The sequence below is a fragment of the Scyliorhinus torazame genome, chromosome 1, assembly GCF_047496885.1.
Source record: "Scyliorhinus torazame isolate Kashiwa2021f chromosome 1, sScyTor2.1, whole genome shotgun sequence".
In the NCBI taxonomy this organism is placed as follows: domain Eukaryota; kingdom Metazoa; phylum Chordata; class Chondrichthyes; order Carcharhiniformes; family Scyliorhinidae; genus Scyliorhinus; species Scyliorhinus torazame.
In genome coordinates this window covers 144,776,851-144,921,029 of record NC_092707.1, presented here as the reverse complement: position 1 = coordinate 144,921,029, position 144,179 = coordinate 144,776,851, and the positions used below count along the sequence as shown (strand labels likewise).

At 46.0% G+C, this 144,179-nt stretch overlaps 2 protein-coding genes and 1 pseudogene across 3 annotated transcripts; 2 read left to right on the top strand and 1 right to left on the bottom strand.

The window, feature by feature from the left end:
• Positions 1-25,291: 25,291 nt before the first annotated feature.
• LOC140413920 (14-3-3 protein beta/alpha-1-like) lies at positions 25,292-89,349 on the top strand. Its single transcript, XM_072500941.1, has 5 exons — positions 25,292-25,776; positions 77,627-77,750; positions 78,245-78,408; positions 86,106-86,201; positions 87,658-89,349. The coding sequence occupies exons 1-5, from the start codon at positions 25,474-25,476 to the stop codon at positions 87,715-87,717; spliced, it is 747 nt and encodes a 248-aa protein (XP_072357042.1). The 5' UTR covers positions 25,292-25,473; the 3' UTR covers positions 87,718-89,349.
• A 13,433-nt stretch (positions 89,350-102,782) lies between these two features.
• Positions 102,783-118,787, top strand: pef1 (penta-EF-hand domain containing 1). 2 transcript variants are annotated; one of them, XM_072500940.1, is made up of 5 exons: positions 102,783-102,921; positions 110,478-110,868; positions 112,269-112,424; positions 116,972-117,115; positions 118,009-118,787. In XM_072500940.1, the coding sequence occupies exons 1-5, from the start codon at positions 102,898-102,900 to the stop codon at positions 118,236-118,238; spliced, it is 945 nt and encodes a 314-aa protein (XP_072357041.1). In that variant the 5' UTR covers positions 102,783-102,897; the 3' UTR covers positions 118,239-118,787. The 2 variants fall into 2 exon arrangements, with proteins under 2 accessions (XP_072357041.1, XP_072357040.1); XM_072500939.1 differs by having other exon boundaries at positions 110,478-110,883.
• Positions 118,788-124,357: 5,570 nt separating this feature from the next.
• Positions 124,358-141,971, bottom strand: LOC140417453 (orexin receptor type 2-like; annotated as a pseudogene).
• Positions 141,972-144,179: the final 2,208 nt, after the last annotated feature.

Below are 144,179 nucleotides of genomic sequence, written 5' to 3'. Positions count from 1 at the left end.
CACCGAAACTGAGGGGTTGGGAAATATACCACCGCTTGAGAAGATGGGAACAAATCAAAACATCTTTATTTTATAAAAGGGTGGTGAGAGGAGAAATTATTGCTGTTTTATAATAACCTTTATTATAATCTTTATTACTGTCATAAGTAGGCTTACATTATCATTGCAATGAAGTTATTGTGAAAATCCCCTAATCGCCACACTCCGGCACCTGTTTGGATACATGGAGGGATAATTCAGAATGTCCAATTCACCTAACAAGCACGTCTTTTGGGGCTTATGGGAGGAAACCAGAGCACCTGGAGGAAACCCACGCAGACACGGGAAGAACATGCAGACTCCGTACAGACAGTGACCCAAGCCGGGAATAGAAAGTTGGACCCTGGCACTGTGAAGCAACAGTGCTAACCACCACTGTGATACCATGCCACCCTAATTAAACCCCTTCCTGTCTTTAACAGAATGCAACAGCTGTCCATTAGGCTCATCATGCTCTATCAGCTCACGGACAAACTATCCAAGTTCCATTTCCCTGCTGTTCTGGGCCAGGGATTAGAAAACACCAAAGTATATTACGGAGTTTACCTGGCCTATAACTGTTCATTGATTTTGATTACGATGAGCACAAGAGCCTGCCTTTCTGGTATTATTCAACAGAGTTCTTAGGCGCTTTTAATAAAAAAAACAAGCTTTACTCTAAGAATTTAGATCACATTTGTGTTAACACACACAGTGAGTATTTTTCTGACCTACAAACATAAAGATCCCACACAACTGCAGTAACCTATGTATAATCCATAATGAATCCCCCCTTAACTGTTCCAATTCAATAACAAAATCCAAGTAAAACCAGAAACCCCTTTTCAAAGGTGTGGCCCAGCATGCGGTATTCTTACTGGTATAAGACTTGTTATTGATACTGTTGTAACCTTTTACAAACAGCAGGTTTGAATTCCTTCCAGAAAGCAATTATCTCTTTTAAGTTATCAAGCAGTCTGGAAACAGGTTTTAAAATGAAGATAGAGACACTTCTTTAAACCTGTGCTGTTCAAACCAGTCCAAAATGCAAAGCAAAAGTAAAAACTCACAGAGCCACAGCCCAGCTCCACCCACACAATGACATCACTGAAGCCATGTGATAAGACAAAAACATTTCTTAAAGGGGCACTCCCATGACACTTGCCCATTCCCATATTTTCTCTTCAAATATTCTCTTATTTTTCTTAAAAGTTATTTATGGTGGAGTATTCCACATGCAAATAACTGTGTATATTGCAAATAATATGCCGAGGTCCCAGGTTTGATCCTGGCCATGGGTCACTGTCCGTGTGGAGTTTGCACATTCTCCCCATGTTTGCGTGGGTTTTGCCCCCACAGCTCAAAGATGTGCAGGGTAGGTGGATTGGCCACGCTAAATTGCCCCTTAATTGGAAAAATGAATTGGGTACTCTAAATTTATAAAAACAAAAAAAAATATTGAAAATAATAATTCACCTTATCACTTTCTTGGTGATCAATTTGTAAGCATGCTGCATCTAGATACTGAATCATTGGGCAGTGGAATTAGTTTTTCCTACTTTACCGTATCAAAGTCCTTTAATTTTGAAAATCTGTCAGATCCCCTCCTCGTCTTCCTTGGTCTAATGAAAAATGTCTCAGTTTCTATATTGCTTCCTCAGGATCAAGTGAATCCCTTTTCTTAACCCTCTTCAAGCTTTTGCCATTTTTTAAAAGATACTCAAAACTGTATACAAGGTCTTAACTAATGATTCGAATTCGGTTAACATTATTACTTAGCTTTACTGTGTTCTGTGCTGTTATTTATCAATGTGCCTGGGAATGCTCTTTAGTGGTTCAACAATATGTCCTTCCACTTGCATAGACTTGCATGTCTGAACCATCAAATCTATTCTTTTAAAGTCTATCATGTAACATATGACTTGTCATTATTCATAATAATATAATATAAAATTTATTATTGTCACAAATAGGCTTACATTAACACTGCAATGAAATTACTGTGAAAATCCCCTAGTCACCACACTCCGACGCCTGTTTTGGTACACTGAGGAAAAAATTAATGTCCAATTCACCTAACAGCACATCTTTCGGGACTTGTGGGAGAAAACCAGAGCACCCGGAGGAAACCCACGCGGACTTGGGGAGAACGTGCAGACTCCGCACAGACAGTGACCCAAGCCGGGAATCGAACCTGGGATTCTGGTGCTGTGAAGCAACACTGCTAACCACTGTGTTACCGTTCCATTACAACACCCCTCCCAAATTTACCAATTTGCATTTATTTATTAAGTTTCATCTGATATCTATCAGCTGAACTGTCTATTTAAGGTTGTGTAGGGCGGCACGGCAGCTCAGTGACTAGCACTGTTGCTTCACAGCGGCATGGTCCCGGGTTCAATTCCCGGCTTTTAAAAATGCCGGCTGCGATTGACCTTAAAAATGACGGCACAACCAGCTTCTGCGCATTTGTGCCCGCTCAACAGTGCGCATGCCCAGAACCCAACGAGAAACACCGCCTCCTTCTGATGTCAGCACACTGACTCTGGAGGAGAATTTTAAAAAATTCAATGCAGTCTTCCTGCCTGAAGCGATGGCAGAGAGCAGGTCACATGCCCTGAACATTGATGTCATGTGTTCTGGGAGCGATTGCGATGCCTCCATTTTGTTAGCAGCAAACAAGCAACAGGACTGTAAAATTTAAAATAGATTATTTTGTTATAAGGAAGGGAGGGCCAGAGACACAAACAGGCCAGGATCTCACAACTAAACCTGCTGGGGTGAGTGGCTCAGGAGAATCCACAGCAGGACAAAGCAGTGGTGTTGTGAGCTCCAGGACCTCTGATGAACAACTCTGATGTATAATTGAATGACAAAGCAATTGTGATCGTGGGGACCAAGCAGGCTCACCTGTCGCATTAAAGGTAAGCAAAAATGGTGTGTCACGAAGTTCGGGTGACGTGGATCGCGAAGGTTGGCCAGCATGAGCCGTGAAGGTCGTGCGGCATGGGTTGCGAAGATCAGCCGACGTGGGTCGTGATGATCTGCAGGCATGGGTCGCGAAGGTTGGCCAGCATGGGTCGCGAAGGTCGGGCGGCATGAGTCCCGAAAGTTGACCGGTTGGTAAGAATGGATCCCTGGTTAAAAAGTTTGAAAACACTGGCTTAGTAGGCTACTTCAGAGGCATGTTTATTTCAACAACATTGGTGCAGAATTGGATTTGCAGATAGACAACATCTAGCTGGTAAGAATGGCATTAATGAAGTATTCTGGGTTTTTAACGCCAATTCAACAGGTTTGTGGTCACTTTTTGCTGATACCAAGATTATTTCCAGTATTGTTTGAAAAAAACTGAATTCAAATTCTCAAACTGCCTTGTGAAATTGGAGCTCACGCTCCCCGGGTTATTAGTGTTAAAATATAACTATGACTCTATTTCTTAATATATTTGCGGTTATGGAGTCAGTGTTATCTTCTGTTAACTAACATTTATATGCTTTTAATATTAATAAAGCTCCCATGATGTTTCACAGAAGCATAATCAGACAAAAATTGAAAAATGGGTCAAAGTAAGTAAATATTAGGAGTTATGACAAGTTTGGTTGAAATGTTAAGTTTGAAGGAGGGTCTTTAAATGGTGAAGAGTTACAGGGATTGCACGTTCGGCAGCTCCCGCCGAGAACGGACTTTTGGGCTCACTAGAGGGGCCCCAACGGCAATTGTTCGATGGCTTCCAATGTGGGAAGGTGACAGCAAGGTCCCCCCCGGCAGTATATGGATTGGACCAGGAGTGGAGCGGTGAAAAAAGTGATCTTGGAGCAGCGAAACGTGAGAGGGAGAAAAAGCAAGATGGCGACTGGTGGAGACCAAGCAGCATGGGTGCTGTGGTCGCAGGAGCAGCAGGGGTTTCTCAGACGCTGCTTTGAGGAGCTGAAAACCGAAATGCTAGCGCCAATGAAGGCTGCGATTGAGAAACTAGTGGAGACCCAGAAGGCCCAGGGGGCGGCGATCCGGGAGGTGCGGCAAAAAGCCTCGGAGAACGAGGATGAGATCTTGGGCCTGGCGGTGAAGGTGGAGGCACACGAGGCGCTGCACAAGAGGTGGGCGGAAAGATTTGAGGACCTGGAGAACAAGTCGAGGAGGAAGAATCTTCGGATTCTGGGTCTCCCTGAAGGAGTTGAGGGGTCCGATACCGGGACATATGTGAGCACGATGCTCAATTCGCTGATGGGTGCGGGAGCCTTCCCGAGCCCCCTGGAGCTAGATGGGGCTCACCGGGTCCTGGCGAGGAGACCCAAGGCCAACGAGCCGCCGAGGGCTGTAGTGGTGAGGTTTCACCGTTTTATGGACAGAAAGTGTGTTTTGCGATGGGCCAAGAAAGAGCGGAGCAGCAGGTGGGAGAACACGGAGATCCGAATTTACCAGGACTGGAGTGGGGAGGTGGGCAAGAAGAGAGCTGGCTTTAACCGGGCTAAGGCGGTGCTACATCGGAAGGGGGTGAAGTTCGGTATGCTGCAGCCAGCGCGATTGTGGGTCACATTCCAAGATCGGCACCACTATTTCGAAACGCCCGAGGAGGCTTGGAGCTTCATACAGGCAGAAAGGTTGGACTCAAATTGAGAGACTGGGGTTGTGGGGGGGATGTCTGCTGTATATATATATGGTTTTAACTGCGTGTGGGAATGTTCGGTTGGTTGGGTGCTGGATGGGGATGGGTGAAGGGATTTGATGGAGAGGCTGTGGGAGAGCGTGGGCGCCGGTGTTGGAGGGAGGGGAGGCCCGGGGATGGGGGAATTGAGATAAGGCCGCAAAAAGAGCTGCGCCAGAAGGGGCGGGGCCGGCTCAGGAAAGCAAGGGCTTTTTCCCGTGCGAGGGAAGGAAGGTGGTGGGGGTGGAGGAGCGCACACTGACTGAGGGGGAGGGGGGTCGATGGGAAGACGGGAGATGCTGGGGTCAGCAGGAGTCAGCTGACTTACGTGAGTGTTATGGGGGGAGCAAAAGAGCTAGATACGGATCTAGCGGGGGGGGGAGGGGAGGGGGGTATAGGGTTGCTGCTGCATTGGCCAATGGGGTACTGGAAATAGGAGAGGTGGTCAGGGCGGGGGTCTGCCGTCTGGGGGACTGGAGGGTGCAGGAGTCGCGGGCACGTGACTGGCCTAAAAAAGGAGATGGCTAGTCGGCGGGGCGGGGGGTGAGAAGCTCCCCAATCTGGCTGATAACTTGGTATGTGAGGGGCCTGAATGGGCCGATCAAGAGGCCCCGGGTGTTCGCGCACTTAAAAGGACTGAAGGCAGACGTGGTCATGCTTCAGGAGACACATTTGAAGGTGGCAGACCAGGTTAGGTTGAGAAAGGGATGGGTAGGACAGGTATTCCACTCGGGGCTGGACGCGAAGAACAGAGGGGTTGCAATACTGGTGGGGATGCGGGTGTCGTTTGAGGCCAAGAATATTGTAGTGGATAATGGAGGTCGATACGTGATGGTGAGCGGTAGGTTGCAGGGGGTGTGGGTGGTACTGGTAAACGTATACGCCCCGAACTGGGATGATGCCGGATTTATGAAACGCATGGTAGGTCGGATTCCGGACCTGGAGGCAGGAAGCTTGGTAATGGGGGGGGATTTCAACACGGTGCTGGATCCAGCATTAGATCGATCCAGATCCAGGACAGGGAAGAGGCCGGCTGTGGCCAAGGTGCTTAGGGGGTTTATTGACCAGATTTGGGGGAGTGGATCCATGGAGGCTTGCTAGACCCCTGGCCAGGGAATTCTCATTCTTTTCCCATGTACATAGAGCTTACTCCCGGATAGATTTTTTTGTTTTGAGTAGGGCGCTAATCCCGAAAGTGGAAGGAACGGAGTATTCGGCCATAGCCATCTCGGACTATGCCCCGCACTGGGTGGAGCTGGAGTTAGGAGAGGAGAGAGACCAGCGCCCGCTGTGGCGTCTTGATGTGGGATTACTGGCGGATGAGGAGGTGTGTGGAAGGGTGCGGGGTGCATTCAGAGATACTTGGAGGCCAATGATAATGGAGAGGTGCAAGTGGGGGTAGTCTGGGAGGCGTTGAAGGTGGTGGTCAGGGGAGAGTTAATCTCCATTCAGGCCCACAGGGAGAAGAGAGAGGGCAGGGAGTGGGAGAGGTTGGTGGGGGAGATCTTAAGAGTGGACAGGAGATATGCAGAGGCCCCCGAGGAGGGGCTACTTAGGGAGCGGCGAAGCCTCCAGACGGAATTTTATCTGTTGACCACAGGGAAAACAGAGGCACAGTGGAGGAAAGCACAGGGGGCAACGTACGAGTATGGGGAGAAGGCGAGCCGGATGCTGACACACCATCTTCGTAAGAGGGTGGCAGCGAGGGAGATAGGTGGAGTTAAGGCTAGCAGGGGAAATACGGTGCGGAGTGCGGCGTTGGTGAATGAGGTATTTAAGGATTTCTATGAGGAGCTGTATAGATCTGAGCCCCCAGTGGGGGAAAGAGGGGATGCAGCGATTTTTGGATCAACTGAGGTTCCCGAAAGTGGAGGAGCAGGAGGTGGCTGGTTTAGGGGCGGCAATTGGGTTGGAGGAACTGATTAAAGGATTGGGGAACATGCAGGCGGGGAAGGCCCCGGGGCCTGATGGGTTCCCGGTTGAGTTTTATAGGAAGTATGTGGACCTGCATGGCCCGTTGTTAGTAAGGACTTTCAATGAGGCAAGGGAGGGGGAGGACCCTGCCCCCGACAATGTCCGGGGCGCTGATCTCTCTGATCCTGAAGCAGGACAAGGACCCACTGCAATGTGGGTCGTATAGACCGATCTCGCTCCTCAATGTGGATGCTAAGTTGCTGGCAAAAGTGCTGGCCATGAGGATTGAGGACTGTGTCCCTGGGTGATTCATGAGGACCAGACGGGATTTGTAAAGGGCAGGCAGCTAAACGCCAATGTGCGGAGGCTCCCCAACGTGATTATGATGCCACCGGTGAAAGGAGAGGCGGAAGTAGTGGCAGCTATGGATGCGGAGAAGGCCTTCGACCGGGTGGAGTGGGAGTATCTGTGGGAAGTGTTGCGGAGGTTTGGGTTCGGGGAGGGGTTTATCAGGTGGGTCAGGCTCCTATATAGAGCCCCGGTGGCGAGTGTGGCTACGAATCGGTGGAGGTCGGAGTACTTTCGGCTGTACCGAGTGACAAGGCAGGGGTGGCCCCTGTTCCCCTTGTTGTTCGCGTTGGCAATCGAGCCTTTGGCCATGGCACTAAGGGAGTCCAGGAAATGGATGGGGTTCGAGAGGAGGAGGAACACCGGGTGTCGCTGTATGCGGACGACCTGTTGCTGTACGTGGCAGATCCAGTGGAGGGGATGGTGGAGGTCATGCGGATCCTAAGGGAGTTTGGGGACTTTTCAGGCTATAAGCTTAACGTGGGGAAAAGTGAGCTCTTTGTGGTGCATCCAGGGGACCAGGGAAGATGTATAGACGACCTACCATTGAAGAGGGCGGAAAGTAACTTTCGCTACTTAGGGATCCAGGTGGCTGGGAGTTGGGGGGGCCTTGCACAAACTCAATTTGATGCGGTTGGTGGAGCAGATGGAGGAGGATTTCAAAAGATGGGATGTGCTGCCACTCTCGTTGGCGGGCAGGGTACAGTCGGTTAAAATTATGGTCCTCCCAAGGTTTCTTTTTGTTCCAGTGCCTTCCCATTATGATTACCAAGGCCTTTTTAAAATGGGTAGGTAGGAGCATCATGGGTTTCGTGTGGGCAAATAAGACCCCGAGGGTAAAAAGGGTGTTTCTGGAGCATAGCAGGGACAGGGAGGACTGGCGCTGCCGAATCTGTGTGGCTACTACTGGGCAGCCAACGTGGCGATGATCCATAAGTGGGTAATAGAGGGAGAGGGGGCGGCGTGGAAGAGGTTGGAGAAGGCGTCCTGCAGGGACACGAGCCTGAGGGCACTGGTGACGGCACCGCTGCCGCTCTCGCCGACAAGGTACACCACGAGCCCGGTGGTGGCGGCAACGTTGAAGATCTGGGGGCAGTGGAGACGGCATAGGGGCGAGATGGGAGCCTCGGTTTGGTCCCCGATTAGGGAGAACCATCGGTTTGTCCCGGGAAAGATGGATGGGGGGTTTCGGAGCTGGCATAGGGCAGGAATCAGAAGAATGGGGGACCTGTTTATAGACGGGACGTTTGCGAGCCTAGGGGCGCTGGAGGAGAAGTTTGGGTTATCCCCGGGAAATGCGTTCAGGTACATGCAATTGAGGACGTTTGTGAGGCGGCAGGTGAGGGAATTCCCATTGCTCCCGGCACAGAGGATTCAGGACAGGGTGATTTCGGGTGTATGGGTTGGAGAGGACAGGGTCTCGGCGATCTACCAGGATCTGAAAGAAGAGGAGGAGACCACGGTAGAGGAGCTAAAGGGCAAGTGGGAGGAGGAGCTTGGGGAGGAGATAGATGAGGGTCTGTGGGCTGATGCCCTGAGTAGGGTTAATTCTTCCTCCTCTTGCGCCAGGCTCAGCCTAATACAATTCAAGGTTGTTCACAGAGCGCATATGACAGGGGCGAGGATGAGTAGGTTCTTTGGGGTGGAGGATAGATGTGGGCGACGCTCGGGGAGTCCGGCAAATCACGTCCACATGTTCTGGTCGTGCCCAGCACTGGACGGGTTTTGGAGGGGTCTTGCGAGGACTATGTCCAAGGTGGTGAAAGTCCAGGTCAAGTCGAGTTGGGGGTTGGCACTATTTGGGGTAACGGACGAGCCGGGAGTGCAGGAGGCGAGAGAGGCCGGTATCCTGGCCTTTGCGTCCCTGGTAGCCCGGCGGAGGATCTTGTTATTATGGAGGGACGTGAAGCCCCCCAGTGTGGAAGCCTGGATAAATGACATGGCAGAGTTAATTAAATTGGAGAGGATAAAGTTTGCCTTACGAGGGTCTGTACAAGGGTTCTTCAGGCGGTGGCAACCGTTCCTAGACTATCTCGCAGAGCGCTAGGAGGAGGTCAGCAGCAGCAGCAACCCGGGGGTGGAGGGGGGGGGAATGCCTATTTCGGGGGGAGTATTTGGGCGGGGGGGGGGGGGGTTATTTTTGAATGTGGGGTTTGTGTTCTTTCTTCCTTTTGTTATGGGGGGGGGTTTGTTTGTTATTAAAAATTGTTGGAAAAATTTTAATAAAAATATTTTTTAAAAAACGAGTTACAGGGATTGTATGTCAGCAAAGCGAATGTTAGATACATTATGAGTCAGATTTAGAGGAATGCATTATTCCTAGCAACTTGTAGCTGTGTGGAATGTTACTTAAGAATGCAATAGGAGCTGGAGTTAGCCATTCAGCCCTTTGAGCCTGCTCCAGCATTTGGTAAGATCATGGCTAATCTTCCTCAACTCTAACTTCCTGAACCATTTCCACAGATCGTGCCAAAAAACCTATCTATCATACATACATAACCATATAATCCCTACAGTGTAGAAGGAAACCATACAGCCCATCGACTCTACACTGACCCTCTGAAAGATCACCCTAACTAGGCCCATTGCCCATCCCTGTAACCCCACCGAAATTAAGGGACAATTTAGCATGGCCAATCCACATAACGTGCACATCTTTAGATTGTGGGAGGAAACCGGAGAAACCCACTCAGGCAGGGGGAGAACGTACAAACTTCACACAGTCACTCAAGGCCGGAATTGTACCTAGGGCCCTGGTGCTATGAGGCAGCAGTGCTAACCACTGTGCCACCGTGTCACCTTATCGCTCAAACATAATCAATAATCGAGCAACCACAGCTCTCCAAGATAGAGAATTCCAAAGATTCACAAGCCTTTGTGTGAAAGCAGTTTATCCTCAAATCAGTCTGAAATGGTTGATCTCTTATTCTGAGATTGTGGTCCCTAGTTTTAAACTCTCCAGATAGGGAACATCCTCCCAGCCTCAATTCTTCTAGATTTTAGGGTGTGCAGGCCTGAGTAAAATCCCCACATCCAAGAGTCAGTCTATAGGACATTAGTTACGCTCCATCTGAGACAAGTACAGGGTGTCTGTACCCTAGCTTCGGTAAAGAGACCAAAACTGGACAGTACAGGTGTGATCTAACCAAGGCCCGATATAATTGGGTTAAGATTTAATTACACCTGCTCTCCAATCCCTTTGCAATAAAGGTCCACGTACTATTTGTGTTCCTAACTGCTTCTGTACCAGCACGTTAATTTTCTGCGATTCAGAGACAAGACACTCAGATTCCTTTGCATACCAACATTTTTTATCCCCTCTTCATAAATAAAATATTGTGCCTTTCTATTTTCATACTTAAGTGGATAACTGCACACTTCCCCAAATTATATTCCATTTTCTGTGTTCTTTGCCCACTCAGTCTATATCCTTTGCAACCTCTTTATGTTGTCCTCGTGGCTTACTTTCCCATCTAACTTTGTATCATCAGCAAACTTGGATATATTACACTCAGTCCCCTCATTAGGTAATTGACATAGATTATAGAATTTACAATGCAGAAGGAGGCCATTCAGCCCTTCGAGTCTGCACCGCCTTTGGAAAGAGCACTCCACTCAAGCCCACTCCTCTGCCCTATCCCCTGTAGCCACCTAAAATGGCTGATTCCCGAGTAGAATGGCCAAGCCCCGATCTAAAATGGCGAACGAAAGAGGCTGATGGGAAAATCAGCCAACAGGACTCAAACGGACAGCTGCAGGCAAAACAGTGTATTCTGCTCTGGGGAAGTCGGCCCAGACCGATACCTGCAACCATTAACAGCACATCAACCCAGCCATCTGCATAGTAAGCAGCCATCCCCGGGAACAATTGCTACACATTAGCAACATAAAGCCGATCCAGACTTCTCGGCACCAGCAGTGGCTGAGACAAAGAAAGGTGGACGACCACCCCCCGATCAAGGAATCGCCCCATTATTGGAGCATATCGAACCAAGTGATTGGGACCAAGTCCAATCACTTGGAACCAGGTTCAAGGTCCGCCCCGAGAGGCGAGAAGCCCCTAGGGACTATAAAAATAGGGGCCAAGTTCAGATCGGCCCTTCTTCTCCTACTCGCAACCTTCAAGAGACCCTTTGACGAAGAACCAAGTAAGTCTTACTCCAGCGATCGCTACCAGATAGGTGTTCCAGACTATCAACCCGTACCAGCCTTTTTGAATCCCGCAGGCCAGACCCAATTCGATAGACCATTCGTTTCTCTGACCTGGTGGGCCATCACCAAAGTTAAGTATTGGCCTTTAGTGGTAGGTAATAGTCTAGAAGTAGGATTATTGTATAATTATTTATTGCTGTATATAATGAATGATCGTTGATTTAACATTTACTAAGTGGTGTGCTGCATTATTAATCATTACTTGAGCTTGAACCACGTGGCGGTATCAGAAAGATACCTGGCGACTCGTGAGCAAAGGTGACAGAATTAGAGCTAATAAAACTAAGGCTAATAAGAGCAACATTTTGGCGACATCCTGACGGACCCAATCTAGAAGTGGAAAACCACTCCGGGAGAACCCAAGAAATTTTGAATTAGAATCCAATTTTAAACAAAAAAACCACAAGTGTTCAAGCGGTTCTGATTAATAATTCATAATTCGGAAGTGTGTGTACGCATGCAAAACTAACAGGGCTATAAGGTAAAACTGATAGATTTTTGTTGCGTCAAAACTGTTGGAAGTCTGTAGTTTCGGAAATTAGCGCAAGCCGTACCGCATCTACGACACCACCTTAGCCCCCTGTTCCAAATTTAACCGAAGCAGGCGAATATGAAAGATGGCCATGCAGGCAATGCAACGCCTCATGAACCCCGAGGAATTTGCGGCCGCAGCGACCAGCAGCAGTAGAGTGGGACAGTGCCCCATTTGGGAAGAGGACATTTGGAAATACCTCAAGGGCAAAGGGTGGCCCATGTGGAATGATTTCTGTAATAATGACAACTCAGGTCCCGGAAGTATAGGGCATACTTGGTGGGAGAACATGAGTGAGATCCATAAAAAGAACTGAGCAAAAGCTCGCAAGCTGATGGCAATTGTGTCCTGTCTGGCACAATTGCGAGGCACAGAGGAGGTCGTCAGGACGCTCCGCAAAGAAGTAGAGGGCATACATCGTATGAGTAAAGTCGATGTATGCGAGGTGGAGAAAGAGAATCTGGAATTAAGGCGGAAATTAGCAGCAAAGGACGAAGAGGTGGCTGACGCCAAACGGGGTCACCAGTCTTGTCTGGCGCATTTGAGTAGTTTCCAGTCCCAGTACGAAAAGGCTTATCAGGACACGCAGCGTGCAGTCCTGGTAAAGAAAGAAACAGAGAAGCAGGTGGAGACACTACAGAAGCAATGTAGTGATCTCAATGCAGCCTTGAGAGCGCTCCACGCTGCAACCACGGAACAAATTAGAGCACCATAGACCATGCGAAGTGCCGAAAGCAAATTGCAGACCTGCAGTCACTGCTTTCTGTCCAGAAGGGATTTCAAGAAACCTTTGGCGAAAAGTTAGACCAGGAAGACGGCCCTGATTGGGAAGAATTACAGGAAACAGCGCAGAGATATGTTCAGGGAACATGTGCGCAGGGAAAGCCCCAAAGGAGAAAAGCACCCCCACCCCCCACACAGCAGGTAGTTCAGGCTCCCATGAACCCTGTAGCAACCCACCGCACAGCCACATCGGACGAGGCGGAATTCCTATATTCCACCCCCCTCACAGTGGCCCAATTACGGGACGCGTGTGCAAAAATCACACCGTTCCTCCCCGCTTCAGACCCACATCATTTCTTTGCCACCGTCAAACATCAGGCGACCATGTACGGCCTGGATGAGAGAGAGCATGTAAAGCTCATGGTTCTAAGTTTGGATCCATCGGTAGCAGCAGCCCTTCCCGACCCACAGAACGTAGGAGAAGGCACCCTTGCAGAAATGCATACCGCAATCCTGGATGCGATCGGGTACAACCGGGGTGACCCCGTAGATGGCCTAAATAAGTGTAGGCAGAAGAAGTCTGAGCACCCCACAGCGTTTGCAGGACGCCTGTGGATTCACTTCGAAGCCATTTTTGGAGACGTAGACCGTGCCCATATGTCCCCAGACAATATGGCCAAATGGACCCGCCCCTTATCTCCCATGCCACAGAGGCAGGACAGAATGCCTGTAGCAGTTATGATCCCTCGGAGGAGGCTCATAACGAGAAGTGGGTGGTTAAAAGATTGTCCCGCGTTTGGGAGCAGTCTGTTCACAATAGACCCGCCGCTAAAACCACCGAGGAAAAGCAAGCTGCCGCAGACATGCAGGCAGTAAAAGCCACACCTCACAACCCCGCCTGGGTAAATGAGGGAAAGAACAGCCCCCAACCCAAGCCACAAGAATGCTACAACTGCGGACAGTTGGGACATTTCGCAAAAGAATGCAATGGCCCCAAAAAGCCACAGAGAGCCCAACAGACAGGCACACTGAGTAAGAAAAAGGCAGAGCCCATCCATAGCGTTAGTGCCCGTTCGGATCAGACGGACTTGACCGGAACGGACTGACGGTGTACGGGCTCCCCCAGTTGGGTCTGCGATACCCTTTGGGATAGGTCAGGACGACCCGTAGTCGCAGCGAAAATTCGGGGACAGCCGATCAAGTTTCTTTGGGACACAGGAGGGTCCCGCACTACCATAAATTCCTCCACCCTTTTTCAGGACACGTGGCCCACTACAGCCACTATCACCCTCAGCGGCTTCACAGGCCACTCACAACAGGGACACATCACAGCCCCTGTACCCATTCAGATAGGAAACATAACCACAAAACACCCCGTAGTTTTAGTCGACCTGCCCCACACAGCAGAACGCATTCTGGGAATCGACTTTATGAATTCCCACCACCTATCCTTCGATCCAGTCAACCAGTGTGTCTGGAAGATGACGAAATCCGCTAGAGCCCCGCAATGCTCAACATAGGGGACTATATGAACAATATTAGCGCAGTAGGCGAGTTTTGGTTCAACCCCACCACACTCAGCACGGGCCGTCAGGTTAGGGCAGTCCTGCAAAAGAACAGGGCAGCATTCGCGACCCACAAGCACGACTGTGGATGGATGACTGGCTCCGTACAAGTAACAGGACCAGACCCTAGACCCCAAAAACAGTACAGATTCCCCCTAGAAGCAGAGGGAGAAATCCTAAAAGTTATAGAGAGCTTATTAGAGCAGGGCGTACTAAGACCGGTAGCCTCTACTAATAATGCCCCGATTTGGCCAGTGAGAAAGCCCGATGGATCATGGCGCTTGACCATCGATTACCGGGAACTCAATAAAGTCACCCCCGCAGCAGCCCCCACCGTAGCAACAAGTCCCGAGACCATGCTCAAACAGGGACTCAATTCCCGATATTTCACGGTTTTGGACGTCAGTAATGGATTCTGGTCCATTCCATTGGCAAAGGCGTGCCAGTATAAATTTGCCTTCACTTTCAGAGCACAGCAGTACACGTGCCTGCCACAAGGCTTCCACAACTCCCCCTCCATTTTCCACCGACAGCTGGCAAATGGACTAGCAAAATGTTCTCGCCCCGAATGTCTGGTACAGTATGTAGATGATCTACTACTGCAGACAGACACCAAGGAAGAGCACATTGAGCTTCTGTCCGAACTCCTGGAATTGTTACATTCCATTGGCTGTAAAGTTAACCCCAAAAAGGCCCAGATTTTGGAAGAAAAAGTGGTATATTTGGGTACAATTATCACACACGGCAAATGCGAGATCGAGCATAAAAGAATTGCCTCGATCGCTAAATTGCCCCTTCCCCTGAACGTTTCAGCCCTCCGGTCGTTTTTAGGATTGGTTGGCTACTGCCGAAACCACATTGACGGTTTCGCCAGCAAGGCAGCGCCCCTCTCAGACCTTCTAAAGAAAGGAGCCCCTGGGAGTGGCTTCCGCAGCATACGGATGCTGTGGAATCATTAAAACAGGCACTCATAGCTGCCCCCGCACTACAAGTTCCCGACCCGCTTTCCCCTTACGCCATAGAGGTAGCGACCACAGACCGCACCCTTTCAGCCGTGCTCCTGCAGGAACGGCATGACCAGCTAAGACCCGTAGCTTATGCCTCCCGGATTTTAGATGCTGTGGAGCAGGGATTTTCAGCCTGTGAGAGGCACCTGCTCGCAGTTTTCTGGGCAGTCCAGTACTTTTCATACATTACTGGACTGAACACCATCAACATTTTGACCGAACACACCCCCACCCAACTTTTGCTGGATGGACGATACCGTCAGCCAAATACGCGCAGCTAGGTGGACCCTTCTCTTGCAAGAACGGGACATCACAGTCAAACGGACAAAGACGCACACATACTTAGCGGACAATTTACAGTACCCCGGAACCCCCCATGAATGTGAAATCATCTCTCCACACCACAACACAGGCCCCTTTATAGCAAAAACACCCCCCCCGGAAAATAGGTAATCCATCTCAGAGCCCCCCTCACCCGGACACGTGTGACCCTATTAAGATTTATGTGGATGGATCGTCCACAGTCTTGATGGGCAACGCATAACAGGTTGCGGGATTTATGTTGAGGACGCGCAGGGACGCGCCCTCGAGGAGATAGCATTAAAACTACCCGGACACTTAGGCGTGCAGGCATCAGAGCTTGCGGCCATCGCGTACATAGTAGACCACACAGATTCCTCCCCCAGACCAGCAGACATATACTCAGACAGCCTATATGTCTGTAACAGCCTCACAGAATTTCTGTCCCTGTGGGAAACAAGAGGATTTGTTTCCGCGGATGGGAAACCCCTCCCCTCAGCCCCAATACTCCGCCATATTTTACAAAAAGCCCAGAACAGGACTTCTGGCATCATAAAGGTCCGCAGCCACCATCGTTCCTCCCCCCCTGGAAATGTAAAAGCCGACGCACTGGCTAAGGCAGGATCCAGGCATGGGTACATTTGGAAACCCCCCGAAAGCGCGCCAGTGAGTGCAGTTCAGGTCACGCAGACTAGGATTGAGGATCTAGTAGAGGCCCAGAAGCAGGATAGCGCTCTCACTGAGATTGTGAAAGGAAAGTTTCCAGCCTCCTACGAGAGGTTCAGAAATACGCTGATCGCACATGGCGGTGTGGTGCTAAAGGACACCCTTTATGTAGTTCCTGAGCAGGATAGGAACCAATTAATTTGTTTATTCCATGATGGTCATGGACACCAGGGAATCCATCCCACTCCAGCCCACCTCAAACAGCTTTGTTGGTGGCCAAATCTCAAAGAAGATGTAAGCCATTACATTGAGAATTGCCTTATCTGTGCGCATAACAACCCCAATAGATATGCCAAAAAGGCCCAACTCAGCCACACCCGACCCGTTAATGGCCCCTGGACTAACCTCCAGATTGATTTTATAGGTCCATTGCCCCCGTGCAGGAATGGCTATAAATATGTTCTGGTGGTCATAGACACTTTTACAAAGTGGGTGGAAGCATTTCCAGCCCCCACCAACACCGCGAAAACCACAGCCAAGATTCTAACCCACCACATCTTTACAAGATGGGGACTCCCCCTCAGTATTGAATTGGACCAAGGTTCTCACTTTACGGGACGGGTCATGCAGAACGTCCTCACGATATTTGGCATCACCCAAAAATTCCACATTGCGTACCACCCACAGTCGAGTGGTATAGTGGAGTGCATGAATCGGACCCTAAAAACCACCCTCCGAAAAAAGGTCCAGCAGAACAACACCACTTGGGACTCAGTCCTCCCTTTTGCACTGATGTTTTTGCGTAACACTGTTTCCACCTCCACAGGTTACACCCCACACACTCTTATGACCAGACGCCCCATGAAAGGGACAGAATACTTGTTAGGTTTAGACCTGACCAGCCCTGAAGTTACGGCCCTCACCCACGAGAAAGCCATGGAGCAATTAGTTGCTAATGTAAAAACGGCTCAGTTAGCTGCCGCAGTTAAATTGGGCACCAAAAAGAAACAGAGCAAGGCCTGTTTTGATAAGGCAGTGCTTGCAACGGAGTATGATATAGGACAGCAAGTGATGTTGTCTGTATATAACCCCAGCACATTCCTGTCTCCAAAATACTCGGGTCCGTACTCCATTACGGATAAAGTAAGCCCATCGGTATACAAAATAAAATACCCGAATGGTAAGACTGCGTGGTTTCATATAAACCAGTTAAAGGCTTATGGAACACAGTCAAACCACGCCCATCACGTCATGCTTGACGCAGCAGCCCACACCCCGCCCACAGCCAACGTAACCAGACCAACCCCCACCACGTCCAGCCCAGACACGGACTCGCCTTCGACTCCACCCCCAAAATCTACACTCCGCCCCGGAACGCCCACAGACTGCCGCAGCAGAGACAGCGACTGTGACTCTGACGATAGCCACAGCACGCCTCCCTACTATCCCCATACAACCGGACCCACACCCAGCGACTCCGACTACGATCCCAGTGATCCCTTCATGATCACTTTTCTAAACAAATCCCACCACCGACCACTGAACCACACGGACGACCCTGACATTGTCCCCACACAACTCGACACAACTCATTGGCACCGCGACAACTCCTACAGACTCGTCCGCAACGACGAAAGCAACCCCAACTCACACCAAGCAGCCCTTTCAGCCCTATTTCACTCCAGAGTTTGGCACCCAGGAGAAGGTGATGACCTCGAGTCCGACTCCCAAGCCGCCAACCCCTTTGCGACCCTGTTCGCAACAGAGAACTGAGGTGTCCACATGATGTTTAAAGGAAACGCTTGGGAGAAGTGTTGTCCTTCCTGATGGAACCTGCAGGATGTTTTATGTTGTTCGTACTTTTGTTTTGTGTTGTTTGTCCGACAGGAGAATTTTTTTCCAGCCGCTTGTTCAGCGGTACCAACTTATCTACAGACACTGGTCAACAGACCACACGCTTGTTCAGTGGAACTAGCTTTTCAGCAGATACCTGCTCGCCAGACGCCCGATCGTAACTGCTCTTCTGATTCAAGGATAGAATCACTATAGCAGGCCCACCACGATGACTACATTTTTGCCCGTTCTTGTCGGTTGCTCAGGCAGTGGAGAAACGGCGTGAGACCCGCCCTACCTGGGGACCCCCCCGTTGGTCATACACACTCGGGTAGGGGAGACACGGCATTGGTAGCTGTCCTACCCGGGGACTCCATCCAATCTTACCCGTCGCGGCCCATACGCACCTCATTTGGCATTTTTCATTTCAAAAAGTTTTTATTTGTTTAGGCGACCTTTAGGTTGCTGCCATATGCTATTTACATCCTGGAACATTTGGATGGTAAATCAGCACTGGTCCGTCATTGGGAAGTGTGCCGTGTCCTAAAATTTGTTTTTAGAAAAAAAAATGAGGGAGTCACACATAGTGACCAATTATAAGGGAATAATTGGCCCCAAAGGACAGACACGCTAACACACCGGATATTAAACCAAGATAGTTACAGATACTATGCTTGTTTTTACACAATTCCAGAGGCTCCAGGACCGGAGAAAACTAAAGAACCCCAGAAGGAAAAGGAAAGAGGACAGCCAGGACAGCCATGAGGACTTCTTTCATCGTGCTCAACATATTTTACATGAACATTTGGTTGCGCGGGAACGCGGACCCCTTACTTCAAACCTCCCTGCCGTTAATGTTTCACTGCCCCACAGTACCCAGAGCCCAGTCACCAGCGACACCACATCATCTTGGTGTGACAGGTTCATAACCTGGTACTCCCTGTCCTACGTGATTGAAGCACTGTTAGCGTTGGCGATACTCTGCTGTGTAGTGCAGACTATGCGCCTCCGCAAATGGAGAAGGAGAGCGTACTGCGCTCGAACCCCGGTATATCGGATCCGATCCCCTATATTCGGTTATGACCAGACCCCCGACCCCCACGACCTAGAACAAAATAATAAAGAACATGCACTTGCGTTTTACTGTAAATAAAAAGATGTACAAAACTTTTCATGAACAAAAAAAAAGTATGATCCTGAGCTTGACTGCCAAGCCAGGAAAGAGTATATTAAATGTTGTGATTGTTGTTGTATGTTTTAGGAAGATAGGATAATGCAATGTTTAGTGAGTATAGTGTATTTAGGTAAAATTAGAGGTTCCAAGTTTTTTTATTTTGTAAATGCATGCCCCTGCCTGACATAGCGCCCTTAGAATTGTTTAGGTAAAAATGTTTTGTGCATAGCTAGGGTCAGAGCAGTGGCCATGTAGGAGGTGTCCCCCCCGGTCAGGGAATGGAAAGAACAAAATTTATGTGATCCTTCACGCTTCGCGTTAGGATCACAAGGAGGAACTGTAGCCACCTAAATGGCTGATGCCCGAGTAAAATGGCCAAGCCCCGATCTAAAATGGCGAACGAAAGAGGCTGATGGGAAAATCAGCCAACAGGACTCAAACGGACAGCTGCAGGCAAAACAGTGTATTCGGCTCTGGGGAAGTCAGCCCAGACCGATACCTGCAACCATTAACAGCACATCAACCCAGCCATCTGCATTTTAATCAGCCATCCCCGGGAACAATTGCTACACATTAGCAACATAAAGCCGATCCAGACTTCTCGGCGCCAGCAGTGGCTGAGACAAAGAAAGGTGGACGACCACCCCCCGATCAAGGAATCGCCCCATTATTGGAGCATATCGAACCAAGTGATTGGGACCAAGTCCAATCACTTGGAACCAGGTACAAGGTCCGCCCCGAGAGGCGGGAAGCCCCTAGGGACGATAAAAATAGGGGCCAAGTTCAGATCGGCCCTTCTTCTCCTACTCGCAACCTTCAAGTGATCCTTCGACGAAGAACCAAGTAAGTCTTACTCCAGCGATCGCTACCACATAGGTGTTCCAGACTATCGACCCGTACCAGCCTTTTTGAATCCCGCAGGCCAGACCCAATTCGAAAGACCATTCGTTTCCCTGACCTGGTGGGCCATCACCAAAGTTAAGTATTGGCCTTTAGTGGTAGGTAATCGTCTAGAAGTAGGATTATTGTATATGTATTTATTGCTGTATATAATAAATGATCGTTGATTTAACATTTACTAAGCGGTGTGCTGCCTTATTAATCATTACTTGAGCTTGAACCACTTGGCGGTATCAGAAAGATACCTGGCGACTCGTGAGCAAAGGTGACAGAATTAGAGCTAATAAAACTAAGGTTAATAAGAGCAACACCCCGTAACCCAACTTAACCTTTTTGGACACTAAGGGCAATTTAGCGTGGCCAATCCACCTAACCCGCACATCTTTCGACTGTGGGAGGAAATCGGAGCACCCGGAGGAAACCCACGCAGACACGGGGAGAACGTGCGGACTCCGCACAGACAGTGACCCAAGCCGGGAATCGAACCTGGTGCCCTGAGCTGTGAAGCAACTGTGTTAACCACTGTGCTACCGAGATGCCCATACTGTAGTTCAGGCAATGATCCTTGCAATATTTCATTAGTTACATCCTACCACTTGAAAATGATTGGTTCAATCTTACTGTTTTCTGTTCATTAACCTATCCCCGGATGTGCTAATATATTACCCTCAATCTCATGATTTTTAATTTTGGGTAATTACTTCTAATGTGGCACTTTATTGAATATTTTTCTAAAATCTAAAGATACTACATCCACTTATTTTCTCCCTTATCATAGAATCCCTACAATGCAGAAAGGGGCCATTCGGCCCATTGAGCCTGCCCCTACTCTCCAAAAAAACACCTTACCTAGGCCCATGCCCCCATCCTATCATCGCAACCCCACTTACCATTTTGGGCACTAAGGGGCAATTTAACATGGCCAATCCACCCTACCCTATCTACTAGTTATACCCTCAAAAATCTCCCTCACAGATTTGTTTTTCTTTTCATAAATCCATTTGGTCTCTGCGTAATTGTATTACGATTTCCCAAGTGCCCTGTTATAACATTCCCAATAGTAGAGTTTTCCGACCACTGATGTCAGGCTAACGGTTTAGAGTTCCTCTTTTTTCTTTCCCTCTTTTCTTGAATCATGGGATTGGGGTTACATTTGCGACCTTCCATTCCTGGGGTTTTCTAGAAGCTCAGGAATTCTGAAAGATCAATGCATCCTCCTCTTTGGATTTTATCAGTTCCAAAGGATTTTTGGGGGTAATTTTCAGATCTGGCCCGCTGCAGGAATTGTCGCAGTGTGGGACTGACAATTTAAAAGACACAAAAAAGTCAGCTGACCTCGGGAGGGAATTTCCAGCCCTGGGCAGGTGGGACTGGAAAATCACATTCATTGACTTTTAAAACCTTTCATTTCTCTAATGCTTTATTTACTAATTTCTCTAAATTTCTCATTCAGACTTGGTTCCCTACAATTCCTGGAATACCTTGGGTCTTCTTTGAAAAAGGTATTCGAAAAAGGAAAAAGGGTGGCACGGTAGCACTGTGGTTAGTACTGCTGTTTTGCAGCGCCAGGGTACCAGGTTCGATTCCCGGCTTGGGTCACTGTCTGTGTGGAGTCTGCACGTTTTCCCCGTGTCTGTGTGGGTTTCCTCCGGGTGCTCCGGTTTCCTCCCACAAGTCCCGAAAGACATGCTGTTAGGTGAATTGAACATTCTGAATTCTCCCTCAAGTGTACCCGAACAGGCGCCGGAATGTGACGACTAGGGGATTTTCACAGTAACTTCATTGCAGTGTTAATGTAAGCCTACGTGTGACAATAATAAAGATTATTGTTATTATTTCTTCAATGTCTCTGCCATTTCCTATTCCCATTATAATTTCATGAGTGGCACAGTGGTTAGCACTGCTGCCCCACAGCGCCAGTGACTCGGGTTCAATTCCAGCCTTGAGTGACTGTGTGGAGTTTCCCCTTGTCTATGTGGGTTCCCTCTGGGTGCTCCGGTTTCCTCTCACAGTCCAAAGATGTGCTGGTTAGGTGGATTGGCCATGTTAAATTGCCCCTTTGTGTCCAAAGATGTGCAGGTTATGTGGGGTTATGGGGATAGGGTGGGGGAGTGGGCTTAGATAGGGTGCTCATTCGGAGCGTCAGTGCTGACTCGGTGAGATGAATGGCCTCTTTCTGCACTGTAGGGATTCTGTGGACATTTCCCATCATTTTATTTTCACTTATTTTCTTTTCACAGAAACTTTTAGAATCTTTTTTGGGTCTCTTGCTAGTTTGCTCATTCTCTTTTTATTTTCTTTATCAATTTCTTGGTCATCCTTTGCTGATTTCTCGAACCTTTCCATTCCTCATACTTACCATCCTTTTGACAACATTACAAGCCTTTTCCTTTAATCTAATGCTAACTTTAAAGTCTCTCATTAGCCATAGTTGCACAGTGTCCCAGGAGGGAATTGATGCACAATTTGTGGCAGAGGTAGAAATTGATCGCATTAGTATACCTGATGTCTAACTGGAAGAAATTGCAGATCATCGATGACTGCGTGGCTGTCAAGCAGAATGATAACACAGAATTATGCAGAGGTTGAGAGAAGTGTGGGGTGGTAGATCTGGATGTTATGAATCGATCTGTGGAACCTGACCTTATGTGTTTGGATGATTAAAAAACAGATTCTTGGAATGGGAGCTGGCTGGGCCAGCATTTATTGCTCATCCCTAATTGCCCTTCAGAAGGTTGTGATGAGCTGCCTTCTTAAACTGCTGCAGTCCATGTGGTGTAGGTAGAACCACAGTACTGTTATGGAGGGAGTTCCAGGATTTTAACCCAATGAGTGAATATATTTCCAAGTCAGGATGGTGTATGTCTTGGAGGGGAATTGCCAGGTGCTGGTGTTCCCATGTGTCTGTTGTCCTTATCCTTCTCGATGGTAGTGGTTATGGGTTTGGAACGTGCTGCCTATGGAGCCTTGGTGAATTCCTGCACTGCATCTTTTGCCAAGGATGTAGGTAGGGAAAGGATTGGAGAAGGGTGGGATAGGATGCAATTGTCCGGGATATGTTTCAATCATTTCCTCTTTTCAGATATATTCGCTACCTGTATTCTCATTGTCTAAGTGTTATGCTGAGTGACATAGGCAACCATGGTCTTCCAAATTTTCTGATCATAGCAACAGTGAATGGTCTCATTGTTGGAGTTCTAGTTAAGCCAATCTTTAATGTCGTCTAGCTACTTCTTTCACTGTCAAGTCGCTTGCTCTTCCGTTAATCCTTCAGGTAGTAATCAGGCATTCCAACTCTTCAGCACAGACAACATATGAACTTACAAATTAGGTGCAGAAGTAGGCTATTCGGCTCCTCGAGCCTGCTATGCCATTCAATAAGATCATGCTTGATCTTGTCTGCTTGTAACCTCAACCCCACATCCTGCCTACCCGCCAGATAACCTTTCACCCCTTGTTAAGATTCTATCTAGCTCTGCTTTAAAAATATTCAAAGACTCTGCTTCCACTACCTTTTGTGGAAGAGAATTCCAGAGACTCGCGAACCTCTGAGGGAAGAAAATTCTCCTCATCTCGGTCTTAAATGAGCTGAAGAACTCAATGAGTCTTCTTTTGATATGAAAATGTAGTCTTGTTCTGCCTGATGAAAAACTGAACATTCAACAATGTCTTTATGAATAGAGTATAGGTGGGGCAGCATGGTGGTGTAGTGGTTAGCACTTCTGCCTATGGTACTGGGTACCCATGTTCGATCCTGGCCCTGAGTCACTGTCCGTGTGGAGTTTGCACATTCTCCCCGTGTCTGCGTGGGTTTCACCCCCACAACCCCAAAGATATGCAGGTTAGGTGGATCGGCCACACTAAATTGCCCTTAATTGGAAAAAATAATTGAGTACTCTAAATTTATTTTAAAAAATGAATAGAGCATAGATTTGTTTCCTGCACATTCATGCTAGTATCTAAGAGTTTAATGAATGAGAATTTGGTGATTCACTAAATGTAGCTGAGGCTAGAGACACACAGTAACACTTTATGCATTACAATCTCCCATCCGTCCCAACTCGTTCAGTTTTATGTAATTCAGGTTTCATCTGTGTACCAGGTGACAATTGACAGGCTGTTTGATGTGAGACATCAAATTAAGCTCAATTCCATTATTATCCACCATCCCCAGACACATTTTTTGGCACAAATCACCAGCTGGTTATTAGTTGTAGGTCCTGCCTACTTGGTTCCCCTCCCTATCCCAAAGCAAAGGGACCAATTCTTACAAGCCTACTTCTGCATTAGCTGAGGACTTAACATCAAACCTGACATTTTGTTTGCCTCCATTTCTTGCTTGCTTGCAAATGCACCAGTTGGGTTATGGGAGAGCTTCTGCAGCATTTTATAATATTGACTGAACAGCCCTGCAAAAGAACATACACACACCACACTTGCTATATGATAACATTAAATGAGGATGGTAGCATAGTGGCAATGTTATTTGGACTGGTAATCCGGAGGCCTGGCTGAGTGCTCTGGAGACACGAGCTCATAAGACCATATGAAATAGGAACAGGAGTAGGCCATTCAGCTGATCTAACACTCTCAAAGTCCACTTTCGTGCCTTATCTCCGTAATCCTTAATTCCCCTACTGATTACAAACCGATTGATGTCAGCCTTGAAAATGTTCAAGGAGTCAGCCTCCACATGAACTGGGGGAATTAAAATTCATCTAATTAATAAACCTGGAATAAATCACTTTAATAATGATCATGAAACTACTGATTGTCATAAAAACTGAGTTGGTTCTCTAATTTCTTCAGGGGAGGAAATCTGCCATCCACACCCCATCTGGCCTACATGCGACTCCAGAGCCCCAGCAATGTGGTTGACTCAACTGACCTCTGAAGTGACCCAGCAATCCACTCATTTGTATGAGCACAGGAAAAAAAAAAGCAGTGTGTGCCGTACACCACCACGTGGACTGCAGCGGTTCAAGAAGGCAGCTGGCCGCCACCTTCGCAAGGATAATGAGATAGATAGGTTCTTGATTAATAAAGGGATCAGGGGTTATGGGGAGAAGGCAGGAGAATGGGGATGAGAAAATATCAGCCATGATTGAATGAATGGTGGAGCAGACTTGATGGGCTGACTGGCCTAATTCTGCTCCTATGTCTTATGGTCTTATGAGGGGATGGGGCAACAAATGGTCAAAAGCTTACATCCCAGAAAGGACAAATTACAACAACCACAACAAAAGATAAATAAATGTCCGAATTTCAAATAACTCAAATCACAAACAAAAAAATTAATGTCCAAAACTCAAGTCACCATTTGGAATCATGACTCAGGTGGGTCAAGTCTTTCTGCAGTTCTTTTGGGCCACTCAATGACGTCAGCCTTGGGCACGGGCGGGGGGGAGAAAGAGGGGCGGCGGCCGGAGCGGCGCATGCGCATACACGGTCTCCGGGGGGGGGGGAGAAAGACACCTCAACCGCCATTTGGTTTCGAGCAGCCGAGTGAGAAAGAGAGCGAGAAAGTGAAAGAGAGCCGGCGGCCCCTCCGAATTTGAATAGTCACCGCTGAACCGGGAAGAAGAAACATTAAACAAAGGGAGGGTTTATTTGAACGAAAAAGCAGGTTGGCCATGGATAAGAACGAGCTGGTGCAGAAAGCTAAGCTGTCGGAGCAGGCGGAGCGCTACGAGGACATGGCGGCCGCGATGAAGGCGGTCACCGAGTGGGGCGAGGAGCTGTCAAACGAGGAGCGGAACCTGCTCTCGGTCGCCTACAAGAACGTGGTGGGGGCCCGCCGCTCGGCCTGGCGGGTCATCTCGAGCATCGAGCAGAAAACCGGCGAGGGTGGCGGCAGCGAGAAGAAGCTGCATATGGTGAAGGAGTACCGGGAGAAGGTGGAGGCTGAGCTCCGGGAGATCTGCAGTGATGTCCTGGTGAGGAGAAAAGGGGGAGGGGGCGATTTACACACACACACACACACACACACGTTCAATTTAATCACCCGAAAAGGTGTAAGAGAGGTTTCAACGAGCACCCCACTCCCCGACATATTGGAAAGCTGGTTAATTGACCATCCGCTTGCTCCAAAGCGGCTCCTCTTCCTCGCCCCATCACCACCACCATTCAGACACGAGTAACCTGTAGAAAATGGAGGAGAGTACAACCTTTCCACTGCATTGAGCTGCGGTTGTCGGGCGGGGTGGGCGGTTGGAAGCGCCAACGTACAACCCCAGCCAACACGTTCTTCTCAGCATCTTGTGTGCTCACGCTGCTGGTCTTTGCCCGAAAGAAATAAAATTCAAGATTCAACCATCCGGATGTGAGATTGTTAAGCTGTGGCACATTTCATTCATTTTGGAACGAAACGTTGATTTTTGAAAAAATTAATGGCCCTTTTTTTGATATAAACGCGGCTACGTTTTCTCTCTCTAAATATGAAGCAATTTTGTCCCTGCTTGCGATTTACCAGATCGCAACACGGGGACGACGACATTGGGCAGACGTGGAGATTTGGGGTCGGGTAGGCTGCCATTAAATGGGCAAATTGTCATCCCCATGGGGAAAATAAGAGTGCCTTGCTTTATTAGCAAGTTGGCGTTAGCTGTGTCTGATGGTACAGGAATGATGAGCTCTGTGAACATTTTCTTGCATATACCCACCCCCATGCAGGTGACCTCTTCAGAGGTCATTGTAGCTTTGCTCACCACGTTGGTGGGTCAGGGTGAATTGCTAATTCATTAAAAAATGATTTTAATGTTGCCACTTGGGCTCGAGATTAGAAATTTACCTGTTGGAGAGGTGGTAATTTGCCTGTGACATTTTATATTATAAACTGCCATTGACAACTAGAAGGTTAGGGACAGCATAAAACTAAACGAAAGGGCTTACAAAAATGCAAGACATAACAGATCCAGACGAATGGGATAATGCAAGGGTCCCAAAGCAGTTTATAAGAGCTCCTAAACGGGATTCTAAAAGGAAACTTGCAAGGGACATCAGAATCAATAAGAAGAATTGTTTTAGTTATATAAAGGGAAAGCAGATGGTAAAGAACAATGTAGGCCCACTAAAAGCTGAAAATCGAGATATTGCCAGTGATAATGGGGAAATGGCAGACATGTTAAACAATTACTTTGCCTCGGTGTTTACAGTAGAGTCCTGAGTGCATTAAGTCCCTGCCCTCTATCAACTATTAACTTTTTCAGGACTTACAGCACGCAGCTGTAAGTGCAGCATAAGTAACGAGGAAATTAATGGAACTAAAGAGTGACAAATCTCCAGGAGCACATTGTAAGTGCCCTAACTGTAATCTTCCAGAGTTCTCTAGGTTCAGGAGTAGTCCCTCTGGATTGGAAAATTGTACGTCACTCCACTTTTTAAGAAGGGGGAACCCAGGGAATTACAGATCAGTTAGCCTAACACCTGGTGGGAAAATTGCTGGAGTCTATAATCTGGGATGGGGTAACTGAACACCTTGAAAATTTTAGGTCGATCAGGGAGAGCCAGCATGGATTTGTTAAGGAAAGGTCATGCCTGACTAATCTTATTGATTTTTTTGAAGAGGTGTCTAAGGTAGTGGATCGGGGAATGTCTGGATGTCATTTATATGGACTTCCAGAAGGCATTTGATAAAGTCCCACACAAGTGACTGTTAACTAAGGTGGAAGCCCACGGAGCTGAGGGCAAATTATTGACATGATTAGGAAATTGGTTGAGTGGCAGGTGATAATGGGTAAGTACTCTAATTGGTAGGAGGTGCCTAGTGGTGTACCACAGGGATCTGTGGGTGCCCTCATTTATTCACACTATTCATTGATGACTTGAACGCTGGCATAGAAAGTCATGTATCTAAATGTGTGGATGATACAAAGTTAGGTGGCATTGTAGACCGTCTAGATAATGGCATAAAATAGCAAGGAGATATTGACAGACTAGGTGAATGGGCAAGATTGTGTCAGATGTAATTTAGTGTAAGCAAGTTTGAGGTTATCCATTTTGGATCAAAAAAGGATGGAGCAGTGTACTTCCTAAATGGAAAGAGGTTAGGTACAGTGGATGTCCAAAGATACCTTTTTGGGGAGGGGAGGGGGAGGGGGGGGGGGCGGTTTCATGTGCATATGTCGTTAATATGCCAGGAACAAGTACAAATAATAATGAAAAAGACTAATGCAATGCTAGACTTTATATCTAGAGGATTGAAATTTTGGTTATGCTGTAGCTATACAAACCCTTGGTTAGACCCCACTTTGAGTACTGTGAGCAGTTCTGGCCTCACACCATAGGAAGGATATTTTGGCCATGGAGGGAGTGCACCGTAGGTTTACAAAAAGAATACCTGGGTTATAGTGGTTGAGTTACAAGGAGAGATTGCTCAAATTAGAACTGTTTTTGCTAGAATTTAGAAGGTTAAGGGATGATCAAAGTATTCAAGCTATTAACAGGGTAGATAAAGATAAACTATTTCCACTAGTTGGAGATTCGACAACTAGGGGGCATAGTCTAAAAATTAGGGCTAGACCATTCAGGAGAGTGTTGGGAAGAACTTCTTCACTCAAAGGGTGGTAGGGGTTTGGAACTCTCCCACAAACAGCAGTTGAAGCTAGAACAGTTAATTTTAAATCTGAGTGAGAGATTTTTGTTAAGCAAAGACGTTAAGGGATATGGGCTAAACGCAGGTGTATGGAGTTAGGTCACAGATTAGCCACGATCTCTTTGAATGGCGGGACAGTCTCGGGGCTGAATGGCCTATTCCTGTTCCTAATAGAGGTGGCTATACACACAAAACAATTGGTTGTGCATTGAGTCTCCAACTAAACTGGCATGCATTTTGTTCCAGTAATGTACTGTTTGAATAGCCAATCCCAAGATTATTCATGAGAAACTTCCAGCCTTGTGTCAAATTTTTAATCATGCATGCTTTTAGATTATTTAATGAAAAGTTCTCTATTCTCAGACTAAAAGCAAACTACCGTCTTATCTATGTACGTTTGCTAGTGTTATATTGGATCTGTATTAAAGATGATAAACTGTTGTTTAGCTATCTAGATACAGGTTTAAATGTAATGGAAAACTAAAATTAAAATACTAGCATTGATTGCGTTGACTTTGTGACGTTTAGCATTAGATCCAAGTTGGAAGGGGAGTAGGGGACTTGGCCAAATATGCTGTTGAAGTGTTTATGAAAGAATCTTGAAAGTGTGGAGAGCTGCAGCAAAAGAGGTGAATAACGGTGTGTTTAAGGATTATACGGGGACCGGTTCTGCCATTGTTGGTAAAGTGTGGGGAATTATATAGAATAGTGTTGGAGGAAAAAAGGGTGTAGAAAGGGTTTGAGGATGTTGCAAACATAAGTGGAGGAATTGTGGTAGAGAGATTCAAGGCAAGAATAATCATGTTGAAGTTGATAAGATGGGGAGCCAGGATATGTTTGACTTTTAGGAGGATTTTGAATGGTATGGAATGCAGGCAACCATGATGTAGGAGGGGTTTTAAACACTTTGGGGGGGGGGGGGGGCTGCTATTGAGGACAGTTGATGAGGGCACTTGCAATTTTGCACCAATAGATGACTGTCATTCCTTCCTATATTCAGTAAAATATATACTGTAACGGTGCACAAATGCAGTCCAAAGATGTGCGGGATAGGTGGATTGGCCATGCTAAATTGTAATTAGTTTCCAAAGGTTAGGTGGGGTTACAGGGATAGGGTGGGGTAGTGGCCCTGGACAGGGTGCTCTTTTAGAGGGTTGATGCAGACTCAATGGGCTGAATTGCCTTCTTCGGCACTGCAGGGATTCTTTGATTGTATGAAATTAGCTTGTCTGTGATGAAGGTAAAGAATAAGTGACTTTGGGCATTAGATAATTAGTAACCTCTCTTTATAGATGTGTGCCCAATTGTGTTAGCACTTTAATTTAAAACCGCTTCTGTTGTACAAGTAAAAATTAATTACAATATTTTAAAGCATTTGATATGCTGAGCAAGAAATTCCATCAACCGGAATCTGCCAAACTCTCTACATTTGGAGATTTGTAGATTTGAGCTTTTTGCTAACCTGGGTGGAGAGTACTTGAATTTTAAACTTTTTTCTGATTGTTGGGCTGCAGCTTCATAAATGACTAATATTTCACTCAAGTGCTCCTTGTTCACATATGATCAACACTGAGTGCTGATCCTACACATTCGGTGCTGACAAGTTGTACAATTGTGGGGTATTACAGCCATGCCAGATCTTCTCACCCAATATGTACAGTCTCTGATTTTCTGACAAGGGATACTGGATAGTGATCAGAAGTAAACATTTTGGCTCCCACTCCTTCCCAGCTGAACGATTGAGGTCAATGGTAACCCTCAGCTGCTGTCCAGGCTAAGTTTAGTTGGCCGTGCATTAATTAGGGACTAAATCTTATTCTTTCCTAGCCAGTTTTCCCCGCATATTGTAGATTTATCAATTGTATAGATATTTATTTCAAGTCTAGATATAATATTTAAATAAGCTAGGATTTTGTTGGCATCCTTTTATGGATGAATTTGGGTTGTATGATCTCTGCAAATAATGTAGACTTCCAAAGTATTGTTTGCACCCCCTTTGATTTTATTCACTGATTTGTGTCACTAAGTCATTTTATTCCTGGGTGAGAGGTGGGCAGATAACCCACTCTCCGATCTTCTTCAATGCTTCCTTGTATTCACCAGTAGTCTTCAATAGAGCCCTAAAATCCACTGAATTTTAAATTTTGTTTTGAAATAATAAGTTGGAAGTAACTAACATTGTCTTTGTCCCTATCATTATGTCAAACTCCAGACTTAAAATGTTTCTCTCTTTCTGGCTCTCAGGAGTTATAGATCAACTTATATTTATTAATTAGCATAGACCCTGTGCAAGGTTCTTATTTGAGATGGTACTCCAGGGTCACAGTTTGGAGCATTTATGATCTCTTGTAGGCCATAATTGCACTCTTTATTTTGCTCTTTGTTAAAAGAAGTTTGGACATGCATATTTTCTGGCTGTTGATCAGGCAAGCTATGGAACAATAGGTTAGGTCACAGTTCTTTGGGGGGTGGGGGGGGGGGGGGGGGGCGGGGAGGGGGAAGGGAAGAGAGTGTGTCTCGCAGACAACCTCCAGTAGCATTGCATTATATAGAATGTACATATTAATGTTGTACTGCCATATATGGCAATACCAAATGTTATTGTCAAATGTCTTAAATATTAAATGTCAGCTTTGGACCAATTTTTTTGGGGGGGAATATTTTATTAAGGTTTATTAATATTTTATTTATTTTATTTTATTATATATAATTGTAAACAATTTTTAAGAGGAAAAAAACAACAGAACAGATAATGGCCACCCAACCAACAACCAAACCAGCCAATGTGGCTTACATACACAGTCCCCCAATCCTCCCTTTCCCATTAACTATTTCCCATCTCAAGCAACCCCCCACCCCGCCTCTTTCCCTTGACTTCCCCCTTTGTATATGCTGACAGCTTAATTTCCCCCCCAAAAGTCAATAAGCGGCTGCCACCTCTGGGCAAACCCCAGCAACGATCCTCTCAGGGTGAACTTGATATTCTGAAGCCTGAGAAATCTAGCCATGTCACTGACCCATATCCCTGATTTTGGGGGTTCTGAGTCCCTCCACGCCAATAAGATCTGTCTCTGGACTCCCAGGTCTTCTAACACACCAAAAACCACCAACTCTGGACTCGGAACCACCCGTACCTTCAATACCGTGGACATGACATTGGCAAATCCTTGTCAGAATCCCCAAAGCTTAGGACATGCACAAAACATGTGGACATGATTTGCGGGCCCTCCCGGCAAGACCTATCCTCCACCCTTTCAAAGAACCTGCTCATATGGGCCACAGTCATATGCCCCCTGTGGGCCATCTTGAATTGTATCAGGCTAAGCCTGGTACATGACGAGGACGCATTAATTCTACTCGGGGCGTCCTCCCACAATCCCACCTCTATTTCCTTGCCCAACGCTTCCTCCCATTTTCGCTTTACCTCCCCTATCGGGGTTCCCTCCCGTTCCATGAGTTCTTTATAAATTTCTGAGACCTTCCCCTCAAGCCGGCGAGAATGGCAGGGGTACCGTTAACAGTGGCCCTAAACTTGTGCCCCTATATGAGGCCACCTCCACCCGCTCCCACACCGACCCTCCCCCATTTCCTAACCATTGCTATGTTCGCCTCCCAATAGTTGTTTCTGAGATTCGGCAGAGCCAGCCCCCCACGACCCCGCTCCAGCAGCACCTTCTTTACCTGCGGGGTTTTACCCGCCCCCACAAACCCTGAGATCGCCGCATTCACCCTCTTAAAGAAAGCCTTGGGAATAAAAATAGGCAGGCACTGGAATATGAACAAAAGCCTCGGGAGAACCGTCATCTTTACCGTCTGCATCCTCCCCGCCAGTGACAGCGGGAGCATGTTCCACCTTCTAAAGTCCCCCTTCATCTGCTCCACTAACCAAGGCAAATTCAGCTTGTGTAGCTGCTCCCACTCCCGCACCACCTGGATACCCAGATACCTAAAGCTCACTCCCACCACCTTGAACGGCATTCCCCCAGTCTCCTCTCTTGCCCCTCGCCTGAATCGCAAAGAGCTCACTTTTACCCATATTCAATTTGTACCCCTGAAAATCGGCCGAGTTCCCATAGGATCTCCACAATCTTTCCAATCCCCCCCCCCCAGCGGGTCAGAAATATACAAAAGTAGGTTGTCGGCATATAACAAGGCCCTGCTGCTCCTTCAACAACCCCGCCTCTGGGGCTTTCGAGTACCTCCTGTCCATCTGGAAAATCTCCCTCACTAATCTATCCATCTCCGCCCGCTCCACCTTCTCCCTGTGTGCCCGAATCGAGATAACTTCCCCTCTTGCCACTACCTTCAGCGCCTCCCATACCGTATCTGCCACAACCTCCCCCGCATTGTTTATCTCCACATACCTCAGTATTGCCTCCCTCACCCACACACCACCTCTGCTAATAGTCCTACATCTAACCTACAGTGTGGGCGTTGGCCCTCCCTCCTTACTCAAAATGAATTGGGTGCTCTAAATTTATTTTAAAGAAAAAATAAAAATCGCCATCCCCTTGTTTTGTAATCTAGCCCTGAATGGAATACCTGCCCTCCCCACCCCTTCCTCAGCTTAGTCTGATCCACCTCCCTCGTGTGTCTCCTGTATTATTGCCACGTCCGCCTTTAAGCTTTTCAGATGTGCGAACACGTGGGCCCTCTTGCCTCCCCAAGTGCAGCGCCTCGTCTACCTGGCTCACCTAAAAATCCGTTCCTTATCCAGGAACCGGTGTAGTAGCACCACCATCGCCCTCGGCAGCTCATTTCCTTGTGGCTTCCTCATGTGCGCCCGGTCCACCTCCAAGGGCCGAGCAAACATTCCTTAACCCAGCAGCTTCTCGAACATCCGTGCCACATATGCACTGGCGTCTGCACCCTCGCTGCCCTCCGGCAGACCCATGATCCTCATGTTCTCCCTGCAAGATCTATTCTCCAAGTCCTCCACCTTGTCCTGCAGCCTCCTCAGTTGATCTCTCATCAACCCCATTTCTGTAGCTATTGAGGCAAGCTGCCCCTCGTGTTCCCCCATTGCCTCTTCCACCTTCTGGATCGCCTGGACCTTAACCTCATCTCCATGCGGTCAATCCCCACCTTTATCGGATCCACCACCCTTGCCAGGTCCTCCAAGTTCTCCTTCCTCTGCTGGGCTAAGGTCTCGTGGAGGAAGCTCACTAACTGATCTGTCGACCACTGGGTCGGCAAGCTCGGACCCTGACCTTCCACCATCTTCCCCTGTGTCGCAGATTCCACACCAACTTTTGATTGTTCTCTCCTTTTTCGACTTCTGGTCCACGCAGCCATACACCGGTGGGATACTCTTCTTCCATCCCTCCTGCACCTGCTTTGGACCAATTATTACTATAACATCGAACGTTCCTCCTGTGAGGTGTTTAAAAGCAATCAGCAGTTTGTTTTACGAAAGAAAGAACTTGCATTGATTCAGTGCTTTTACATCCTCGGGCCATCCCAAAATTCATCACAACTATTGAATTACGTTTTGAACATATGTAGATAGGTACTACAGCCAAAATGTGCACAGCAAGGTCCTGCAAATGACGAATGAGTAGTTCACCTTTTTTATGTTGTTTGAGGATAAATGTTAAGCAGTGCACTGGGAGAACTCTTCTGATCATAGTATCATGGGATCTTTTATTTTTCAGCTGAGAAGCCAGATGGGCCTTTAATACTTTGTTAGAGATACCATCTTTTGGACAGTGCAGCACTCCACACTGACATGTTAGCTTAGATAATGTGCTCTAATCCAATGAGAGTATTTGACCCTATGACTTCTGATTCTGACAAGAGTATTACCACTGACCCAGGGTTGACACTTTTTATGTATGAGGTATTATTTTTAAATTGTATCTCCAGCATCAAGGCAGTCCTTCGAAAAAAATTATTTTAGAACATAGAACAATACAGCGCAGTACAGGCCCTTCGGCCCACGATGTTGCACCGAAACAAAAGCCATCTAACCTACACTATGCCATTATCATCCATATGTTTATCCAATAAACTTTTAAATGCCCTCAATGTTGGCGAGTTCACTACTGTAGCAGGTAGGGCATTCCACGGCCTCACTACTCTTTGCGTAAAGAACCTACCTCTGACCTCTGTCCTATATCTATTACCCCTCAGTTTAAAGTTATGTCCCTCTCGTGCCAGCCATATCCATCCGCGGGAGAAGGCTCTCACTATCCAACCCCCTGATCATTTTGTATGCCTCTATTAAGTCTCCTCTTAACCTTCTTCTCTCCAACGAAAACAACCTCAAGTCCATCAGCCTTTCCTCATAAGATTTTCCCTCCATACCAGGCAACATCCTGGTAAATCTCCTCTGCACCCGCTCCAAAGCCTCCACGTCCTTCCTATAATGCGGTGACCAGAACTGTACGCAATACTCCAAATGCGGCCGTACCAGAGTTTTGTACAGCTGCAACATGACCTCCCGACTCCGGAACTCAATCCCTCTACCAATAAAAGCCAACACTCCATAGGCCTTCTTCACAACCCTATCAACCTGGGTGGCAACTTTCAGGGATCTATGTACATGGACACCTAGATCCCTCTGCTCATCCACACTTCCAAGAACTTTACCATTAGCCAAATATTCCGCATTCCTGTTATTCCTCCCAAAGTGAATCACCTCACACTTCTCTACATTAAACTCCATTTGCCACCTCTCAGCCCAGCTCTGCAGCTTATCTATATCCCTCTGTAACCTGCTACATCCTTCCACACTATCGACAACACCACCGACTTTAGTATCGTCTGCAAATTTACTCACCCACCCTTCTGCGCCTTCCTCTAGGTCATTGATAAAAATGACAAACAGCAACGGCCCCAGAACAGATCCTTGTGGTACTCCACTTGTGACTGTACTCCATTCTGAACATTTCCCATCAACCACCACCCTCTGTCTTCTTTCAGCTAGCCAATTTCTGATCCACATCTCTAAATCACCCTCAATCCCCAGCCTCCGTATTTTTTGCAATAGCCTACCGTGGGGAACCTTATCAAACGCTTTGCTGAAATCCATATACACCACATCAACTGCTCTACCCTCGTCTACCTGTTCAGTCACCTTCTCAAAGAACTCAATAAGGTTTGTGAGGCATGACCTCCCCTTCACAAAGCCATGCTGACTATCCCTGATCATATTATTCCGATCTAGATGATTATAAATCTTGTCTCTTATAATCCCCTCCAAGACTTTACCCACTACAGACGTGAGGCTCACCGGTCTATAGTTGCCGGGGTTGTCTCTGCTCCCCTTTTTGAACAAAGGGACCACATTTGCTGTCCTCCAGTCCTCTGGCACTATTCCTGTAGCCAATGATGACATAAAAATCAAAGCCAAAGGTCCAGCAATCTCTTCCCTGGCCTCCCAGAGAATCCTAGGATAAATCCCATCAGGTCCTGGGGACTTATCTATTTTCAGCCTGTCCAGAATTGCCAACACCTCTTCCCTACGTACCTCAATGCCATCTATTCTATTAGCCTGGGGCTCAGCATTCTCCTCCACAACATTATCTTTTTCCTGAGTGAATACTGACGAAAAATATTCATTTAGTATCTCGCCTATCTCTTCAGACTCCACACACAATTTCCCATCCCTGTCCTTGACTGGTCCTACTCTTTCCCTCGTCATTCGCTTATTCCTGACATACCTATAGAAAGCTTTTGGGTTTTCCTTGATCCTTCCTGCCAAATACTTCTCATGTCCCCTCCTTGCTCGTCTTAGCTCTCTCTTTAGATCCTTCCTCGCTACCTTGTAACTATCCATCGCCCCAACCGAAACTTCACACTTCATCTGCACAAAGGCCTCCTTCTTCCTCTTAACAAGAGATTCCACTTCCTTGGTAAACCACGGTTCCCTCGCTCGACGCCTTCCTCCCTGTCTGACCGGTACATACTTATCAAGAACACGCAGTAGCTGATCCTTGAACAAGCCCCACTTATCCAGTGTGCCCAACACTTGCAGCCTACTTCTCCACCTTATCCCCCCCAAGTCACGTCTAATGGCATCATAATTGCCCTTCCCCCAGCTATAACTCTTGCCCTGCGGTGTATACTTATCCCTTTCCATCATTAACGTAAACGTCACCGAATTGTGGTCACTGTCCCCAAAGTGCTCTCCTACCTCCAAATCCAACACCTGGCCTGGTTCATTACCCAAAACCAAATCCAACGTGGCCTCGCCTCTTGTTGGCCTGTCAACATATTGTTTCAGGAAACCCTCCTGCACACACTGTACAAAAAACGACCCATCTATTGTACTCAAACTATATCTTTTCCAGTCAATATTTGGAAAGTTAAAGTCTCCCATAATAACTACCCTGTTACTTTCGCTCATATCCAGAATCATCTTCGCCATCCTTTCCTCTACATCCCTAGAACTATTAGGAGGCCTATAAAAAAACTCCCAACAGGGTGACCTCTCCTTTCCTGTTTCTAACTTCAGCCCATACTACCTCGGAAGAAGAGTCCCCATCTAGCATCCTCTCCGCCACCGTAATACTGCTCTTGACTAGCAGCGCCACACCTCCCCCTCTTTTGCCTCCTTCTCTGAGCTTACTAAAACACCTAAACCCCGGAACCTGCAACATCCATTCCTGTCCCTGCTCTATCCATGTCTCCGAAATGGCCACAACATCGAAGTCCCAGGTACCAACCCATGCTGCCAGTTCCCCTACCTTGTTTCGTATACTCCTGGCATTGAAGTAGACACACTTCAAACCACCTACCTGAACACTGGCCCCCTCCTGCAACGTCAAATCTGTGCTCCTGACCTCTATACTCTCATTCTCCCTTACCCTAAAACTACAATCCAGGTTCCCATGCCCCTGCTGCATTTTAAAAATGTATTTTATTCCAAACGTATAGAAAAGGTTACAAAACATAAACAATTCCTCCCACGACGAACAGCTCCTCAAATATGGCCACTAACATCCCCCACCTTGCCTCGAAGCCCCCGGCTGAACCCCTTAATTCATACTTGATGTTTTCCAGCCAAAGAAACTCGTATAAGTCCCCAGCCAAGCTGACACCCCTGGTGGCGTTGCTGACCGTCATTCCAGCAGAATTCTTTGCCATGTAATCAGAGAGGCGAGGGCCACCACATTGGTCCTCCTCCCCTCCAACTGCTCCGGCTTCTCTGAAACCCCAAATATCGCCACCAATGGGTCTGACTCAACCCGCTCCCCCACTATCCTTGTTAACACAGTGAACCTCCCTCAGCCCCAGGGGCTCCTCACGCGCCTGCCTCTTCTCTTCCTCCAACTGTGGAAACTCCAGTTTGTGTAAGAATCGTCCCATGTCTCCCTCTTCACCCCATGGGTCCGCCCTGTACAGCTCCTTATAATAATCCCTAAAGGCCTTGTTTATCTTCCCCGGCTCTGACACCAGTGCCCCTGCCCCAGTCCGTATCTTCAATATTTCCCTGTTCACGGTCTGCCTCTGTAGCTGATGCGCTAACATTCAACTTGCCATCTCCCCTTGTTCATACTGCACCCCTTTTGCCCTATGTTGCTGTCCTACCACCTTCCTGTTGTAACCTATCAAATTGCCCCTGTAATTTTTTCCTCCTTGCCAATCCCTCCGTTGTAGGCACCCTCGAGTACTCCCTATTTACCTCCACTATCTCGTTCATTAGCATTCATATTCCTCCCTCCTTTCCCTATCCGCATGTGCGTTGAACGAGATAGTCTCACCTTGGACCACCGCTTTTAGCGCTTCCCAAAATGTGGCCGCCGACACCTCCCCGTTTTGATTCCATTCTAAAACCCTTTCATCACAGCCCGCACTTTATCGCAAAACCCTTTATCTGCCAACAACCCCAAATTGAGCCTCCACCACGGTCTCTGCTCCCGTCCCGATCTAAGCTGAATCTCCAGTCAGTGGAGTGCATGGTCCGAGATTACTATGTCAGCATACTCTGCACAATCCAGACGGACCAAAACCTTGGCTCACCACAAAAAAGTTGTTTCTTGAGTACACTCTAAACACAAGTGAGAAAAAGGAATACTCCCTCCTGGGTTCTTGAAGCGCCACGGGTGCACCACACCCGTCTTTTCCATAAACCCGCCTAGTTCTTTTGCCATTCATATTCTACCCATTGACCTGGCGCTCAACCTATCTATCCCTGCTCTAGGACATTAAAATCTCCTTCCATAATCAACTGGCATGTGGCCAAGTCTGGGATCACTGCGAAACCCCCTTATAAAACCTATATCGTCCCAATTCGGTGACATACATATTCATCAGTATCACCGGCGTTCCTTCTAATACCCCACTCACCATATCTCCCTCCCATCTGGGTCCCTCATTTCCTTCGCGCTCACTAACCCTGTTTTATTACTCATTGCCACCCCCCGTAACTTCAAATCCAACCCAGAATGGAACACCTGACTCACCCATTTCTTCCTTGGCCTAACCTGGTCCTTCACGCGGAGGTGCGTCTCCTGCAGAACGACCACGTCCGCTTTGAAACTCATTAGGTGTCAAAGATACAAGATCTCTTCACCGGTCCATTGAGCCCATGCACGTTCCATGCTATCAGCTGCACCAGGGTCTTACGCCTCCATTCTCGTCTACCATCCGCTATCCTCATCTTTCAGCTCTACCCATGTTATGAATAAATTTTTGGTTATCCTTGCAATCGCTACCAAATGTCTACAATTTCAGATTTTTCTGCTGCGTGTTGGGGCCGTTTTGGTGAGCTTTGAGCTGATTAGAGAAGGACTAAGAACATTATATTTAACTAAGACTGCTGTTATATTTTTGCACAAAGTGAATAATCTCCAAGACCGGGTGTACCCTTTACTATTACTAAATAAAAGTTGCAATTAATAGATTGCAACTATTAATAGTTTTATTGATCAATATTTTATCCAGTCAATTTAATAAAACCAAGAAAACAAATATTTAAAAAATGCAGTACTCCTAAAATGTGAGTTATAGAATTTACAGTGCAGAAGGAGGCCATTTGGCCCATCGGGTCTGCACTGGCCCTTGGAAAGAGCACCCTGCGCCTCCACCCTATCCCCGTAACTCAGTTACCTAACTTTTTGGAAACTATGGGGCAATTTAGCATGGCCAATCCACCTAACCTGCACACCTTTGGACTATAATTTAAAATCTGCAGAGTGCAGATGAGGAAAATGGAGATACAGCATTGTGTTGTCTAGTTCTGCTATAAAGAATCACTATCACACCTAGTGATTCTTAAATGTTGGAAAAATATCAGTTCTGTTCACAAAATGATTATGTACTAACTTTTTTCTTTTCCACACCCAAGCGAAAAAAACAATCAGTCTCAGTCCTATGTGCTAACACTTCCCAACTGCTTTGAAACTCCAGATAAAGCAGATACCAATTGACTGCAAAACATTCATATTTGTCTCTTGAACCTTTACTTTCAATGTACTATGTTTATTAGTGTTTTTCTTTTCTCTTTTTTTGAAGTGCTTTTATTGGTATTCTCCAGTTTTTACAGAGTAACTGCTCAGGTGTGCCTGATATTTCCAAATAAAGTTTGTTATTTACACAGCTTTTTATGTGTTGTTTCCCCTGTCTGTCTTTGGCGCCACATACTGCGCTCCATTTCTTTCTGTTGGGGTCTTTAGTTTTTTGTCGTTGGTGGTGGTGGTGGTGGGGGGGGGGGGGGGGGGGGGGGGGCTGCGTGGCCCCTCCCCTCCTTTTACCCCTTGAGTTCCACTCTGGCCTCCTGGGGTTCCCTTCTCCCTTTCCCATCCTCCCCCTCTTTCTCTTGTGTGTGTCTTCCCTTGTCATCCTCCTCTCCCCACCACCTCTTTCCCTAGTCACTGATGGCCTTGAACAGGTCTTGGAACAGGCTGATGAATGGCTCCCACGCTTTGTGGAAGCCCTCGTCCAACCCTCAGATGGTGTACTTGATCTTCTCTAGGTGAAGGAATTCCAAGAGGTCTGCCAGTCAGTCTGCAGCTGTGGGTGGTGCTGCTGATCGCCAGCCGAGCAGGATTCTCTGGCGTGCGATTAGGGAAGCAAAAGCTTAGGCATCCGCCCTCCTCCCCATTTGTAATTCTGGCTGGTCTGATACCTGGAAGACTGCCAATCCCGGGCACGGCTCCACCCTCACTCCCACAACCTTGGACATCGCCTCGAAGAAGGCTGTCCAGAACCCGACAAGTCTGGGGCAGGCCCAGAACCTGTGGCCATGGTTGGCCCTGGCACCGTTCACATTTGTCCTCCACATCGACGAAGAACCTGCTCATTCGGGGTCTGGTTAGGTGTGCTCTGTGCACCACTTTAAACTGAATGAGGTTTAACCTGGTGCAGGAGGAGGTGAAATTGACCCTACTCAGTGCTTCCCGACAGCATCCCCAAACCACTTCTGTCACCAATTCGTCCTCACATTTTCGTCTGGCTTCGTCCAGTGGTAGTCTTGTCCTATCCAGTAGCTGTCCGTATATGTCCCCTCGGTTTTATGATCTTTTATTGTCACACCTTTATTAACCCCCTACTTTAAGCTAAACTAGCCCCCCCCCCCCCTTCTGCTGGCGATTAATTTTCCGCGAAGAAGTCGATGAACGGTTGCCACCTCTGGGCGAACCCTAACAGTGACCCTCTCAAGACTAACTTGATTTTCTCCAAACCGAGAAAGCTAGCCATGTCCGATAGCCAGCTCTCCGACTTCGGGGGCTTTGAGACCCTCCAAGCTAATAGTATCCGTCTCCGGGCTACAAGGGAAGCAAAGGCCAGAACGTCTGCCTCTTTCTCCTCCTGGATTGCCGGGTCTTCCGACACCCCGAAAATCTCCACCTCTGGACTCAGCGCCACCCTTGTTTTTAACACCATGGACATGACATCTGCAGACCCCTGCCAAAATCCCCTAAGCTTCGGACATGCCCAGAACATGTGGACATGGTTCGCTGGTCCTCCCACATATTTTGCACACCTGTCTTCCACCCCAAAGAATCTGCTCATCCGGGCCACTGTCATGTGAGCCCGGTGAACGACCTTAAACTATATCAGGCTGAGCCTGGCACATGTTGCGGACGCACTGACTCTACTCGTCCGCCCATAGACCATCCTCTATCTCTCCTCCCAGCTCCTCCTCCCACTTGCGCTTCGGCTCCTCGGTCTGCGTCTCCTCTGACCCCATAAGTTCCTTGTAAATGTCTGAGACGCTCCCATCTCCTACACACTCTCTGGAAACTACCCTGTCCTGAATCCCCCTTAGCGGTAGGAGCGGGAAGGCTGACACCTGTTTATGTAGGAAGTCCCGCACCTGCAGATACCTGAATTTGTTTCCCCTCACCAACCCAAACTTCTCCTCCATCGCTCTTGTACTCGGAAAGCTCCCCTCTGTAAACATATCCCCCATCCTCTCAATCCCTGCTCTCCGCCATATCTGGAACCCCCCATCCATACTTCCCGGGACAAACCAGTGATTATTACAGATTGGGGACCAGACCGAGGCTACCTCTGCTCCCACATATCTCCTCCATTGCCCCCAGACCCTCAGGGCTGCCACCACCCCGGGGCTGGTGGGGTACCATGCCAGCAGGAACGGCAGATGCACAGTTCCCAACGCCCCAAAACTGGTGCCCTTGCATGAAGCCGCCTCCATACGCTCCCATGCCGACCTCTTCCCCCACCACCCACTTCCTGATCATGGCTATATTCGCCGCCCAGTAATAGTTACTAAAATTTGGCAGCGCCAGCCCGCCCTCTCCCCGACTCCGCTCACTCATTACCTTCCTTACCTGCGGGGTCTTGCCCGCCCAACCAAAGCCAGAGATCACTTTGTTAACCCGTTTAAAAAAGGACCGCGGAATAAAGATGGGGAGACATTGAAACACAAACAGGAATCTCGGATGGACCGTCATCTTCACCGTCTGCACCCTCCCAGCTAATGACACCGGGAGCACGTCCCATCTCCAAAAATCGTCCTTCATTTGGTCTACTAGCCGGGCCAGATTTAATTTATGCAGCCGGTCCCATTCCTGTGCCACTTGAATGCCTAGGTACCTAAAGCCTCCCCCTACTAATCTAAACGGCAGCTCCCCCAATCCCCTCTCCTGTCCCCTCGTCTGGACCTCAAACATCTCACTTTTCCCCACATTTAGCTTATACCCTGAAAACTGGCCAAATTCCACTAGAATCCTCATGATTTCTTCCATCCCCTCTAATGGGTCCGATACATACAGAAGCAGGTTGTCTGCATAGAGCGAGACTCTGTGCTCCACCCCCCCGACCAGCCCCTTGAGGCTCTCAGAACGATTGCCAACGGCTCTAGAGCTAGCGCGAACAACAGTGGGGAGAGGGGGCATCCCTGTCTCGTCCCCCGGTGCAGTCTAAAATAGTCCGATGTCATGAGAGTACCTTTAAGAAATGGGTATTTAAGAAATGTACCTTTAAGAAATGGGTGTTTATCAGTGATGTCAGAGTGTGGGTGGAGTTTAGCTGTCTGTCGGCTTTTTACTTTGTTTTAAGCTGTTTGCTGCAGGGTGTGTTTTAGTTTCCTTTTCAGTGTTGGAGCTGAAGCCAGACAAAGCAGGTGTATTGTTGATGTCTCTGCCATGAAAAGACTATCTCTTGATCATTTGGTGAATTCCGAATTATAAATATTTTCAGTAGTGAATGTAAACCTGAATGTGCTTCTGTTAAAAGGTGTTCCTTTTGTCTTCTGGATGTTTGTGAAGTTATTAAGGATTACTTAGTGTTGTATTCTTTGGGGGTTGAATTTGAATTGATGGTTGCTAAGATGTTCACTGTGTTTTGAAAAGGTTAACTTGAGTTCATAGAATAAACATTGTTTTGCTTTAAAAAATACTTTTCCATTTCTGCTGCACCACACCTGTAGAGTGGGCCGTGTGCTCCCCATACCACAGTCTATTAAAAGTTGTGGGTCAGGTGAACTCCATGATACACTTTGGGGTTCTCTAAACCCTGGCCCATAACACCGGTGTTGTCCTATTCGTCCGTACACTTGCCACAGGAGCCTGATACAGCAACCTGACCTAGTCAATAAAGCCACACCCAAATCTGAACTGTCCCAGTACCTCCCACAGATCACCCCATTCTACCTGATCAAAAGCGTTTTCTGCATCCATTGCGATCACTACCTCCACCTCCCTACCTTCTGGGGGCACCATAATAACATTTAACAACCTTCTTACATTGGCCACCAACTGCCTACCCTTAACAAACCCCGTCTGGTCCTCCCCAATAACGTCGGGAACACAATCCTCAATCCTGGAGGACAAAATTTTGGCCAGCAGTTTGGCGTCCACATTCAACAGGGATATCGGCCTGTAGGACCCACACAGCTCCGGGTTCTTGTCTCGCTTCAGAATCAGCGAAATCGTGGCCTGTTACATCGTCGGGGGCAGCACCCCTCTTTCCCTTGCCTCATTAACATCCTCATCAACACCGTCCCCCAGAGAAGATCCTTTTAGAAAACTCCACTGGGTAACCTGTCCTGCCCCGGGGCTTTACCCGCCTGCATGACCTTCAGACCCTCCACTATCTCTTCCAACCCGATCGGGGCCCCCAGCCCTTCTACCAGCTCCCCGTCCACCTTTGGAAAATTCAGCCCCCCAAGAAGTGCCTCATCCCCTCCGGCCCCACAGTGGTTAACCGCCCTCCCTTTGGTTAACAAGCCGAACTCCGCCGTTCCTTTAAAAGCCCTGCCTCTGGGGTCTCCGCATACCTCCTATCGATCTGTAGTATCTCCTTTACCAGTCGGTCCGTCTCTGCCTATGGGCCCGTATCGAGATCAGCTCCCCTCTGACCACCGCCTTCAGTGCTTCCCAGACCATCGCTGCTGAAATTTCCCCCATGTCGCTGACCTGCAGGTAGTTCTGAATACATTTTCTCAGCCGTTCGCACACCCCTTCGTCTGCCAGAAGTCCCACATCTAACCTCCAGTGTGGGCGCTGGTTACTATCTTTACTAACCTGTAGGTCAACCCAGTGCGGAGCATGGTCTGAGATTGTAATCACCGAGTACCCGTGTCCACCACCCCTGCCAGTAAGGCCCTGCTCAAAATGAAGAATTTGATCCGGGAGTACACTTTATGCACGTGTGAGTAGAAGGGAGAACTCCTTTATCCTCGGCTGCCCAAATCTCCATGGATCTATACTCGAAACCTCTTGCAATGAAGGCCAACATACCATTAGCCGCCTTTACCGCCTGCTGCACCTGCATGCTTATCTTCAGCGAATGGTGCACAAGGACACCCAGGTCCCACTGCACACTCCCCTCTCCCAGTTTACAACCATCAGGTAGTAATCTGCCTTCCTGTTTTTGCTTCCAAAATGAATAACCTCACACTTATCCAAATTATACTGCATCTGCCATTGGTTTGCCCACTCGCCCAACCTGTCCAGATCTTGCTGTAGGATCCCTGCATCCTCGTCACAATTCACCCTCCCACCTAATTTGGTATCATCTGCAAACTTTGAGATGTTACATTTTGTTCCCTCATCCAGATCATTAATATATATTGTGAATAACTGGGGTCCCAGCACCGATCCCTGTGGTACCCCACTGGTTACTGCCTGCCAATTTGAAAAGGACCCATTAATCCCTACTCTTTGTTTCCTCTCTGCCAACCAGTTTTCTAACCACCTCAATACATTTCCCCCAATCTCATGTGCTTTAATTTTGCACAATAATCTCTTATGTGGGACTTTGTCAAACGCCTTCTGAAAGTTCAAATATACCACACCGACTGTACTGGTTATCTCTTCAAAGAATTCCAACAGATTTGTCAAGCATGATTTTCATTTCATAAATCCATGCTGACTCTGACTGATCCTGCCATTGCTTTCTAAATCTTCTGCTATAAAGTCCTTGATAATGGATTCAAGCATTTTCCCCACTACCGATGTTGGGCTTACTGGACTATAATTCCCTGCTTTCCCTCTACCTCCCTTTTTGAATATCTGAGTGACGTGAGCTACCCTCCAATCTGCAGGGACAGTTCCAGAGTCTATAGAATCCCGGAAGATGACCACCAATTCATCCACTATTTCCAGAACCACCACCTTAAGCACTCTGGGACGCAGATTCTCAGGCCCTGGGGATTTATCCGCCTTCATTCCCATCAGTTTTGCCAACACCGTTTCTCTACTAACGTTGATCTCCCTCAGTTCTTCCCTCTCACTAAACCTTTCATTCTTCAACATTTCTGGGATCTGATTTGTGTCCTCATTTGTGAAGACAGAACCAAAGTATGTATTCAATTGCTCAGCCATTTCTTTGTCCCTTATTATGCATTCCCCTGTTTTCGTCTGTAGTGGGCCTACATTTCTCTTTACCAATCTCTTTCTCTTCACATATCTGTAGAAACTCTGTGTCAATCTTTATGTTCACTGCAAGCTTCCCTTCGTACTGTCCTTTCCCCTTCTTAATCAATCCCTTCGTCCTTCTTTGCCGAATTCTAAACTGCTCCCAATCCTCTGACCTATTATTTTTCTTGGCCAATCTGTATGTTTCTTCCTTGTGTCGGATACTATTTCTAATTTCCTTTGTAATCCATGGATTGGCCCTCTTACCGTCTTTGCTTTTGTGCCAGACAGGGATGAAGTAGATGCTGTAGTTCCTCCATGCGTTCCTTGAATGTTTGCCATTGTCTATCCGCTGTCATTCCTTTCAGTAACTCTCCCCAATCTATCAAGGCCAACTCGCGCCTCATATCCTCATAGTTCCCTTTATTACGATTCAGAACCCTAGTCTCTGAATCAACTACTTCACTCCATCTTGCTAAAAAATACTATCATGTTATGGTCGCCCATCCCCAAGGGTTCTCGTACAGCCAGATTGGCAATGATTCCCTTCTCATTACACAGTACCCAGTCTACGATGGCATGCTCTCAATTGGTTCCTCCACATATTGGTCAAGACAACCATCCCGTATACACTCCAGGAATTCCTCCTCTACGGCATTGGCTAATTTGATTTGCCCTATCTATTACGGCATTGTGGCTAATTTGATTTGCCCAATCTATGTGAAGATTAAAATCACCCATGATCATCAATATTCCCTTATTACATGCATCTCTAATTTCTTGTTTAATGCCATTCTCAACCTCACCAGTGCAGTTTGGGGGTCTATATATGACACCCACTAATTTTTTTATCCCTTGGATTTTCTCAACTCTACCCATACAGATTCCACATTGTCAGAGCTGATATCCTTTCTCACTATTGTGTTACTTTCCTCTTTAACCAGCAGTGCCACACCACCACCTTTTCTTTTCTGCCTGTCCTTCCTAAATACTGAGAACCCTGGGATATTCAGTTCCCATCCCTGGTCACCCTGCAGCCATGTCGCTGTAATCCCAATTATATCAAGCCCATTTATATCTATCATGGCTGATCTGTGGCCCAACTCCATATACCTCCTTTTGGCCCATATCTTAGATTTTTGTGAAGCAAAGATATTGTGGCAAGTAAAATTCACATCACACATCAGCCCAAACGGGCATGTCGTCTATGCCTCCAATGTTTTCTAGACCTTGCTGCATATGGATATAGACTGCTTCAGTACCTGAGGAGTTGCAAGTAGTACTGAACGTTGTGCAATCATCAGTGAACATCCCCATTTCTGACCTTATGATGAAGGGAAGGAATGCCATTGATGAAACAGCTGGAGATAGTTGAGCCTAGGTACTACACTGAGGAATTTCTGCAGCAATGACCTGGGACTGACTTGATAGGCCTCCAGCAACCATCTTCCTCTGTGCCTGGCAAAACTCCCACCAGTGGAGAGTTCCCCCCCCCTGTTTCCCATTGACTTCAATTTTGCCAGGGCTCCTGGAAGCCATTATCAGCCAAAAGATATGGCGGGAGGTCGCTCTCTCCTCCTTTCTTGAGTTCAGCTCTTTTCAGATTGATTTTGGACTTTCCCATCATTGATTGGAGATATTTGTGGATGCTCTTCTTCCAGTTAGTTGTCTAATTATTCACTGTCGTTCACGACTGGATGTGGCAGACTGCAGAGCGTTAATCTGATCCGTTCTTTGTGGGATTGTTTAGCTCTGCCACATGATACTTCTGCTCTTGGGCATGCAAGTACAGTAAAATTCTTGAGTCAATTCCCAGGGCAACCGCCACCAAATTTGTGTTAAGCAGAGCTTTGTGATAGCCAAAGAGGTCCTTGTAAATGTGTCTCTATGTAACCCAATATGGTAGTCTATGCCAACACAATAGATTTAAATGCCCAATGAAAACACAGTAAATGTGTGTAAAAGTCTTTGCTAAATGTATTCGCCCCTTGCAATGATCTGACCTTGCAATAAAAGGCAAGGGCTTTGCATTGAAGAGGGCCGCGAGTTAGCTCTGGAAAAACTCGAATCTTTTTCTGTTTAGTGGGCTGTTTTTGGATGTGCGCAAAACATTCCACCATGTCGTCAATGCAGTTTGTCATGCTATTGGTGTTTTCGTGCTGCAGTGCAAAATAACTGAGAATCTCTATGCCCTTTGAAGCATCAGCTAGGGAGAGTGAGCGGGTGGGCATTCTGTGGACTCTTCAGGATCATTGTTCTCCTCAGTTGAAGAACATACTGTATGTACGATGGCAGTGCTTGTCAGTTCCATCATGCATCGTCCCACCTCTCAGTTTCCACGGTTGTGTCTGCTGGAATTTCCATGCCAGCCTCCCAAATCCAAGTGAAAGCCTTGTCATCAGATCGGTTGAACTCGCCCTGCTCCTCCTCATTCTCATCTTGTGCACTCTGAAACTGTTTGAACCAAGAATGGTGGAACCAGTTAGCAATCATGGCTTCCATCTCCATCGGTGGCACCGTGGTTAGCACTGCTGCATCACAGCGCCAGGGACCCGGGTTTAATTCCAACCTTGGGTGACTGTCTGTGTGGAGTTGCACTTTCTCCATGTATCTGCGGAGGTTTCCTTTGGGTCCAAAGATGTGCAGATTAGGTGGATTGGTCATGATAATATTGCCCTTAGTGTTCAGGGATGTACAGGTTAGGTGAAGTTACGGGGATAGGGTGGAGGAATGGGCCTGGGTAGGGTGCTCTTTGGAGGGTCATGCAGTTTTGATGGGCCGAATGGCTTCCTTCTGCACTGTAGAGATTCTATGATTCTATTCTACTCTATGATCTTCCATGCCTTTTTCATCATGAACATAGCCTCTAGTAGATCCTACTCCTTTTCAATGGCCTCAATAACCTGGGAGATCAGTTTCTGTTGGTAGTGGGTTTTCAGATCTCCAATCATCCCCGGATCTATTAATTGTAGCTTGACCATGGTATTGGGAGGCAAGAACAACAGTTTAATGGTCTTTCAGCGTGCGACGCTGGGGTGCATGGGGCAGTTGTTTGCAATGATGGCAGTCTTCCTTTTCTTTCATTGAAATGGACGTATTAGTGAGAGGCAGCACGGTTTTGTGAAGGGGAGGTCGTGTCTCACTAACTTGATAGAGTTTTTCGAGGAGGTCACTAAGATGATTGATGCAGGTAGGGCAGTAGATGTTGTCTATATGGACTTCAGTAAGGCCTTTGACAAGGTCCCTCATGGTAGACTAGTACAAAAGGTGAAGTCACACGGGATCAGGGGTGAGCTGGCAAGGTGGATACAGAACTGGCTAGGCCATAGAAGGCAGAGAGTAGCAATGGAGGGATGCTTTTCTAACTGGAGAGCTGTGACCAGTGGTGTTCCACAGGGATCAGTGCTGGGACCTTTGCTCTTTGTAGTATATATAAATGATTTGGAGGAAAAAGTAACTGGTCTGATTAGTAAGTTTGCAGACGACACAAAGGTTGGTGGAATTGCGGATAGCGATGAGGACTGTCGGAGGATACAGCAGGATTTAGATTGTCTGGAGACGTGGGTGGAGAGATGGCAGATGGAGTTTAATCCGGACAAATGTGAGGTAATGCATTTTGGAAGGTCTAATGCAGGTAGGGAATATACAGTGAATGGTAGAACCCTCAAGAGTATTGAAAGTCAAAGAGATCTAGGAGTACAGGTCCACAGGTCATTGAAAGGGGCAACACAGGTGGAGAAGGTAGTCAAGAAGGCATACGGCATGCTTGCCTTCATTGGCCGGGGCATTGAGTATAAGAATTGGCAAGTCATGTTGCAGCTGTATAGAACCTTAGTTAGGCCACACTTGGAGTATAGTGTTCAATTCTGGTCGCCACACTACCAGACGGATGTGGAGGCTTTAGAGAGGGTGCAGAAGAGATTTACCAGAATGTTGCCTGGTATGGAGGGCATTAGCTATGAGGAGCGATTGAATAAACTCGGTTTGTTCTCACTGGAACGAAGGAGGTTGAGGGGCGACCTGATAGAGGTCTACAAAATTATGAGGGGCATAGACAGAGTGGATAGTCAGAGGCTTTTCCCCAGGGTAGAGGGGTCAATTACTAGGGGGCATAGGTTTAAGGTGAGAGGGGCAAGGTTTAGAGTAGATGTACGAGGCAAGTTTTTTACGCAGAGGGTAGTGGGTGCCTGGAACTCGCTACCGGAGGAGGTAGTGGAAGCAGGGACGATAGGGACATTTAAGGGGCACCGTGACAAATATATGAATAGGATGGGAATAGAAGGATACGGACCCAGGAAGTGTAGAAGATTGTAGTTTAGTCGGGCAGCATGGTCGGCACGGGCTTGGAGGGCCGAAGGGCCTGTTCCTGTGCTGTACATTTCTTTGTTCTTTGTTTGATATGTTTTGTCTACTTTCTTGATCCATGCCTCATACTGGTGGTCATCTAGACTATTATGTCCACTCGAGCAGCTAGAATGACCTCCAGCTTTTTCAATGTTGGGACAAGCACCTGTTCTGAACCTCTTGAGCTGTTCCAAGATATTCACCTTGTGTTTCATAATGATGAACAAGCTTGATGGCATAATCTCTCACTTTGTGATACCTGCTTTCCACTTAATGCCATGGCTTTCCACTTGCTGTATCCGCTTTACCGTTTCTCTAATTGAGAGCACTTCTTTCTTTCTCACAGGTTTTGTTATACTCTGGTTTTGCATGTCCATTCACAGGAAGATTTCAAATGATGACTTGCTCAGTGCTTCATGATATTCACTAATATGGTTTAACTCTGCTCCGATTGGTTGACGCAGTCATATAACAATGATCAGTTCAACTAATCTGGAGTTACCCGTGTGGAATTTCGGCTCATCACGGGCATCGTTCTTTGGGATTTGCTATTCTGCTGGCAGAATGCTTGACATAACCGTAAATTCATATCATCCCAGTTTGACTCATTGTGATTTCACCATAGTCCTGCGTTACAGCCTGAACTCATTTTTTGGATGCCTGTAGCTGCACAGCATGCACTCCGGCACACTTCGTTGAACCAGGATTGATCCCCTGGCTTGATAGTAATGGTAGAGTGAGGAATATGCCAGGCCATGATGTTACAGATTGTGGTTGCATACTATTCTGCTGCCACTAATGACCCACAGAGCCTCAGGCATTCCAGTTTGAGTTGCTAGATCTGTTCTGAATCTGCCCCAATAGAGGGTACGCAAAGTGTGAAAAAGGGATTGTCTCTCCACAAGGACTGTGCGGTCGGGGCACTCTTGCCAATAATATTGTGAGCAGATGCATCAATAACAGATTGGTGAGGATTAGGTCAAGGAGATTTTCCCCTCTTGTTGCTTCCCTTTCTACCTGCAGCAGGCACAGTTTGGCAGATATGTCCTTCAGGACTTGGTGAGCTTGGTCAGTTGTGATGCTACTGAAGCTCTCCCATCCAGAGTACATTTTGTGCCCATGCCACTCTCAGTGCAATATGTGTTCATCATGCAGTACTAATTCATCAGCTGAGGGAGGACGGTAGCTGGTTATCAGCAGGAAGCTTTGTTGCCCATGTTAGACCTGCTGCCATGAGATTTGATGGGGTCTGGAGTCAATATTTAGGACTCGCAGACAACCCTCCCGACTGTATACCACTCTTCCATTGCCTCTGCTGGTTCTGTCCTGCCAATGGGACAAGATAACCCAGGGATGTTATCTGGGGCATTAGCTGTAAAGTTTAATTCTGTGATATCATGCTGTTGCTCGACTAATCAGTGGGGCAGTTCACCCAATTTTGGTACAAGTGCTCAGATGGGAAGGTTTTGTGGCTAGGAGTAGCATTGTCGTTTCCAGTGCCTAAGTTGATGTTCAATTTTATTCCTTTTCAACTTTTCTATAGCAGTTTGTTACAACTGAGTGGCTTACTAGGCCATTTTAGAGGGTGGTTAAGAGTCAGTCATTGCTGTGGGTCTTAAGACCATGTAGGTCAGATCAGGTTAGGATGCAGAATTTCTTTCCTAAAGGATGCTGGTGAGCCATTAGTGTGCCCTTTAAAAAATAAAAAATAAAAAAAATTTACAGAGCCCAATTTTTTTCCAATTAAGGGGCAATTTAGTGTGGTCAATCCAACTACCCTGCACATCTTTGGGTTGTGGGGCTGAGACCCACGCAGATACGGGGAGAATGTGCAAATTAAACACGGACAGTAACCCGGGGCTGGGATCGAACTCGGATCCTCGCCGCCATGAGGCAGCAGTGCTAACCACTGTGCCACTATGCTGCCCCTTAGTGTACCCTTTCAAATGATTATCAGTAAATCATGTGCCTGAGGATTCAATTCAAGGTACCTGTAATTCCAGAGTTTGTTAAAAATATTGAAATGTCGGGGGATTGGAGGGGGCTGGTGCGCGGAGGGGAGGAGCACCGGGTCTCCCTCTACGCGGATGACCTGCTGTTGTATATTTTGGACCCGTTAGAGAGGATGGGGGAGGTCATGCGGATCCTGGGGGATTTCGGGAGGTTCTCGGGGTATAAGTTGAACGCGGGGAAGAGTGAGCTGTTCGTGGTCCACGGTCGGGGCCAGGAGGAGAGACTGAGGGAGCTCCCGCTCAGGATAGTGGAGAGGAGCTTTCGGTACTTGGGGATACAAGTGGCCAGGAACTGGGATGCCCTGCACAGGCTCAACTTAACCCGGCTAATGGAGCAGATGGAGGGAGAGTTTAAAAGGTGGGATATGCTCCCGCTTTCCTTGGCGGGACGGGTGCAGACTGTGAAGATGACGGTTCTCCCCAGGTTCCTCTTCGTATTTCAGTGCCTCCCCATTTTCATCCCCAAGTCCTCCTTTTAAGCGGGTGAATAGTATTGTTACGGGATTTGTGTGGGCGAATAAAACCCTGCGAGTCAAAAGGGTATTCTTGGAGCGTAGCCGGGAGGGGGGGAGAAAGAGAGGGAGAGAGTGAGGAATGGCTCTGCCGAACTTCTGCAGTTATTACTGGGCGGCCAATGTGGCCATGATCAGGAAATGGATGATGGAGGTGGGGGCGGTTGGAGGCGGCGTCGTGTAGAGGCACCAGTCTAGGGGCACTTGTTACTGCTCCGCTGCTGTTCTCGCCGGCGTGATACACCACTAGTCCGGTGGTGACGGCGGCACTGAGGATCTGGGGGCAGTGGAGGAGACACTGGGGAAAGGAAGGGGCCTTGGTGTGGACCCCGATACAGAATAACCACAGATTTGCTCCGGGTAGGTTAGATGGGGGATACCAAGGCTGGTATAGGGCAGGTATTAGGAGGATGGGGGACCTGTTTATAGACTGGGTTTTTCCCAGCGTGCAGGCCCTGGAGGAGAGGTTCGGCCTGCTAGGTACCTTCAGGTTCGGGACTTCCTTAGAAAACAGGTGGGGATATTCCCGCGGCTGCCCCCACGTAGGATCCAGGATAGGGTGGTGCCTGGGTAGGGGAGGGAAAGGTGTCGGACATATATCAGGAGCTGCAGGAGGTAGAGGAAGCCTCAGTGTGGGAGTTGTAGGATAAGTGGGAGGAGGAGCTGGATGAGGGCCTATGGGCCGATGCCCTGGGCAGGGTGAACTCCTCCTCAACATGTGCCAGGCTCGGATTAATCCAGTTAAGGTGGTGCATCGGTCGCATATAACGGCGGCAAGAATGAGTAGGTTTTTTGGGGTGGAGGACAGGTGCCCGAGGTGTGCGGGGAGTCCGGCGAATCATGCCTATATGTTTTGGGCATGCCCGGTGCTTAAAGGATTCTGGCAGGGGTTTGCAAGGGTGATGTCTGGGGTTTTGGACTCTTGGGTGAAGGCGAGCCCAGCGGTAGCGATATTTGGGGTGGTGGAGGATCCGGGAGTGCAGGAAGCGAAAGAGGCCGAGGTACTGGCCTTTGCCTCCCTGGTAGCCCGGAGACGGATTCTGTTAATGTGGAGGGACTCGAAACCCACAAGTGTGGCGACCTGGGTTAGTGACATGGCGGGGTTCCTCAGCCTGGAGCGAATAAAGTTAGCCTTGAGAGGGTCCTTGATGGGGTACTCCTGGTGGTGGCAACCTTTCCTTGACTTTCTCGGGGAGCAGTAAGTGTCAGCAGCAGCATCCTGGGGGGGTACTGTTGATATAATGTGAGTTGGACATGGAGACAAACCCCACTTTGTTCTGTTTATAAAAGAAAAAGAAAGATTTTTTTTTTCCTGTTGTGTAAGTAGTTTCATTGTCAGTTTTGGGTTATGTTTATTGTTATTTTTTTATTACTATTTGTATTTCTATTTTTGTTATGTAAAAACGCTCATTGGAAAAACTTTAATAAAACATTTTTTTTAAAAATTGAAATGCTCTTGGCTTAATGGGAATGGAGAGAAGAGACCATCATCTCATCTAGCACCTATACTGTGATCAATTTTAACTCTAGAAGTAGGAATTTGAATACCACCCTCTGAAAGATGTCAACCGAGCTTGTGTTTACTGGATTATTTTTTGGGGTTTCCAGGTGCTTTGATAAGACACAAATGCACTTTCCAGTAGGTAATTTTGGATAAGACAGTGACCCACATTTTCCTGCTGTTCTTGCTGTTTAAGAAGTGCTGTTTTAAGAAGTATGTTCATTGAAAAATTAGCAGTGAAGGAACACTTCACTTCACCTGAAATTACACATTGCAAAAAAGGGACAGGACTGGCAGTTAAATGTTCCAAGATAAAGGTGTTTTAGGTGAGACAGGAAGGTAGAAGAGGTGGGGGAGTTGCAATACTGGTTAGAGAACATATTACAGCTGTACAGACGGAGGATCCCATGGAAGAATCAAGTAACGAGTCACTGGGTAGAACTCAAAAACAGGAAGGGGGCAGTCACCATGATGGGGGTGTACTACAGGCCTCTCAACAGCCCACGGCAAGTTGAAGAACAGATATGTAAGCAGATTCTGGATCGATGTAGAAATAATAGGGTTGTTGTAGTGGGAAACTTTTAATTTTCCTCATATTGACTGGAAATCCCTTGGGGATCTGGATGGTGAGGAATTTGATAAGTATGTCCAAGATGGTTTTTGGAACAATATGTGGATAGTCCAACTAGAGAGGGGGCGATACTGGACCTAGTACTAGGGAACGAGCCTGGCCAGGTCATCAAAGTTGCAGTGGGGGAACATGTGGTGAACAGTGACTACAATTCCATAAGCTTTTGGATACTCATGGAAAAGGACGAGTGTTGTCCTAGGGTTAAGGTACTAAATTGGGGGAAGGCTAGCTACAACCAGATTAGGCAGGATTTGGAGGCTGTTGTTTGGGAGAAGCTGTTTGAGGGTAAATCCACATTTGGCATGTGGGAGTCTTCTAAGGAGCAGTTGATGGGAGTGCAGGACAGGCATGTGCCGGTAAAAAGGAAGGAAAGGCAGGATTCAGGAACTGTGGATGACCAGGAAAATCGTGAGTCTAGTCAAAAAGAAAAAGATGCGTACATGAGGTCTAGGCAACTAAAAACAGATGAAGCACTTGAAGAATACAAGGAAAGTAGAAAAGAGCACAAGCAGGGAGTCAGGAGGGTAAAAAGGGGTCACGAAATGTCCTTGGCAGACAGGATTAAGGAGAATCCCAAGGCATTTTATATGTATATTAGGAACAAGAGGGTAGCTAGAGAAAGAGTTGGTCCACTCGAGGACAAAGGAGGGAAATTATTTGTAGAACCAAAGGAAGTAGGTGAGATCCCTGAGTATTTCGCATCGGTATTCACAAAGTAGAGGGGCACGTTGATTGGTGGTGTCTCAGAGGGATGTGTAAACACTTTAGAACAGGTCGTTATTACGAGGGTCGGAAGTGTTAGGTGTGTTTAAAAGCATTAAGGTAGACAAATTCCCAGTTCCAGATGGCACCTATCCCAGAATACTGAGGGAGACAAATGATGAAATCGCTGGGCCTCTAACAGAAATCTTTGTGTCCTCTGGCCACAGGTGAGATCCCAGAGGATTGGAGGAGAGCCAATGTTGTACAGTTAGTTAAGAAGGGTTGCAAGGATAACCTGGGTAATTATAGGCCAGTGAGCTTGACGTCAGTGATAGTGTAATTGTTGGAAAAGATTCTCAGATAGAATCTATGCACATTTGGAAGTGAATGGTCTTATTAGCAACAGACAGGATGGTTTTGTACGAGGGAGGTCATGTCTCACTAATTTAATGAGTTTTTTGAGGAGGTGACAAAGATGATTGACGAGGTAAGGGCTGTGGATGTTGTCTACATGGACTTTAGTAAAGCATTTGATAAGGTCCCTCATGGCAGGCTGGTGCAAAGGATTAAATCACATGGGGTCAAGGGTGAACTAGCTGAATGGATTCTGAACTGGCTTTGCCATAGATGACAGAAGGTAGCAGTGGAAGGGCGTTTATCCGAATGGAGGTCTGTAACTAGTGGTGTTCCGCAGGGATCAGTACTGGGACCTCTGCTGTTTGTGATATATAAAATGACTTGGAAGAAAACCTAACAAGTTTGTGGATGATACTAAGGTTGCAGGAGTTGGGAATAGTGATGAAGATTGTCAGAGAATATAGCATGATATAGATAGGCTGCAAAATTGGGCAGAGAAATGGCAAATGGAATTTAACACGGACAAATGTGAGGTGATGCTTTTTGGTAGATCCAATTCGGGTGGGAGCTATAAAATAAATGGTAGAACCATCAGGAGCAAAGAGACACCGAGACCTGGTCGTACAGGTCCACAGATCCTTAAAAGTGGCAGCACAGGTGGAAATGGTGGTAAAGAAAGCATATGGCATGCTTGCCTTCATAGGTTGGGGTATAGAGTATAAAAACTCAAAAGTTTTATATAGAATGCTGGTTATGCCACATTTGGAATGCTGTGTCCAATTCTGGTCACCGCACTACCAGAAGGATGTGGAGGCTTGGAGAGAGCACAGGAAAGGTTTATCAGAATGTTGCCTGGTACGGAGGGTATTAGCTATGAGGAGCGATTGAATAAACTGGGATTGTTCTCCCTAGAGAGACGGAGGCTGAGGGGCAACCTGATAGAAGTTTATAAAATTATTAGGGATACAGATAGGATGAACAGTTGGAGGCTTTTCCCCAGAGCGGAATTGAAAGTTACAAGAGTGCAGAAGTTCAAGGTGAGGGGGGATAGGTTCAGTGGAAATGTGGGGGGGGGGGGAAGTTTTTTTTACAGAGGGTTGGGATGGCCTAGAATGCACTGCCAAGTGAGGTGGTTGAGGCAGATACGTTAGCATTCTTTAAGACTTATCTGGATAGGCACATGAACAGACGGGTTTAGAAGGATACAGGCGCTTGGTCTAGTTAGGACACGTGATTGGCACAGGCTTTGAGGGCCGATGGGCCTGTACCTGTGCTGTATTCTTTGTTCACGTGTAATTAAGACTATGCCACAAAAGATGATCTACATTGATTCAAATATTCTCAATCAAACAGATTTTAATGTACCTTTTGGCTATAAATGACATGCTGTTGAAGAATAAATTGGACAGTAGTCCTGAATCAGTTTTGATGCTTGCAAATATTTGACAACCTTCAATTTATGCTTCCATCTGACTACATATTCTGTTTGCCTAATTTCAAAATGTTATAAGCTATTCTATAAATATTAACAGTACAGCATTGTGAAATTTCTTAAAAGGATTTAAAAAAATGTATCATGGAATGTAATCGCCACAAGTATGGCCAGCATTTGTTACCCACCCTAATTGCCCTTGAACAGAGTGCTTGCTGGCCATTTGAGCGCAGTTAAGTAAATCTGGAGTCCCGTGTAAACCAGATCAGGTGAGGGCAGATTTCCTTCCTTGAAGGACATTAGTGAACCAGATGGGTTTTGTGACAATCGATGATAGATTCATGGCCAACATTACTGAGATTAGCTTTCGTTTCCAGATATTTATTAATTGAATTTAAATAACATCAGCTACCCTGGTGGGTTTTAGCCCATGTCCCCAGAGCCTATAGCCTGGGTCTCTGGGTTATTAGTCCAGAGTCTTTACGACTACGCCTCCATCGCCCCTTCATTTCTTCATGTTACATAGAACACTTAGAAACTTATGACCGTATGACTTAATACTGGGTAGCACAAGTGGATAGCACTGTGGCTTCACAGCGCCAGGGTTCCAGGTTTGATTCCCCGCTGGGTCACTGTCTGTGCAGAGTCTGCACGTTCTCCCCGTGTCTGCATGGGTTTCCTCCAGGTGCTCCGGTTTCCTCCCACAGTCCAAAAACGTGCAGGTTAGGTGGATTGACCATGATAAATTGCCCTTGGTGACCAAAAAGGTTAGGAGTGGTTATTGGGTTACGGGGATAGGGTGGAACTGAGGGCTTAAGTGGGTCGGTGCAGACCCGATGGGCCGAATGGCCTCCTTCTGCACTGCATGTTCTATGTACCCTGCACTGTATTAAATGAGTGGGTGCTATTACAGTATGTGTGCATTTGGAGTCAAATGCATTTGTGGAGAACAGTGGCCAATCTCAATTAACTGCAAGCCATTAATCTAATGGAGACCAAAAATTGTAAGCCGAGCCTATATCATTTGAACTTTTTCCCTCCCTTTCCTTATTTCTTGGAGACAGTTGTGCTGCTGGAATACAGTTTCACAAGCAAGTGCAGGCCTTTGGTACCTCACCCAAGCGGCTACTTGTAAGAACGAACAGATCCTAAATGAATAGAAAGTTATTTGACCATTGGGATCATTGCTGTAATCACTTTCACTTGCCGCCAGTCAGTCAGCAGCTGTGGAAAATGGGAAAAATGATTCAGTTATTATAGAAACATAGAAAATAGAAACAGGAGGAGGCCACTCGGCCCTTCGAGCCTGCTCCGCTAATCATTATGATCATGGCTAATCATCAAGTTAAATACCCTGATCCTGCCTATCCCCCATATCATAAGAACTAGACCCCTCCTGCCTGGCTTACTCACTTTTCACCGGGCAGGAGATATAGTGGGCTAAACAGCTGGCTTGTAATGCAGAACAAGGCCAGCAGCGCGGGTTCAATTCCCATATCGGCCTCCCCGAACAGGCGCTGGAATGTGGCGACTAGGGGCTTTTCACAGTAACTTCACTGAAGCCTACTTGTGACGAACGATTATTATTATTAAGATCCCCCCCTCATTCTTCTAAATTCCAATGAGTATAGTTCCAGTCCACTCTAGAATCAACCTAGTGAATCTTTCCCTTCCCCCCCCCCCCCCCCCCCCCCCCCCAAATCCAGTGCCAGTACATCCTTTCTCAAGTAAGGAGACCAAAACTGTACACAATACCCCAGGTGTGGCCTCACCAGCACCCTATACAGCTTCAACATAACCTCCATAACATAATATTTCAAGTGTATGACTTGACGAAAAGTCATAGACCCAAAAAGTCAATTAAACCTTTTTCTTATCTGCATAGATGCTGCCTGACTGCCAGTATTTCCAGCTATCAAACAATTTCTGTTTTCTTATTTAACTTTAAGTACCTGCATTATTTTGCTTTTTATTTACAGCAGCAGTTATTGTGAATTGGAAACCTGGTTGATGTTTTGCTTCTTCTCTCTGTGCTTCTTCTGCTCCCTACCTCTGTGCCCTGCTGCCCCCCCACCACCCGTAGCAGAAAAAAATTATGCGACTTGTACTGCACAAATATGCTAACTTGGCAGAGGGCAGGAACCAAGCTCAACACCTTCCTATGTAACTCATTACCTCACTGAATGATGCATTCATCTAATGTGTAATAAAGGAATGCTTCTAAAATATCTTGCATATTTTCCAGGTATCCATATGCTTCATTGGCAATTAATACTTTTGAAGTATAATCATAATATGCACAAATGCAGCAACCAATTTGCTCCTAGCAAGGCTAAACAAACGACAATGTTTTTGTGGTGTTGATCGCAGGATAAATGTTAGCTTCTGTACCTGGAGGACACTACTCGTTCAGATATTGCAGTGGAATATTTCTGTTCATCCGTTTAATGTCTAAGTTACAGAATTCATTGACATTACTGCAGATTTGAAAAATAAAACTGCTGATGACCATTTTCATACTTCTAGATAGCTATCATTAGTACCAATATTACACTGTGGCAGATCTTTATTTTTATTTTTGTTTCCTCATCTCCTTTCCAAGACTAGATGTCTCACTTGACATTGCATCTGTGATCTAAGATAGAATCAAAAGCACTGACTCATCTGATCAAGACAGTCAGTAGCTAAATGATACAGACCTAGGTTTGAACTTGGGACTGCTGATTTGACTGCTGGCGGCTGGGATTGCAATAGGGATATCACAACTGACCTTGGTGGCGTGGATTAGCAAGAGGAAGATGGATTGGGATTCGCAATTTCTTTTTATTAAAAAAAAAATTTAGAGTACCCAATTAATTTTTTTCCAATTAAGGGGCAATTTAGCGTGTTCAATCCACCTACCTTGCACATCTTTGGGTTGTGGAGGCGAAACCCACGCAAATACGGGGAGAATGTGCAAACTCCACACGGACAGTGACCCAGAGCAGGGATTGAACCTGGGACCTCGGCGCCGTGAGACTGCAGTGCTACCACTGCGCCACCATGCTGCCCTGGGATTCGCAATTTCTATCTAATGATCATTCCTAGATGTCAGGTGAGGATGAGTTAGCTTTGCCACTTGTAGTTTAGTAGGCCGCCAATATGGACTATCAGAATTCACATGCAAAATGTGAAAAGGCTTTTTGGCAGTTCGTAGATCTCATATATCCACCAAGATATAGTTTCAGTAAGAGGAAGGGGAAAGGAAGCCGGGAGTGATAGATGCATTTTAAACAAATTAAGTGATATCAATTAGCATTCTAAAACAACAGTTTTCAAATGCAGTAATGATAATTCTATGAATGCAGCCCAAGACAATTTTAACTGAACATTTTTTGGATTTCATACACTAGGTCTGTTTTTTTTTTTTATAATTGTGATCTCAAGAATCTACCTCCACCACCAAAATTAAACACTACTATGTTATGATTGTCTGGCAGCTTGGCCTTAAAATGCATGTTCTGACAATTTTAAGGAGGGATGAGGTCAGTACAGGAACAAGTTTGAATCACTTCATGGTAATTTCCTGTTGCTTAAAAAAAATTGGTTGACTTGTATGAGCAAAAACAAAATTAAATTTTTTTTACTGAGTGATTTGTAGCTTGTTTATGTTTCACAAGTTAAGCATTTTAAATACTTTTTTTTGATACATGCATGTATGTACAAATGTTAGGCTAATGCTTTTTGCCTTCTTAATTTGATGCAGTATATGGAAAGTATTTTCTGTGAATGTGAGGATCATAGAATCATAGAAGTTACAGTGCAGAAGGAGGCCATTCGGCCCATCTAGTCTGCACCTGCTCTTGGAAAGAGCACCCTATCCAAGCCCACACCACCCTATCCCCATAACCCAGTAACCCCACCCAACACTAAGGGCAATTTATCATGGCCAATCCACCTTACCTGCACATCTTTGGACTGTGGGAGGAAACCGGAGCACCCAGAGGAAACCCACGTACACATGGGGAGAATGTGCAGACTCCACACAGACAGTGACCCAAGCCGGGAATCGAACCTGGGATCCTGGAGCTGTGATGCAATTGTGCTAACCACTATGCTACCGTGCTGCCCAGGATGTTTTGTATTATTCAGATCCTCTGGGACATTCACGTTCAACATTACTGTGCATTCAGTATCTCTGTAGAAACAGCACTACAAAATTAAAATGGCTTTGTAACATTTAACAAGCAAAGTAAGCAGAATAACTGCCTTTTAACTCACTTGGGTCCCATTTGTTCTGAATCTCCGTATCAGTAAAACAAAGCAACAATGCCGCATGCTATCTGGATGCCAAATTGATCCTATTGATTGTCAGTAGGATTCAATTGTTTGGGCTTAATTTGAAAATAGTAACCATTAAACCTCTATCTTCTCTTTCCCAAACACGTCTCATCCTTTTCTAATTCTACACAAGTAAATCACTGCTTCCTTGTGTTATGTGGGTTCTGTATTTTTGATGTATCCTAATTAAACAATGCACATATCATGCCTTAATCTGTAGTAAAATCTCTTTCTTAAAATAACTATTACAAACCTCGTTAGAAGTCTTGATTCGAAGTTAAGAATTGAAATTTAAGGTTGAACCTTGATCAAAATGATTAGATGTCAGTGACGAGACTTGTGATACATTCCTTGAATTATCTCTTTATCCTCTAAATTGCTTGCCCTATACTTTTCTCTGTTTTAGTGAGGTTGACATTTATATGGAGTCATTTAAGCAAGTAATGTTTCTAATCCTGTTAATAGAATTGGGGCAATTTAACTCAATTAAGTAATAACACAGTTTTGTTCACGGGATACAGCTTGGCAAACTAAAATATGAATTGCTAGATGTAAAATGACAACTGTCCATCTAATTTTCTTGCTATCCAGGAAGCAGTGATAATGGAGTTGCTGACCAACTGAAGTGCTTCAGAAAGTCTCCAAAATCAAGCGTTGAATCCCACGGTCCAAAGATGTGCAGTTTAGGTGGATCGGCCATGTTAAATTGCCCCCAAGTGTCCAAAGGTTAAGTGGGGTTACGGGGATATGGCGGGGGATTGGGCCTGGGTATGGTGCCCTTGCAGAGGGTCGGTGCAGACATAATGTGGGCAGCACGGTAGCAGTGGACAGCATGGTAGCACAGTGGTTAGCACTGATGCTTCACAGCTCCAGGGTTCCAGGTTCGATTCCCAGCTTGGGTCACTATCTGTGTGGAGTCTGCACGTTCTCCCTGTGCCTGCATGGGTTTCCTCCAGGTGCTCCAGTTTCCTCCCACAAGTCCTGAAAGACGTGCTGTTAGGCGAATTGGACATTCTGAATATTCTCCCTCTGTGTACCCGAACAGGTGCTGGAATGTGATGACTAGGGGCTTTTCACAGTAACTTCATTGTAGTATTAATGTAAGCCTACTTGTGATAATAAAGATTATTTTATTTATTTAGTGGGCTGATTGGCCTCCTTCTGCACTGTAGGTATTCTATGATTCTATAAATACATAATTACCTCAGTGAGCTGCCTTTAGCATTATTTAAACAAAAAATTTAATTGCATTTTTATATTCTTTTTGTTCTTTGATGCCTCTGGTTTGTTGCCAACAATTTATTTTTAGAGAATTGTTTCAATCAAAATATCTCCTATTACTGCCTTGGTAAAAGTAGTACTTGGATTTTCTTATCTCTCCCAACATGGTCACTGTAAATTTCCAATTACTTCACCTCTTTTCTGCAGCACACCTCTCAGCAATAACCAGGGTTTAAAAAAAAGTCGACATTTAATGTATCCTTTAAACTAAAAGTTTTAGGTGCTGCTTACATCTCTGAAGCAGTTTCACTTTAAGGAATTGAGAAGATGGTAGCAACATATATATGGAATGGGTCCAACTGTTTATTGAACCAATAGCTGTGGTGAAGTATTGTGTAAGAAAACTGGCTGTTGCTTCCAGTTCTCAGCAGAGCAATTTATAAAAAAAAAAAAAAAAAAAAAAAATTGTTTTGATTGTGTGCCGCTGGCTTTTGTCATTTACTGGTTCAGGTGTAAAAGCGCACAATTTTTCTTCCACATCAGAAATGATAACAGCAGACTTCCGGTTGCGGCGATGCACTGCTAAGCCGCACGTTTCGGCAGCTCCCGCTCTAACGGACTTTTGGGCTCTTTTTGAGAGCCCCAATGGAAATTTTTTCGGACCAAACCCAGTGTGGGGTAACGAAGTAAGGAGTCCCCCCTAGTGTGTATGGAAAAGATTGGTGGTAGTGGCCAGATTGCGAAGGATCCTCTGGAGCAGCGGCAGAGAAGAGAAGGAAGAAGCAAGATGGCGACGGATGGAGACCAGACGACATGGGGGCCGGATCAGCAGGAATTCCTTAGACGGTGTGTGGAGGAATTAAAGAAGGAGGTGCTGCCGCCGATGTTGTTGGCAATCGAAGGGCTAAAAGAAACGCAAAAGGCCCAGGCGATAGAGCTCCGTGGGGTGAAGGAGAAGGCAGCTGAGAACGAGGATGAGATTCTGGGCCTAGTGGTAAAAATGGAGACGCACGAGGCGCTACACAAGAGGTGTATCGAAAGACTAGAAGTCCTGGAGAACAGATCAAGGAGAAACAACCTCCGGATTCTGGGTCTCCCCGAGGGAGTGGAGGAAGCTGACGTTGGGGCTTATGTGAGCATGATGCTGCATTCGCTAATGGGAGCTGAGGCCCCCTCGGGGTCCCCTGGAGGTGGAAGGGTCTCACCGGGTCCTTGCGAGGAGACCAAAGGCTGGAGAACCACCAAGGGCGATAGTGGTGAGATTTCACCGCTCCACCGACAGAGGGGCTGTTTTGAGCTAGGCCATGAAGGTACGGAGTAGCAGGTGGGAGAATGCGGTGATACAAGTGTATCAGGACTGGAGCGCGGAGGTGGCGAGAAGGAGAGCGAGTTTTAATCGGGCCAAGGCGGCGCTTCACAAGAAGAAAGTAAAGTTTGGGATGTTGCAGCCGGTGCGATTGTGGGTCACGTACCAAGATAGACACTAATTGGACCAGAACTGAGGGACTGATGCTGTGGGGGAAATGACTATGTTGATGTACAGAAATGTAAATTGGGGAATGGGAGGTTCACCGTATCGGGACGATAGATGGGGAGGGGAAAGGGAAGAGAATAATCCTCTTTTTTCTTTGACGGGGAGAGGGGAGGGGGGCACTGAGAAATGTGGGTGCCGGTGGAAAAAGGGACATAGGTGGGGAATGGGAACGGGGCTGTAGGGGGAGCTGCGCCACAGGGGGCGGGACTGATCTAGGAAAGCGTGGTTTTTTTCCCCGCGCTAGGGAGATGATGGCGGGAAGATGAGCGCAGGGATGATGAGAGTTCCACACGGGGGCATCAAGGAGAGAGCGGGAGAAGCCGGGGTCAGTTAGAGTCAGCTGACGTTCGTAAGCATTATGGGGGGAGTAACCATGGGATCTAGCGGGGGGAGAACTGGGTTGCTGCTGCTGGGATCGAGAGGGAGCTGGCAAGGGAAGAGGTGGTCGGGACGGGAGTGCGCCGCCTGGGGGACTGGTGGGTGCGCGGGACCTGGACGTGGGACTGGCCTAGAGTAGGTGATGGCTAGTCGACGGGAGGGGAGGGAGGCGGGCAGCCCCCCAATCCGGCTGATCACGTGGAATGTGAGAGGCCTAAATGGGCCGATTAAGAGGGCCCGAGTGTTCGCGCACTTAAAAGGACTGAAGGCAGACGTGGCCATGCTTCAGGAGCCGCATCTGAAGGTGGCGGATCAGGGTAGGTTAAGGAAAGGATGGGTGGGACAGGTGTTCCACTCGGGGTTGGACGCGAAAAATAGAGGGGTGGCTATATTGGTGGGGAAACAGTGTCGTTCGAGGCTAGGAATTTAGTAGTGGACAACAGTGGCAGCTATGTGATGGTGAGTGGTAGATTGCAGGGAATGGAGGTCGTGCTGGTAAATGTATATGCCCCAAACTGGGATGATGTGGGATTTATGAAGCGGATGCTGGGACGTATCCCGGACCTGGAGGTAGGAAGCCTGGTAATGGGGGGGGGATTTCAATACTGTGCTGGATCCAGGGTTAGATCGGTCTAGATCCAGGACCGGAAGGAGGCCGGCAGCAGCCAAGGTGCTCGGGGGGTTTATGGAGCAAATGGGGGGAGTGGATCCGTGGAGATTTGCTAGGCCGCTGGCCAAAGAGTTTTCCTTTTTCTCCCATGTTCATAAGGTATACCCCCGGATAGATTTCTTTGTTTTGAGTAGGGCACTGATTTCGAGGGTGGAAGGAACGGAGTACTTGGCCATAGCCGTCTCAGACCATGCCCCGCACTGGGTGGATCTGGAACTAGGAGAGGAGAGGGAACAGCGCCCACTCTGGCGACTGGATGTGGGACTATTGGCGGATGAGGGAGTCTGTGGAAGGGTGCGGGGATGTATTGAAAGGTACCTGGAGGCCAATGATGATGGTGAGGTCCAGGTGGGGGTAGTATGGGAAGCGCTGAAGGCGGTGATTAGGGGAGAGTTGATCTCCATTACGGCTTACAAGGAGAAAAAAAGAGGGCAAAGAAAGGGAGAGATTAGTGGGGGAGATTGAGTGTGGATAAAAAATATGCGGAGGCCCCGGACGAAGGACTATATAGAGAGAGGCGAAGACTTCAGACGCAGTTTGACCTGCTGACCACAGGGAAGGCAGAGGCACAGTGGAGGAGATACGAATATGGCGAAAAGGCGAGTCGGCTGCTGGCCCACCAGCTTCGTAAGAGGATAGCGGCGAGGGAAATAGGGGGAGTTAGGGATGAAACAGGAACTACGGTGCGGAGTGCAGGGAAGGTAAATGAGCTCTTTAAGACCTTTTATGAGAGGCTATAAAGGTCCCAACCCCCGGAGGGAAAAGAGGGGATGCAACAGTTTTTGGACCAACTAAGGTTCCCGAAGGTGGAGGAGCAGGAGGTGGCAGGTCTGGGGGCGCCTATCGGGGTGGACGAGGTGACTAAAGGGCTGGGAAGGCCCCGGGACCAGACTGGTTCCCGGTGGAATTTTATAGGAAGTATGTGGACTTGTTGGCCCCGCTGTTGGCAAGAACCTTTAACGAGGCCAGAGAAGGGGGGACTCTACCCCCGACAATGTCGGAGGCGACGATATCATTAATCCTGAAGCGAGATAAAGATCCGCTGCAATGTGGGTCATTATAGGCCTATCTCGCTCCTGAATGTAGACGCCGAGTTCTGGCAAAAGTGCTGGCGATGAGGATCGAGGATTGTGTCCCGGGGGTGGTGCATGAAGACCAGACAGGGTTTGTAAAGGGGAGGCAACTGAATGTTAACGTGCGACGGCTGTTGGGGGGTGATAATGATGCCCCCAGCGGATGGGAGGCAGAGATAGTGGCAGCGATGGATGCAGAGATGGCATTTGATAGGGTAGAGTGGGAGTATTTATGGGAGGTGCTGAGGAGGTTTGGGTTCGGGGAGGGGTTTGTCAGTTGGGTTAAACTCCCCTATGGGGCCCCAGCGGCAAGTGTAGTCACACATCGGCAGAGATCGGAGTATTTTCGGTTACATAGGGGAACAAGGCAGGGGTGCCCCCTGTCCCCATTACTGTTCGCGCTGGCAATTGAACCACTGGCCATAGCGTTGAGAGACTCTAGGAAATGGAGGGGGAGGGGGTGGTTAGAGGGGGAGAGAAACACAGTGTCACTCTATGCAGATGACCTACTGCTGTATGTGGCGGATCCTGTGGAGGTGATGACAGAGGTTATGCAGATATTGAGGGAGTTTGGAGATTTTTCGGGATATAGGCTTAATATGGGGAAGAATGAGCTTTTCGTAGTACACCCCGGGATCAGGGAAGAGGGATAGACGGCCTGCCGTTAAGGAGAGCGGAAAGGAGCTTCCGATATTTGGGGATTCAGATAGCCAGGAGCTGGGGAACTTTACACAAACTCAATCTGACACGGCTGGTGGAGCAGATGGAGGAGGATTTCAAGAGGTGGGATATGCTGCCGCTCTCACTGGCGGGCAGAGTGCAGGCGGTCAAGATGATGGTCCTCCCAAGGTTTCTTTTTGTGTTTCAGTGTCTCCCCATTTTGATCACTAAGGCCTTTTTTCAGAAAATAGATAGGAGTGTTATGAGTTTTGTGTGGGCAGGGAAGACCCTGAGGGTAAGGAGGGGGTTCCTGCAGCGCAGCAGGGATAGAGGGGGACTGGCGTTGCCGAATCTGGACGATTATTACTGGGCTGCCAATGTGGGGATGGTTCGCAAGTGGATGAGGGAGGGAGAGGGGCGGCGTGGAAGAGGCTGGAGATGGCGTCCTGTAGAGGAACAAGCCTAAAGGCGCTGGTGACGGCGCCGCTACCGCTCTCCCCGAAAAGGTATACCACGAACCCAGTGGTGGCGGCAACCTTAAGGATCTGGGGGCAATGGAGGCGACATAGGGGTGTGACAGGTGCCTCGGTGTGGTCCCCGATCAGGAACAACCATAGGTTTGTCCCAGGAAGGATGGATGGAGGATTCCAGAGCTGGCATCAGGCAGGAATTAGGAGATTGAGAGATTTGTTTATTGACGGGACGTTTGCGAGCCTGGGAGCGCTGGAGGAAAAGTATGAGTTGCCCCCGGGGAATATCTTTAGATACATGCAAGTGAGGGCATTTACGAGGCAACATGTGAGGGAATTTCCACAGCTCCCGACACAGGGGGATCCAGGATAGAGTGATTTTGGGGGTATGGGTCGGGGAGGGCAAAGTGTCTGAAATATATCAGGAGATGAGAGACGAGGGGGAGGTGCTGGTAGAGGAGCTGAAGGGAAAATGGGAAGAAGAGCTGGGGGAGGAGATTGAGGAGGGTCTATGGGCAGATGCCCTAAGTAGGGTAAATTCCTCTTCCTTGTGTGCCAGGCTTAGCCTGATACAATTCAAGGTTCTACACAGAGCACACATGACTGGAGCGAGGCTGAGCAGGTTCTTCGGGGTGGAGGACAGGTGCGGGAGGTGCTTGGGAAGCCCGGCGAACCACACCTATGTTTTGGTCGTGTCCGGCACTGGAGGGGAGTGGCAAGAGTGATTTCAAAGGTGGTGAAGGTCAGGGTCAAGCCAGGTTGGGGGTTAGCTATATTTGGGGTAGTGGATGAGCTGGGAGTGCAGGAGGCGAAAGAGGCCGATATTGTGGCCTTTGCGTCCCTGGTAGCCCGGCGAAGGATCTTACTCATGTGGAAGGAAGCGAAACCCCCCCCCCCCCGGCGTGGAGGCCTGGATAAACGACATGGCAGGGTTCATAAAACTGGAACGGATTAAGTTTGCGTTGAGAGGATCGGTTCAGGGGTTCTCCAGGCGTTGGCAACCGTTCCTTGACTATCTCGCGGAACGTTAAGGGAAAATAGATCGTCAGCAGCAGCCCAGAGGGGGGAGGACCTGTTTTGTTCTGGGAGAGGGGGGGTGGAGAGAGCACTATTGTTTTGTTACTTTGTTAGTTCACTATTTTATTTAAATAATGTTATCTATTAGTTATTGTGTTATCTTTTTTTTTTGTTGATTTGGAAGGTGGAAAAATTGTGTTTGAAAACTTTAATAAAATATATTTAAAAAAAAAAGAAATGATAACCGTGCCCTCCCCTCTCTCTCCTCTTCCCCCCCCCCCCCCCCCGCCCCATTAGTTTTTTAAAAAAAGTTACGTGATTTGGGAGTGGGGTGGGGGGGGGGGGGAGAGAAGAGGGAATGCAATTTGAAGTTTTGATTTGACAATTCACAAGTGGGAATGACTGCTGCTGCGGCATTCGGAGCTTAAAGCTAGCGAGAAAATCCATTCTTCGTCCCTTTTTAAAATAAATTTAGAGTACCCAATTAAGGGGCAATTTAGCGTGGCCGATCCACCTAACCTGCACATCTTTGGGTTGTGGGGGTGAAACCCACAGACACTGGGACAATGTGCAAACTCCACACGGACAGTGACCCAGGACTGAGATTCGAACCCGGGTCCGCGTGCCACCCCTCTTCATCCGTTTTTGGCATGGAAAGAGCCTGGTCCCTTTTTTTAAAAAAAAAAAAACCACATTTTCTTCCAAGTATCGCTCTGCACTGCTCTACAATGACATCATTCATATTTTTAAATTTTGAGACCTACTTGGGACAAAGTGTAACTTTAGAAGGAACCAGGCTCTGCAAAAGGATAAAGAATGGATTTTGTCACTAGCTTTAAACTCTGGGTGCTACAGCAGGGATGGGTTATACTGTAATGCAGTATCATTTAGCAGTAAAAAGTAACGGCAGTATTGATTTAACTGATTTTACTTGATTGCATTTGGAGGGGTGGGGAGGAGAGGCTAGCAGAACAGTTTGGTGCGCTGATCTTCAAAGTTATAGCTGACTAATGTCAGGTGTTAAAAATTCCTTGCCCCCAAAATGGGCCATGTTTGTATCCCAAGGGCAGCACGGTGGCATAGTGGATAGCACTATGCCTCACGGCGCTGAGGTGCTAGGTTCGATCCCGGCTCTGGGTCACTGTCCGTGTGGAGTTTGCACATTCTCCCCGTGTTTACGTGGGTTCCGTCCCAACAACCCAAAGATGTTCAGGGAAGGTGGATTGGCCATGCTAAATTGCCCCTAAAAATTGGAAAAAATGAATTGAGTACTCTAAATTTATTAAACAAAAAATGTTTGTATCCCGCTCAGGATTGTCATTGTTTTATTTGCAAAAGAAAAAAAACAATTGAAATTGCATAGTCATTTAGGCCTGAAGTCAAATCATAGTATTTTGTTCATCATTTTCCCACAGCAAAGTAGAATACTATATATTTTTACATCATACTAACCGTGCTCCCTGTTAATATGTGATTTTGTCACTGGAAAATACAGCACATCTCCTGTCCCACCAGGGGCGACAACACTCTTGACCATTGTTACTCAAAAACCAAGGGCGCCTACCGTTCCATCCCCCGACCGCACTGTGGGAAATCAGACCATAAGACGGTGCTCCTTCTCCCGGCATACAAGCAGAAACTCAAGCGGGAGAATCCAGCTAAGAAGGTCGTGCAGTGCTGGTCCGAGGAAGCAGAAGAGCTCATGACTGCTTAGAGACAGAGGACTGGTCCATATTTAAGAACTCAGCGACCAACTTAAATGAGTGTGCCACCACCGTCACAGACTTCATCAGCATGTGTGGACGACTGCGTACCAAAGAAAGCAGTACGTACGTTCTCCAACCGGAAACCATGGCTCAATCGCGAGATTGACTCCCTACTGAAGGACAGTTCTGAGGCGTTCAAGTCAGATGACCCTGACCATACAAGAAATCCAGGTACGACCTCCGCAAAGCCATCCAAGATGCCAAGAGAGAATATCAAACCAAGCTAGAGTCACTGACAGACTCTCGGCGGTTGTGGCAAAGACTAAACAACATAACGGGCTACAAAGCGAAGCCTAGCAGTATCTCCGGTAGCAGCGCACCCCTCCCCGATGAACTCAATGCATTCTATGCTCGGTTCGAGCAGGTAATCAACAATCCGTTGTTGAGTGCCCCAGCAGCCCATAACTCACTCATACCAACCATCACAGCTTCCGAAGTCAGATCGGCTTTCCTGAAAGTGAACCCTTGGAAGGCGACGGGCCCGGACGGGATCCCTGGTTGTGCACTCAGAGCCTGCGCGGACCAGCTGGCAGAGGTGTTCGAGGACATCTTTAACTGGTCCCTACTCCACTCCGAGGTCCCCACCTGCTTCAAGAAGACCACCATCATACCGGTGCCAAAGAAAAACCAGGCAACGTGCCACATTGACTTTTGTCCGGTGGCCCTGACTTCAGTCGTAATGAAGTGCTTTGAGAGGTTGATCATAAAGCGCTTCACCTCCATACACTCAGAACGCCTTGATCCACTGCAATTCGCATACCATCGCAACCGGTCCACAGCAGACTCCATTTCCCTGGCCCTACACACATCCCTGGAGCATCTCGACAACAAGGACTCCTACATCAGACTCCTATTTATTGACTACAGCTCTGCCTTCAACACCATAATCCCAGCCAAGCTCATATCAAAGCTCCAAAAACTAGGACATGGCTCCCCACTCTGCAACTGGATCCTCCATTTTATGACCAACAGACCACAATCCGTAAGAATGAACAACAACACCACCTCCACAATAGTCCTGAATACCGGGGCCCTGCAAGGCTGTGTAACTAGCCCCCTACTCTACTCCCTGTACACACATGACTGCGTGGCAAAATTTGGTTCCAACTCCCATCTACAAGTTTGCTGATGATACGACCATAGTGGGCCAGATCTCGAAGAACGACGAGTCAGAATACAGGAGGGAGATAGAGAACCTAGTGGACTGGTGCAGCGACAACAATCACTCCCTCAATGCCAGCAAAACTAAAGAACCGGTCATTGACTTCAGGAAGCAAAGTACTGTACCCACCCCTGTCAGCATCAACGGGGCCGAGGTGGAGATGGTTAGCAGTTTCAAATTCCTTGGGGTACACATCTCCCAAAATCTGGCCTGGTCCACCCACGTCGACGCTACCACCAAGAAAGCACAACAGCGCCTATACTTCCTCAGGAAACTAGGGACATTTGCCATGTCCACATTAACTCTTACCAACATTTACAGATGCACCATAGAAAGCATCCTATCTGGCTGCATCACAGCCTGGTATGGCAACTGCTCGGCCCAGGACCGCAAGAAACTTCAGACAGTCGGGAACACAGCCCAGTCCATCACACAAACCTGCCTCCCATCCATTGACTCCATCTACATCTCCCTCTGCCTGGGTAAAGCGGGCAGCATAATCAAAGATCCCTCCCACCCGGCTTACTCACTCTTCCAACTTCTTCCATCGGGCAGGAGATACAGAAGTCTGAGAACACGCACGAACAGACTCAAAAACAGCTTCTTCCCCGCTGTTACCAGACTCCTAAATGACCCTCTTGTGGACTGACCTGATTAACACTACACTCTGTATGCTTCATCTGATGCCGGTGCTTGTGTAGTTACATTGTATACCTTGTGTTGCCCTATTATGTATTTTCTTTTCTTCCCATGTACTTAATGACCTGTTGACCTCGCAGAAAAATACTTTACACTGTACCTTGGTACACGTGACAAGAAACAAATCCAATCCAACCCGTGGTCTGGATGGATTGCAGCACACATTTTAAAATGACCTAAGGAAAAGATGGAGTGAGACATATTCATAAGAGTGTATTTGGGACAGTTTCTCGGATTGATACATTCTGGAACCAACCAGGGAACATATTACTTTAAACCTGGTAATGTGCAATAAGACAGGATTAATTAAAGACATTCTAAAGAATCCCCTTGGTAAAAATGCTCAAATGGGATGGGAGACTTCCGGTGGCGTCATGTAAGACCAAAACTACACGCAAGAGCACAAAGAATGGCTCCCGGCTAGATCCTTGTTTTTAATCCCTTTTGCCTGGTTTTCCAGAACATTTTGATGACCAGCCACCCATTGTGGGAATAGAGAAATGTTCCTTGACTGAGTCATGTCAAAAGAAGCCCAACACAAAGAAAGCTCGGGGGTAGTCCGTCAAAGGAAGGGGAAGGAGGGAAGATGGCTGCCTCGCCTATTACTTTCGACACGTTGGATGTAGAGATGGCACAGGCTGGGTGGCAGACAAATGAATCGGCAGTTTGAGTGGTAGAGCAAGGAGATAAAAGAATCCTTTAAAGCAGTTGAGGAAGCTCTGGTGCCGATTCGGGAGCAGTTGGTGAAGACTTTGAACGTGGTCAAAGCGCAGGATGAGACGGGTGGAGTAGGCCCTGTCGCAGCATGAGGATCAATTTACCTCGCTGGACGCCAAGTTGCTGATGGTGGAATATAACAACAAACGCCTGAGGCTGTAGGTGGAGGATCTGGAGAACAGGTCACGGTGGTTAAACCTCAGGTTGGTGAGGCTGCTGAAGGGATTGGAGGGTTTGAAGCCAAGCCAGTACTTTGCGAGATGTTTTCCCAGTTGGTGGGCAGGGGTGAAGGTGTCCCCCCCCCCCCCCCCCCCCCCCCCCCCCCCCGGAATTGGACAGAGTTCACCTGGCAATCTTGCAGAAGCCAAGGCTGAATGAAACACTGCAGGCGATGATAATCTGTTTCCATAATTACTAATGGAAGGAGCAGGTCTTGGAATGGGCAAGGAGAATTCGGAACATCGACCTGGGACAGGCATACAGTGCGGATATATCAGGACATTGGGACTGAGCTGCCGTAGAAATGTGCTGCCTTTAACAGGGCAAAGGCTGTTTTCTACAGTAAGGACGTGTGATTTGTGGTGGTGTACCCAGTGAGGTTGCGGGTCACTGTGGACTTGAAAGGTAATTTTTTTGATATGCCAGAGCAGGCAGAGGGGCCTTCATAATGGAGAACTGTTTGGGACTCTGTGTATGGTGGGGGGTGTTTGTTCACTGTACTTATGCCTTTGTGTGTTGGGTGTTTTTGGCCTTGTTTGGAGGGGGAGTGTTTTAATTAAAACATGGGGATGGGTGTGTGGGTTTTGGAGGGGATAGAGGCTTGTTAATGATGTTGGGGAGGCAGGCATGTTGGTGGGAAGTATGGGATAGAAGGGGTGAGGTGAACAAAGAACAATATAGCACAGGAAGAGGCCCCCCCAAGCCTGCGCCGACCATGGGACCTGCCTAAACTAAAACCGTATGCACTTGACTTGTTGACTTTGAGGGGATATTGGAAGGGGTTCTGGCTGGGGGCCACGTGACTAATTATAGCGAGAGGGGAGACGAGCGAACGGGATTTGAGTGGGGGGGGGTTGTAGTCTGTTAGGCCTGATAGGATGGGACGCGGTGAAGAGGACAAGGGTTTTTTCCCCTTTGAAAGATTTTGGGGCGAATGTGGTGTTCCTGCAGGACCAGATCGGATTACGGAAGGCTTGGTTGGGTGAGCCAGATTTTAAATTCCAGATTCGATAGTAGGTCAAGGGGGATGTCGATTTTGGTTAGCAAGAGGGTTCGCTTCCAGGTGGGGATGGTGGTGGCTGATCAGGGTGGTCACTATGTGATGGTTACAGTACACTGGAGGGGAAAGCAGTGAATGTGATTACCCCAAATTGGGATGATAAGTTTATGGAACAGCTGTTAGCTGATATTCCGGAGTTCGAGCTGATTTTAGGGGGCTTTTTAAGTGTGTTTGGATCCCAGATTAAATCGCTCCAGGCCTAGGTTGCTGTCTTGTTCGGGGATGACAAAGGTTTTGGCTGCATTTATGGACGAGACTGGAGTGGTGGATCAATGGCAGTTTGTGAACCCGCAGGGTAAGGAGTTTCCTTTTTTCCCAAGGGTATGCTCAAGGATTAACTTCTTTGTTATGGTTAAGACTTTTGCTCCCGGGGTAAAAAGTTCAGAGTATTCAGCAGTGGTCATTTCGGACTATGCGCCACATTGGGTGGATTTGAAGCTGGAAGCAGAATGGGCGCAGCGTATGAGATGGAGGTTGGATGTGGGTCTGCTGGCTGACCTCTGGTATTTGTGCTAATATTTCTTGGGTCATAAGGGACTGTGACATGGAATGAGGATGGGACAGTGTCGCCCTCCACGTTGTGGGAGACGTTAAAGGTGGCGATCAGGGGGGAGGTCATCTTGTACAAGGCTCGTATGGATAGGGAGTTACGGCAGGAGTGCCAGGAGCTGGTGGATGAGATTTTGGTTGTGGATAGGTTGTTTGTGAATGATTCCAGGCCAGAGCTTTGGGCACACCGGAAGAAGCTGCAAATGTAGTTTGACCTGTTGACATGGGCCAGGTGGTGCGTCAGCTCCAGCGGGTAAAGGGGGCAGTGTACGAGTCTGGGGAGAAAGCCAGTTGCCTTTTTGCCCATCAGTTAAGGCGGCAAGAAGCTGCTACAGCGATTGTGCAGGTGGGTGTTCCGGTCCTTCTGTGAGGGGCTTTATAGATCATAGCTGCCGGAGGATGAGCAGGGGATGTTGAGATTTTTGGAAGGGTTGGAGTGTCCTCGGGTGGAGGAGGAGTTGAGGGAGGAAATGGAGGCACCGTTCGCGTTGGAGGTCAAGATGCAGGCTGGGAAGGCGTTGGGCCATATGGGTTCCCGATAGAATTTTATAAGAAGTTTGGATCAGTTAGCCCCGTTGGTGTTGGGGATGTTTAATGATTCATTGGCACGAGATTCCCTTCCGGAGACGTTGAGTCAGGCTTCTATTACCCTCCTCCTAAAGAAGGATAAGGACCCCACTGAGTGTGGGTTGTACCAGCTGATTTCACTGCTTAATGTGGATGCAAAACTTCTAGCTAAGACTTTAGCATTAAGGTTAGAGCCGTGTCTCCCAGAGGTTGTGGGGAGGATCAGACCGGCTCCGTGAAGGGCAGGAAGCTGTCTCTAACATTGGGGGGGCGGGGCAGGCAGGCATAGTGCTGGAGCCTCAACTATTTAAGATCTATATTAATGACTTGGATGAAGGGACGGATTGTGACCCAGGACGTCAGTGGTTAGATGAACATAAGTTTTAATCAAGGTCATCTTAAATCTCCCCAAGGCAGCGAACTATTTACATAGCACAGTCCTGTTGAGACAATCAACATGTCTGGGCCGGCCTTTTTATACTAGATTCTTGTGAGCCCAGCTGGGTGGGCTTCTGTCCACTAGCGGAGAAGCTCATATTCCCACAGGGAGGTCAATCAGGGTATCCCCACGGGCCTTGTGGGGGTTATTACACTGACAATAGGTAGAGAAGCAAGTGGAGGAAGAATAGTGGGATATAGATAGGTTAAAGGAGTGGGCAAAAATTAGGCGGATAGAGATTTTTTTTAAAATTTAGAGTACCCAATTAATTTTTTTCCAATTAAGGGGCAATTTAGTGTGTTCAATCCTCCTAACCTGCACATCTTTGGGTTGTGGGGGCGAGACCCACGCAAACACGGGGAGAATGGGAAAACTCCACATGGACAGTGAACCAGAGCCGGGATCAAACCTGGGACCTCGGTGCCATAAGGCAGCAGGGTTAACCCACTGCGCCACCGTGCTGCCCTGCGGAGGGCTGGTTTAGCTCACTGGAGGGGCTGGTTTAGCTCACTGGGCTAATCGCTGGCTTTTAAAGCAGACCAAGGCAGGCCAGCAGCACGGTTCAATTCCTGTACCAGCCTTCCCGAACAGGTGCCGGAATGTGGCGACTAGGGGCTTTTCACAGTAACTTCATTGAAGCCTACTCGTGACAATAAGCAATTTTCATTCATTTCACAGAGAATAATATGGGAAAACGTGAGGTGGTATACTTTGGCAGGAAGAATAGAAAAGCACACTATTATTTAAATGGAGAGGAAGTATAGAATACTGCGAAACGAGGGATCTGTGTGTCCTTGTATATGAATCTCACAAAGTTAACATGAAAGTACCACAAGTAATTAGGAAGGCCAATGGAATGTTGGTCTTAGTGTAAAGGAAGATTGAGTATAAAAGTGGGGAAGTCTTGTTTCTTATTAGAAATATATGCTTGCATTGAGAATTTTATCAAAATCCTTTCCCTTTAGCATAACCACAGATGTTTCAGTTTGAGGCTATACATTTTTAGATAAATGCCTGGATGTGCTATAGAAAATCATAAATCTTAAAAGGAGGGAACAATGTGTAGTTGATTTTTGTTTGTCATTTCCCCATCACTGGAAAGCTAAACAAAGGTGTTGGAGGGGAAAGTTACAATTGCATGATAGGAAGACATTGTGCTTTTAAATGCCTTATGCTTGATATTCTTTTATTTATTAACAGTAGTGCTAGCATACGAAGGGAGTATTTTCTACGTATGTGCAGGATTACCGTTTCAGTATACTGACCATTCACATTTACTGCTGTATTTTGCTACTTAATAATTGAATGATAAATTGTTAATAATCATTAAGTGTTCAGTAGATTACATGCATGGAAACGCTAGTTAAAATTTGTTTTACTTTTTTGTACTCTTGTGTGCTTTGGTCTGCAACACCTGATATTCTTAAAATTAGCCATCATAATTTACATCAACTCAAATATTGTACATCTGTAATAAAATTGTTTGTGATTGGCAGCAAATGGTGGCCTTGCCAGCGATGCTGAGGGGCTAGTTTAACACAGGGCTAAATCGCTGGCTTTGAAAGCAGACAAAGGCAGGCCAGCAGCACGGTTCAATTCCCGTACCAGCCTCCCCGAACAGGCGCTGGCGTGTGGCGACTAGGGGCTTTTCACAGTAACTTAATTTGAAGCCTACTTGTGACAATAAGCGATTTTCATTCATTCATTTCATGCCCACACCCCTAAGAATGAATTAAAAAATATAAGTTCCACACCAAATATTTAATTGTAATATATTTTTGGAAAAGTTTCTTAAATTTGTAACTAATGGTCTAACTATAACTTTGATTGCTGCTATATGTAGGTTTTCATCATTGACGTTTTAGATACTTTAGAGTCTTATAACTCAAATTACTTTATTTCTTGCAGGGTTTGCTGGATAAATATCTAATACCAAATTCTACAAATTCAGAGAGCAGAGTCTTCTATCTTAAGATGAAAGGAGATTATTACCGATACCTTGCAGAAGTAGCTATGGCAGAAAACAAAAAACGTAAGTTCTTATTTTTGGTATATTTTCTGTAAACAATATGTAGAAGGTTTTTGTGGTCCTGCATGTTAAATCGCTAACATACTGTGATGTAGAGTGGTCAAAAAGATTGTTTCTATGGGTTCTTTAAATGCTGAGTTACTAATTTCATCTTGGTGTCAGTGGAAGAAGATATAAAATCAAAGAATGTAGTTCATAAATCTTTCTGGTGTTTTGACCTCCTGTTAGCAGGGATGGCTGTGCATGAGGTTGCACCATCCAATGAATTTGTCTTTTGATTATATATCTAATGGATAAAGACAACTTTGATAGATTCTGAGAAAGGGGTTGAGGATGAGGCTGCAATGGGATGGAAGCAATTGGTGTGTGAGTGAGAGGAGGAAAGGAACTTAAATGACAGACAAGGGAATACTCGTTTTGTGGATTTAAAAAAAAATCCCAAGTGAGGACACTGCTCAGAGAGAATATTTTCAGCCTTTTATTCTGTCCTGCTACAGAAACTGTTGAGAACTCCCAGACATCATATCAAGAAGCATTTGATATCAGTAAGACGGACATGCAACCAACACAACCTATCCGATTAGGTCTTGCACTGAACTTCTCAGTATTCTACTATGAAATTCTCAACTCTCCGGAGCAAGCCTGTGCACTGGCCAAAACGGTAAGTAATAAAGACAGGGACCAACTTTCTTAAATATTCTTCCTTGTTACCATTTGTGTTGGACCTACTATCTCTTTTAGTTCGGATGGATAAATGTTTGATAAAATTGTCACACGAAAATTGTATTAATTTTGGAGAATACTTTGTAGGTCTTACTTTTCGTTCACCTTAAAATGGCATGATAAATAACTGGAATATTTCAAAAATGATTTAAATGGTCACTTGATATAAAGAGCTAGAGTATTGCAAAAACACCAAATTTCAAAAGAAACAACAATTTACACTGCATGAGAAAAGGTTGCTGATTTTATTTTCTCATACAGTATAAATTATTGTTCCGTTTGAAATTTCTTGTGATTCTGTCCTTTGAGTGCATGTCTCTTTTTCAGCAAGGCTCAAGTATGATTTATCGAAGAATGTCTAATGAGAAATGACAGACATGTTTGACCCTCTGCTTAGTTTCAGCCAGATAATTTTTAATGTATTTGCACTTCTGCAAAATTGCCCATCTTTAACCCTGTTATTGAAGTGCTCATAACATCGTCTTTATTGCCTCCAGATTTTATTAGTTGTTTGCTGGTTCACCATCTTCCACCTTCCATAAGCTCCATCGTGTCAAACTGTGCTACTTGAATCCTGTCCTGCCCTAAGTCGCATTTGCTCATTGCTTATTCTTGTTAATTTGTGTTGGCTCCCCACCTCCCAAAGCCTTACATTTAGAACCCTTGTGTCTTTAAATTCCATAATAAACCCTGCTTTGCCATATCCCTGCAATGCCTCCATCTATTTATCTGAAATTGAACCATTGTTCACTATTTAACATTAACAATTTAGACTCTAGAATTGGAAGTAATGAGGCAAGACTGAATGTGCTGAGATTTTATTCTCTAGAAATGAAAAGGCCAAGAGATGATAGGATTCCATAGGATGGTATATAAAGGCAAAGTGTCCACTTGTAGAAGCTTCAAAAAACTGTCATAAATAAAGATAAATCGAATAAATAATTCAAGAAAAACCTCTTTACCCCAAGAGTGATAAGAATGTGGAGTATGTTTTCATAACGAGCAGTTGAGGCAAATAGCACAGATGTATTTAGGAAGAAACCAGACACTCATACGAGGGAGAAAAGAATTGAAGAGTAAACTGACGGGGTTAGATGAAGGAGGTCCTAATGCAGCATAAATACTGCCATTGACCATCTATACCAGTTTCTGTTCTGTAGACTTGATGTAACCCAATTAAACTTTGGTGTTAGGATCCTTTCCGAGTTGATGTGTACTAAAAAACATCTTTTCTTTTATAATAACTTATTAATATCCACTTGGCAGTATCTATTATTTTAGCAACATTACAACTATGGTAAATTCTTTTGATTTACTATTTACTTGAACCGGTTTAATGTTTCCTGGAATTTGCACAGAGATAACATTGTAAGGGTGTTGAGATTGTATTCTAGACTACAGTTGCAAATTGATGAGCTAGTTACCTCCCACCTCTACACCATCTGTTAAATCCATGGAATTTATCTGGTCATTTGGGTTTTATGCTGAATCTTCAGGGGATTAGTTCAATTAATTTCTTGCTATTTGACCAATTAAAATTGTAGATCTCTAGTTAATTGATCATGTTACATCTTAGATTATGCATCAAAAATATGGAATGTTTCCTTGCCTCACTTCAGAAAAATGTTACTTGTTTTATTTCCCCCCCCCTTCTTCCTTCATAATTTATGATCAGTAGATTGTATAGAAATAATTGGCAAAACAACTAAATTTCTAAGCATACAATGTCTTCTGCTTATTGATTTTTAATCTTAAACCCTAGAATTGTTGTTTATTGGGCTTAAAATTGGAATGTCTAAATTTCAGCACCTATATTTGGCCAATCCTTTGGTATCAAACCTGAATAAGAATCAAGAGATGCCTTTTTCGTGATTAGAAAAATTGGCTGTGTTATCCGGTTTGATATATAGAGAGAGAGAGAGAGAGAACACGGGTAGAAAATATTGAAAACATACTTGAGCAGAGATGTTCTTAACAAAAATTTAGATGTTAATTCATTTGAAGTGTTTTGCTTACTTTGCTATTTGTCCAATTCTATTATGGTTGATTTAGGTCCTATATGGAAGAAAGGGGTAAGTTGACCATATGACAAAATAGTTTTAAAAAAATAAATAAATTACAAAGTGGCATAACTTCAAGCAATGCAGAAGCTTTTACATAAGAACATAAGAACTAGGAGCAGGAGTAGGCCATCTGGCCCCTCGAGCCTGCTCCACCATTCAATGAGATCATGGCTAATCTTTTGTGGACTCAGCTCCACTTTCCGGCCCGAACACCATAACCCTTAATCCCTTTATTCTTCAAAAAACTATCTATCTTTATCTTTAAAACATTTAGTGAAGGAGCCTCTACTGCTTCACTGGGCACGGAATTCCATAGATTCACAACTCTTTGGGTGAAGACGTTCCTCCTAAACTCAGTCCTAAATCTACTTCCCTTTATTTTGAGGCTATGCCCCCTATTTCTGCTTTCACCCGCCAGTGGAAACAACCTGCCCGCATCTATCCTATCTATTCCCTTCATAATCTTATATGTTTCTATAAGATCCCCCCTCATCCTTCTAAATTCCAACGAGTACAGTCCCAGTCTACTCAACCTCTCCTTGTAATCCAACCCCTTCAGCTCTGGGATTAACCTAGTGAATCTCCTCTGCACACCCTCCAGTGCCAGCACGTCCTTTCTCAAGTAAGGAGACCAAAACTGAACACAGTACTCCAGGTGTGGCCTCACTAACACCGTATACAATTGCAGCATAACCTCCCTAGTCTTAAACTCCATCCCTCTAGCAACGAAGGACAAAATTCCATTTGCCGCCTTAATCACCTGTAAACCAACTTTTTGCGACTCATGCACTAGCACACCCAGGTCTCTGCACAGCAGCATGTTTTAATATTTTATCATTTAAATAATAATCCCTTTTGCTGTTATTCCTACCAAAATGGATAACCTCACATTTGTCAACATTGTATTCCATCTGCCAGACCCTATCCCATTCATTTAGCCTATCCAAATCCCTCTGCAGACTTCCAGTATCCTCTGCACTTTTTGCTTTACCACTTATCTTAGTGTTGCCTGCAAACTTGGACACATTGCCCTTGGTCCCCAACTTCAAATCGTCTATATAAATTGTGAACAGTTGTGGGCCCAACACTGATCCCTGAGGGACACCACTAGTTACTGATTGCCAACCAGAGAAACACCCATTAATCCCCACTCTTTGCTTTCTATTAATTAACCAATCCTCTATCCATGCTACTACTTTCCCCTTAATGCCATGCATCTTTATCTTATGCAGCAACCTTTTGTGTGGCACCTTGTCAAAGGCTTTCTGGAAATCCAGAGATACCACATCCATTGGCTCCCCGTTACCTACCGCACTGTTAATGTCCTCAAAAAATTCCACTAAATTAGTGAGGCATGACCTGCCCTTTATGAACCCATGCTGCGTCTGCCCAATGGGACAATTTCCATCCAGATGCATCGCTATTTCTTCCTTGATGATAGATTCCAGCATCTTCCCTACTATCGAAGTTAAACTCACTGGCCTATAATTACCCGCTTTCTGCCTACCTCCTTTTTTAAACAGTGGTGTCACGTTTGCTAATTTCCAATCTGCCGGGACCACCCCAGAGTCTAGTGAATTTTGGTAAATTATCACTAGTGCATTTGCAATTTCCCTAGCCATCTCTTTTAGCACTCTGGGATGCATTCCATCAGGTCCAGGAGACTTGTCTACCTTTAGCCCCATTAGCTTGCCCATCACTACCTCCTTGGTGATAACAATCCTCTCAAGGTCCTCACCTGTCATAGCCTCATTTCCATCAGTCACTGGCATGTTATTTGTGTCTTCCACTGTGAAGACCGACCCAAAAAACCTGTTCAGTTCCTCAGCCATTTCCTCATCCCCCATTATTAAATCTCCCTTCTCATCCTCTAAAGGACCAATATTTACCTTAGCCACTCTTTTTTTGTTTTATATATTTGTAGAAACTTTTACTATCTGTTTTTATATTCTGAGCAAGTTTACTCTCATAATCTATCTTGCTCTTCTTTATAGCTTTTTTTAGTAGCTTTCTGTTGCCCCCTAAAGATTTCCCAGTCCTCTATCTCCCACTGATCTATGCTACTTTGTATGTTTTTTCCTTCAATTTGATACTCCCTTATTTCCTTAGATATCCATGGTCGATTTTCCCTCTTTTTACCGTCCTTCCTTTTTGTTGGTATAAACCTTTGCTGAGCACTGTGAAAAATCACTTGGAAGGTTCTCCACTGTTCCTCAACTGTTTCACCATAAAGTCTTTGCTCCCAGTCTACCTTAGCTAGTTCTTCTCTCATCCCATTGTAATCTCCTTTGTTTAAGCACAAAACACTAGTGCTTGATTTTACCTTCTCACCCTCCATCTGTATTTTAAATTCCACCATATTGTGATCGCTCCTTCCGAGAGGATCCCTAACTATGAGATCCTGAATCAATCCTGTCTCATTACACAGGACCAGATCTAGGACCGCTTGTTCCCTCGTAGGTTCCATTACATACTGTTCTAGGAAACTATCGCGGATACATTCTATAAACTCCTCCTCAAGGCTGCCTTGACCGACCTGGTTAAACCAATCGACATGTAGATTAAAATCCCCCATGATAACTGCTGTACCATTTCTACATGAATCCGTTATTTCTTTGTTTATTGCCTGCCCCACCATAATATTACTATTTGGTGGCCTATAGACTACTCCTATCAGTGATTTTTTTTCGCCTTACTATTCCTGATTTCCACCCAAATGGATTCAACCTTATCCTCCATAGCACCGATGTCATCCCTTGCTGTTGCCCGGATGTTATCCTTAAATAACAGAGCTATACCACCTCCCTTACCATCCATTCTGTCCTTCCAAAAAGTTTGATACCCTTGGATATTTAACTCCCAGTCGTGACCATCCTTTAACCATGTTTCAGTAATGGCCACTAAATCATAGTTTGTTTCCCATTAGATTAAGAGTATCCTTTGATTAATATACTGAATGCTGGGTGGCACAGTGGTTAGCACTGCTGCCTACAGCGCTGAGGACCCAGGTTCGATCCCAGCCCCTGGTCTTTGTCTGTGGAGTTTGCACATTCTCCCTGTGTCTGCGTGGGTTTCACCCCCACAGCCCAAGATGAGTAGGTTGATGGATTGGCCACGCAAACTTGTCCCTTCATTGGGGAAAAAAAGAATTGGGTACTCTAAATTTAAAAAATATATATATATAGTCAATGCTATGTAATTTTTTAAAAAGTGGATAAATAGTTGGCTAAGAGGAGATCAAATATTATTAACATTTTGTAAAAATTGGTCAAATTGTATGGTTTTTCACCTGTTAACTATGGAAAAGATAACTACAGAGTGTAAAAATATAAGAAGCTCGTCCTACAAATGCTTCATATTCAGTGAAATGCTATTGAACTGTAGTCATTATTACCCAACTGCTGACTGGATTTGGCATGGTCCTCGGATGAAATTAGATAAATTGCTGGATACATTATTTGTGCGATTGATAAACCCCCCTCCCCCCAGAGAATGTGGGCATCGCAGGCAAGTCCAGCATTAATTGCCCATCCCTTAATTGCCTTTGAGAAGGGAGCGATGAGATGCTACCTTGAACTCCTGCAATCAGCGTGGTGATGGTAGGATGGAATTCCAGGATTTTGACTCCTTGATGACAAACTATACCTCCAAGTCAGGATGATGTATGACTTGGAAGGAAACCTGAGTGTTGGTGTTCCTATGTGTGCCTGGCGCCCTTATTTGAGGTTATGGGTTTTGGAGTCACTGTCACAGAGGCTGTTGGAATTTCTACAGTGCATCCTAGATTGTAGGAGCAATTTTGGATTGAGCATAAGATTGCACTGCTCTTCTTAGTGTTGTAGTAGTGATCTGCCTAAGGACAGGTCCTCTGTTCACTTCTCCACACCTCGAGGTCTTGTACTTTCCTCTTCAGTTGCGCTAGGAGCCTCCCATTTTCAATTTCAATGAGCAATAGGACTAAGACATAATACATGAGATGGTTTCCCATTAGCTTCCTTGTGTGCATAATGGTAACATATGTCCTCTTCCCAAAGGATCCTCTCTGTATGTAAGCAGGCCATTGTTCCTCAAGGTCTAGTGCTTTGAAATGTTTTCTATTGACCTGAACAGAACAGATGTCATTTGGTTAAAGGTCAACCAATGTAGCACTTCCCTTATTTTTGTGCTGATGTTGGCCTAGATTCCAGCTTAAATCTAGAGTGGGGTTTCAGCATATGATTTTCTGATTTTAATGTGAGTGCTGACAACTGAACCAACTAATATTTGATATTTTGAAATTTTATTGGGTTGTACTTATGGGTTAAGATAAATTCAAATTTGCTAAAACTGATACAAAAGTAAGGTTTGTCAATTTGGTGGGAGATGATTCGAAAATTTTCTGTTTGTTCTTCAGTTATATCCCTTGAGGTAAAATAAGTTCTGGTGATTTATGGTAGTACAAATTATACATGGGCTCTTGTAAAAGAACGGCAAAGAACCAAATACCATTTACTTGTATCACATGCCCGCCTCCTTTTTTTCTCATCCGTGTCTTTTTTAAAAAAACAAAACACTTTATTAAGCATTTATGATTTTATAACAGGAAGTACAAAAACAAATGTAAACCTAATTCAGTACATAACCCCCCAACCAGCCAACAACCATACCCTGCCAACATGGCTTATATGCACAATTCCCCAGTCCCTCCATCTCCTCTCACTGATCCTGGCTTCATCCCAGTTTTTCTGAATACCCTATTGTAGCGCACAAAGACTCACGAGAGACGAATAGAGATGAAGTCGATGAGGCTTTATTAAGCGTGACTTGTTCCCCGCAGTTCAGCAACAGACTGGCCTGCGGGGGAGAACTCCTGGTTCTTATACTCTGCCTTCAGGGCGGAGCTAGAGATCAACAGCCAACCAGGACCCGGGATCTGTCAGCCAATGACATCACGGCTTCACAGTCCCACATGACCCCTAATGCATACTACCACACCTATAGCCCGGAATATTTAGTTCTGCAGTGCACCATTTTCTGTTCAATAATGCTTCAATCGGGTGCCACTCTCCTGCCAAATCTTCCCACCAGGACACTGGCCCCAGCTCTCCTAAAGTACAACCTATTCCATATTCAACTGTTCCCAATGCTCCAGGAATCATGAGCCTTTCTCCAGCTGTATCCTAACATGCTTTATCCTACTATTTCTGTAGTCACTTGTGTGTGACACTGAGAGTAATCCAATGATTGCTATCTTTTGAGATTCTCTTCTTTCACCTGATCTCTTGCACCCTAACCCTCGACTGCAGGAGCTCAACCCTTCTCCTTCCTGTGCAATTGATTATGATTTCTTCCATATAATTTAAAGTCAGTAACTTTCATCACAAATTAATTAAATAGAGAATTCCAGTGTTTTACATTGTGATATTAATTTAGTTTAGTGTGCATCCCAAAGCATGCCAATTCATTCCAAAATGGCTTATTTTTCCATTTGTTAAATTGTACGGTTTTTCATTAAATCTTTGCAGGGTAATTTTGAATTTCTAGAATTGATTTGTCGTGTTTAAAAATATGTTTTGTTCTCTACTGTCCTCAGGCATTCGATGAAGCTATCGCAGAGCTGGATTCACTGAATGAAGACTCTTACAAAGATAGTACACTCATTATGCAACTACTCAGAGATAACCTGACGGTGAGTGAAATCATACAACAGTGTAGCAATCTTTCAAAGAATAAGGCATATAAAATCCAGTATGTCTTTAAAAGACCAGCAAGACATGCGCCTGTTTTCAATATGATTATACAACTAAGAGTAATATTGTTAAAAATATTGATAAATTTATTTTTTCAAACCATTCTAAGGAATGAAAGTTCTCAAATGGGCTGTTACCAAACTGATTGAACTTTTACAGCAATTTGGGACATTAGACAGCTTCTGAAAAAATGTTACTAGTCCCAGCGAGTTCCTGGTCAGGAAGCTCATGCAAGCTGGGGATAAACAATTAAGAGGCAATTTAGTGTGGCCAATCGACCTACCCTGCACATCTTTTGGGTTGTGAATGTGAGGCCCATTCAGACATGGGGAGAGCGTGCAAACTCCATACTGTCAGTGACCCAGGACCGGTATCGAACTTGGGTCCTTGGTGCCGTGAGGCAGCAGTGCTAACCACCATGCTGCCGATAAACATGCATTTAAGTGTCATCTTAAGTTTTACCTTTTTTTTGCCTGGTCCTACAAAGTACAAATAACTCCTGTGGCATTTGACACAGTGGAAGTGGCAAAATTGCCTTTAAGTGAACATCAAACCAGAGAGAGAGGGTGTTTTTTTAAAACTCCCATCAAAACCGTTACACCTTCATTATGACTCCATTTGTCTCTTGCCAGCTCATTGTCATTGAACTGGAATGCGTGCAAACCTAGTGTTCTGTTTGGTTTGACCCAAAGCTGGTTTAAAAAAAAAAAAAAAACTCCTTCCTCGCATGTTGAAAAGCTTTCTCCAAACCCTTCTCATTGACCAAGCTTTTAATCCTCCTGCTTTTTCCTCTGAGGCACCTTGGTCATTTACTTTGTAAATGGCACCACATTAAAGCAAGTAACATTAAAATGTATTTTTAAAAAAAAAATTTAAGAGTACCCATTTTTTTTTCCCAATGAAGGGGCAATTTAGCATGGCCAATTCACTTACCCTGCATATCTTTTTGGTTATGGGGGTGAGACCCATGCAGACACGGACAGGGGACCGGGGTCAAACCTGCGTCCTCGGCGCTGTAAGGCAACAGTGATTAAAATGTATTCTTCATGTCAGTGTTGAGATAGAATGTGTCATTAGAAAGTCATTCAATTTGAAATAAGTGAACATTACAGAACATAACAAAATATCCGTAATAATCAAAATCATCTTGATTTCCGAGGTCTGTTGGAGGACACAAGCGATGAACTACTGTCAAGTTTGTCTTTGCAATGTGTATCCGTTGCTTTTGCAGCCTTGGAAATACGTTTCCAGACAAGTGTAAAGGATATTTGGTATTCACAGAATTAATCACTTGGTACAAGAAGCGCTTAGTTTGAATTCTAGTTGTATATACTGCATTGTCAAAGGTTTAAAAAAAAAATTAGGCTTAAAACATTGTTCATTATATTTTTGCAGTTATGGACATCAGATAATGCAGCAGATGACGCTGATGGTGGAGAAGGGGGAGAGAACTAACTGTACAGAGGGAGCTGCTGTCCAATCCTCTTTTACATGTCTTCATTCCTTAGTGTTCCACTGACAATTCCAAGAAAGGAATTTCTCAATCACCAATACTGAATAGATGCACATGTGAATGCCACAATTTAGCCTATGAAAATCTGCAGCTTGGAACAAATGCCATTCCTTAGCTTTCTTTTGCTAATTGTTCTGACTTTGTAGTGTGCAGTTGGGCACCTGCTACACAAACAGCAGAGATTAAATTTGCGGCGTATTTGTGAATAAGTTGATGTAGGTCCTTTTTGGTTTGCAAAGGAAGTTCATGATTGCCAAGAGCAGCTATTTTTAATGAATGGAGACTGGAAAATGACTAAAATCCAAAACACAGAATAGAAAGTGTTTGAATAGCACTTTATATATGGCCATTGATTCTTAGACTGTTGCTTGACATTTCAGGTTTGGTATGTGCATACTTTGACATACACCAGATGGTGTATGCCAGATATTAGCACATTGTTGCCCAAAAGTTGTGTATTCAGTTTTTAGTGTCATGGTCCTGAAGATGGCTCAATATTTATTAAAACGAGGTTTTTGGAGCTGCTTGGCAATCTAGCATTTTACGTTTTGTGTTCTGAGCTGGCCGATCAAGGTTCATGTCCCAGAGCTTTCTGTTGCTCTGAACCCGTTGTATAATGAGTTTTCTCTATTGTTCAGATGCCTTGCTGGAATCCCATTGTAGTCAAATTTTGTATTGCTTTTCATTCCTACTAAAAGGAAGTTGCATGGCAGCTACTAGTCTTGTTTTTGTTGGATGGGATTGATGTGGGAAGGTAGGGGCAGTGGAGAAATAGGGAACATTTGTTTAAAAGCTGTGCGTTAAGTGCCAGCAAAACAGAATTCTAAATAACTCCTCCCTTATGCTTTTTGGTAATAACAGACCTTGTAATCCTAACTATGTAGGTTAGTGATCTTTCCTAACCCTGCTGAATCGATTTCTATTCTCATCCTTAAACCAGCCAAACTGTAAGATTTTCTCTTCCAATCCTACCAAATCAGTCACTCTTCTTGTACTCCAGATTCATTCATCAGTAAACTTGACCAGTTTAGGACTAGGAGATAAAGTAGATTGGAAAAATATAAGAAAGAAATCCAATTTCAGCTAGGTTAATGAAAGGGAGAAATTACTGTTGGTACAGAATACCTGACTGTCAATCTGTGGTGTTTTGGTAAAAATGCAAAATGTTAACAACCATTTCCTATAGCTTACAGTAGTTTGGTATATTTCTTATTGGCTCATGCAGTGTTAGATACTCTGTGCCCTTTATTTTAAAAAGTAACTTGTTTTATTAGTTATTGATTCAGTTCAAGATCTATAAAGTGCTGTGTTATTTTCTACTATGAAATATTTTTGAGGTGGAAACTGACAAAACAAATTGGATTAAAGAACTTGACTATGTCCGATTTAATTGTAGTTTTGTCATTGTTGAAATATTGGTAGTATTTAATCCAGCACTGCTGTGTTTTAATATATACATATATATGTATATGTACGTAAAATTTTAATGAAGGAATTACCCTATTTTGTTTTTAAAGTTTGAAGCTGGTAACAAAGTAATATGCAATGCAAATAAAACATTCTTCACAAATGGATCCAATTGATTCTGATATTCATTTTTGATACTATTTAACCGTTCTCCATTATTCATCGTAAGACACTTGTACAAAATAGTAAATTTATTATGGTACGCTTCTACCTGTATCGATTTGTAATGGTCAGATAGTTTCTTTAGCTGAACTACTGTTGTACCAATAAAAAGATATTACATAAGGGTGAAGAAATATGCTGAGTTAGAAAGCTCGCCTGGCCCCTTCTCTGAAGTGAACTTTTAACAGATTCAATTTATTTTCCCCAAACACCAATTTGGATGATAATGGTGGGTAGGCTGTAAGTAATGGCAATACATACCAGGAGCAACACCCACATTTGAGTAACAGACCTATTCTGGCTCAGGAAGGAATCTTAAACCAAAGGCAAGGTATTAATAGACCAAGATGAAAAAGTTCCTTTGCAGAACTTTGACAAACTATTGTGGAATAAGACTTCCAAATCTAATCTAGCTGGTCCCTCAGTTTGAAATAGAACTTGTAACAAATATAGTTCCTGATGTTTAATTGAAAAAACAAAAGTGGCATTCAGGCATATTTGCTTATTTAGAGATTATAGGGCTCTTATCTAAGGTATTATAGATAATTGTACAAGGGATAATTTGAAGTTTTTCTTTTGGGTGGGTGGAGAGGAGAATTCTTTCCTAGTATTGATTCAGGACTGAATCTGCAAGGTCTCAGTCACAAGCAGAGTACCTTAATTATTTCCATTTCCTCATTTTTCTTTAATTTGTGAGCATACATAATGAATTGCATGAACTATTATTTTGCTGATGATGTATAGGCTGGACATCAATCACTTGTATTTTAATATAGTTGGCAAACCATATAGTCGCCTGAAGAAACTGCACTAGGTAGAAAACAATGTAGATTTAACGGAACATTTTCCATACGTTCTCCAACAATTTTGGTTCATCAAACCTTAGTTACATCTTCCATTTGATTTTTTAAAGACCCAACAAAATAGTGGGTAATTTCTAGATAGATATGACCAGACGTTTCTAGTTTATACATACGTGAAACTTCCCAATGATGCAAGTCAAAGATAACCCAAAACTAAGAAATGGTTCAAGAATGTCATTCCAAAAAGTGTGTACATCAGCCTAAAATTACACATTTAGAAACAAAACATAAGGGAAGAAAAGTTTTTTTAAACAAAATCTTTATCAACGTCACAAGTAGGATTACATTAACACTGCAATGATGTTACTATGAAAATCCCCTAGTCGCCACACTCCGGCGTCTGTGCAGGTACACTGAGCGAGAATTCAGAATGTCCAATTCACCTAACAGCACGTCTTTCGGAACTTGTGGGAGGAAGGAAACCGGAGCGCCCGGAGGAAACACGCAGACACTGGGAGAACGTGCGGACTTCGCACAGTGACCCAAGCCAGAAATCAAACCTGGATCTTTGACGCCATGAAGTACCAGAGCTAACCACTGCTACCGTCACCCATACTACAAGGTTAGATTGGTGAAACTGGGGTTGTTCTCCTCAGAGTAAAGGAAGTTGAGAGAAGGTCTGATAAAAGGTGCACAAGGGCTACAGGGATAGAACGGGGAATGGGACTGACTAGATTGCTCTATAGAGCTGGCATGAACTGGATGGGTCGTCTTTTGAGCCGTAATGACTGACTTTGGAAAGACGTTTTACAACTATTATAATGCTCGTCTCTTGATCATGGAGGGAAACAATAGTGGCACCTACAGGTTAGTTGTGAATATATCAACACTAGAAACGTGGCAGTGAAACCTGAAATTTCTTTGCACAACTTCAACATGATTTCGTTTGACGGGGCTGAATATGCTATATTGCAACTAAAATGAACTGCTTCTGCTTGAGGAAACTAACCAAAGCCTGTATAGCGAATTCCAAATAAATATCCTAAGCTTTGGTAACTGTTCGGAAACTAGTTTTATTGTGTTCTAATTGCCAAATATGGCCTATAATGAATCTAGAGCCAAATCCCAGACTCTCAATTTCTAAACTGACGGTTCATATCTGTTGGGAGTTATTTGTGCAGGATTTGACATTCCAGTTTTTTCCTTGAGCTTTGGAGCTGAGCCTGAAAATGAGTTTAACAGCAAAGCTAACATTTATACTTGGTATTTTTTTCCTAATGGGTGTTTACATAGAGACAGTGGTCTTGTGGTTCTGTTGGATCATATGGCATAGATTTTACTATTCCTGCAACTGGCTCCCGGAAGATGCTGTTCTACTGAACATTTGAATGTGCCCGACAATTTCCTGGATCACCTCGTGTTTACTGGAAGAACCACTTTCCCTCTGCTTGACACCTCATCCTGATGACCTGGTTGAGATTGGAAACTTGACATGTGGAGGAGAATAAATTGATTTTGTATGTGCATAACATAACAGGACCATCCAAATCATTTTTTCACTCTACTTTCATGTAATGTAGAGGCACAAAATAATGTACAGCACCCAAACATGTGCCTGATGGTAGACCAGTTGAAAATGCAATTATATCAGCTGGGTAAAAGTCCCTATTCACTTTAGAGCACCCTCCCAAAAGATAGTAAGTAGTAGTCAGGCTCAAAACCTGCAGGATTTAGCAACAGATGTGTAAGAAAATGATGCACTCACCATGTCTTTTATAGATTGCATATCAAAACGTATTGCCTGTAAACATGTTCCAACCAACATCTACTGTTAATCCATTCCATGCTTTCATGCAACCTTCCATCTTTCACTGCACCTCATGTAAACTTCTCTACGTGGTTAATAACCTGGAAGAATTGATGGGGGATCAGAAGGGAAGTTGTGAATATTTTTCACCCAGAGGGAGGTGGGGGCTTTGAACTCACTATGAAAGAGCAAAAACGACAGAAACCCTCATCTCATTTAACAAATTATTTGGATAATTCTTTAAATGTATCGAGAGCTGGAAAGTGAGATTATGCTGGATAGTTCTTTTTGGGCTAGCACAGACATGCTGAGCTGAATGGCCTCTTTCAGTGTTCTATGAGTCATACCTCAGTAGGAACTCAAATTTCAACATACAGCCTTCCAGTATTCAGTGGATAAAGGGAACCTGTAGATGTACTGTAGTTAAGATTTTAGAAGGCATTTTGACAAGGTGCCATATCAAAGATTACTACGCAAAGTAAGAGCACAAGGTGTAGGGGGTAACATATTACCATGGCTAGGGGTTGGTCAGCTAGCAGAGAGTAGGGATAAATGAGTCTTGGGTTGACAAGATGTGCTATGCGGAGTCCCACGGAACAATGCTGGGCCTCAACTAAATCAAAATTTATATCAGTGACTTAGATGAAAGGATCAAATTTGCTGATGATACAAAGTCAGTAAGAAGCCTTACAACACCAGGTTAAAGTCCAACAGGTTTATTTGAAATCACAAGCTTTCGGAGTGCTGCTCCTTCATCAGGAAGTGGCGGCAGGTTCACAATCACAGCATATATAGAAGAGACACAATTGCAAGATAATTACAGATTGGAATGTGAAGAATGGTTGGAATGTGAGTCTACAGGAATGAAACGTGTGGACAAACACAGCTAATCGAGGTGTGAATTGTCTCAAGCCAAGTAATTATCTTGCAATTCTCCCCTATATATGCTGTGATTGTGAACCTGCCTCCACTTCACCTGATGGAGCAGCGCTCCGAAAGCTTGTGATTTTAAATAAACCTGTTGGACTTTAACCTGGTTGGTGTTGTGAGACTTCTTACTGTACCCACCCCAGTCCAACGCCGGCATCTCCACATCATGGATTCAAAGATGGGTAGGAATGGAAGTTGTGAAGTGGACAACTCTACAAAGAGATATGCATAAGTTAAGTGAGTGGGCAAAGGGCAGCACGGTGGCGCAGTGGGTAGCACTGTTGCCTCACGGAGCCGAGGTCACTGTCCTTGTGGAGTTTGCACATTCTCCCTGTATTTGTGTGGGTTTCGCTCCCACAACCCAAAGATGTGCAGGCTAGGCAGATTGGCCATGCTAAATTGCCCCTTAATTGGAAAAAATGAATTGGATACTCTAAATTTATTTTTAAAAAGTGAGTGGGCAAAAATTTGGCAGTTGGAGCATAATGTGGGAAAATGTGAATTTGTCCACTTTAGCAGGAATAGGAAAGCAAAATATTATTTAAATAGAAATTGCAGAATGAGGCACTGGGATCTGAATGCCCTGGTACATGAATCAGGAACAGTGAACATGCAGGTGCAGCAAGTGATTAGGAAGGCAAATGGAAATATTGTTTGTTGTAAGGGGAATGGAATATACAAGTGGGATGTTTACTACAGTTATATAGGATGTTGGTGAGACCATATCCAGAGATCTTGAGTACTGGTATAGTTTTTGTTTCATTATTTAAGAAAGGACATTATTGCATCAGATGCATTTCAGAGAGGGTTCACTCGACTAATACCTGGGATGGGGGGAGTGCATGTTTATCTTGCCAGGAAAGGTTGCAAGGGTTGGTTTAAAAAAAAAAAAAAATTCATTTACGGGATGTGGGCGTCACTGTTTAGGCCAGCATTTATTGCCCATCTCTAGTTGCCCTTCAGAAGATGGTGGTGAGTTGCCTTCTTGAACTGCTGCAGTCCTTCAGGTGTAGGTACACACACTGTGTTGTTAGCGAGAGAGTTCCAGGATTTTGTCCCAGTGGCAGCGAAGGAAGGGCGATAAATTTCCAAAGCCGGGTGGTGAATGACTTGCAGGGGAACCTCCAGGTGGTGGGATTCCCAGCTGCTCTTGTCCTTCCGGATGGTAATGGTCATGGGTTTGGAAGGTGCTGACAAAGACACCTTGGTGAGTTACTGCAGTGCATCTTGCAAATGGTACACAAGGTGCCACTGTTCGTCGGTGATGGAGGGTTTGAATGTTTGTGGAAGGAGGAGCAATCAAGCGGGCTGCTTTCCTGGATGGTGTCGAGCTTTTTGTTTGTTAAAAAGGGTATTATTTTAATAGTCCAGCTGAAAATAATGTAGACTGAACAATGAAGCTTGACAGAAGTAACTCTTCCACAAAACCTAACACAGAGCACATTTTCATTCCTCTATATCTAAAGGGAATCAATATCAGCATTGTATGAAACAAATCTAAAAAATCATCACACAAATGAACAAATATTCAAGTATAGGCAGAACAAAATGCAGAAGCTGATAAATTGCTATTTTAACTCTTGATGTGTAATTCAACTTTGCTTTAGAAGTTTCATTCTGTTCCTTCACCAGCTATTTTAGCCTCAAAGTTTGAGAACATCAATACTTTCAACTTGTATATCTCCAAAAACTATAACAGTATCTGGCTTCCAATCTTCTAATCGGTGGGGATAGTCAAGGATATGTCCACCATTCACAGACAGCTGGAAAGAGTTGTTCCACACCATGAATACCAGCTTAAATGGAGAATTTCGGGAAGCAATCTTTTCATACTTCTCACCCTGAAATCTCCAGCCATCTGGTCCCTGAGAATTAAATATCACTTTTTCAAGCTCCTCTTTAAAACGGGGATTTAAATGAAATAAAATGTGTGCATCAGGATGGTCACCCTTTTGAAAATTAACATCGAATCTGAGGGGATCATCAGTCAATTTTCCTTTAATAACTACTATTGACTCGTCATGTAATTCTTCATCAAATTTTGCTGTACAAGGAACCATCGGTCGGTGAAGCTTCAGTATATGCATTCTTTTTTTTTTAGTAAAAGAAGCTGGAAGGGTGAGAGTTGATGTTTTTTTTGGCTGGATTTAGTCGGTTAAAAAGAGGTGGGGTTGGTTTAAGGAGCAGTTAGGTCTAATGGATGCCACTGCTCCCACCACTTTCAATGGGCAACAAACAGCTGGTGGAACCGAGGTGACCAACTGGCATAGAAGCAGTCGCCGTTTGTCGCTCACGCCAGTGGCGGTGTCGAGCTTGAGTGTTTTTGGAGCTGCGCTCATCCAGGCAGGTATTGCATTACACTCCTGACTTGTGCCTTGTATATGGTTGACCGGCTTTGTGGGGTCAGGAAGTGAATTACTCGCCGTTAGGATTCTTAGCCTTTGACCTGCCCTGGTAGCCACAGTATTAATTTGGCTAGTCCTGTTCAGTTTCTGATCAATGGTAACCCCCCAGGATGTTGATTGTAGGGTATTCAGCGATGGTAATGCCATTAAATGTTGTGGGGCGGTGGTTGGATCCACTGTATATCCATTGCAGTTTAGAAGATTGAACAGCGATCATTTTGAAACACACAATCCTGAGGGGACCAGATAGGATGGATGCATGGATGATGATTCCTTTTGTCGGCAAGATTAGAAATAGGGAATACAGTTTAAAAATAAGGCGTCTTCCATTAAGAACATAGAACATACAGTGCAGAAGGAGGCCATTCAGCCCATCGAGTCTGCACCGACCCACTTAAGTCCTCACTTCCACCCTATCCCCGTAACCCAATAACCAACCCACCTAACCTGCACGTCTTTGGAATGTGGGGGGAAACCGGAGCACCCGGAGGAAACCCACGCAGACACGGGGAGAACGTGTAGACTCCGCACAGACAGTGACCCAGCTGGAATCGAACCTGGGACCCTGGTGCTGTGAAGCCACAGTGCTATCCACTTGTGCTACCGTGCTGCCCAAAGGGTCTTGAGTCTTTGGAACTCAGTGGGCAGCACAGTGGCGCAGTGGTTAGCACTGCTGCCTACGGCGCAGAGGAGCCGGGTTCAATCCCGGTCCTGGGGCACTGTCCCTGTGGAGTTTGCACATTCTCCCTTTGTCTGTATGGGTCTTACCCCCACAACACAAAGATGTGCAGGTTAGGTGGGTTGGCCACACTAAATTGCCCCTTTGTTGGAAAAAATAATTGGGTACTCTAAATTTTTTTTTTTTAAAGTCTTTGGAACTCTCTTCCCCAGAGAAAAGTGGATGCGGGGTCAATGAATATTTATAAGGCAGAAGTAGATAGTTTCTTGACTTACAAGGGAGTCACAAATTATTGGGGGTAGCGGAATATGGAGTTGTGGCCACAATCAGATCAGCCATGATCTTACGGAATGGCGGAGCAGAGTTGAGGGGCCGAATGGCCTACTATTGTTCCTAATTTGTATGTTTGTACATCTTCCAAAGGTCTAACACCTCATGTCTTCATAGAAGACTTAGCTGCATACTGCGTAGTCACTTATTACAGAGATCGGCAACCAGGTTGTGCATATGTACCTTATAGTTGTTGCTAACTTGCTGTTGTTTCTTAATTTGGCTCTGTTTAGTTACGTTTGCTCAAGAGTCACCAGGTATTTTTCGACACCGCCACAAGGTTCAAAACCGAATGCTGATCAAAGACTCAATACACCAGATAGTAAGTTCAAAAGCAATGCTCATTTATTTACACACAGTCAAATATACTCATGCATAAAACTCTACAACCTAAACTATCACTATTGCTAAAAGCCTATACTTAGCTTCGGGTGCCCACTCAGTCAGAGGAACAATGGCCGTTGCTCGGTTCTGAGGCTGCTGGGTTGAGCTGTTTACAGGATAGCAACTAGGAGCATCTATCTCGTAGCGTGCGTTGACTTGGAACTTACTTGGTCTGGTGTAGCTTTGGCGGGTCTCTACTCGCTGAGAGCCAAGGCCAAGAGAGAGACTCTCTCTTGGGGAGTCCTTTTTATACCCCAAAAGGGCTTCGCGCGCTTTTGGGCGGGCCTTGAACTTGGCCCCAATTAATTGGGCCGTTTCCCAATTGTCCTTATCGATTTTCCTCCAATAGAGGGGTGGGTTCCCTGGTTGCTGGGCGTGTCCTAGGTGGCCGTTGGTCTGCTTTGTTTTAGTCTCCTCTGGCGCTGGGGTGTCTGTCTTAGCATTGTTTACCTAAATGTTGCCTTTTGTTCCTGGGGATGGCTCATTAATTTGTAGATGGTTCTGCAGTACCGGTCCTGTCTGAGAGATACAGCTCTAATCAACAGACAGACCTTGCACCTGCTTGCTATTTCAGTATTGTCCAATTTTCCCTGCATTCTTTGCAAGTGTCCATTTTGTAATCGGGACGTGGCCATCCCAGATGACTACACTGTGCAACTACTCACCCAACTTCCTCAAGACTACTGCTGGTACAACAAGACACTTTAAGATACGATCCCAATGTGGACAAAGGACTCACTGGTTACGCATTTGTGGTGAATGCCCTGTTCTTTGATATGCTACGCTCCATTGGGGGGAGGTGGTGACGTAGTGGTATTGTCACTGGACTAGTAATCCAGAAACTCAGAGTAATGGGACAGCAGATGATTAAATTCAATAAAAATCTGGATTTAAAGTCTAGTGATGACCATTAAATCATTGTCGATTGTTGTAAAATCCCATCTGATTCACCAATGTCCTTTAGGGACGGAAATCTGCCATCATTACCTGGTCTAGACTACATGTGACTCCAGATCCACAGCAATGTGGTTGACTCTTAGGGCAATTAAGGATGGGCAATAAATGCTGGCTCAGCCAGCGACGTCCACATCCCATGAATGAATCGGGAAAAAATGTAGATCTGGTGGATTCTATAACCGTCAGCTTCAGGCACAGGCAGACCTCCTTCTGATAATTCCTGGGAAATCATACTTGTCCGGAAGCTGGCTGAGGACAAGAAGAATTCCAGAAGGAATGCCCATTCTTCCAGATGTTACAAATCACAGGAACATTCCTTTGAACAACAGGTCATAAAAGGTACAAACTTTTAAAATAAAATGCAAAAATGAATCTGCATAAAAGGGAAACCAAAAGGAAGTTTGGATGATAAGGAGAAAACTGGCAAGGCAGAGGGTTGAAGTAAGAAGGGCCTCCTTCAGCACTGTAAATCTTCTATGTTTCTAATTCCAGAGAGTAGGAACAAGATTGCTGAAATTCCTGTAGCCAATGATAGATTGAAAGGAGGGGAGACCAGATTGAGAAGAATGAAGAGTGGGAGAAGGCATATTTATGTTGAGGAGGTTGCAGAAGGTATTTTTTTCAATTTCGAGTATGCAATAATTTTTTTCCAATTAAGGGGCAATTTAGCGTGGCCAGTCCACCTACACTGCGCATCTTTTGGGTTGGGGGGGTGAGACCCACACAGGCACAGGGAGAATGTGCAAACTCCACACGGACAGTAACTCTGGGCTGGAATCAAACCCGGGTCTTCAGCGCCGTGAGGCAGCAGCACTAACCACTATGCCACCATGCTGTCCCCAAGGTTGCAGAAGTTGAATAGAAAGTAGCACTAGAGACAAAGTAGACATTGAATTATATATCTTGAATTATATCAAATTTACATAGAATATACAACATAGAAACAAGTCTTTTTCGTGCTGGTATTTATGTTGCATTTGAATCGATCCTTATATAACTATCAGCATGACACTATCCTCTCTTCCCCTTCATATGCTTGTCTAATCTCCCGTTAAATAGATGATTACCATTCACCTCAACCACTCAACATTCTCACTACTCTCCAGGTAAAGAGGTTTCTTCTGGATTCCCTACATTTTGTTTGGTGACCATCTTATATTGATGGTCTCTAGTATGCTCTTTCCCATACGTGGAAACATTCTCTCTGTCTATTTTATGAAAACAGTTCATGATTTTAAAGTTGTCCATTAGGTCACCTCTCAAACTTCACTTTTCAAGAGGAACGAGAATAATCCTTTCAATTTCATATATTATCCTTGTGAATCTTTTTGTGCCCTCTCCACTGCCCTTATATTCTTTATCTAACAAGGCAAATGGAAGTGTAGATAGTACTCCGAATGTGCTCTAAACATGTTTAGCGTGACTTTACTACTTTTCAATTTTTTCCACTAAAAAGAAACCCTAGTGCTTGCTGGGCTCGCCTGTGGGCTTCAATCTACAATGCTATCTTGTGATTTGTATTCCCTGATCTTGTCTCAATCTACAATGCTTTCTTGTGATTTGTATTCCCTGATCTTGTCTCAATCTACAATGCTATCTTGTGATTTGTATTCCCTGATCTTGCTTCAATCTACATTGCTTTCTTGTGATTTGTATTCCCTGATCTTGTCTCAATCTCCAATGCTATCTTGTGATTTGTATTCCCTGATCTTGTCTCAATCTACAATGCTATCTTGTGATTTGTATTCCCTGATCTTGCTTCAATCTAAAATGCTTTCTTGTGATTTGTATTCCCTAATCTTGTCTCAATCTACAATGCTTTCTTGTGATTTGTATTCCCTGATCTTGTCTCAATCTACAATGCTATCTTGTGATTTGTATTCCCTGATCTTGCTTCAATCTACAATGCTTTCTTGTGATTTGTATTCCCTGATCTTGTCTCAATCTACAATGCTATCTTGTGATTTGTATTCCCTGATCTTGCTTCAATCTACAATGCTTTCTTGTGATTTGTATTCCCTGATCTTGTCTCAATCTACAATGCTATCTTGTGATTTGTACTCCCTGACCTTGCTTCAATCTACTATGCTATCTTGTGATTTGTACTCCCTGATCTTTTTGTCCTTCCACATTTAGATCATTTAATCAAATATTATCAAGGTGTAATAATGCACACTTCTTAAAATTAATTGGCCAATTCTATGCCAAATGTGTAATTTTGTTAATGTCTTCTAATAATTTGTTGCAATCCTCCGCTGTATTGACAGTAGCCCCCAGTGTGGTGCCAACTTCAAATTTAGTAATTGTGTTTTGATACCAAAGTCTAAATGATTTATATAAATTGTGGTCTCAGCAGTGATGATTAAGGTCCCCCAGTTTCACCTCCGGCCACTCCTACTCTGTTTTCTGTCTTGTAGCCAACTTGCTATCAATTCTGCTATTCGTTTGGACTCAACTTCATTAATTGATCGATTAAATTGTACCTATTGAAGACCTTTTGAAAAAATAGATAAATTACATCTACTACATTACCCTTGTCTACAATCTCTTACGGCTTCAAATCATATAATGAGGTTGATTAATAAGAGTTTCACTTTCAAATCCATTCATTATAATATTTTTAGCTTCCAGATGTTTTTCTATTTTCTCCTTTAGTCGGGACTCTATTATTTTTTTGCCACCAATGTTAAGCTAACTGACTGATCTATTGTTCTATTCCCTTCTTAAATATAGGTATAACATTAACTATCCACTAGCCCAGTGGTACTATACTTTTTCTAACAATGACAGGTAAGCAGAACATGGTGTGGGGTACGATGCAGGCGACAGAATTTGGACTAAAATGGAGTTTGGAAAGTTAGCACAGACAATGTTGAAATTGTGGAAGCTGTAGGTGCCATTTCGGTGATGAGGGGTTCAGTAGAAGTGTGGATTGTCAGGAAGAGATGGAAAACCTTGTTGAGGTGGCCTTGTTGATGGACCTGGATGTGGGATTTTGAAGGTTAGTTCAGAAATACTTATTTAAAAATAAAAAAAGGTACAAAAATGGGAAGAATTTGGATTCATACAAAAATTACAGCAAAGCAGAGTACACAGAGTCATTGAGCTTTAAAGCACAAAAAGAGGCCCTTCCTGTGTGTGTCGGCTTTCAAACACCCTATTTTCCAGCATTGGATCCATAGCCTTTCATGCTATGGCATTTCAAGTGCTCATCTAAATACTTCCTAAATGTTGTGAGGGTTCCTGCCTCTACCACCCTTTCAGGCAGTGAGTTCCAGATTCCCACCATCCTCCAGGTGAAAAAGTTTGTCCCCAAATCCCCTTTAAATCTCCTCACCTTAAATCTATGCCCCTTGGTTACCTAGCCTACGTCCCTCATAATTTTGTACACCTCGATCATGTCTCCCCTTCCGCCCTCCAGCCTTCTTTGTACAGAGTACAAAGTGAAGCTAGAGTGACCCCAAAAGATTTTACAATTATTTCAATACGAAGTCTTACAACACCAGGTTAAAGTCCAACAGGTTTGTTTCGATGTCACTAGCTTTCGGAGCGCTGCTCCTTCCTCAGGTGAATGAAGAGGTCTGTTCCAGAAACACATATATAGACAAATTCAAAGATGCCAAACAATGCTTGGAATGCGACCATTAGCAGGTGATTAAATCTTTACAGATCCAGAGATGGGGTAACCCCAGGTTAAAGAGGTGTGAATTGTCTCAAGCCAGGACAGTTGGTAGGATTTCGCAGGCCAGATGGTGGGGGATGAATGTAATGTGACATGAATCCCAGGTCCCGGTTGAGGCCGCACTCATGTGTGCGGAACTTGGCTATAAGTTTCTGCTCGGCGATTCTGCGTTGTCGCGTGTCCTGAAGGCCGCCTTGGAGAACGCTTACCCGGAGATCAGAGGCTGAATGCCCTTGACTGCTGAAGTGTTCCCCGACTGGAAGGGAACATTCCTGCCTGGTGATTGTTGCGCGATGTCCGTTCATTCGTTGTCGCAGCGTCTGCATGGTCTCGCCAATGTACCACGCTTCGGGACATCCTTTCCTGCAGCGTATTTATTATTTCAATGTTAGACAGGTCAAACATCAGGGGCTGAATTCTCCAATAATGGGGCTATGTCCCCACGCCAGCATAAAAGCGCTGGCGTTTCACTCTGGACTTTCCTTAAGACTTCCATTCGGGAGTCCGCACATGCGCACGGCCTGCAGCGACCGTCCCGTGGGACAATGGCCCCCTACCCGCATTACGTAGTTTGTGTGCGACTTTTGAGCGATTCTTTGGGGACAGGAGAATCGTGGGAGCGGCGCCGGTCCAAATTTCCGGTTTGACGACCATTTTCCGCCCCCGCGCCGAACACGATTTATGCGCGGAAGCTCGGAGAATCCAACCCTATGTGTTTGTTATAAAAATTTGCATAAAGCAAAAATCCCATAAGCGACAATCAAATGAATGACCAATGATAAATTAATAATGATGTAGAGATGCTGGCGTTGGACTGGGGTGAGCACACGAGTGTGGCCTCAACCGGGACCTGGGATTCATGTCGCCTTACATTCATCCCCCACCATCTGGCCTGCGAAATCCTACCAACTGTCCTGGCTTGACACAATTCACACCTCTTTAACCTGGGGTTACCCCATCTCTGGATCTGTAAAGATTTAATCACCTGCTAATGCTTGTATTCCAAGCATTGTCTGGCATCTTTGAATCTGTCTGTATATATGTTTCTGGGACATACCTCTTCATTCACCTGAGGAAGGAGCAGCGCTCCGAAAGCTAGTGACATCAAAACAAACCTGTTGGACTTTAACCTGGTGCTGTAAGACTTCTTACTGAAATCAATAATGGTCAAGGCAATGGGGAGAAGACTCACAAACATGGACCATTCCTTTGAGAGACTGTGAATGTTGGAAATTTAAAATAAAAACAGAAAATGTTGGAAATTACCCAGCTGGTCAGGTAGCATCTATGGATAGAGAGAGAGAGCCCTTCCTTCCTGACTCCACCGAGGAAAGCACGTGACCGCAGGCCATCATCGCGCGACGTCATAAAGTGTACGTCATGGCAACCTGTGATTGACGGAGGTCCTGATCAATCAGCAATCGGGTTGCTCTCGGAGACGGGCCAATCGATTGAAGGGGGTTGTCTGGTAGGTGGGTGCTCGGCGAGGCTGCGAGTTGTTGTTGTTCACTCGGAGATGGCGAGCTTCCCTTACGGCTCGGTGAGTGACTGAAGGAGCTGGGGCTGGGGGGGGGGGAAGGGTAGAGGGAGGCTTCAGGGTCAGACCGCCTGGGTCGCGGCCAGGGGAGACGCTGATTTGGCGCCGGGCGGCGGCCTCTGGCGGTGGACGTTGGGCTGAAAGTTGAGGGCGCGGCGCGGATTCTCCTGCCCCTGCCCCGGTGGCAGTGAGGGGGAGCCGTTCCCGGGGGGGCCCAGCCCCGGCTCTGACTGCTGCCAGCGCACGGTTGGCGATAGAGGGGCTGAAGGGCAGAGTCTTTCCCTTCCAGGAAAGAGCTGGTGGTTGGAATTCCCCTTTTCCATTCCTCCTCCAGGCGTGAGGCTGGGCTGGAGGGTTAATCCATCAAATCAACCTGGGATTTTATTGATGATTTATCTACAAACTTGGCAAAGGTTCTTCTCCAAACCCTCTTGCCCATGTCGGCCCCAGATCCAGAGGGACCTCATCTCATGCTGGCACACTTGTAATTTTTTGTAATATCTGCGGCAGTGATTTATCTGCATATTTTGCTTAAAATGTATTAACTCCAATTAGAACTTGCTTAGCTCCATACGTTAAACCTTGTATTTTTGAATTGCAAAGTTTATCCTGGGATCTCCTAGTTTATGCCCTGCTGCAGCACTTAAACCTTTCATATGTTTAAAACTTCTGATATCCTTAAAGGATCCCCAAATGATTGGATGCAGACTGGAAGTCCAGTAGCACCAGGTGTAGTTGTTGTAATGCTTCTATTAGCTGAGGTTTGTAATTCCCAGAAAAATCACTGAGAGCCTATCAACATCCCTTTCCAGTTCGATCAAAAAGGAACATTCAGATTCAGCTATCAGAGCTGCATTTTAAAATGATGTGAAGGAGATCTCTCTCTCTCTCTCTTCCGGTACCATGCCCTAAGATGGCGTTGGTGACCATAGACCTCCTGCATGTTGATCTTGCTGTGGATGTGTGGGTTATCTTCATTGGTACATTACCCCTGGTTGCATGGCTTTTTAAAAAGATAATTCTTTGTCTTAATCTCTTTTACCATTGATCTTTCCTTTCCGCATCAGACTTTCAAAATCATGATTTCTTATTACGTGCCCATGAAATTCCATCTGCCCCTTTCTGATCTTGGACAGCAGAGTTGTTTTGGTCTTAGATTTTACTTGCATTGGTAAGATATTGTCATGATAAGCCAACATTTCCCCACCAACAGAAGTTAGCTTATAGCGTGTCTGCAAGTTCTCCCCGTGTCTGCGTGGGTTTCCTCCGGGTGCTCCGGTTTCCTCCCACAAGTCCGAAAGACGTGCTTGTTAGGCGAATTGGACATTCTGAATTCTCCCTCAGTGTACCTAAACAGGTGCCAGAGTGTGGCGACTAGGGGATTTTCACAGTAACTTCATTGCAGTGTTAATGTAAGCCTTCTTATGACAATAAAGATTATTATTATGAACATACGAACAGGAGTAAGCCATTCAGTCTATCGAGCCTTCTCTGTAATACAATCATGACTGATCAGACACTTCAATGCTTTTTACACACATTATCCTCATAACCCTTTACATTATTGTTGATCAGAAATCTCCGAATCTCTGCTTTAAACCTACCCAATGACTGAGCCTCCACAGTCTTCTGGGACAGACTTCCAAAGGTTCACAACCATCGATTTCATTTGATTTATTGTCACATGTACCAAAGTACAGTGAAAAGTATTTTTCTGTGGCCAAGGGAACGTACACAGTACGTACATATTAGATAAAGAGAAGAATCAACAGAGAACATTGACAAATGGTACATTGACTAACAGTGACTGGTTACAGTGCGGAACCAAGGGGCCAAATAAAGCAAATACATGAGCAAGAGCAGCATAGGACGTCGTGAATAGTGTTACAGGGAACAGATCAGTCCGCAGGAGAGTCGTTGAGGAGTCTAGTAGCTGTGGGGAAGAAGCTGTTCCTATATCTGGATGTGGTGGAATTGCGGATAGCGATGAGGACTGTCGGAGGATACAGCAGGATTTAGATCTTTTGGCGACTTGGGCGGAGAGATGGCAGTTTAATTCGGACAAATGTGAGGTGATGCATTTTGGAAGGTTTAATGCAGGTAGCGAATATACAGGGAATGGTAGAACCCTCCAGAGTATTGACAGAGAGATCTAGGTGTACAGGTCCACAGGTCACTGAAAGGGGCAACACAGGTGGAGAAGGTAGTCAAGAAGGCATACGGCATGCTTGCCTTCATTGGCCAGGGCATTGAGTATAAAAATTGGCAAGTCATGTTGCAGCTGTATAGCACCTTAATTAGGCCACATTTGGAGTATAGTGTTCACTTCTGGTCGCCACACTACCAGAAGGATGTGGAGGCTTTAGAGAGGGTGCAGGAGAGAATTACCAGGATGTTGCCTGGTATGGAGGGCATTAGCTATGAGGAGAGGTTGAATAAACTCGGTTTGTTCTCACTGGAACGACGGAGGTTGAGGGGCGACCTGATAGAGGTCTACAGAATTATGAGGGGCATAGACAGAGTGGATAGTCAGTGGCTTTTTCCCAGGGTAAAGGGGTCAATTACTAGGGGGCATAGGTTTAAGGTGCAAGGGGCAATGTTTAGAGGAGATGTACGAGGCAAGTTTTTTTACACAGAGGGCAGTGGGTGCCTGGAACTCTCTGCCGGAGGAGGTGGTGGAAGCAGGGACTATAGTGACGTTTAAGGGACATCTTGACAAATACATGAATCGGATGGGAAAAGAGGGATACGGACCCCGGAAGTGCAGATGATTTTAGTTCAGACGGGCAGCATTGGAGGGCCGAAGGGCCTGTTCCTGTGCTGTACCTTTCTTTGTTCTTTGACATGGGGAGAAAGTGCAAACTCCATGCAGACAGTCACCCGAGGTCAGAATCGTACCCCACCGTGCCGAAGGTAATAAATTGATAAGGTTCCCCACGGTAGGCTACTGCAGAAAATACGGAGGCATGGGATTCAGGGTGATTTAGCAGTTTGGATCAGAAATTGGCTAGCTGGAAGAAGACGAAGGGTGGTGGTTGATGGGAAGTGTTCAGACTGGAGTCCAGTTACTAGTGGTGTACCACAAGGATCTGTTTTGGGGCCACTGCTGTTTGTCATTTTTATAAATGACCTGGAGGAGGGCGTAGAAGGATGGGTGAGTAAATTTGCAGATGACACTAAAGTCGGTGAAGTTGTGGACAGTGTGGACGGATGTTACAAGTTACAGAGGGACATAGATAAGCTGCAGCGCTGGGCTGAGAGGTGGCAAATGGAGTTTAATGCAGAAAAGTGTGAGGTGATTCATTTTGGAAGGAATAACAGGAAGGCTAATGGTAAGATTCTTGGCAGTGTGGATGAGCAGAGAGATCTCGGTGTCCATGTACATAGATCCCTGAAAGTTGCCACCCAGGTTGAGAGGGTTGTTAAGAAGGCGTATGGTGTGTTAGCTTTTATTGGTAGAGGGATTGAGTTTCGGAGCTGTGAGGTCATGTTGCAGCTGTACAAAACTCTGGTGCGGCCGCATTTGGAGTATTGCATGCAATTCTGGTCGCCGCATTATAGGATGGATGTGGAAGCATTGGAAAGGGTGCAGAGGAGATTTACCAGAATGTTGCCTGGTATGGAGGGAAGATCTTATGAGGACGGGCTGAGGGACTTGAGGCTATTTTCGTTAAAGAGAAGGTTAAGAGATGACTTAATTGTGGCATACAAGGTGATCAGAGGATTGGATAGGGTGGATAGTGAGAGCCTTCTTCCTCGGATGGTGATGTCTAGCATGAGGGGACATAGCTTTAAATTGAAGGGAGATAGATATAAGACAAATGTCAGAGGTAGGTTCTTTACTCAGAGAGTAGTAAGGGCGTGGAATGCCCTGCCTGCAACAGGAGTGGACTCGCCAACACTAAGGGCATTCAAATGGTGATTGGATAGACATATGGACGATAAGGGAATAGTGTAGAGGGGCTTTGGAGTGGTTTCACAGGTCGGCGCAACATCGAGGGCCGAAGGGCCTGTACTGCGCTGTTATGTTCTATGCGGGTCTTCAGACTTCTGTATCTTCTGCCTCATGGAAAGTTCTGGAAGAAGGCAAAGCCTGGGTGGGAGGGGTCTCTGATAATGCTGTCTGCCTTCCTGAGGCAGCGGGAGGTGTAGACAGAATCAGTGTGGGTGGCAAGCTTGTGTGATGCGTTGGGCTGAATTCACCACACTCTACGGTTTCTTGCTATTTTGTACTTCTTATGTACTTGTGTACCATCTATGTACTTTTAAAATTTTTTTAAAGTGCCCAATTTTTTTCCAATTAAGGGGCAATTTAGCATGGCCAATCCACCTACCCTGCACATCTTTGGGATGTGGGGTGATACCCAAGCAGACACGGGGAGAATGTGCAAGCTCCACATGGGCCGGGTTCAAACGCGGGTCCTCAGCATGTGAGGTAGTAGCGTACAACCCTCTAAAGAAATTTCTCCACATCTCGATCCTAAGTGGCATGCTCCTTATTTTGAATTGTGCTCTCTGGTTCTAGACGTCCCAACCAAGGGAAGCATCTTGCTGTACCTCTCCTGTCTATTCCTTTAGATCTTTTTTAGGTTTCAATGAGATGCCCCTCATTCATCAAAACTCAATAGCATTTAGACCCAGTTTGTACGATCTCTCTTCATAAGACAGTTCTGCCATCCCTGGAACAAGTCTGGTGAACCTTCATTGCACTCCCTCGAGGCAATAATATCCTTTCTGAGGTAAGGGGACAAAAGCTGCACATGCTCCTCCAGGTGCAGTCTAACCAAGCTTCTATACAATTGAAACAAGGCTTCACTACTCATGTACTCAAATCCTCTTGCGATAAAGGTTAACATTCCATTAGCCTTCCCAATAGCTTGCTGCACCTGCTTGCTAACATTCAGTGACTCATGAGACGAGAACAACCAGATCCCATTTACAACTACACTTTTTAAGAAGTACTCTGCACATCTGTTCCTTTACCAAATTGTATTATCTCTCATTTTTTCAAATTAACTTTCCAACAATTAGAAGACAACATTTCCTTGCCTTCATTCCAGATATCAGCCCCTCGAGGCAGGGTTTTTTGGAGGGATTTATTAGCTACTGTAGATACTGTTCCAGGAGCAGCAGGTTTGTGGACTATAAATGGCTTCTCCAAGAAATGTGTCTCTTGTTCAGTTTCCTCATCTCCACATCAAAAGACATCACAGAAATCTGAAGGCTTCCTAGGAATGAGATGTAGGCCATTAGACAGCAAGAAAGAGCTAAAGACAGATGCTCGGGTGCAGGATGTTTGTGTGGAATAAAACATTTCTTCTGACAGGCTGGTAGAATAATGATGATGACGCAAAGTCAAAAGCTTATTTGTTTTTTTCTTATCAGTCATTTATACCCTGTTGAGAAACATGTTATTTTTACACCATTCCTCAAGTGGTTTGGAATCTTTGTGAACAGCTGGCTATACCTTTCAAAAAATGTTACATTTATGCATGAGAGGCAGCTGAAAATTGCTTCTTCTGCTTCATCCCACAGATGTGCTGATGGGGGATAACTATTAGCCAGAGTACTGGTATAGATGTTTTGTTCATATTCTGTTTTTGTAGCAGTCCAATTGAATCAATGGTTGCACAGCCTCTTCAGACCAGTCGTACGTGGTAGCTTGAGCATTTTTTTTGTTGCACAAAATCTGGGTTAACGAGACATCTTCCAAGGATATGAATTTCCCATCATGGTTCAGTTTGATTCTACTGCAATTGTTGTATCTGATACTGTGGGACATTTGCTTTTTGGATGGGTACTGTCTAAAATTTGAAAGTATAATGGAGTGCCGTGCTCCCTCCTACTGGTCTGCACATTCTAGTTTGTATCAACATAAAATCTCACTACTTTGAGGAAACAAAGGCTACAAAGACACACAATCCTGAAAAATAATTATTCCACTTAGACAGGAACCCTGATATTCCCCTGGTATGTGTCATGGGCATGATATTTTGACCTCCCAGTGTATTATCAACAGCCAACGACCCTGCTGTACCAATGTATTTGTTTTTTATTGGATTTTTGAACATAGTATTTTTACAGTTATGTACACAGATTGAAATATATATTTAAAAAAACTGGTAGGATATTGTACACCAGCTCAAAAACAGCAACACTGTACAGTTAGCAATATTACGTTTAACAAATAAGTAGGCACACATGTTTGTGGGGGGGAACGTTCGTCCCGTCTTTCTCCTGTATTTTCTTGCTCTGTTACTGTGTTTGCCGAGTTTGTTGTTGTTTCTCAAGCTCTTCTTCTGGCTTTCATTCCCTCGTCTCCCCTCCCTCTCTGGTTCCCCCTCTCTGGTTCCCCTCAATTGTTCCCCGTCTCCTCCTTTGAGGTATTTTGTTATGGTTAAATGAATTCATAACTATCTGTAGTGTTGTTTGGTGCTCAAAAGCAGCTGGTCCTACTTATTTCTACACGCTTCGTGGTCTTGTGCTTTCCTCTTCAGCTGCTCATAGGAGTTTCTTATTTTGAACTTCAGTGAGCAATATGACTAGGGACAAGAATAAATGAAGTTGTTTCCTGTTGCTTTCCTCATGTGAGCTTGAAGGAAACCAAAGTCCTGATCCCAAAGGATCCTCCACCTGAACGCAGCCGTTGTCCCTGGAGGTTCTGGCTCTTCTACCATCACCAGACAAAAATGGCCGTTGTTGGTAACCTTGAGCATGGGACCCTTGCCTGGGCAACTCCTAAAAAGACTGGAATGACCATCCCCTAGAATGTCGCATCTCCCTGCTACCCTGAAATGTAATGTATTCCTTTTGAAAGGACGTATTGCATTTCATAATACAACATGTCAAAATATTTTAAATCACTTGGGGGATGGTGCACCAGTAGCATGTTTCTCAACAGGGTATATATAAACACCTGGGAAGAGAAAAACAAATGAACTTTGCCATTATTATTCGACCAACCAGTCACCAAAATTTATTGTGCTTCCCACCATTCTCTCTTCCCCTCCCCCAACTGAACTCTTGTTCTCCATCAACATGGTAACGCAGTGGTTAGCACAGTTGCTTCACAGCTCCAGGGTACCAGGTTCGATTCCCGGCTTGGGTCACTGCCTGTTCTCTCCGTCTGCACCCTGTGTCTGCGTGGGTTTCCTCCGGGTGCTCCGGTTTCTTCCCACAGTCCAAAGATGTGCAGGTTAGGTGGATTGCCATGATAAATTGCCCTTAGTGTCCAAAAAACAATGTTGGGTGGGGTTACGGGGATAAGGTGGAGGCGTGTGTTTAATTAGGGTGCTCTTTCCAAGAGCTGGTGCAGATTCGATGGGCCGAATGGCCTCCGACACTGTAAATTCTATGATTCTATGATCTCCCAATCATTATTTGGGATTTCTCTCCAGCTTCATGCCTACTTTTTTTACGTGTTATTCTGCTAACATTTGGTTTTGATTTTTTTTGTTAATACATTCTGTTCATACATTGAGTGTATTGGAATATGATTTGTACATTTAGCTTCTGCATTTGTGTGAATTATGTTATATAATTTGCCTTTCGTCCTACAGAACTACCCAGGGTCATCAGGGCCTGCACCAGGGGCTCCACCAGGCAGCTACCTCTCAAGGCAACACCAAGCTGGAGGTCAATACGGCCCCCATTCTGGCCAGTACGGGGGCCCACCACCAGGTAGTCCTTACGGAGGGCCACAACCAAGCGCACCTTATGGAACATCAGCAGCAGGTGGGCTATATGGAAACCAAGCACCAGGTGCACCATATGGAGCTCCGCCACCAGGAGGGCACTTTGGAGTCCCTGCACAAGGAGGCCAGTGTGGACCTTCAGCTCCAGGAGCCCCATATGGGAGTGCATCTTCAGGACATTATGGAGGGCCAGCACCAGGTGGTCCATATGGAGGACAGCCATATGGAATTCCACAGCAAGGGCCATATGGATCAGGTGCTCCTTCAGCTGGTAACTATCTGTTGTAGTAAACTGGCAAGTTTCTGGAAGGAATTCTGAGATGCGGTTTGCTAATGTCAGTGACCTGAGGAACTAAATCAGATTTTCTCTTCAAGAGCAGTAAGATTGCTCACGTAACATTTTGTGTAATATTTCTGGAGGTGGATGTGTAAGCTGTGGTATAATTTGGTTTCCAAATCTTGAAATCTGTAAGTTGATAGGTTTTGGGTAGGGCAAAAGGAAGTGTATTTATTTTTCTCTCTGAGCTACCCCTTGAAACAGGCTGGCTGAGATCTGGAACTCATCTCAATTTCAATGCTTGTTGGACTGTTGGATTCAAATGTCAGGGACTCCGAACCGTGAATAGCACTGTTGTACGTACAAGTGTGTGAACATCGGAACTTGAGAAGAAACCACCTCCGTACTAATGTGCCACCAATTAGGAACCAGTGACAAGTACTGTAACTTGATCATAGTGTTTCTTTTTACCCTTTGTGTTTATGCAGTAGCAGCATATGTTGTGAAGTAAACAGATTAGTTAGCACTTGAGGGAGGCCTGTAAGTGGAGTCCTGAAGTTGTGTTACAAAACTTTGTCCAGAATGTTCTTTTTAAGAGTTATTTTATCTGAAATAGTAGCCAGGCCTTTTAGGTTGTATTTTGAGATAAGGCTGTTGGCAAACTTGGAGGTTTAAACATTACAACACTGTAGAATGCCTTAAATGTGGTGAAACAGGATCATTGTAATGAATGTACTGTGCCTCAGCCAGTGAATGGTTTCCCTGTTGGCAGCTTCAGACTGGCTGCCAGTACAGTCTGACATTGCCACATTCATAAAGGTAACTGAAGCTGCTTTGGAATGTATAGTATCTTTCTCGTTCAGTGATGTCACTGGAACAGCCCACAAATAAGGAGACCCAAGGAAACATTTCATAAAAAAACATTGAGTATTTAAGAAAATATGTTTATCATAATACATTAGCTGTGTCCTGTCGAAAAAAAAGATATACCACTTTACTTCTTTTAATCTTGTGCAAAAAAAACTACTTTTAGTTACTCTGAGATTTACACATGACTGGATTATGTCATTTAATTAACAGATTGGGCTTTATTTTATTATCTACCTATATTTTGATAAGACATATTGTTCTGTTAATCACAAGCTTGGTTGTGATGGGTACAGCAATTAAAATAAGAAAAATTGCCATTAGTTTCATCTGATAACTTGGTCTATTGTAACTTTTCCATTCTCAAAACCTTCCAAGTAATATTTTTATCTCTTCTCTTGTGTATAAGTGTTAGATCTTTTAAGTAATAATATCACTTTCAATTAAGTGGAAAGTGAGAGTCTTAAATGCTCCTCATTCTAATCTTTTGTCCATTCCTTCCTATTGTGTAGGTGATGTACCAGCAGGTGTAGATCCTGAAGCCTATTCTTGGTTCCAGTCCGTGGACGCAGATCAAAGTGGCTATATCTCGCTGAAGGAACTCAAGCAGGCACTTGTCAACGGCAACTGGTCAACATTTAATGACGACACCTGCCACTTGCTGCTCAGTAAGCCTGAAACCCAATTTCTTTTCTGCTTTGTTAAACCTTTTGAAAGGCAAAAGTGGAGGATCCTCGGCCTGGCAATTGTCCAACAGGTTTCAGGGTCCATTAGCTTGTATAAGATGAGAGTGGAGGAATCAAGATTGATGAGTAAACTGACCAGGGTACTGGAAGCCATTTAAGTAGGGGGAACAAATAGGAATGTAGTGGTAGTAGGGACAGTATAGTCAGGGGATAGACAAAGTTCTCTGTAGCTGAGAGCAAGAGTCCACAAGGCTATGTTGCCTGCCCAGTGATGGGGTCCAGGACATCTACTTGGGGCTGGAGAAGAACTTGCAAGGAAAGGAGAGGATCCTGTTGTCAAGGTACACGTAGGTACCAATGACATAGTTAGAATAAGGAAAGAGGTTTTGCTTAGGAATTATGAGTAGCTAGGTGTAAATTTAAAAGCAAAACCTCAAAGGTAATAATCTCTGAATTGTTACCTGAGCCACAAGCAAATTTGGCAAAGGGTGTATATAAGATTAGGGAATTTAATGCTTGATTGAAAGGTTGGTATCGGGAGAATGAGTTTTGATTCATGGGGCATTGGCACCAATACTGGGAAGGTAGAGCTATATGTTGGGATGGTGCTGGGATCCGTGTTCTGGTCAGCTGTGTAAATGAGTCATGAAACTCGGGCTGTAGAGGGCTTTCCACAAAATAGTGTGGGTGAGTGTCATATAAGGGGAGATGTGGTAAAGGGAAAGCGATGTGGTAAAGGGAAAGTCCAAGGCAATAGAGCAAGGTAGTAATAAGGATAATCAGAACGTGGTAGGAAGAGACTGAACAATACAGAGTACAACAGCAGAGAAGGCCAGACTTTTCAAAAACAGAAAGACCAAACTAAAGGCTCTGTATCTGCATGAGTGTAGTGTTAATTACTAATTTGATGAATTGACAGTATAGAAATAAATACTTCTGACCTGATAGTCATTGCAGAGATGTGGCTGTAAGGTGACCATGGTTGGGACCTGAATATTCAAGGGTACTAGACATTTCGAGAGGATAGAAAGTTAGGAAAAGGTGGTGGGGTTGCTCTGTTCGTTAAGGATGGCAATATTACAGTAGTGAGGGAGGACCTTGATTCTAAAACAGGATATCAAAACAGTTTGGGTTGAGATAAGAAATAGCAACGGTTAGAAGTCACTAGTGGGAGTAATTTATGGGCCCCATAACAGTAGTTACATAGCAGGAACAATTAATTTGTTTTCCAATTAAGGGGCAATTTAGCGTGGCCAATCCATCTAACCAGCACACCTTTGGGTTGTGGGGGGTGAAATCCACGCATGGGGAGAATGTGCAAACTCCACACGGACAGTGACCCAAGGCTGGGATTCGAACCCGGGTCCTCAACGCCACAGTCCCAGTGCTATCCACTGCGCCACATGCCGCCCAGATCTGCAGGAAGAAATAAAGGGCGTGTAATAAAGATGTAACAATAATCATGCAAGATTTATTCTAGGCTTAGATTTGTGAATTAGATGGGCAAAAGTAGCTTTAAAGATGAGTTAATAGTGTTTTTGGAATGGTTTCCAGCCCACTCTAGATCCAACCAGAGCGCAGACTATTCTAGGCCTGGTAGTGTGCAATGGGACAGGATTAATTGATGACCTCATAGTAAAAGAGTCACTTTGGAGCAATGATCATAACACAATCAAATAAAAGCAAATTACTATGGATGCTGGAAATCTGAAATAGAAACAGAAAATGCTGGAAAAACTCAGTAGATCGGGTAGCATCTGTGGAGGGAGAAACATATTATTTTTTGAGTCCATATGACCCTTCTGTGCGCGTAAGGTAACATAATCAAACTTTGCATTCAGTTTGAGGGTGAGAGTAAGTCTAAGACGAGTGTTTATGAAGCCGACTGGCTAAAGTGAACAAGTAAATTAGGTTAAGTGGTAGGTCAGTATAGATGCAGCGGCAGCCATTTAAGGTAATATTCCATGACAATCAGTAAAGATACATTCTATTGAGAAAGAAGGATTCGAGGAGAAGGCACCGTTCATAGTTAACTAAGGAAATGAAAGGATAGTATCAAACTGAAGGAAAAGTGTAAAATTCTGCAAAGATTGGTGGTTGACAGAATTGGGACAGAGTCTCGATAGATGTGCTGTTAGGTAATTTGGACATTCTGAATTCTCTTTCTCTACCCGAACAGGCACTGGAGTGTGGCGACTAGGGGCTTTTAACAGTAACTTCATTGCAGTGTAAATCTAAGCCTATTGTGGCACTAATAATGATTGATTTAAAAACCAGCTAAGCATAATGGGAGGAAAAAGAGGAAGCAATTAGATTATGAGAGAAACCTAGCTGGAAGAGTAACTAAAGAATGTGTTGGTCCTCTAGAGAGTGTGTCTGGGAAATTAATAATGGGAAATAAAGAAATGGTGTAAGTGTTGAACAGGTACTTTGTGTCTGTCTTTGCTGTAGAAGTCGCAAACAGCATCTGAGAAATAAAGTACTGTATGTATCACCACACCAGAGGACCATAAGCTGTGCTCCCTTTGAGAGCTAACTGGTGGTGATTTAACTTGAAGGTAATCATGTTTCAGGGAAGGAGGGGGCAAGGTTGAAAAAGTGGGGTCTTCATGAATAACCTCTGAGCATCTGAGAAATACCTGTAATTCAAAAGGTGAAAGGGAGGGGGAACATAAAACAATTAAAATCACCATGGGAAGGATACAGAGAAAACTATTAGAACTAAAGAATAAATAAAAATCAAAACCATGGTTCTCAATAGTTTGTGACTAATTGTTGAGGTTTTGTTCAGACTGTCTTGAGGGGTGGCACAGTGGTTAGAACTGCTGCCTCAGAGCACCAGAGACAAGGGTTCGATTCCGACCTTCGGTGACTGTGTGGAGCTTGCACTTTCTCCCTGTGTGGGTTTCCTCCGGATGCTCCAGTTTCCTCCCACAGTCCAAAGATGTGCAGGTTAGGTGAATTGGCTATGCTAAAATTACCCCTGGGTGAGGATGGGGTGGGTGATTGGGCCTAGGTAGGGTGCTCTCTGAGAGTCTGCGCAGACTCGATGGACTGAATGGCTTCATCTGCACTATAAGGATTCTATGATTCTAAGTTCTAACTTCACCAAACTGAAAGCATACTTTAAGTTTTAATTTAATATGGTAATGTATGGCACTTGTGCCACAATATGCATATGTTGGTTTGGTTAATCATACACACTAATTCAATGTAAACCCTATTTATCTTTCTAAAATATAGTGCATTACTGCTGCTAAATGCGATAATTTATTGGTCCAATTGGGTGGCACGGTAGCACAAGTGATTAGCACTGTGGCTTCACAGCGCCAGGGTCCCAGGTTCGATTCCCCGCTGGGTCACTGTCTGTGCGGAGTCTGCACGTTCTCCCTGTGTCTGCGTGGGTTTCGTCCGGGTGCTCCGGTTTCCTCCCACAGCCCAAAGATGTGCAGGTTAGGTGGATTGGCCATGATAAATTGCCCTTAGTGACCAAAAAAGGTTAGGAGGGGTTATTGGGTTACGGGGATAGGGTGGAAGTGAGGGCTTAAGTGGGTCGGTGCAGACTCGATGGGCCGAATGGCCTCCTTCTGTACTGTATGTTCTATGTTCTAATTGAACCGGATTTGACTTTCTCTTCTGTAAATTGAGGATGAAATGGACCTTTCTTTCTGGACTAGTAATCAAAGTGACATCTGGTCCAAATTCTAGACACTGTTAAAATAAGCACCGATTTATTTTTGGAAGAAAGTATTATAATGACCGGCAGGCAAGCCATTTTGAGTATAACTGAATCATTTCCCATGTGCCTACCTACAAAATCAATATTTTTAGTGAATTCTTTATTTTGGAATGTTTTCAATTCCATGTTGAACAAGTGTTTTAAATGATAAAGCTGCGCAGCACGGTAGCGCAGTGGGTGGCACTGCTGCCACATGGCATTGAGGACTTGGGTTCGGTCCCGGGTCACTGTCCGTGTGGAGTTTGCATCTTCTCCCTGTGTCTGTGTGGGTCTCACCCTCGCAACCCAAAGATGTGCAGGGTAGGTGGATTGACCCACTAAATTGCCCCTTTAAGAACAAATTAAATGATAAAGCTAGTGTGCTAGAAAATTATGTTCCTTTAAAGCCAATCTGTAAAATATAAAGATCCATTTAATTTTTATCAAGATTGTTCTTTTATAAGAATGTTTGCAAAATGAGATGCAACATGTACTGCTGATGGCTTCAGTGTACAGTGTGTTCTTCATTTTAGCAAATCCTGATCAATTAAAGAGTATGTTCCTTTTAAAAATAAATTCTTGAGTTATCTCCTTTTTAACTAGAATTGAGAGGGCAGGTGACTGACCTACTCAGGCTACCACCGATGCTACTCTTGAGTTAGTACCTGGAGGTGTGGAAGTCTTGTCTGGATTTTATCCCTCTCCCATCCGCCCCAAATGCTCAACCAAGAGTCGTTATTTTTCTCAGGCTGAACTATTGAGCTTGCGTGTGATAGATGATTTAAAGCAATTTTACCCTTCGCCCCTCCAGCTATGTTTGATAAAAACAAACTTGGTAAGATCGACCTGTATGGTTTTTCCGCACTATGGGGATTTCTTCAGCAGTGGCGCAACATGTTCCAGCAGTTTGATCGGGATCGATCAGGAACCATAAACCCCCAGGAGCTACAACACGGTGAGCCAAGGATGCCTGCTTGTGTTTGTTCTACTTGTGTTTGTTCTACTTGTGTTTGTTCTACTTGTGTTTGTTCTACTTGTGTTTACATCATGGTAATTACATCTCAATGTAAAGAGTGTTTTTTTGGCCTGATTTGTACTGAATTAAACAATGGGAATAGGAAACGTTGATGGGTGCAAAGTAGGATTGCCACACCCATGTGTTTTGTTTATCATAGTCTCTATTGAATACAACAACTGTACACTCTAACTGGATTGAAGAAGGTCGATGTGATAATATAATAAAAATCATGGATTGAGGATTGTCAGATTGTGGTTTTGATAAGTTCAAGTACATTTAATAGGTGTAAAATAATAATTGGACTGGATAGAAATGTCCTGAATAATACTGTGTATTGAACAATTGAGATTTATTAAAATTGTTAAACTGGTTTTTATAATTTGTGCCAATTAATGTTTATTTCGCCAATCCATCTTTTGGAGTTTGATATTTGTTTTTCTTCCATGTTTTGGCTTACAACCATAGAGTTTCTGCCTATCGTGTCTGCGCTGGTCATCAAAGACCTATCTAAGTCTGAGGTTATTCATGAAGGCTCTGCCTCCTCAACCTTGCCCCTCGCTTGAGGTGTAGTGATCCTCAGGTTAAATCACCACCAACAGCTCTCCCCCTCAAAGGGGAAAGCAGCCTCTGGTCATCTGGGCATATGGCGACTTTATTCTAATCCCATTTCTAGCACTTGGTCCGTAGACTCGTACCCTATTCTTGTGAAGGAACTTGCGTTTGCTGTGTAATTGAAATTTAATTTGATACTCTAATTATTCTTTATTAGAATTGTTTATTACATTTTATCAAATGGACTTTTTGTATTTGTATTTTGTTTTGTTTTGCAGCTCTCTCTCAGATGGGTTACAACCTAAGCCCACAGTTTGTCCAGTTCCTTGCAACACGATATGCACAAAAAACCGCTCAGTCCACCATTCAGCTGGACAGTTTCATCCAGATTTGTACACAGTTGCAGAGCACAACTGATGCCTTCAAAGAGAAAGACACCAACCGTTCTGGAAATGCCCGCATCAGTTATGAGGACTTCCTCATTCTTGCTATATCATGCATGCTATGATTAGTTGTGATATCAGTAATGGAAAGCAGTTGGGAGAGCTATGTTGTGTCCATTCACCTACCGTGGTTGACTAAATGGATTAAAAATAGAATTGTAATTTTAAAAATACAATGTGAAGAAAGGGAGAAATTTGAAATGGGTGACAGCGCTCATTTTACCACCAGTTATGGACCAATGTTGTACGTACAACGCACTCTAATTATGGCATTGCATTTAGTCATGTATTTACATATGACAAATTCTCATTGCTTGGGATCTCTTGAAGGATGTGCTTATTTTAAAAGTTTTCTGCAAATCAAATTGGACCAATGTTTGATTTGAAACCACTTCCAATATAGCACTGACCTGCAGAAAGTGGCTGTGGTGTAACAATGGCCCTGTACAACATATTCCAAATTTATAGCCTATAGTGTGAAATGGGTGTCAATCCAATAAAATTTGTTTATAAAGTTCTGTATAGAGTAGCATTACATTTATGAAATAGATTATACTTTTTCTTTGTTGATTTTAAATCATTTTGCCTCCCAAAATTAAAAAATGAAAATTCAATGACATTCTGATTGTGCTTTATTACGTGGGGAATAATAAGGAATAGAAAGATGGAAAATTGGAGCAGAAGGTCATTCAGCCCATCAAACCTATTCTACCATTCAATGTGATAATGGCTGATCCTCTATCTCAATACCATACTCCCACTTTCTTCCCATACACCTTGAGCCTTTAGTGTCTAAAAATCTATCCATTTCTTTCTTAAATACATTCAGTGACTTGGCCCCCCATAGTCTAATATGGACAAGAATTCAACCGGTTCACCACCCTGAGTGAAGAAAGTTCTCCTCACCTCAGTCCTAAGTGGCCCACCCTGTACCCTGAGACGGTGACCCCTTGTTTTAGACACCCCAACCAGCGGATGAGAGGAAACTTGTTCAGCCATGTCAGAATTATACACATTTCAGTGAGATTCCCCCTCATTCTTCTAAACCCATGAATACAATCCTAGTTTTTCTAAAAAATAAATTTAGAGTACCCAATTTGTTTCTCCAATTAAGGGGCAGTTAAGTGTGGTCAATCCATCTACCCCCCATATCTTTGGGTTGTGGGGATGAGACCTACACAGACACTGGGAGGATGTGCAAACTCCACATGGACTGTGACCCAGCACGGGGATCGAAACCGGGCCATCGGTGCCATGAGGCAGCAGTGCTAACCACTGCGCCACCATGTTGCCCTGAATACAAGCCGAGTTGATCCTCATGATAATCCTGCCATCCCAGGAATCAGCCTGGGAACATCAATAGCGCAATTGTGAAGGTCTCAATACTCAATCTCTTAAATTGCATTAGATTTTGTGTTTCAATTATCTTCCTTGTGGGAGAGATCTTCACCGAAACAGTCAACCTTTTTTGCAAGCTTGATAAATATTAGTGCTGGATTTGTTTGTACTGCTAAGGTTTGGACAAGTTGATTGAAGATTTTTTGAACTGCAGTTATTATTTTCACTGTGAATCTAGCAGCGTATAAACAAAAACACCAAGCTATACTTGTGCCGTTGCAATAGTACTGTATCTCTGTAATCTTCACTTTAATTAAAAAATGTAAGAAGTAAATATGCCATGAACTTAATTCATTCGCATTCACAATCAATAATTTTAGCAAGTAATGTGATTTAACATTATGCAAACAGTTTTTTGTGGTTTATTGACATCCATAGCATTACATTGGATTGTTGCTGATCAGATATCTGTCGTCGTCAGCAGAGCATTAAGTGCCATTCTTTTAACCTATTTGCTGTACGCAACATTTTAATTCAATATTTGGAATGGTGTGTCTGTATTTAGGCTTATGTTATTCTCTAAAATTTGCATCCATGATTTTCTTTTATTTTAAAAAAAAATGTTTTATTCTCCTTTTTCACATTTTCTCACACATTTACATCCATCAACAATAAACAATCAGCAAGATATGTCAGTCCCCATAATAACAACGATCCCATCTACCCACCAACCCCCCAAACCTCAACCCGCCTGTTTACATAAACAAATGACAAAAATAAATCAGGGATTACCGTAGTCCCCCTTAATCTTACACAGCTCCTCCTCCCCCCCCCCCTCTCCAGGTCTCCAGCTCCTCCCGTCCACTGCCTCTTGTAAAACTCCTCCTCCCAACCTCGGTTCCTTCCCCCCCAACTTTCCACCCCGGCTAGACCACTCGGACCCTGTTCTGCCAGGCTCCGATGGCCACAGCCCCTCCCCCCACCTCACTCCCATTCACTGGCCGGTTGCTGGGTCCCTTTCCCACTTGCCCGGCCCTAGAAAGCCCAAAGATCCCCTTTTAGCACACAAACCCCACCTATCCACCTCCACCCCAAAGAACCCTCATTTCGAGTGAAAGTCCCGTCCCTTCCCTTGTCCATATATACCACATTGGCTCCTTTAGTCTCTACACCCGCGCGCAGTGATACAAAAAAGAAGAAAATACAGTCATGAGGTTACATCGGCACATGGCCATTCCTCAATTTGTCAGTTCTGCCACAGTCCTTCTGCTTTCGCAAAACTCCTCCGCTGCTTCCGCCGTTCCAAAATAGAAGTCCCTGAACTTGTAAGTCACCCTCAGCTTCCCTGGATATACAATGCCGCACCGCACCTTGCTAATGTACAGTGCCCTCTTCACCCGGTTGAAGGCAGCCTGCCTCCTTGCCAGCTCCACCGTAAAGTCCTGGTATACACGTATACTAGCTCCAGCCCACTGCACCACCCGCTTCTGCTTGGCCCAGCTCAGGACCTTCTCCTTCACACTGTACCTACGGAAGCACAGAGTCACTGCCCTTGGCGGCTCACTCGCCTTTGGTACAGGCCTCCACGACCGATGAGCCCGATCCAGTTCATATCGGGAGGGATCCTCCCCCTCCCCCAATAGTTTTGCCAGCATCGCGGCAAAATACTCAGTCGGCTTCGGTCCTTCAACTCCTTCGGGCAGCCCCACAATCCTTAAATTCTGTCACCTGGATCTGTTTTCCAGGTCTTCCATTTTTCCTCGCAGATCCTTGTTAGTATCCATCACCTTCCGCACCTCTTTCCCCATCGAGGCAAGTTGATCACCGTGCTGCAATAACGTCTCCTCCACTTCCTTCAGCGCCTCCCCTTGCTCTCGCACCTCCGCCACTGCGCTTGCCACCTCCGTCCTCACCGGGGAAACCGCCTCCTCCACCAGCACACTCAAAACCTCCCTCATCTCCTTCCTCACCGTCTCCATGCATTTCGCAATCTGCGCCAACTGCTTTTCAAATTCCGTAGCCATCACCTTAGTTATTTCTTCAGCCGTAAGCAGTGCGGCCTTCCCTGGTGCTCCAGGCTCCATTTTCCTTGGTGACCCCGCGGTGACCTTTCCACTCCCCGACGGACCTTCAGCTGTTTTTTTTCCGGCCGTTTTCTTGCTCACCCTCGACATTTTTCTTCTTTTTTTCCTCCTGTTTCTTCACTGTGCCTCCTCCGTGCCTTCTCCCTGCTTCTGCCGCCTCCGTGGACCCTGGGAATGGGCTTAAAGCCCCGAAATGCCGTTGCCGAATGGGAGCCCTCCATTGTGCGGCCGCCTCCCGCCGCTGTCACCGGAAGTCCATGATTTTCTTTTATTTAGCATGTGGGGCCATTAACAAGGCCATTTATTGCCCAGCCCTAATTGTACTCGAGAAAGTAATGGTGAATCACCACTTTAACATTTGTGGTGTGAGATGCTCCCACATTCCTGTTAGGAAGGGAGGTCTTGGGACCTTGCCCTGCAACAATGAAGGAGTAGCTGAAAGAAATACTTTAAAAAATATATATTTTTGTTCTCCTTTTTCACATTTCCATCAGATTTACACCCACTAACAAATAATTAATCGTAACAAATACAATGGCAATCCCCTGGCCAACAATCCCTTCATCCCACCAACCCCCAACATTTAAAATACAAACACCAAAGAAATAGAATCAGGAATCCACCATCACCCCATATATAATCACCAGTAAATTATGCATTCCAATCCCCCCCCCTCAATGTTTGATGTCATCCAATTCTTGAAAATGCATAATAAAGCCATGAGTTGTAGAACTCTTCCATCCTTCCCCTCAACTCGAACTTCACTTTCTCGCATGTTCAGAACTCCAGAAGATGCGCCACGCCAGGGCACACGGTGGAGCGACTGACCTCCATCCCAACAGGACCCGCCTTTGGGTGATCAAAGAGGCGAAGGCTAAGACACCTGCCTCCACACCCGCTTCCAACCCTGGCCGATTCGACACCCCGAATATGGCTTCAAGGGGACCTGGTTCGAGTCCCACATGCACCACCTTCGCAATTACCCTGAAGACCTCCTTCCAATACTCCTCCAGTTTTGGACAGGACCAATCATATGAATGTGATTTGCAGCCCCCCTCCCACAATGTTCACAAACATCCTCTATCCCCTGAAAAATTTGGCTGATCCTCGCCTTTATGAGGTGTGCCCTATGCACCACCTTCAGCTATATCAGCCCCAACCACGCACACAAAGTTGAAGCATTTACTCTCTGGAGCACCTCACACCACAACCTCCTCCATGCCCCCCCCCCGATATAAACAAGGTATATCATCTTTTCAACTTCCTCAAAAAATACATTTGGCAGGAAGGTCGGCAGGCACTGAAAAATAAACAAAAACCGCGGCAGCACATTCATCTGAATTGCCTGTACCCGCCCTGCCAGCGACAGGGAGACCATCCCACCTTGCCAAATCCGCTTTCACCCTCCCCACCAAACTAGTAATATTATACCTATGGAACCACTACCCCCCCCCCCCCTCCACTCCCATGCCACCTGCACCCCCAGGTATCTAAAGTGGGTCGCTGCCCTACGGAATGGCAGTCCCCCCCCCCCCCCCAACCCCTGCCCCCACCCCTGGTTGGGACCCAACAAAATATTCACTTTGGTCTAAATTTAGCTTGTACCCCAAAAAAGACCCAAACACCCGAAGCAGCTCCAGTATACCACCCCTCGACGCGTTTGGTTCCGACACATACAATAGGAGGTTGTTCGAGAACAAAGATACCTGCATTATTCCCCTCCACACACCCAAACTCCTCAATGTAATGGCCATAGGTTCAAGCGCAAACGACAGGGGGGACATCCCTGCCTGGTCCCTCAGTGCAGAGCAAAATACCCCGAGTTCATGTTATTTGTGTGGACATTCGCAGTCGGCTCCCTGTACAGCAGCCTTACCCAATCTACAAATTGTGGCCCAATCCCAAACCACTCCAAACCCACCATCAAATACCCCCATTCTACTCGGTAAAACACCTTCTCGGTGTCCAATGCCACCACCACCCCTGTCTCCCCTCCGCCGGCGCCATAACTACATTCAATACCCTCCTAATGTTCGAAAAGAACTGCCTCCCCTTCACAAACCCCGTCTGATCTCCTATCCCCTTCGGGAGGGCACTGCAACCTACCCACCAACACCTTCGCCAACACCTTTGCATCCATATTCAAGAGTGATATGGCCCTACACGACCCACACTCTGTCAGATCCTTATCCTTCCTGAGCAACATCCCCTGGCCCACTGAAACTTTGCCCTCCTCGGACCCAACACGATCTCACTCTTCCTGGACCGCCAAACCTAGCTTCCCAGCCTCCAGCCCCATCATACTTTCACTTCCATTGGCCAGGAAGGCCTTAGCACATTGTCCAATGCTAGTTTTCACTTCTCCTCCAATCAGAGACTGTTTCTCTGCCTGATTTGCTGTTGGTAGACTCACTAGGCAGCCTATCAGAAAGAAATGTAGGAGAGAAACAGACCAGTGATTTCAGTGTTAACTCAATGAAGAATCTTGCATTGAAAAGCATCTCTTTGACAGGAATTTTGGATACTGGATCAGGGGCCACATGGAGGGGCTTCGGTGCACGCATCTGGCCCACAGGCTGTACCTCGATGAAGCCTGCTTTAACGCAGTGTTATAAATTTCCTTTTTAGTCCTTCTGCTTGGTCGGATTGTGATATCTTTATGGGTATTAGTAGCAATAATTATAGTCATACCATTTGAAGAATAATTTTGCTCTCTTGGGACAGTAATAGTCTTCACTGCCCTCAACGCCCCAAAAAACAGTCTACAGAAACTTAACACTTACAAAGTTGTAGATGATGGGGTTGGCAGCAATGTTTGCATACACAAGCCAGTGAGAGAAGGTGAACCAGGCATAGATGGCATCTTTGTCATCACAGTTTTCAAACATCCCAGACCCTAAAGCACAAGCACATTTAAAACTCTCAAAATCAATGTTGGTAGCATAGTTTTAATATTATTTAACTGCCCATTTTGTTATTTATTCCAAGTTGATCACAATGTGAGATTTTTTCCAATTTTGTGGACTCTGCATGCCACCACTTTATTAAGCTGCCCATTCTGAGGATGTTCATGTTGATTCGCATTGAATGCTTCAGCCACATGGGAGGACTCACAGATGACACTGAAATGACTTACAGCCCGGACATGCTCGAATAATAAGGGTTTTAACACGAAACACATGAACATATTCACAATGGTGTGAGAGATCATAGGATTAACACTGCAACTCACCTCTTCAAGATATTTAGTGTACTAATGGGAAGGTATCACAATTCGAATACTAGCAGCATGACCAGTAGCATGCGAGCCATCTTTCTCCGTGCTTTCATCTCTGCTGTTAATGTCCTTTGCACTGCGCCTTCTGTAATATGTATATTGACTGGGTTGTAAAGATTTAATAAGTTAATCATGATGCTTCTTACCAGTAGAGGGAACCACAGAACAGTCATATATATATCATGCGACTTTGGGAATTCTGGGAGTTAGAAGGTGTTAGAAGATGGTGAAGCATAGCAGCAGTTGTACTTGAGATTTCTGTAGTTAGAGATAGCATAGTTTAATATTGAAACCTTCTACTTTAGGAATGTAGACAAATCTAGTTAGTAGTGTAAGTAAATTTATAGTTTTGGTAACAAAGCTTTGTGTTCTTTATTCAACACCACGCATCCAAGACATCAGTTAAAGCAAAATAGAGAACACAACACCTTCTTGTGAACAAGTTGAATAATGCGCAGAGTGTGTCTTACACTTACACGCAAGGGTAAGTGATGATGTTCCAGGGATCTGAGGAAACAAACAGAAGAATTTTCTGAGGGCTCCTCAGTGATTGAAGGTGTGATTCCAGCCACACACATCAGATAAGTTACCAAATCTAGCTGGATGAATTTGCGGAGATTTCATCACAGGATCTCCCAATCAAATGACCTTTTCTCCTATCTCCAATATTCTGATAACTAATAAGCAAAACTGGCCAAAGAAACCTAAAGAAAAGACACGCCGATTTTTAATGGCCCTTGGATTTTCCTCCCAGGCTGCTCACAGGATGAGGAGATGAATCTTTTGTTTCCGGAGACTCCCGGATAATCCTGGATAGTTTGCAGCCCCAGGTGGGTCCCAGGTCAGAGTTCTGGCTGTGCTGAATTTGTGGGACTGTTGGCATACTGAGTAATAAAGGATGGTAGGATTGCTAGATAAAAGCAAATTACTGCGGATGCTGGAATCTGAAACAGAAACAGAAAATACTGGACAATCTCAGCAGGTCTGACAGCATCTGTGGAGAGAAAAGAGCTAACATTTCAAGGCTGGCTGGCTTTGTCAAAGCCACATGGATTGCCAGAACTTGGCTTAACTGTGATGGCCGCTGTGGTCCACCAGTCCATTAATACTCACTGCCTGGGACTCGCATTTCCACAGGTACCAGAGGAATGCCAAAGTGGGTGGAACCACACCACTGCATAAGTCAGCACTTTTGAGGATGGCTAAGAGAAGGAAAGTCAATAAAAAATGAGAATAGTATCAGAGAGAAGCGAGGATTTTAAAAAAGCGAGTTGTTAAAACAGGAGTAGTAGGGAGACAAAATCTTTTATTGGATCAATTTTTATAGTATTTCCTTTTGTGAATTTTTATTAAAATTGGATTCTCAGGAATAATATATGCATATAAATATTTTATGAAGTCACTGAAGACACACTCTATGAAACTAGATGGGTCCATATATATTTTGTCAAGATATCAAACACTTTTGTAGTATGGTTTTTGTACAAAGGTGTTTTTCTGCTTTTCCAAAGGATTTTCCTATATTCAAGTTAGACAGATTTTTGTGAGGCAAGGGAGTCAAAGGTTAAGGGGGGGCAGATGGGAAAGCAGAGCAGAGACCAAACCCGATCAATATGATCTTATTGAATGGTGGAGCAGGCTCGAAGAACCAATTGCCCTTTTCTTGCTCCTATGTTCCCCTGCATCAATAATCAAATGTATTCAATTTTCAGACACACAGGATGTGTTGCTCTTTATTTTCTACTCCAGTCCACTTATGTCACTACCACTTTGAAAGAAAATGTTCACGATTTATTTGTTACTACTTGATGTGACCGGTCACTCTCCTGTGGCATTGCTCATTCTGAATCCTCAACGATTCCAATGCTCCCCTGGCCAATCTTTCTATCCAAACACCAACTCATTTAAAACTTTACTTACTGTTTCCGAACCAGTACCACATCCGACTGAGCCCCACTCTCATTCCACCACTGTTGCTCATGCGTTCAGATATCTAGGCCTGATGTTCTCCAATTGCCTCTGCAAACTGTTCCTTCCCTTCACAAGAGGCAAGCAAGAGGCTCAGAAATGGGAGCTTTGAGAGACTTTGAAGGCTGGGGAGGGTTACAGGAATAGGGAGCGGTGAGTGGAACTTGGAATATTGTTGAGTCTGGAGATTGAGAACAGTGTGGCTAATGAGATAGGATGAGGTAGACGTGGAGGTGGGCAATGTTATGAGGGGAAAGTGGGCAGTTTTTGATCAAGTTTTTAGTTACTCTTCATATTTATTTTGATGTCTTGCCATCCATTATTATGGATAATACTACTGTGAATTATTGTTTTATGTTGTTAAAAAGGCAACATATAAACAATAGTTACTGTTTTCACAAATATTTTTGAATGTAAACTAATTCATTCCCTTGAGGAAATGGCTACTTTTGGAAAGAACAAACAGATTTTTGACATCTATGCACTTCATCAAATTAATTTCAAATTCAGTCATGAATACTCAGCACATTTTAAACAAATAAATTGTTTTTAAAGTAGTTTTTGTGGAATAAATCACATTATGTATTCAGATTGCACCATTTTTTCACTGCTTTATTTAGGAAACGATTAGTTCCTTTTTTTGTAGATGTTAAAATGTTGGCTTTCTAAAGGCTTATCGTGCACTTACCTGTTTACACCAAAACTTTCTAAATATTTGAAAATATGTCAAGAACATTAAACATAAGGGAGCCATGTAGGTTACTATACAAAAGCAAACATGATAGACCTTGGGTTAACTCTGGAAAGAGGAAAAGAAAAATACAGATTTTATAGTCACTGTTAATGTAACTATTGAACTTTTTACTTCTGTCAGTCTCGTTTTTTTCTCCCAGCTACTGGGTTTTACATTTACATTATCTTCACTGGCCTTTCCAACCTTGGTGATGGCCTGAGCTATGTCCTACACTGCCGGCCTTGGTCCTTCATATTTATTCTTTAATGGGATGTGGACGTCCGACGAGGAGGATTGGGGGCGGGCGAGGATGGGCAGGACATGGGGCCTAGGCAGGCACGGGAGGCCACATGACGTGTGCGCCAGGGCCAATGTGCCCAGGGACATTCTGATCGCCTCCTGTGTCGAATCGCCTTCTGATGATGACAAACGTGTGATGAGCTCTGGTGCTCCACATTGATGGACATCGTCTGACTCCTGCCCATGGTGGCATTTTCCACCGTCCACCTGGGTGATCCCTGCATGCGAGTTGGCCATTCCATCACATGGTTCCTTCGAATGCTTGGGATGGCAGAAGTGGGGATGATGGGAGGGAGGGTGGGGGTGGGACACTAGAGCAGAGAGTGCTGGCTGAACTGTGGTCCCTGAACCAAGCCCACTTTCAACGCCCGAAAATAAGCCCCCCCCCCCCCCCCCCCCCCCCCCGTGCCCCCTCTGCAGCCGGCCCAGACCAGCCTATCCTTCACACCCTTCTGTGAGACCACCGAGACAGATTGTAACAGTGTGAACAGGTGTTTAATGTGAACAAATATATACAGATTTGTGCCCAGCCCCTATAACTAAACTGTGCCCTGCACACGTGCCAACTGAACTGGTGTCTAATTTTCTGGCCTCACTGGCCCTAATGCTATGCTACTAGGTGGATCCCCAGACGGTACATTAGGAGTGGCGGCGGTGATTCCCACCTTATGACCTGGGACCCGTTGGCGGAGTGTCACTGGTGAGTGTATCTGGGATGGTGGAGGGTGTTGGAGACAGCTGTGACGGGAAATCGGTGCCAACATCGGACTCGAGCTCTGGGGTGTCCTGAGTTTCGGGCATATGGATCAGCTCCATATCGGTGTCTTCATTGCTGCCCTGCTCTTGGGCTTCAGGGTGTAGCTGTGGCTGGGGGCAGGAGACACCAGATGGATCCACCCCACCACCAGCAGGTCCTATTAGACACAAGGCAAGACTTATGATTAGGCCGTGGGGTTAGTGGGAGTGGTGTAAGGGTGAGGGTGGTGTGGGGGTGAGGGTGGTGTTAGGGTGAGAGTGGTGTGGGAGTGGGAGTGGTGTGGTAGTGTGGGGGTGAGGGTGGTGTTGGGGTGAGGGTGGTGTGGGGTTGAGGGTGATGTGGGAGTGAGGGTGGTGTTGGGGTGAGGGTGGTGTGGGGGTAAGGGTGGTGTGGGGTGAGGGTGATGTGGGGGTGAGGGTGATGTGGGGGTGAGGGTGGTGTTGGGGTGAGGGTGGTGTGGGAGTGAGGATGGTGTTTGGGGTGAGGGTGATGTGGGGGTGAGGGTGATGTGGGGGTGAGCGTGGTGTGAGGGTGATGTGGGGGTGAGGGTAATGTGGGGGTGAGGGTGGTGTGGGGGTGAGGGTGGTGTGGGAGTCAGGGTGGTGTGGGAGTGAGGGTGGTGTGGGGGCGAGGGTGGTGTGGGAGTGAGGGTGGTGTGGAGGTGGTGTGGGGGTGAGTAGTGTGGGGGTGAGGGTGGTGTGGGGCTGAGGATGGTATGGGAGTGAGGGCGGTGTTGGGGGAGAGTGGTGTGGGGGTGAGGATGGTGTTTGGGGTGAGGGTGGTGTGGGAGTGAGGGTGATGTGGGGGTGAGGGTGGTGTTAGGGTGAGAGTGGTGTGGAAGTGAGGGTGGTGTGGGGGTGAGGGTGGTGTTAGGGTGAGAGTGGTGTGGAAGTGAGGGTGGTGTGGGGGTGAGGGTGGTTAGGGAGTGAGGGTGGTGTGGGGGTGAGGGTGGTGTGGGAGTGAGGATGGTGTTTGGGCTGAGGATGGTGTGGGAGTGAGGGTGATGTGGGGGTGAGGGTGGTGTTAGGGTGAGAGTGGTGTGGGAGTGAGGGTGGTGTGGGGGTGAGGGTGGTTAGGGAGTGAGGGTGGTGTGGGGGTGAGGGTGGTTAGGGAGTGAGGGTGGTGTGGGGGTGAGGATGGTATGGGAGTGAGGGCGGTGTTGGGGTGAGGGTGGTGTGGGAGTGAGGGTGGTGTGGGGGTAAGGTGGTTAGGGAGTGAGGGTGGTGTGGGGGTGAGGATGGTGTGGGAGTGAGGGCGGCGTTGGGGTGAGGGTGGTGTGGGGGTGAGGATGGTGTGGGGGTGAGGGTGGTGTGGGAGTGAGGGCGGCGTTGGGGTGAGGGTGGTGTGGGGGTGAGGGTGGTGTGGGGGTGAGGAAGGTGTGGGAGTGAGGATGGTGTGGGAGTGAGGGCGGTGTTGGGGTGAGTGTGGTGTGGGGGTGAGGGTGGTGTGGGGGTGAGGATGGTGTGGGAGTGAGTGCGGCGTTGGGGTGAGGGTGGTGTGGCGGTGAGGGTGGTGTGGGGGTGAGGAAGGTGTGGGAGTGAGGGTGGTGTGGGAGTGAGGGCGGTGTTGGGGTGAGGGTGGTGTGGGGGTGAGGAAGGTGTGGGAGTGAGGATGGTGTGGGAGTGAGGGCGGTGTTGGGGTGAGGGTGGTGTGGGGGTGAGGGTGGTGTTGGGGTGAGGGTGGTGTTGGGGTGAGGGTGGTGTTGGGGTGAGGGTGGTGTGGGGGTGAGGAAGGTGTGGGAGCGAGGATGGTGTGGGAGTGAGGATGGTGTGGGAGTGAGGGCGGTGTTGGGGTGAGGGTGGTGTTGGGGTGAGGGTGGTGTGGGGGTGAGGGTGGTGTGGGGGTGAGGAAGGTGTGGGAGCGAGGATGGTGTGGAGTGAGGGCGGTGTTGGGGTGAGGGTGGTGTTGGGGTGAGGGTGGTGTGGGGGTGAGGGTGGTGTGGGGGTGAGGAAGGTGTGGGAGTGAGGATGGTGTGGGAGTGAGGGCGGCGTTGGGGTGAGGGTGGTGTGGGAGTGAGGGTGGTTAGGGAGTGAGGGTGGTGTTAGGGTGAGGGTGATGCGGGGGTGAGTGTGGTGTGGGGTGAGGGTGACAATCCTGAGCGGGGCTCCCAGCCACTCCATCAACCCTTCCTCCACCTTCGGAAACTCCAAACCTTCCAAGAATTGACTCATCCCCTCCACCCCGGCTGGGGGCTCTGTTTCATACAGCCGACTGTAAAATTCCTTGAATACCCCGTTCACTCCCGCTGGGTCCAAAATCGTGTTCCGGGGGTGATAGGGGAGGACCGGGCGGGATTTGTCAAAGGGAGGCAGTTAACGGTCAACTTTAGAAGGCTTTTGAATGTTATCATGATGCCCTCTGAGGGAAGGGAGGTGGAAGTGTTGGTTGCTATGGACGCGGAGAAGGCCTTTGACCGGGTGGAGTGGAGGTATTTGTGGGAGGTCCTGGGGCGGTTTGGGTTTGGGCAGGGTTTGTAGACTAGGTCTGGTTGCTGTACCAGGCGCTGGTGGCGAGTGTGCGGGCGAACAGAGTAAGCTCGGACTATTTTAGTCTGAGCCAGTGGCCACATGACGGTGGCCTGGATGAGCAGGTTTTTTGGGGTAGAAGACAGGTGTGTGAGGTGTACAGGAGGGCCCGCAAATCATTAAAAAAAAAATTTAGAGTACCCAATTCGTTTTCCAATTAAGGGACAATTTAGCGTGGCTAATCCACCTACATTGCACATCTTTGGGTTGTCGGGGCAACACCCACGCAAACACGGGGAGAATGTGCAAAGTCCACACGGACAGTGACCCAGAGCCGGGATCGAACCTGGGACTTCGGCGCCGTGAGGCAGCAGCACTAACCATGTGCCACCGTGCTGCCCTCGGGTCCGCAAATCATGTCCACATGTTTTGAGCATGTCCGAAGTTTTGGGGATTAGGCAGGGATTTGCCGATGCCATGACCACGGTGCTAAAAACGAGGGTGGCGCCGAGTCCAGAGGTGGCGATCTTTGGAGTGTCGGAAGACCCGGGAGTCCAGGGGGGCGAAAGAGGCTGACGTTTTGGCCTTTGCTTCCTTGGTAGCCTGGAGACGGATCTTATTAGCGTGGAGGGACTCGGAGCCCCCGGAATCAGGGGTATGGGTTAGCGACATGGCAGGGTTTCTCAGGCTTGAGAGAATTAAGTTCGCCCCGAGAGGATCAGTGTTAGGTTTAGTCTGTAGGTAGCAGCCATTTATCGACTTCTTTGGGGAAAACTAAACTGTTAACAGATACAATAAGGGAGGGGGGGTTTATGGAGTGAGTGGGGTAGGGGGAGTTAGTTTGGTTTTGTTTAGGCGGGATCAGCGAGGGGAGATGGAGGGACTTGGGAATTGTGTGTAGAAGCTATGTTGGCTGGGAATGATGGTTGGTTGGGGGATGTTACGTACTGAATGATGTTTACATTTGTATTTGTATCTTTTGTTGTTATAAAACCATAAATGCCTTAATAAAATGTTGTTAAAAATAAAGATAATGGACTTCCGCCGGCGACTATGGAGGAGTAAGTCGCACATTTGGTGGCTCCCGCTCTGGTTAGCCTTTTGGACCTTTCCCCTGGACTTTTCTTCGGTTTTAATCGGAAGATTCATTGGCTGAGGCAGCTGGGCATGGTTTCCACGCATTGGTTTATGGAACAAAGGATTAGAAGTGTGTGAAAGGGCAGGAACAAGCCAGTAACGAGCTGTGTTGAAGCTGCAATGGGAGACAGTATGGCCGAGGGCCGGACCCCTCGGATGGCAGCGCAGCGACCAACGGACCCAGTGATGCAGGCCATCCAGGATAGTTTCGCCAGACAGAAGCGGGAATGTCTGGACCCGATCAAAGAGTCAATTGATCATCTAAAGAGCAGACTGGACACCCAGGATTGGGCGATTCAGAAGGTGGAGAAGGCGCTGCTTGAACAAGAGGAGCACCAAACAGCGGTGGAGCTGGAGGTGGGGATGCTTCGGGAGCAGCAGAAAAGGCTCCTGGAGAAGGTGGAGGACCTCGAGAACCGGTCCGGCCGGCAGAATCTAAGAATCTTCGGGCTTCCGGAGGGGGCTGAGGGAGCAGATGCTGGGGCTGAGGGAGCAGATGCTGGGGCTGAGGGAGCAGATGCTGGGGCTGAGGGAGCAGATGCTGGGGCTGAGGGAGCAGATGCTGGGGCTGAGGGAGCAGATGCTGGGGCTGAGGGAGCAGATGCTGGGGCTGAGGGAGCAGATGCTGGGGCTGAGGGAGCAGATGCTGGGGCTGAGGGAGCAGATGCTGGGGCTGAGGGAGCAGATGCTGGGGCTGAGGGAGCAGATGCTGGGGCTGAGGGAGCAGATGCTGGGGCTGAGGGAGCAGATGCTGGGGCTGAGGGAGCAGATGCTGGGGCTGAGGGAGCAGATGCTGGGGCTGAGGGAGCAGATGCTGGGGCTGAGGGAGCAGATGCTGGGGCTGAGGGAGCAGATGCTGGGGCTGAGGGAGCAGATGCTGGGGCTGAGGGAGCAGATGCTGGGGCTGAGGGAGCAGATGCTGGGGCTGAGGGAGCAGATGCTGGGGCTGAGGGAGCAGATGCTGGGGCTGAGGGAGCAGATGCTGGGGCTGAGGGAGCAGATGCTGGGGCTGAGGGAGCAGATGCTGGGGCTGAGGGAGCAGATGCTGGAGCATACGTGGCGGGTGTGTTCGAAAAGCTGCTGGGGGAGGGGGCATTCCCCCGACCGCTGGAGATGGACAGGGCGTATCGGGCGCTTGCCAGGAAGCCGCGGGCGGGGGACCCTCCGAGGGCGATGGTGGTGAGATTCCACAGGTTCCTGGACAAGGAATGCATTCTGCGGTGGGCCAAGCGCACGCGGAGTTGCAAGTGGGACGCGTGGAGGTGGCGAGGAAGAGGGCAAGCTTCAATCAGGTCAAGGCGATCTTCTTTAAGAAGCAGGTGAAGTTTGGCCTGCTGTACCCGGCGCGCCTGTGGGTTACGCATGAAGACCAACGCAATTATTTTGAGTTGCCCGATGAGGCGCTGGACTATGCAAAAAGAAAAGGACTGGTGGGAGCTTGAGAACTTTTGGACTCAGTGACAATATGTCGGCCGATATTGGGCCCTTTTTCTTTGTCTGTTCTTTTTTCTGTTTTTTTTTGTTTATTTGTTTTTTCTTCTCTTCCCCCCTCGGATTGTAAGTGGGGCTGCGGTTGGGGGGGGTTCTTTTCTTTCCGTTGTTAAAATTGGCTATGTTTTTTCGTATTGCTTTGTATCAGTCTTCTTTTTGGAGCTCGGTTTAGGGGAGAGGGAAGTGGGGGGGGGGAGAGAATCGATTTTTCGTTTTGCTTTTGGTTCTTTTCTGTTTTTGGGGTAGATGTTGGTAATTGTTCCTCTTGTGTTGTAGTTTGGGTAATTATACTGTTGTGCACTTTGGTGGGATGGAGACGTGACTGTCTGGGTTTCGGTGGGTGGTGCCCTTGTTCTTTGTGTTATCTTGCTGCTGGGTGTTTGTTTGGGGACTGCTAGATGAGGAAACTTGTTTACAGGAGCGGGGGAAGGGGAGCGAGGGAACAATGGGTGGGAGACTTCTTGGCGCCAGAGGCGGGGGGTCACCTAGCTAGCTAGAGTGAGCTAGCTCACGGAAGCACAGTGGGGCGGAGGGGGGGGGGGAGGGGGGGGAGGCTGGGTTGAGAATTAGAGTAGTGTGGCTAGGAGGGGGGATGGGTTCTGCTGACGTGGGCGGGACTTCGATGGATGGACACTGAGGGGGCCGGAGGTGGGGGCCACCCCGTGGCAGGGCCAGAGGAGGTGAGGCGCATGGGCTTAAGGCGGGCCCAAGAAGGGTGATGGCTGACTGGCCAGGGGGGGGGGGGCAACTAAGCTGGTCACCTGGAATGTCCGGGGTCTCAATGGGCCGGTGAAGTGGGCTCGTGTGTTTGCACACCTTAGGAGTCAGAAGGCAGACGTGGTGCTGCTGCAGGAGACACATCTTAAGGTGGTGGATCAGGTCCGGTTGAGGAAAGGCTGGGTTGGGCAGGTTTTCCACTCGGGGCTGGACTCTAAGACAAGGGGGGCTGCGATTTTGATCAATAAGTGGGTGGCATTTGAAAATGAAATGAAAATCGCTTATTGTCACAAGTAGGCTTCAAATGAAGTTACTGTGAAAAGCCCCTAGTCACCACATTCCGGCGCCTGCTCGGGGAGGCTGTTACGGGGAGGATAGTCTCGGATGTGGGAGGGAGATTTATCATGGTTAGTGGCGGGCTGCAGAGGATGAAGGTAGTGCTGGTCAACGTATGCGCACCAAATTGGGATGATGGGGATTTTATAAAGCGGGTGCTGGGGAAGATTCCGGACCTGGATTCGCAGAGGCTGATTATGGGAGGGGATTTCAACATGGTTATCGATCCAGGCCTGGACCGGTCATGTTTGAGAATGGGCAGGGTGCCAGCATTGGCAAAGGAGCTGAAAGGGTTCATGGAGCAGATGGGGAAGATGAATCCGTGGAGATTTAGGCAGCCGAGAGCCAGGGAATTTTCTTTCTTCTCCCACGTTCACAAGGTGTATTCCTGGATAGATTTCTTTGTTGTGGGCAGGGCCCTGTTGGCGGGGGTGGTGAAATCGGGCTATTCGGCGATTATGATCTCGGACCGTGCTCCGCACTGGGTGGACCTGCAGGTCAGTATGGATGGCAAGCAGCACCCGCACTGGGGATTGGATGTGGGGCTGTTGGCGGACGAAGTGATCTGCGAGAGGTTGAGGATGTGCATGCTGAACTACCTGCAGGTAAATGACACGGGGGAGGTCTCAACAGCGGTGGTCTGGGAAGCGCTGAAGGGAGTGGTGAGAGGGGAGCTGATCTTGATCCGGGCTCACAGGGACAGGACGGATAGGACAGAAACGGATCGACTGGTAAGAGAGATCCTACAAGTGGATAGGGGTTATGCGGAGGCTCCAGAGGCGGGGCTATTGAGGGAGTGCCGGAGGCTGCAGGCGGAATTTAGTTCGTTAACTACAGGTAGGGCAGTGGAGCAGCTCAGGAAGGTGAAGGTAGCTGTTTACAAGCATGGGGAAAAGGCCAGTAGGTTGCTTGCCCAGCAGCTCAGAAAGAGGGAGGCAGCTAGGGCAATAGGGAAAGTGGTTGATGGGGATGGGAACTTAGTTGGGGACTCAGAGGGGGTGAGCAAGACCTTTTGGGACTTTTATAATAGGCTGTATAGATCGGAACCCCCTGGGGGGCCGGAGGGGATGAGGCACTTTTTGGATGGGCTGACTTTCCCGAAGGTGGACGGGCAGCTGGTAGAAGGGCTGGGGGCCCCGGTTGGGCTGGAGGAGATAATGGAGGGCTTGAAGGCCATGCAGTCGTGGACGGCCCCGGGCCCAGACGGGTACCCAGTCGAGTTCCATAAAACGTTCTCCGGGATATTGGGGCTGGTGCTGTTGAAAGTCTTTAACGAGGCCAAGGAAAGAGGAGTTTTACTCCAGACAATGTCACAGGCCATGATCTCGCTCATTTTGAAAAGGGACAAGGACCCGCAGCTGTGCGGTTCTTATAGGCCGATATCCTTGTTAAACGTGGATGCCAAGCTCCTGGCCAAGATTCTGGCCTCTAGGATTGAGGACTGTGTACCGGATGTTATAGGAGAAGACCAGACAGGGTTTGTTAAGGGCAGGCAGCTGGGGACCAATGTTAGAAGGCTGTTCAATGTGATTATGATGCCCCTGGAAGGTAGGGAAGTTGAAGTGGTGGTTACGATGGACGCGGAAAAAGCGTTCGACCGGGTAGAGTGGGATTACTTATGGGAGGTGCTGGAGCGGTTCGGGTTTGGGAGGGGCTTGGTTGACTGGGTTAGTCTGCTGTACCGGGCGCCGGTAGCTAGTGTACGGACAAATAGGACGATGTTGGAATATTTCAGACTACACCAGGGGATGAGACAGGGATGTCCCCTCTCCCCACTGCTGTTTGCGCTGCCAATAGAGCCGCTGGCAATTGCTCTGAGGGCCTCAAGGGGATGGAAGGGGCTGGTCTGGGGGGTGGGGGGGGGGGGGTGCACAGAGTGTCGTTGTATGCGGATGACTTGCTGCTGTATGTCTCAGACCCAATGGAGGGGATGGGGGAAATTATGGGAATCCTAGGGGAATTTGGCCGGTTTTCGGGTTACAAGCTCAATATGGGGAAGAGCGAGTTGTTTGTGGTGCAGGCGAGGGGTCAGGAAAGGCGATTAGGGGAACTACCGTTCAGAGTGGTGGAGGACAGTTTTAGATACTTGGGTATTCAGGTGGCGAGGGATGGGACAGGCTACACAAATTGAACCTGGCCCGGTTGGTGGACCAGATGAAGGAGGATTTCCAGAGATGGGACGCGCTCCCGCTGTCTCTGGCGGGTAGGGTGCAGTCGGTAAAAATGACGGTCCTCCAGAGGTTTCTTTTTCTTTTCCAGTGCCTCCCCATCTTCATCCCGCGTTCCTTTTTTAAGCGGATTAATAAGATTATTGTGGGCTTTGTGTGTGTGGGGGGGGGGGGGCAAGCCCCCGCGGGTGAAGAGGGCAATGCTGGAACGGAATCGGGAGATGACGAACTGGCGCTGCCGAATTTCAGTAATTACTATTGGGCGGCCAACATAGCCATGGTGAGGCGGTGGCTGGTGGGGGGGGAGCCGGCATGGGTGCGCATGGAGGCGGCCTCATGTAAGGGCGCAAGTTTAGGTGCAATGGTGATGGCGCCCCTGCCGCTCCCGCCGGAGCGTTACTCCACCAGTCCGGTGATGGTGGCGGCCCTGAGAGTCTGGGGCAGTGGAGGAGACATGTGGGGGCAGAGGAGGCATCAGTGTGGTCCCCAATCTGTGATAATCATAGGTTTGCCCCGGGGAGGCTGGATGGGGGGTTCCGTACTTGGCGGAGAGTGGGGATAGAGAAGATGGGGGACTTGTTCTTGGAAGGTTGTTTCACGATTATGAGGGTGTTGGAGGAGACGTTTGCGTTGGCTGGAGGGAATGATCTCCGATATTTACAGGTACGGGACTTTTTGCGGAGGCAGGTACCAACCTTCCCACTCCTGCCGTTAAGGGGGTTTCAGGACAGGGTGGTTTCTAGAGGATGGATAGGGAAGGGGAGCGTCTCGGACATATATAGAGAGTTTATGGGTTCGGAGGAGACGCAGACCGAGGAGCTGAAGCAAAAGTGGGAGGAGAGATGGAGGTGGGTCTTTGGGCGGACACGCTAGGAAGGGGGTCAATGCCACCGCAACATGTGTCAGGGTCAGCCTGATCCAGTTTAAGGTTGTTCATTGGGCTCACATGACAGTGGCCCAGATGAGGTTTTTTGGGGTGGAGGACAGGTGTGCGAAATGTGCGGGGGGGGGGCCAGTGAACCATGTCCACATGTTCTGGGCATGCCCAAAACTGAGGGGATTTTGGCAGGGGTTTGCCGATACCATGTCCACGGTATTAAATACGAGGGTGGCAATGAGTCCGGAGGTGCGATTTTTGTGATATCGCAGGACCCGGGAATCCAGGAGGAGAAAGAGGCAGATGTTCTGGCCTTTGCTTCCCTGGTAACCCGGAGGCGTATATTGCTGGCATGGAGGGACTCTAAGTCCCCGAAATCGGAGACCTGGCTATCTGACATGGCTAGCTTCCGCTGCCTGGAAAAAAATTAAGTTTGCCATGAGAGGGTCTCTGTTAGGGTTCTCCCAGAGGTGGCAACCATTCGTCGACTTCCTCGCAGATAATTAAACGTCAGCAGAAGGTTGGGGGGGGGGGGGGGGGTTGGGGGGGGGGGGGGGGGGGGGTTGGGGGGGGGGGGTGGTTGGAGGGGGGAGGGGGTGTAGGTTAGTGTAGCGTAGGGGGTAAGTAATGGCAGGACCTGCGGGAGAGGGTGGCGGAATTTGCACTATGTATATATTTCTCTTGTTATGCATATTGTTGATTTTGTTGTTAAAATACCAAAGAAAATACCTCAATAAAACGTTTATTAAATAAAAATAAAGATAATGGCACACCAGCGGCAAAAATAAGAAAGTGTTTGAATTCCAATTATTGACATTCCTTGCTTCAATGAACACCAAATTAAATTTCTCCCAGAGAAACAAATACAGATATGCTTATTTTCCTCTCAGATTGCTTGATCAATGAAAAATGTCCTCCTTCCATCCTGTATTTCTCTCTCAATTACAACGTTGAATTCCCATTAAAATTTTATCAATTTGCTATCTATTTAATTCAGTCTTGCAAGAACTACAGCTTGGTGATCCCTCAATGTCTCTGGAAAGGACAGCGTGTCGTGAGATGGGGCAGAGGTCCATCTATCCTGTCTCCAATCTTGGGGTGATGGTTACCTGAATACTCAGGGTGAGTACCTGTTGGGTATCAACCTGTAAAACCCTTCCGACACGCCAATTGCAGGCGGTAAGAGTGGTAGAGACCCCTGGTCTGCCATGCTTGGTGATGGGTGGAGCCCCTCAAGCTACAAACCTCTGGCGATAGGCTCTCAACCTATTTGGGGGAGGTAAAGCTAGCTTTGAAAACAGATGGAAGTTGGCAGTGCGCACCACTAGATGTGGGAAAACCATAGATTATCATAGAATTTACAGTGCAGAAGAAGGCCATTCGGCCCATCGAGTCTGCACCAGCTCTTGGAAAGAGCACCTTACCCAAGGTCAACACCTCCACCCTATCCCCATAACCCAGTAACCCCACCCAACACTAAAGGCAATTTTGGACACTATGGGCAATTTAGCATGGCCAATCCACCTAACCTGCACATCTTTGGACTGTGGGAGGAAACCGGAGCACCCGGAGGAAAGCCACGCACACACGGGGAGGATGTGCAGACTCCACACAGACAGTGACCCAAGCCGGAATCGAACATGGGACCCTGCAGCTGTGAAGCAATTGTGCTATCCACAATGCTACCATGCTGCCCCAGACGAAACAACAACGTGGCCAGGAGGTGTGGTTAACTAAATGATATACTTCCACAGAAATCTATATAATTCAGCTGTATACAATTTGGCTCAACAGTGCATCCTGTACTCAACTCCCCACTGATCATCACAGACAGAGAAAAGCAAGGTTTTGGTGGCTAGTTCTGGGGTCATGCTGCTGTACTCCATTACATTAGCTTGAGGAATCATTATCAGCAAAGGTATGATCCCGATACCAATGATGCTGTTCCTCACCCGCTTTGTTGTGCTTTTAAATATTAAGGGGTGCACACCAGCGATCAAGAGCTATGAAGCTGAGAGTCAGAACTGACACCGACATTAGCATTGTCTGCAAAAGAAAGGTCATTGTTAGAATTAATCAAAAACACAATTGTTCTGTTGTGATTCTGAAACCATTTCTATCTGCTTTCATCGCAATAATTTATGTTAATCCTATTTTGTGAGCCTTTCTGTAAAGAATCCTTATTTTAAATCATTTTGTGATGCTCTATGTTGAAAATGACCATGGCATTGATGTAAATTGATTTCAGTGCATGCCAGCGTGAAATATCTTTTTCTACAAGGTTTCCTCGTCTTTGCAAAATTGCCGAATTTATATTGCGGCTGTCATTGAACAAACCAGTGTCACTTGATGGCAACCAATGATGGAAGCTCCCCTTCGCAACCAATGGAAAAGCACCTTTAAATCAAAACTTGAATTATTTGATGCCACATCAGAACCAACATTGGCAAGGTTAATCATGCATTGACCCCTTTTACCCTCAAGCTCAGCGGAGAGGCCACATTTAGATTATCAAGATGTAACCTGCTCCACTTGCTAACTAAACAAGATGGTTCAAAAAGTTGCTTAATAATACAGAGTTTGGATGTTGCTGAACAGAGCGACATGTTGCTGAAGCTTTTCATCAGGATGAATGCATGAATACCAAACTTTTAGTAAGTGTAAATGAGCCCCGTTACGAGCTTGACTGATTATCATATATTGGTTGTTAGTGTAGCTATTAGCGCACTCAAGTTTGTTCCGCAAGTTCTGCCCAATCATGGAATTGCACCTAACAGTGCTGTAACGTGGCTCATTTAAACTTGCTAGAAGGGACATACATTCATTCACAAGGACCCAATCTCTGCAAACAGAAGGAATATATTTTAGGCTTGTGCCTTTCTTTTGAATTACCTGGGAGCTTGTGGAACCTATAGTTCCCCATTGCTTTCTCCTTCAGCCAATCAGAGTCAACTTGACAACAAGGAATCACCCTTTTCTCCTATATTATAAATTGTTCTGATGGTAAGAAATTTGGCATTCTTGTATTTGTCCCAATGAATGCAAGATGAAAAGCTTGGACAACATGTCTCTCTTTTCAACAATTACAAGGTAGTTGTTGGTGAAAAGTCATTTTCCTCAGTTTACAGGGCGAATACTAGTCAGATGAAGGGGTAAGCATTAAATTGAAATTTTAAACTTAAACGTATCTGAATAGTTCAGTTCAGGTGGCCTAAGCATATAAAATGCTCTGTAAGTATATGAAAAGAAAAAGATTAGTGAAGACAAATGTAGGTTCCTTCCAGTCTAAAACAAGAGGATTTATAATAGAGAACAAGGAAATGGCAGACCAATTAAACAACTACTTTAGTTCTATCACTGTGGGTAGCACTGTTGCTTTTGGAAATAGTCCAATTCTACCCTGTCAAAAGCTTTCTCAGTGCCGAGAGATACTATCACCTCTGCTCGGGTGCAGGGGAGGGGAAAGAATAACTTTTAAAAGGCAACATATATTGGCTGATAATTGACTGCCCTTTACAAAGCTTGTTTGATCCTCAAAAATTATACTGGAAAGGTAAGGTTCCAACAGGAGCGACACTACCTGAGCAAGCAGCTTAACATCCGCGATAAAGCGAGATGTGTTGGTATGAACCGCACTCAGTCGGGTCCATGTCCCCCTTAAGGAGCAAGGAAATAGAAGCTTGAGCAAGGGTCGGAGGCAATGAACGCAGGATAGGGAGCCGTTAAACATGTCTAATAACAAAGGTGTGAGCGGTTCCAAGAACTTCCTTATAAAATTCGATCAGAAAACCATCCAAGTCAGAGGTCTTATCAGCCTGCATGTACAATCCCAGTCTGGTGATCACAGCACGAGGAGGATCTCCAGGGCGAGGCTTAGGTTGAAGTGAATGATGGGCCCGGTCTAATTCTGGGGGGGGAATGGAATGGAAACACCCCCTCACTCACCATCTTGTGGAACAGGTCTGAGAAATACTGAGTAGGGGTGCGACCCTCAATCCCCTCTGATAACCGCACAATACAAATGTTCTGTTTTCTGGATCTCCGGGTCATTTAGCTTAGCTGTTAATGTTCTCTTATCTTTGACCACAGAAGCAAGGTCGGGCTCCAGGGAGGGGATCCTATCACTGTGGTCCGACAGTGCAGTCTCCATGCCTTAATTGTGGCTCCATGAGCTTCAATGGCTTGCTCGTGATTTCAAGAACTAAACGAATGGGAGCCAAGATCTCTTCAATTGATTTTTAAAAACTTGTCGGTGTTTGTCGAGATCGATCGCCAAAATTGTGGTGAGAGCTTCGGCGCTGGTGGAGTGGTTGGAGAAGACGCAGATTCCACCATCTTTGCTCCAGTTGATCGCCGAGAGGCTTCAGAGTCAGTCGACGAGATTCGGAACAATTCCTTTTTGGCTCTGCCTCCCTTGGGCATCTCAGAGATGAGAGAACTCTACACAGTCAAATTTCAGGATTTTTCCAAGAAGGTAAAGACCCGTGGTGCTGGGAAAATGGGTAAAAAGGTCAGGTTTCCAGCGGGAGCCACCTTGTGCGCATCTTCCTCTCACATCGTGCCACCGGAAGTCCCAATTAATTGCCCGCTTAAGATCCTCAATTGGGGGCGGCACAGTGGTTAGCACTGGGACTACGGTGCTGAGGACCCCAGGTTCGAATCTCGGCCCTGGGTCACTGTGTTAGACGTTTAGCTGCTGTTGTATAAAGAGTCAAAGGTACTGCTCCTTTTACTTTATTTAACTTTAACAGACTCTGCACAAAACTATATCTTCACATCACCTGACACGAAGGCCACATGAAACCTCTTTACATATCAGTGTCGATTATTCGATACTTAACATAACTGAGACAACTAATTGGAATGTCTCTTAACCCATTACTTAACAGTCTCCCCTTGGAGAAGAAAAAAATAATTAGGTGAAAACAAAATGACAAGAAATTCAAAAACACACACGCAATTTCCCCCCTTCTTTTTTTTCATTTCTTTTTGGAAGAAAAAAAAACAGTCACAGAAACAGGCATCCTTAATTAACAATATCCAAAAGTTTCTGTGAGCTAGCCCCTCTTTTTGTAAAACAGTCTGACAATTGATAGCTACTGTCGACCCATTTAACTTTTGCTATTTTCCCTCTGTCCAACATCTGCTTCAAACTTGCAATGTCTATCCTTAACCTTTTTTCATTGACACTTTTTGTAGAGTGCACATTTTCCCACAGGGATTTATTGTCAATGTGACACTCAATAGGTATATTACCCAAATCCCCTAATCCCAAAATGTCTGTCAATATCTGAGATATGTAAAAGGCCATATCCACCGCCTATACAAGGCTTACAATAGCTTTGAAATCACTAGTCCCACCCCACAAAATAATCATCGACATGCATCACAAAGATGCCTGAAAAACGTCCCTTATAGTGCCAGTAAAACATTGCCGGATCTGCTTTCAACTGGCAACAGCCTAACTTTAACAAAACTGACCTTACCAAAAAATACCAGACCTGGACGCATCATTCAATCCATATACACATTTGTTCAACTTCCAGAGTACCCCTTCTGTGTTAGCTGCTTCTTTAGGAGGACAGAGAAAATGTCTCTCTGGAGCTGATGCCCGTACAAAAAGGCAGCTTTTATATCTATAGATTTGCATTTGCATGCCTTTGTGGCTCATAGAGCCAAGAAGATCTTTAAAATAACCTTTCCTGCGGTCGGTGAATCTCCCCTTAAATCCTGATCTTCTAAGTTTTCTTCAAATCCCCTTGCCACAAGCCTGGCCTTTTCCTTATAAGTTCCATCTGGAAGAACCTTTTCCGTGCAAATCCTTCTGTGGGCTAGAGCTCTTTGTCTCCTATCCGGTACCTCCGTGTATACCCCAAATTCACCCCAGTTATGCAGTTCTTGCTGTTTGGCATCTTTGATAACTTTCTCATCTAATTTATTGGAAGCCACCAAAATCTCACGTGCATGTGGGCTTCTACTCCTGTTAGTATTTGTAGTCTTACTCATGTTCCGAGATCTTGATAAACTACATCCCCTGTCCCACCTGGTATCTCGTTCTGTACTGCTACTGCTTGATCTTTGCCTTCTGCTGTGGGATGTCCTTTCAATAGTTCTCGACTTTTTCCTGTGGACCTGTTCACTATCCGATGTACTATCTGAACTGGCACTGTGTTTCTGTGCCCTCCATTTTTGAACTTTCTGTTCCCAATCCGTTGTCTTGACTCCTTCCCCTGAATGCCGTACATTCAACCAATGTTTATACTTTCCAGTGGCCTTCCCTGCTCCACTAATAACAGTTGCATCCTTCCATTGACTAGACCCTTCAGGCAAGTATGTCACTTTTGTACCAACTTTTGTC

Excerpts from the sequence above, each read along its gene's own strand:
- LOC140413920 (XM_072500941.1), top strand. The coding sequence starts at position 25,474 with ATGGATAAGAACGAGCTGGTGCAGAAAGCTAAGCTGTCGGAGCAGGCG. Across the intron at positions 25,777-77,626 it reads AGATCTGCAGTGATGTCCTG|GGTTTGCTGGATAAATATCT; the intron begins GTGAGGAGAAAA and ends TATTTCTTGCAG. Across the intron at positions 78,409-86,105 it reads CCTGTGCACTGGCCAAAACG|GCATTCGATGAAGCTATCGC; the intron begins GTAAGTAATAAA and ends TACTGTCCTCAG.
- pef1 (XM_072500939.1), top strand. The coding sequence starts at position 102,898 with ATGGCGAGCTTCCCTTACGGCTCG. Across the intron at positions 102,922-110,477 it reads CGAGCTTCCCTTACGGCTCG|AACTACCCAGGGTCATCAGG; the intron begins GTGAGTGACTGA and ends TTCGTCCTACAG. Across the intron at positions 117,116-118,008 it reads CCCCCAGGAGCTACAACACG|CTCTCTCTCAGATGGGTTAC; the intron begins GTGAGCCAAGGA and ends TTTGTTTTGCAG.